General features: G+C 40.4%; 5 protein-coding genes across 7 annotated transcripts; 2 read left to right on the plus strand and 3 right to left on the minus strand.

Moving 5' to 3' along the window:
* Positions 1-1,824: 1,824 nt before the first annotated feature.
* Positions 1,825-48,456, minus strand: SLC12A4 (solute carrier family 12 member 4; the record flags this gene model as incomplete). 2 transcript variants are annotated; one of them, XM_082289886.1, is made up of 24 exons in its annotated part: positions 1,825-2,981; positions 3,298-3,431; positions 6,111-6,295; positions 6,968-7,075; positions 7,172-7,303; positions 7,481-7,650; positions 8,334-8,529; positions 9,603-9,771; positions 10,759-10,863; positions 11,605-11,724; positions 12,039-12,137; positions 12,614-12,732; positions 13,116-13,290; positions 13,950-14,007; positions 15,619-15,717; positions 15,798-15,962; positions 16,884-17,098; positions 18,956-19,197; positions 19,630-19,760; positions 20,095-20,149; positions 20,709-20,855; positions 26,741-26,872; positions 28,177-28,271; positions 48,183-48,456. In XM_082289886.1, 24 exons carry the CDS (start codon positions 48,454-48,456, stop codon positions 2,890-2,892), a joined length of 3,417 nt encoding a protein of 1,138 aa, XP_082146012.1. In that variant the 3' UTR covers positions 1,825-2,889. The 2 variants fall into 2 exon arrangements, with proteins under 2 accessions (XP_082146012.1, XP_082146013.1); XM_082289887.1 differs by lacking the exon at positions 48,183-48,456 and adding an exon at positions 31,659-31,830.
* An 11,246-nt stretch (positions 48,457-59,702) lies between these two features.
* Positions 59,703-70,113, minus strand: LOC309577855 (dipeptidase 2-like; the record flags this gene model as incomplete). The annotated part of the gene is made up of 11 exons (XM_082290108.1): positions 59,703-59,888; positions 61,173-61,308; positions 62,931-63,006; positions 63,594-63,681; positions 64,155-64,331; positions 64,835-64,904; positions 65,767-65,908; positions 66,228-66,357; positions 66,834-66,960; positions 67,762-67,913; positions 70,108-70,113. 11 exons carry the CDS (start codon positions 70,111-70,113, stop codon positions 59,703-59,705), a joined length of 1,290 nt encoding a protein of 429 aa, XP_082146234.1.
* Positions 70,114-83,672: 13,559 nt separating this feature from the next.
* On the plus strand, positions 83,673-95,826 carry LOC309577892 (galanin receptor type 1-like; the record flags this gene model as incomplete). Its single annotated transcript, XM_082290164.1, has 3 exons — positions 83,673-84,380; positions 85,257-85,322; positions 95,509-95,826. 3 exons carry the CDS (start codon positions 83,673-83,675, stop codon positions 95,824-95,826), a joined length of 1,092 nt encoding a protein of 363 aa, XP_082146290.1.
* A 1,887-nt stretch (positions 95,827-97,713) lies between these two features.
* Positions 97,714-99,992, minus strand: DDX28 (DEAD-box helicase 28; the record flags this gene model as incomplete). Its single annotated transcript, XM_082290224.1, has 1 exon — positions 97,714-99,992. One exon carries the CDS (start codon positions 99,990-99,992, stop codon positions 98,361-98,363), a length of 1,632 nt encoding a protein of 543 aa, XP_082146350.1. The 3' UTR covers positions 97,714-98,360.
* An 80-nt stretch (positions 99,993-100,072) lies between these two features.
* On the plus strand, positions 100,073-115,255 carry DUS2 (dihydrouridine synthase 2). Of its 2 annotated transcripts, none has more exons than XM_082290225.1 (16): positions 100,073-100,097; positions 100,430-100,569; positions 101,432-101,477; positions 102,281-102,372; positions 103,341-103,384; positions 104,080-104,144; positions 105,399-105,442; positions 106,084-106,149; positions 107,759-107,829; positions 108,231-108,317; positions 108,428-108,596; positions 109,549-109,670; positions 112,330-112,473; positions 112,857-112,944; positions 113,578-113,651; positions 114,858-115,255. In XM_082290225.1, the coding sequence occupies exons 2-16, from the start codon at positions 100,447-100,449 to the stop codon at positions 115,093-115,095; spliced, it is 1,473 nt and encodes a 490-aa protein (XP_082146351.1). In that variant the 5' UTR covers positions 100,073-100,097; positions 100,430-100,446; the 3' UTR covers positions 115,096-115,255. The 2 variants fall into 2 exon arrangements, with proteins under 2 accessions (XP_082146351.1, XP_082146352.1); XM_082290226.1 differs by lacking the exon at positions 114,858-115,255 and adding an exon at positions 114,385-114,482.
* The last annotated feature ends 25,789 nt before the right edge of the window (positions 115,256-141,044 follow it).

The raw sequence follows: 141,044 nt of genomic DNA on the forward strand, positions 1-141,044 counted from the left end.
GCCTTTTACTTGAGCACGTTTCGTTGGCTATCCGTGCATCCAGGACGGTCGCAGCGCTCCGGGAGCGGCGCGAAGGATCCCGCAGGAGGCGGCCTGGCGCCCCCTGCCGGGGCCCGCTGGGCACGGCACCGCCGCCCGCTCCGCGCCCTCGGGAGCGCCGGGGCACGGAGCAGCTCCGCCGTGCTGCGCGGATTGGGAGCGTTCTGCGGGTCAAAGATACAGCAAAGGAAGCTCTGGGCTTCCATAGGAATATTTTTGAATAGCTCAACGGTACCGTTTTAAGAGTTAGTGATGTTTTAAGTGTAATTCTCTATACCGACTGGTGGAGTTTAAGTCGACTCTGTCATAGTGTATTTTAGTTGCTACGTTCTCATCTCCTTACCAAAAAGGGTTCTAGCATAGGGACAAGAATGGAAGATGACCATTCAGGTACCATCACAGAAGATGACTCAGAAAGAAATTACCTTTTTTTCAGTGATCTTTTCTTACACAACCTTTTCCATGCCACTTCGTTTTCAGTGCTGTGAACAAGCAGTCTCAGAGGAACTTACTATGAACCTTCTTCTGGATGTAGTGAACACTTACATAATTGGAACCTATAAAATCCTTAGGGTCCACACAGTGCTGAATGAGGGTGGAGGTTTTTAATCCCCACAGCATATAATCACCTCTGAGAACCTAATCTGCTGTATCTGTAAAGAGATTCACTTGGTTGCTTTGATGTTAAAATTTGTAATACAGGTCACTTGGGTCAGATGACACTGAAATCCTTTTGTGAGGTGGAGGCATCATCCAATTGCATAAAATTTCATAACGAGAAGGTGTATTTATTTCTGAGAGTGCTTGAATGAGATCACAGTTGGTAAAAGTCTGAGGAACAAAAGATTTCATAAACTTTTTGTATTACTCCTATAAAAGAATGTTTGCAAATAGGTGTTAATTATCAAAATTGCTGTACACTTGCACTCCATTACTCAGTGCTCTGAAGATGTAAAAATAATCTGTACAAATAGCACAGTATTTGCAAATAAGAAAGCTTTAGTCTTTCCACTGGTTTGAAAGCGTGGGTGACATTAATTTTGGCTTTCAAAACCAAAAAAGCCAAGACTGCTGTTAAAATAAAAAAATACCTGAGAGAGCACACCCCAGAGGTATTTCCTGGCTGTTGTCTTGAAGGGATCTTGGCACAGATTAATACCATCCTGTTCCCATCAGGTGTGTCCTTTACAGAGAGAACAAACAAGCTTTAACTATAAAACTCCTATGAACAGCATTTTTTTATTAAGTTATTCAAGATAAAAGCCTGGATAGTTTCTCAGATTGGCATCTCTCAGACAAATTGGTCACATTGTGAGCAGTGGAACACCCAGGAGTATCACCGCAGCAGGGCTCACAGAACTAACACATCACCTAGCAAGAGCACATGGGACAGAAATGTGTCAATCCCTACCTTTCTTCCAGTTCCACAAATGCATCCCTGGGACGTTAGTTCACACCTGTCCATGGCATGGGATCACCACTCCCCCAGACAGCCAGAAATCTTGAGGGGGTACCAGCTTGTCTTCAATAGTCTACAGGTGCAGAACTCTGCATGGCTGTTGGTTCTGGCAGTGCCCCCAGAGGCTTTACTCCCTCAGACACATACCCAGCTGCTCTGAAGGCTGAGGTGGCAGCTCCCCTGTGCAGGACTTGTGCCATCTGGGTGAGCACCAACACAGCCCCAGCCCCTTGGCCCTCGCCTGGTGGGTCCAGTGGTGCCAATGTCGCGCCAGGGCAGAGGCTCCTCCTGCACAATCCACCCTCACACACAGAACAGAGAGCAGGTTCAAAGTGTATGCAACATTTTATTGAAAAAATACGAATGTTCTGTACATAAAGTACAACTTAATGGGCTTGATAAAATCTCCAGAGACTTATTGGTTAATATAGGTCTTCTTGTCTTCTTTTCCCTCTAAGGGCACAAAGCATACAATGAAGCAGCAGGTCCCCTGTACTTGGGCAAGTGCAATCCCATCGCTGTGCGTGCAGCATAGCACCTGGCTCTACACGGGACTCCAACATGCTCAATGTACTTTTGATGGATGGTCTGCAAGAAATTTAAAGCATGGAAGAACTGCACAGGACTGGTCCTTCAATCCACTGGTGATTCAGAATTTATTGTGAGATCTCTGTTCTCCTAAAGTCTGCATCTGCATATCCAATACTTCTGACAAATAAATACAAAAATAAATAGGGATCTGGCCTCACAGAACCTGAAGTCTCAGAAGCAACAAAACTTATAGCAAGCTACATACATAATTTCAACTATATCAACATAATTTATTTAAATCTCTATCAATAAATGTATTAAAAGTATAAATTCTTACCCAATACTGAGAGTTTAGTTCTGGAAATAAACCCAGAAAAGGAAAGCTTTTTCAGTCCTCTCACAATTTAGTGTGCTCTTAGAAAATGCTTTATAGCTGAACAGCAGAACCTAGCTGCTATATAATGCACTTCTATCCCCCCAAACCTAATATAAAAAGCTTTTTAGATCTTTTTACAGTAACTGGCTTTCATGTCCTAACTTTACATACAGTTACTAAAAATACTGCACATAGCAGTGCTGACTAAAGATAGGTTTAGTGTTAAAACTACATGCACAAATGCTGGGGTACCAAAGCAGAAACTGAATAATGTGGCAGCTTCACAATTAATTTACGTTGCTAATTGGATGGTGTAACAAATACTGCAATCCCAAAAGATATGTATGTTGCGAATGGAAAAACAATGAACAGGACTGGATGAGGAGAAAGTTAGGCAAAAAACCTTTTTTTCTTCTCTGTTTAAAACTGGAATGTCCGTTATGGCCAAGAAGGTAAATGTAGAGCAGGGTTAGGAGCTTCTAAATCAGGAGTAAATGGTGATGACTTCTCGGCCGCCGCCTCTAACAAGTAATACCCTCTCCAGACCCTCAGTCAAGACTTCGAGAAACTCCATGTCTGTTTCAGTAAAGTCAAGGACAAAAAGCATCAAAACCAAAATACAAAGGGATTAGAGCAGGGCCAGCTCACAGCCCTCAGCTGTGGTCTCACTTAGGGGCATAGTGCAAGTATCCCTCTAAGTATCAAAGTACTGTGAGCTTGTGGCACTTTTTCCTTTAAGCAATTACTACCTTACAGCCACAAGCCAATACCCTCTACCCAGGGGACGCTTTGTCACATGTTACAGCTCAACAGCACTGGTGGCAAAATGAATTTAAGAGAACAGATTAAAGGAAAACCTTCTGTGTGGCCCGGGCCTTGGCTGAAAGGATACAGTTTTCATCTCCATCAGTATTCTTTGGAGGACCAGGCATGTTGAGGAGCACAAGTCTGGCATCATGGGATCTATTTACAATGACTTCATTTAGCTTCACTGCTGTGTGCATCCTTCGGACATTAGACTGGTTCCTGTAGAAGAAGCACATTCACACTTACTGTTAGAAACATGCCTCTGAACACTGAATTATTAAAAAGGTCCTTAAAAGCATACTCTAATCTCCTAAATACCCTGTTAAATGTCAACTCAACACAGTAATTTTTTTCAAACTTTGTGATGAAGATACAAAAGAGATTTCCCAGACTTACTCAGGTACAGCTAGTCCATTGGTTTTAAGATCTCTGGAGTCTTCAGTTTAGAAAGTTACACTGCTCTTCAAAAAGCATATTTGATAAAGATGATTTAGTGTTGCATAAGAAATTGAAACACAGAGGGGATGTGCTCTTTGACCGAGCACACTCATGACTGCAGGGCGTTCCCTCAGGGCAGCCCTGCCCAGACCCCTCATGCCCATGGCAGCACAGGCCATGCAACTCTCCAAACTCAGAACCACAAAACTCTCTCTCAAAGACATGGGAACCAAGCAGGAGACTGGCACCATCATGCTCAGCCCACACTTCCCAGGAGTGCACTTCCCCCTTGGTGTTGAACAGCAGTTGGCATCTCCAGAGAAAGCCTGGTTTGCTACAGATGGCAATCACATGATTCCTGGAAGTACAGGAAGGCAGCCTAACAGGCTGAATGTATGGGGCTTTTCTGGAGTGTAATAAGGATGTTAACCTCTCCTTCAGGACACTAATCAACCTCTCTGCCTGGCTATTTACAAGAAACACTTTTACCCAGGTGTCTTTAAAATCTCAATCACACTTCCAAACTTAAGTAGCCACTTAGTTCAAAAGTTAGGGGAGAAAAGGGAATAGGTGCAGCATAATCTCGTAAGCCTCCGCTCCATAAGAATCCAGGCTAACAGAGGTAAAAGCATTAATTATTTGGAATATATTAAGAAAAAATAACATCAATTCATGCAGGAAGAAAACTCAAAAGTAACCTTTAGGGATTTCAAGCCAGGGAATGTTTCCTTCTTACAGGAAATCCACCACTATTTTGGTAACAGAGAAGGAAATAAAATACAGACATAAACTTATCAAAAGAAGAATATATTTACACTTTTGAGGCCTTTCCACTTGGGTTTTTGTCTTCATTTTAATATATTAATATAAGTGTTAGTAGAAAAAAATGAAGTATGAATCTGTGGTTTCATTGATTCAGCTTTGCATGAATATGAGTGAAACTCTTCAGTAACCTTGCTGCTCTTCTGAATATTCAGATTTGCAAAGAAATAATTTATATACACAGAAAAAAGAAGATGCAGTGGGAAAAATAATGTTTATTATGCTAACAGAATAATTTACCCACTGTGAACTACCTCTCTGTTACTTCATATTCTTACATAATTTGGAGCAAGGACACCCTCTGTCTTCACCACATGAGCTTCAGAAAGCCAGGGACAACACTGAGGCCAGATTATGTTTACAGGAAGTGAGGAAAAAACCAGCAGCAGGAAGATAACAGTTGTTAGCTATGTATAGTTTTGGAAAGGGTATTAAAAACTCAAGGTTTGGTTTTCTCTAAAGTGATATTTAAAATTGGCATCTCCCCAGTGATTTGAAGGTGTAGGTTACAAGAAAGGGCTTGTTTAGTGCCCAGAACCTGCCAGAAATAACATCCAGCAGTGTTGTGAAATGAGAGCTTCTCTAAATGAGTAATGTTTCCCCCTGCTTGTGTCATACTCTGCTTAAGAAAATAGGTTCAGACTGGAATTGTTTTCTATGCTTAGTTCTCGTCAGGACAACTCTTGTAGTTTGTTACATCCTATTTATAATGATACTTAGCTTAAGTAGCTAATCCTGCTCCCTTTAAAACATTGCTAAGAGTGCTCAACTCTAGTGCCTTTCCTTCTATCAGTACACATAGTTTTCCTGCTTTTAGTTGAGAAAATTAAGTCTTTGCTCTCAACCATCTTAATGTACTTCTAATTTAAATAACAAACTTACAAGATCTCCCACCCTCTGAAAGCATGGAAGAGGAAAAAGTACAGGTAGTTAACACCAAATTCAACAGAATTTCTACAGTATGATTCAGCCTAAAAAAGATTTGAATTCTGATTTACCAGGAAGAAAAATCTGGAACTTGGCCAAGTATGCAAAACTGACTGACTGAGCTCTTCATGTGAGATGGAGGACATCAAAGAAGTCACAGGAGATTCACACAGTTTTACACAAAGCCAAAATAGACCTTTACTTCTCACTCTTCAGGGGGCACACACGTGGTAGTACTACAGCTGTTGTTACGTCAGAGCTCCTGCAGCAGCAAGTCTGTCTCAGAGAGTTTATCACACACAGATGCTATTCCAAGTCATTCACCACCATCTCCACAGCTTCTTCCTTTATGTGTTAAACATCCACACTACACACTAGATAGTGAAATTATCATATTTTTTAAGAAGTTCTGATTAGATCAGTGAAATTATCAGTGTGTTCTATTGAGGCGTTTGGAAGACAGGACGGAAGTTGTTACAGGATTTTAACAGCTCCAATTTAGAATTTGACTATACCAAGTGAAATATTGAGGGAAGTGTGCACATTTGATTGGTTAGAGATTTCTGGGAAGGCTAACTGCTGTCTTTTCATTGCCAGGTCTCAGTGTTTATAGCACAAGTCCAAACCAAGGATTAGGAAACAGAAGATAACAAAAGCACAGCACACGTAGACTTTCAGGAGATGCAAAGTGTAGACTTAGACAAGACTCACGGCTTAATGCTGATGAGATCTCTAAAGCTTCCCACAGCACTGCCTCGGTTCCGCTTCTCAGCTTCACATTTCTCTTTTGTCCAGGTCATCTGGATATTCTCAGGAACAGGGTCTCCCTCATCTTCTTCATCTGAGTAGAGGCTCTCCAGACGTGCTATTGAATGTCTGTCCTTTACAAGCTGAGCCTGGAGGGGACGTGAGTGACAAGGTGAATTCAGAGACTCTTTTATGCTCTCTGGTTCTCTTTAAGCAATTATAGACTTTTTGTTCCATTGTATCTTTTATTTTGCTCAGTCAGTTAAGCCTCCAGGAGAGCTCTGATACCAGGCATTTGCTCTAGCTGAAAGTCTTACATACCAAACTGACTTTCAACAGTTTTGATGAGTGTAAGCCAAGCAGAATTTGGACTGACAAAGGCCTGTATCTATACAAGAAAAAAAAGTCAGTCTCATTCACATCATGATATGGTCAGAAACAACAGACAAGACTGACCCAAAATCGACAACTAAAAAAAAAAACCTTGACAAACACATGCAGAAAAGATGGATCATCTTCCATAGCTACGTGTCATAGACATTTTTCATAGCCATGTGTCCTTTAAGTCCAAACTGGAATGACATCTTCAGTAGGAGAACAGGATATGTTATAAATTGAGACAAATACCGGATATCCCAGATAAAGAAAAAATAAGAACTACATGTAATTTTGGGAAACAAAAAAAGCTACACTACAAGTATTTCCTTACATCTTTAGAACACAGGAGTTAAATTTAAGCAGCAGCTACATAACACACTGCTAGGAAGGCACATTGTGTCATTCCCCTCAGCAGCCCATAGAGAACAACCAAAATTACGTACCTCCCTTTCCCTCTCAGTTTTTGTCAGCCTCATTTGCCTCAGCATCTGAGATCTCTGCTCCATCATAAGAGTTCTCTCATAAGTATATGCTGAGATATCACTATTGTGCTGCAGAAATAAGGACAAATATTGTGCTTGTAATCAAGTCATAACCAAACACCACCACGTGCATAATAAAGTGAAAAATGGGCTCAATTCCCTTACCATTTCTACAACTTCTACCTCTGCCTCTATTCGGAGTTGATAGAGGAAAGTAGCCAAATCCTTCTTCATCTGGATGCTGTTATCATCCATCTGAGCTACAGTAAAAATTCTCATTTTGCATTTTCTCCAAACCTGGTGAGGGAACACAAACTCTCAGCTATTTGAACCAATAATACTTTGCTCTACAAAACAGAAACCTAGCAACATGTCCACTCTCATTTATTAATACAGGCTCTACAATTGGACCTTATTTCCTTAAACTAAAGCATGCAGAAGTAGGTGGGGGACATTCTCTGTGTAGCTGCTTACTTTGTGCTGTTTGAGAAGAAAAGGAAGCAACATCAACATGCCTCCATCATGCACAATCCACCACACATCAATGTTGCCTTCGTTGTAACGCTCATGGTTGCTGGGGTAGAAAGACACATTTTTGGGAACTAGCAGAGCCAGATGAGCTGCTGTTGTGCAGCGAACAGTACCTGCCCAGGAGGGGAAGAACACAGTTACTTCCAATCCTGCAAGAATCATCTATGGTTAGAAAAATGCTGCTCACTGAGAAAATGTCAGCAAACCATAAAAGTCATCACTTAAATAAAGAAAAGTATGTACAGCAAGGCTTGCATAGACAGATCAGTCCAAACGACAAAGCCATGATAAAGCAGACTCACAGGAACACAAGCCCTATTTCACACTCAAAAGAAAAGCAACAACCTTCAAAGTTAAGTATGAGGAGACAGCATCTGCTCTGTTCTAATTTGATTAAGCAACTGGAACACAGTAGAAGAAGAGATAGAGGCAAGGAGAGTGTTATCCACTAGTGAAGGATAGGTTAGAGCCAGTGACAAAACAGAGATTATCTAGGAAACGAATTATAGTTTGCCATAAAACCAGCATTTTTTAACCATTTGTAGTTAGACATATGAGTTTTAGCTGCTAGATTAATCTTTGAAGATCTTTCTTAGGTCTTTTACCTACAGGAAGTGGTATTTCAAACAGAGCAGTTTTGTGAGAAAATACCTACTTCTCCATCAATACTAGAAAAAAAAAAGACAAACTCAAAACCAATCTTACAAGGATTCTGTTAAAATCCTCTGTGTGTACCATGTGTGTAATAAACATCTCTGTTCACACTGTCTGATCACAAAGAATCATTAAAGCTCACCTATAAATGTCTTCCAAGACCTTGGATCTTCACTCTGTCTCCACCCATAGGGCCACCCCAAAACCACAGTGTTGTGCTTCATGCCACCAAGTCCACAGGACTGGATCAAGTGAGCAATTCCTTCTCGAACTTTATTGGCTACAACTACTTGACAAAATCCTTTAACCTTCTCAATTTCCATCATATTCTTAATAGTCTGCAAGACAGACAAGGAAAAAAATCTCAGTTTTCCTTTCCAAAAGGAACTCCTAATATTTCTCTGTCATGAGATTACAATGTAAATTCCTGGTTCACATGTCCATAGGTAAAGCACATTACAATGCAAAGTTCTGCTCATCAGATTTCCTTAACAAAACAAAACAGAAAACACCCATTTGTTTAAAACACAATTGCCTTCCAAACATAATCATTTCTAACAGATTAAAGTAAGGGGTTTTTTTCGTTTGTGCTATCATCTCTTATTCATAGTAGTATATAGTGATATCTGGATTACTATTTCACTTTCCATTTTCTAATCCTATAACACTCACCTTTTTAAACCCAAGGCCAATTGACTTCATTTGGATTTCCAGTTTTAGATTTCCATGTTACATGCTGTGTTATATTAAATTTACAAATATAAGCACCAAATCCCACATACCTATCAAGTATACCTCTTATTTGTTTAAAAACTAAATAAACTTGATCAACACATAGCCCATGAATTAGTTTTCCTTTTGTAACAACTTTCCTACAGAAAAAGCCTCTGTGGAAGAAAACAAATATGCTGATGCTATACATATGTAAACACGGCTATGATGTCATGTTTACACAATGAGGAAGATTAAGTAATTTATTGAAAAATTTTCAGGACCATCCTTCAATGCTTTTTGTAATAAATTTATCAACACACTGAAAAAAACCACATTTGCTAAGTTTGACAGTTACTGAAATGCTACTTGGAATGTTCAGAAAACTAAATAGCCCTCTTCCCTCCAATAAGCAGCATACAGAAACTTCCATAGTAATTATTTCCCATAAATGAAGACAGTTTTCTGCAGTAAGGCTGTTTACAAACATTGTGAGCATTGATCTTGCATTCCCAAAGGCACAACTGGCAGCTGAAACAAGTATGCAAGTCCTTTACTGAACAGCTGTAGCACTGCTCAACTTGTCCTGTGTTTCACACAAGCCTTAATTAAGATGCTTTTTCCCATGTATGATTAGGAAACAAAATTTCACATTACCTGCCCACCCACCCCTTTCTACTTCAGGACTTAGGACACTGACCTGCTCAGCAGCCTGGGCTTCTCCGTAAGTTTCCAAGAAATTCCCTTGGATGACTGATCCTATGATAGTCAAACCTTTACCAGCTTTCAGCTGGGATGCAAATGTTAACAGTCTGGGGTATTTTACATGCAAATCTTCATCAAGTTTCAGAAGCACCAGCAACTGAGGCCTGGAGAAAATAAAAAAGACAATGTATCTTTTAACTAAGGCTTTAACAATAACACATGTAAAAAACTGCCTCTCATCACTTATATTGTGCTTGAATACTAACTTGGAAACGTTCTTTTTGTATCTGACACATTTGAGAGGTTTTACTTAATGTTTTGTTTCTCTTGGTTAAACACAGATATGAAACTGTGGGAACTCTGCTGCTGCATTGTGCTGACAGTAATAAAACCTGCTGATATACTCAGTTTAAGAGGCTTGTATTAGTGCTTTATTTACAGGCGTGTTTTTCAAGGCTCTTTTAAGCACTTTTGGAGCATACATAGTGTTCATACTGTAAGACTGTTCTCCCAGATCTGTCTGGATACCTGTGCCAAGAAAATACCTGTATTCTGTATCCAGAAACCTGGCACATGGAAAACATGAAAATATTTTCATCTAAACACAGATCCCACCTGCCTTCTGTTCTTTAAGGTATTGCTACACAATCAATCGAATCCTCTTCCGTCTGGCTGAGCAAGTATAAAAACATCTATAAAACTCTGTCTTTGGTAGATTCCAAGTCCTCTTGTTCAGAGCCCAAGGGCTGTGCCATGCCCAACCAAGAGGAGGGTTCTTGCCCACTTAATCTGTTCTCAACACCAAGAAGGGATGACATCAGAAGGAACAATGCTAGCCACTGTTCGTTTCCTGGCCTCTATTCCTCTGTACTCACAGACTTCCAGTTTCCCCAGGTTCCAATTCTGAATTCACCAATTTGGAGTCCAGTTAAAGATCCAAGGGGCACTAAAGGTCTTTCCATATAGGGTCCATACAGCAGGGCTTGGTAGTGACAGGACAGCCTACTGCAAACTCAACACTTCTTTTTTAAGTATTCTGGGCATATAAATTCATTCACACAGACCAAAAGCATCTTGTTTGGAGTCCAGTTAAATTCCTTTAGTGTAAGCAGATAACCATGAAAGTAATTTCATTAGTCCAAGATGAGTACCTCCAGTTCTTTGTGTGTGGAGGGCCCTCCTCCAGTCTGAGTAAGGCGTATCTCGCTGCGCTGAGTGACAGGCCCCGGATGCCATCACCCCACTCCTTCTCTGCACTGTGAAGAACAAACAGTTCAGCCAACATAGGGCTCCATGAGCACTTAATTTTACATTTACAGTCAGGCTGTAGAGATTTGAGCACCTTGCAATGAGTTTAATAATGTGACACATAGCATGTATTGCATCTACATTTATAACTTGTACATGAATGTCTGTGTCACAGATCACATGAGAAAAATGCAAATGTTTCAGTAAAACATGTGATGACATCACCATTCCAGGCTTAATTTGTAATCAACACTACAGAGAAGGCTTCCCAAGCATATACAAACATCTGGCATTTCAACACCCAATTTAGTTATTAGGCCAAATTAAGTTATAAAGCTACACTATAGCCTGACTCCCATCCAGTGTTAATCTTCAGCAACCCAATCAGCAGATTCAACTTTTCAAGGACTGTTCTAGACAGACCTTTGCACCAGAAAAATTGGAATATAATGGTTGGCATCAGCTGTTCTGAAGTAATCATGTGCAGTATACAGCAGATAAGATCCCAACCAATTTTCTACTTCCTGTGATTTGTTTCACCTAACAGCTTTAGAAGCTTAACAAGAAAGTACTTTGGGGCTTTTGTTTAGCAATGACACAGTAAAATAATGAGAACAAAAATGATCTAACAAGAAAAGCCCTTCAAGTCATCTCTGGACAGTTTCTTTTCCAAATGTGAACACTCAATATAATTCATTAAAAATAGATCCAGCCTCCTTCTTACCCTTTCTTATCCAGTTAATACTTACCCTTGGTATTCGATGTACTTGTAAATCATGCCAGCAATAAGCATAGCTACCAAAGCATAATACCAAGATGAAATGAACATCAGTGCCAGGCAAATACTCATGCCTAAAAACGAAAGGGCCCTAAAACAAAAAGCAAAGATATTAGTAAGTAGTGGGGCAGAAAAGCTTAAAAACAAGCCAGTTACACTCCTGCTCTTTTTTCTTTAAGCTGTCTATTCTGAACTGGCAGTGAAAGTAAAGCCTCCAATGGATCTCCCCAGTTCCATCAGTTTTAGTATCCTGTTGTTAAAATGAAACTCTCATGCCATGACATATCTGAGTCTGGCTCTTGTGTACAGCTGATAACCAGAGAAATAAAAGATGCCCCCTGCCCTCAAGGAGAAGGTTCTCAAGTGCAGATTGCAGGCTCAGTGAGGTGCCAGCCTTTCACTCACCAGTGGTAGTATTTAAAGCGAGGCCGCCAGTTCGGAGTTCGCAGAAGTGTCTGGACTGCACATGCAAGGTTAACAAAGAGGTAACACATCAAGAAAAACCTGCAAAACAAAAGTGCAAAACCTTTCAGCATGCACATTTATAGATCCTGGCATATATTATTATTACATGACTGATTTCAAGTCAAAATTCCATTGCCCTGTCACATGTGCCTATCCCTCTGATTTTTATTAGCCTGAACTATCAGCATCAAGTAGTTAGAACAATTTTTTAATTGGAGCAAGTCAGATCTGTTCACAACATAATGCCGTCTTTGTTCTGTGATTAAAATGTTTTTCCAAAAAAAATAAAAAGATAATAAAAACGTGCCTATTAGCAGAATACTCCAGAGCAGAAACAAACAGATTTATATGTAGAGCCTGAAGTCAGAGGATTCATAGAAATTACAGAAGTGGAACTCAGGCTCCAGGAATTTGCTTTACTGGTTTAAGATATGGTTCCAAAAGACAATCAAACTAGCAAAACTCAAGAGTATTTCTATTCCACCCCCCAAGACAGCAACCAGCCTGTTTCTTACATTGAGAGAATTGGAGCCACCATGTCAAGTGAAGCAATAAGGATTCCCAGCTCAGCAATTAATGCTGTTAACAGAAGAGCCCACGTCGGTTCACCATTCGCTTTTCCATGACCAAAGATCTGAAGAAACAGAGACATTAAGGATATCTTCCAGGTATTCAATAAGGTTGAAATGGGAAAAAAGCAAATTACATTTTTTAAAGTCAATAGTAATTCTCCTACATACTTCTCCTTCTCTAGAGGAAGGAGTCAAATTATTCTAATGGCTTTCTGTGCTTCACAGAATTAGATGTTCAACTTCTTGATAAAATTACCACATAAGTCTAGTTAAAAATCCTTGAAAGTATTCCTTGTTTTCAACAAAAGAAAAAAAAAAATCAAAATAAAAAATATTGCCCTTCACTTCAGTGCTGGGCAAACTGGGGAGAATAAATCTGATTTCCGAGAGCACGAAGTCAGCTGGCTAGGCAGTATGAGCAGAAAGCCTTTTAAGGCGTACGAACCCAGAGGAAAGGGATGATGTTGTCCTTGGCTATGGCCTGCAGCAGCCGGGGGGCCCCGGTGAGGCTCTGCAAACCCGCCCCACAGGTGGAGAAGAAGGACCCTATGACGATGACCCACGGCGAGGGCCACGACAGGGTGCCCACCACCAAGTTCTTGTTCACCGCGTCGCCGTACCTGCAGGCAGGAGCACACCCAGGCATTCATATTCTAAGGACTATTTTGAGACTCATGTTTGGGGTTTTTGGGTGAGTTTTAACATGTCATTTATACACTGTTATTAGTAATACCATATTTTTCATATACTACACTATATTATTAATAATACTATATTATGTTCTTAACTAGGAGACACAGGAAGTAGCAAACAATCTGAGTTACTTCTGATATACAGATAGAAAGTGTCTGTAGCTTGATTTCAACAATTCAAAAACTTTCTTTCATTATATGTATTTTAAAATTCTTGTATTACTATCACAGCATTATTTCTCACTATCAGCAAAAAAATGCAAGAATTAAGACATGGGATGGAAAATCTGAAGGTGCCATGCCAGAAAATATCAGATTAAATACAAGAAGTTTCCAAAAACAGTGTTTACAATTTACATGCAAATATGGTTTAAAACGCACCCAGAGGTAAAAATTAAAAACCAACCAACCAACTAAAAAACCCACACAAAAAACAAACCAAAACAACAAAAAAACCCACCCCAAAACAAAACAAAAAAACCAACAAGGGGAGGAGTGGGGCATGCAGACAAGATGGGCAAGAACACACTACACTACAAAAAAAAAAAAAGAAAAACAAAGGAGAGCATTAAAGCAGTAAAACTTACTTATCTCTCAGGACAACACCTTCTATGCAGGCTCCAAATAATAACACACAACTGAAGTCTGAAGGACGGAGCGTGCTAAGGAAGCAGAATTTATTTAGGCAGATGAAAGTATTGTGTAAAGGACAGTATGTGCCTCCATCCCGTGGCATTTGCACTCCAGCATCTCCACAAGTATGTGGTAAAGCTGGAAAGTAGATTAATGTCTCATGCTCACATATACCTTCTAATGTTACAGAGAAAAAGTTCTTCTAAGTTTCAGTTTTTAGAAAAGACAGGTTTAAATGTTATGATAAAGGAGACAAAATCAAATGAAGCATTTTTACACTAAAATGTCAATCTTCTGCTAGTACAGAAGCTATATTAAAAATCTTTCTTTTCTCTCTCCTTCTCCTGTGTCTGAAGATATTTTGAACATATGGCAAACCATTACTTTGCACATTCCTTTTTTTGTAGTCTCAGCTGGCATTTACATCACCAGTAAGTCTTTGACTATCAGGTTTGTTATTAAAATGTACTGCCTTCTGCATTGGGGAGTACAAGACACCTCAGGCTTTTTGGATCTGGCATTCCAGTGATGGTTTTGATATTGTAAATTAAGTTCATACAAATGGTTAAATCTTGAATTCTACCCCTGAAATGCAACTATAAGTTACAAACTGCAACAAAAGGAGAAACATTGCTCCTAGAAGTGACAGTGTCAGCCTCCCCCAGGGTGGTGTATGAACATGGACACATCCAGTTACCCACTGAGTGAGACCTGAGCTGCCAGTGGAGCTGGGGGTTATTGGCTGTGACCTGTTTTAATATTTATTATGTCCACAGGAAATGCTGACTTCTTGGTACAGGGTCAGTTCCCAAAGTGACAGCTGGGAAAGGCTGTGCTCCTAAAGAGCTGAGACAAGCGAGCTGGGATCCTGATTTACAGCTTGGCAAGTTTTGGCAAAAAAACAGGAATGAAACAGCAGAATTTGCAGGAGAGTCACCATCTTGGCCAGCTGCCCTTGGGGTGAGTCTGATTCAGAAAGCTCTTTTGACTTTTTTTTAATCATCTTTGTTGATTAATTGTCCTTTAGGACACCAAGAGCTAGATAAAGCTGAAAGATCTTGGCTCACGTCTTCTTTAGCAGGAGAGCAGAGATGAAGACAGTCTCTCCCAAGCAAAGCTCCTGTCATCCTAAGCCCTGAAGAGCTGAAAAAACACTTGGGAACATTTAGTCAAATTTCTGACTCCAGTTTATCTTGTCCTAAAATGTTCAAGAAAACCTATACTCCTTAAAGTCATTCCAAAAAATGGCTATTTTTTTTAAAAAAGGAACTGAAATTTATGAACTCTCCCATTAAAGTCTCCCCTCATCTTAATGTTTCACTGCAACCTAAAAAATCCCAAAAATCTCCAAGTACACCACCAGCCTGAAAAGCTATAGATCACTGTGTAGCAAAGAACAGCAATGGGAATGCAGAACAGAACCCACAAAAAGGGGGATGGAAAATAACAGGATAATAATTAAAGTTGTTTCTTTCAGCTCAAGGACTGATGTTGTACTGTTCGGTTTTTTTTTTTCCCACTGGCCAATCATACTTGCACTGACAATTTGGTGACCTGAAAGCAGCTCCACAAATCAGATGTACCAGACAATGTACCAGCACTCCAGTAATTTTAAAAGGATACAGACTAGTGATGTGGTGACAATGGCGAGAATTGTTCCAACAGGGATGGATTTCTGTGCATCTTTGAGGTCCCCTGACCTGTTTGAACCAGCCATGATACCTGAAAGTACATTTTGGTAAGATCACAGGGTGGGAGGAAGCTCAGAGCCCGAAGAAGCCCCCTCACACCAGCATTCTCACCAGTCACTGAAGGGAAGAAGATGCCAACCAGCACCATGAACGACGTGGAGATATCTGACAGCACATAGAGGTGCAGGTTGTTCTTCTGGCTTGCTACATCCACAGAGGGCTGATGTGCTCTCTCCAGTATCTCTCCTTTCTCCAAATAGTTGCTCCATAAGTTGTCTTCAAGGTTATCATCACACCACAGAAAAGAAAAGCATGTTTCAGTTCAAACCCGTTCTCATTATAATTGGTTTACAGCTGAGGATTACAAATGCAGTTCAGTGATCAACACAAAACCACAAATACGTATCAATAACCTACAGAAGTCTAAGCAACTTACCCTTCATTATTACTAAATGTAACATTCTTTTAACCTCATACCCATTTCAACCCAAGGAAATACACCGAGTATTTTTATGAGCCACCATACCACACAGTAGCTCAGAGAATGCAAAGCAGCAATATTGACCAGTTTTCTAGACAGAAATGGGTTTATTCTTCAGTCAGTGAAGAATTACAGAATTATATGTTTGGCATTTGAAATTTCACTAACAAATGCTGAGTCTTCTTGTAATCTTAGAAACTAGACTGCTGGTTTCTGAGAAAATGGGAACCCTCAGGACTCAGCACCTGCACAAAGCAGCTGCTCAGGTGTTCCTTTCAATAATGAACACTTTTCAATTATGCTTTATTCAGGAGTGGGCAAAGAAGGAGACACACTGTTTCTATACAAGTACTCTTCTTTCAGGGCATAATCTTAACCTGTCTAAAGTGGAGAGCTGTCACTACAGAGTTCTGAAAAATTTTAGTAATTTATTAATCTTAGTATAACTCATAATTACAGCTGACTTCATGCTGAAATTATGAGATGAATAAGGGAAATTGAATCAATTTTACAGCAGACAAGTGCTGTATCAGGACAAAAGTGCCATCTCCTCTTTTGAAAGGTCGCAAGACTTGACTTTCTTTATTGAAGATAATTTTCTTCACTGTAATTATGTTTCTTCAGTCCCTCTTTCTTAACCAGCAGGGAAGAGTTTGACCCATTTCAGCTGCTCAGCATGCCTCCTCTTAAAGGGAAAAAAAAATGTTCTACCATACCTATTAAAATGCCACTAGCAGCTCCTGGAATTCCTGCTATCTCTGAGACATTGTTCATTAGGAAATATTCATCACAGTGTTCAGTGGTTAAGTTTGTGCTGTGGCAGAAGAGCTCCCAAAGCTTAGAGGCCACAGTTATGTTATCCTTAACTACAGTTTTGGCACAAACATCAAAGTGATCTCTTGACAGAGTCCTGTTGCCCAACATGCAAATCCTGGAAGGGAAACATGAACACCAGTGTTATTGGATGTTACTGGGAAAATGAACATATTGCCCATATTTATTCTTTTACATCATGTGGAAACTTCAAGTGGCTCTAGTTTGCTACATAATTTCTCACCTTCAAAAGGATAGTGGTAGCATGACAAAGACTGTATATGCTCCTTTTAAGGGCCACAAGTATAAAGCTACTTTTAGGGAGAGGTATAAAGAGCCACGTCAATGTGATTTATGGAATTTGATTGATTTATCTTAAACAATGAAAGGGATCAATTAGGACACTTTTTGTGTTTTTTGTTGTTTGGGGTTGTTTCAGTTTTTTTTATTAAACAGAACTACTGGAGTGGAAGAAATGTGAAGAGTACTAGAATTTAAATTACTAGATATTTAGAATATCCAAAGATATTTGGAATCTCATTAACTCAGTTTCTATATCGCAACACTTGAATGACCCCTGACATTTTAGATTCAGAATTAGGAACATATATTAAAATCAAAATAAGGAAAGATTCTTCTTATCAGAAGATACTGTGCTTAATTGCTAAAATCCTCCACTGCCTGTTGTGTTTTGTCTAACCACAAACATCACTTAGTCCAGCACTGAAAAATTTTTAATCCACTTGTCCAAAGACAATTCCACAAGACAGTGATCTAATGTAACAGCTTCCTGCTACTTAAAGTTCACTCAGCTTTTCTTCCCACTGTCAGAAAACACCCACAGGAAAAGAGTTTCTTCCATTTTAATTTTAATTCCATTTTAATTGTTTCACAGGTCTTATTGATCACTGAAAACAGGAAAATGGAAAACACAGGGCCATTTTTGCATGGTTTGCAGGCCTGTGAACTGTAGCTTCCAAGAAGCCTTCCCTTACAAAATTAAAAATAAATACACTATCTTGTTACTTCAGGGGAAAAAAAAAAAAAAAGGAGGAATACAGTCCAAGAAGAAAGATAGAGAAAACATTCAAGAACAATCTAAGAGATAATGAGGGGGATGTAGAGACATTGTTTTATTTTTACTGCTGTAAACCTTCGCTGTTCTAAAACATTATAATCACTGGGCCTTAAATATCCAAAGGGAAGACTTGAGGGCTGCAAGTACTTAGTTATGGTCAAAGCATTTCAAGATGTGAATAATTATGCAGATCCAACTCCTCTATTTCCATTCCGTTCATCTCTTTTCAGCAGTATCGGAAAATACAGTTTGCATTCTTGGTAAAACACATGCATCCACATTATTGCTGCTCCAGCTCCAGGTTCAAGAAGCTGATTTCATGTTTAGCAGCCAACATGCCAAGGAGCATGTGTTGGGTCCAGAGCAGGCTCCTCACAGAGCGGGGGAAGTTTTTCTGGAGCCTCAGCATGGCCCCACATCACACTCCCAAGACCTGCCCAGTTTCTCAGCAAGGAGCTGACCAAACCATGAATTTCCAACCATGAAGGCAGTGTGCTGTGTCTGACTGGCCTGGGGAAAAGGGACCTGCCAAACTGCTCCCTAAGAACTGCCACAAATAACCCAGCAACACTGTCACTTAAATCTGAACAGCCGCGGGCCAAGAGACTGGATTGTCTCTGCAGGAAGCAGAGCAGTGTCAGCCTCCATCAGCCTCATGAGACTTCCTTCTACCAAACAGTTTAAAACGTGCAATCACGTGTTCATTTTAGCCTAAGAAACTTCTCTTCCATGAGCTCTGCTCACTGTCATTATACACAGCTAAAAATATTGGAAGTAGTTCACAAAAAAAGGTATCTTCAGCAATGTATCAGGCACAAGTTCTAAGTAACCTACATGATACCCCAGCTTCCAGACCCACAGGCAAAGCTATAACCCACATCCAGAAACATTACTCACGGAAATTCAGGTGGATCAAAGATGGACTTAATAGCTCCAGCATAAATGGACAGGATGGATATTACTACGCAGGCCAAGAAGAGCGAAGCAAATTTGTTCACATACTTCACACCTACGAACACCACCACTGCCATCAGAATTAGGAATACAGTGCCATACACCCTCATGTTGTTCAGCATGGCACTGGATGCATCATGGGCACCAGATGGATGAAAAATTGCTGCTTGTGGCACAATATATGTCTGAAAGAAGAGAAAGCAAAAGTGAGTTGGAGGAACACCAGCACAGAACTCTGTCTGGAATCATATATCTATACTAGAAATGTAAATCCATTTCCATTCCACAACATGCTCTTCACTGGGAATCTTTTACAGGAAGAGTCAAGAGATAACAGCCCTTTCTATGTCAGCAGTACAACTGAGCCAACTTTATCAAAGATGGAACATGTGTCTTGGATTAAGTCACACTTTCATCTGTCAGAAGAGCTCCCAGCCTGGATACTCAGAGCGTGCAGCTTCCAAAGGGAAGCACTAGTGGTAAAGAATTGGACACCAAGGAACTGGAGACCTGCCAGTCTCTTCCTGTAAATGTGTATGCAAATATGGGACAAGAATACTGGGGCACTTTCTATATGTTATTTGTCTTCAAAGCAGGATTACTCTGGTATTACTCACCAATAAAATCTCAATGGCACCAAGGATATACATGGCTCCTGCAAATGTTGTTCCCAAGTAAAAACACAGCCCTACAGCTCCACCAAATTCTGGGCCCAATGATCTAGATATCATGAAATAGGAGCCACCAGCTGTGAAACAAGAAAAGTGAGAGTAAAATTATAATTTATTGCTATAAAATTTTAAATATTCACAAAAAGAATACAACAGAATTACATACAGTGCATCTGCTATTTTGAGGTTCAACTGAAGTATCTTTTTTTATTGGCACAGGGGTAAAAACCAAATAAATTGATCTTTAACCTGATAGATACTAAGAAGAAATACTGGATATTAATTCAGGCTTTGTATTCTGGATTAAGCAAATTTCTCTGTAATAAAATCATGTTAACAGTTTATAGCAAATTAGGTTTTGGGTTTTTTTAGATTTTTAACACAACTGAGACACTTCCTAACTACACTTACCTGGAACAACACCATTTGTGGCAATTGCACTCATTGATATGGTTGTCAACATAGTCTGGGGAAAACAGGGAAAAGGAAGCAATTGTGTCAATAACATTTTTTAAAACATAACTTATTATCTTGATAAAATAAAGCTGCCACTGCATATATGATATAGTATTTCTATTTATTCTGTCTGTCATTATCTAAAAGAAAACAAGGACAGCAGGAATTTAATCACTGAGCTGTTGAGACTTCTGTTTGAGATGGCCCCTGCTTTATCAGGTCAAACAATGGGTGTCTGCAGACAAAGCAAGATAAGAGAAGGCAGGTGTCCCTCCATCTGCAGAGCTACAATTCCAACAAAGGCTGGTCCAGCAAAGCAGGCAGGCCTCACATGGGGCAGGCATGGAAAACAGCTATTTGCTAAACAGACACTCTTTATAAGACTATACTTACAGTAGATACAGTTTGTCAGTTTAGAAGTAACAGTAAAAAAAAAAAAAGTTACAAAAAATCCCGAAGCTACAAACATGACAGAGGTGTCTGGCATAAATGTGACTTTTCTTTACACAAGCACCTACAATTCTGCCTCAGTAGTTTCACAGAGGTTATGTCACATGCATTATACTTACACAACAGCAGCAAAGCAATACAATCAGGAAGGACTGAAGAACTCCAGCCATTCCCACCATCCAAGTCAGCCGAAGAAAGAGAATAACCCCAAAGATATTCTGCATGCATGGCAAATATACCCCCATCAGGGTGCCCATGCTGGGTGACTGAAAAAAAAAAAAAAGTTGATACTCATTAACTGAAATTATTCAGAGCAGAGATAGCCAAAAAAGCCTTAAAGTTCAGTTTTTTAAATGGTAGAAACCTGGGAAACATAAGGTAGACACATTCAAATACTGTTGTGCTAGACTTCCACAAAACACAACAAACTCCAAAATCATGAATTTCTGAACAAAATGCTGATCCTGTCATATATTGAAGTAATTATCCTCAGTATTTAACAATGACTACTCACAACAGGAGATATATTTATTTGGGTTTTTTTAGATCCACAGAGTTTCTAGTATGAAATGTGTTGAGTGCTGCAGACCGCAAGATAGAACCTTACCCTACTGCCCGGAGTTCAAGAATTAGTTTCAAGGAAAACCTACTTTTGTCATGTTACAACTAGAAAAGATTTGGAAGCAATCTGGAGACATAATGTATTTTCTTCCATTTTATATATTCCGTGTAAACTAATGATTCTACCCTTTCTTAAGTTCAATGTCAGCATCAGACTCTGAATTACTTTTGACAGCAACTGAGAAAACACAAGTTGCGTGATTTCACAGGAACTGCACATGACTGGCCTTCAGCATAGCAGCCTGCAGAATAAGTATCCAAAATAATGGCATCAAAGTGCCACTGGGAAGGGTTTTATTCCAAAGAATATAAAAATGTTTGTTGCATTGGCACACCTGGCACCAGCGCCATTTCAGAGTCCCAAATCTCTGTGGTTTCCTGCCAAGACATTTCATTGCTTCTGCTTTCTGAGGTTTCCTTTTGCATTTAAAATTATACTGAATTCTAAAACACAGGAGGAATAGAGTGTCACTTCTGAAAGGCTCATCCCTTTTCATACTCCCTTCTATAAATAAACATGAATTCCAAAACACATTAGATAGACAGCATTTAAAGAAGCCCTTGAACAATCATTCAAATGAGGATATTAAAGGGAGGTGACAAAACTTGCTCAAATTTGACTCCACACAGCATTAACTAGATGCAAAAATAAATAGCACCTTTATAGACAAATTAAGTCATGAACCCAAAGCAACAGCACTTAAGGCAAGCAACAAAATGTCTGCCAAAAACTTTACATAAGGTAATTCAAGAGTGTATTTCAACACACAAAGCAAAATCCTTAAAGAATCACATGTTTATAAGATCACCAGGTCAAAAGCAAACAAAGAATTTAGTGCTTCAACTTGCAATTACATGTTACAATCCAGAATTTCCTCATCTGCACTAGAAACCTGCCCCGCCAGACATGAAACAAAACTGTGCCCAAGAACATGATCGGAACCGTTCTTTGTTAGAAGTGCCAGAAGTTGCTGACTGAGTTTTCTGAAGTCAGCTTGGAATTCCTTGTGTGACTAAAGCTGAAACAGATCAACCAGACTTTGTTCATACACACTACAGCTCAGGTGGACCTCCTGAAGGAAAGTGAGCAACAGAACCATGTGCTGAGGGTTTGCAGTGTAGCTACCCTATGAGACCTACAAGCATGGGGCTAGAGCTGTTCCTCATATGTTCCAGTGCCATAGTACCAAAAAAAATTAATTCCCTAAACCATCAGCTGCCATTTTATAAAAATTACCATCCTAAATATCTAACCTGATCAGCTTTGTCAGGATTATGTATGAGGACAAAAGGAATTGTTGTCTTCTGATACTAACAAAAATGACACTTGTTACATAAGTGTCCTGATCAGGGCAAGGTAAGGATTTTTTACTGAGTTATTTCAGTGCTATAGTTGAGGAGGATCTTCATGGAGTACTGTTTATAGTGTACTTATTTCCTCAAGGAAGGGAAGGTTTAGATACTTTTGATTCTAACTGTGTCTTTAACTGCAAAAACATAAACTGAGAAAGGACTAAATAATGTTGCCAGGCACTGGGCATATTTTGCCCAGCACAGGGGCTTCCTACTGTCACATTAATGCACACTTTGCCTCTCAAGGACACATTCCACATAATTTTATCATTATCTATCTGACCATTCTTCCATCAGTCACTCCCTCACAATATCTCTGAACCCATCAAGTGAATTTTATCAGACATGTGGGTATCTCAGGATAAAGGAGTCAAAGAGTTTGTCAAAACTGGCATCTGGGAAAAGAAAAGAAGCCCAACCTGTTGCTCCTACACAGGAAAAGCAACTGGACCACACTTACTGTGTTTTCTACATGACAGTCCTCCACACACCATGAAAGCAGGTGAGATTTCAGCCTGCCCTTTACACACCTGCCAACACCAGCTTTCTTTGCACAAGAACCCACTTTAGCTCAGCTCTTTCCTGTCTTCTGACCTATGTGGTCCCTGCAGCTTTGCTCCACTGTTCCATCATCTTCTCCCCCTCCCTCTTAAGTGGCCTCCTAAGCCTATCAAGTTACAAGCTCACTTTGACCACAGAGGAAGAGAAATTGTGCATTAGTTGTACACTTGTGAGACCACTGCAGAGCAGAGCAGCCTAGGAAATGCCCAAGTGTCTGCCCACAGCCAAAACTCAAGCCACAGTATTACTAAGTGTATCTCAGGCATAAGTTTAGTCTAGATTTTCTCAGCCCTGTGGAAAAAGAAAATACAAGAAAGAATGATCTACAAATATTACTTGAACCATCTTGACCACAGAAAGATTTAACCACTACACACCAATAACCTGCAGTGACTTGACCCTTTTTTATAGCATCTTATCATCACTGAGTGATACTAAACCAGTGCTGAAGTCTCAACAGAATGTGACCTGAAACAAGGGTATTATTATGTTCAGCCTCAATAGCAACCACATGAAAAAATGTAACACCCTGTGCTGCATAAATGAAATAAAAGAGAGACATTTTGAAGAACACTGTTTTAGAACAACTAAGAAGGGACAGAAAAATCTCGAAAACAGTCTCAATTTCAGTGATGCAGATCATGTTTCTGCTCACTCTCATCAGCTGCACACATAATTTATGTAAATATTGATCTGAGTCTGAAGGACACTATTTCCATTGTGCCAGTGTGATGGGTTATTAAAGCACTTGGCTGCAGGGCTCAGGGACATTGATCAGCAATGACACCTCTCACGGTTCTCTATAGCATGAGGACAGACAGCAGCACAGAAATGAATTGCCTTGTTAAAGATACATGAACTACAACAGTTTATCTAATTTTTTTCCATCATGAGAAGGGGATATTTCTATAGCACTGTGACTGTTAAGTGCTTTATTGCAAGACTGTATTTAGAAAAGAATAAGCAATCCAATTTCTACCATATTACATTGGAGTTGTGTCAATTTTACCTGACCTGTACCTAACACAGAATGCTACTATCAAAAGTATTTAGTGGGGTTGCTGAAACAAGATAATATGTTCATATTAAGATGTCTTGCACTGAAATGATTTGAAAGGATATGATTTGGCTGGCATGTCTGTACTCACTGAGAGACGTGTCTTACCTGCTAAGAGAATTACAGTCACTTACTGAAAGGACTGCTTTCCTCAGTTCCTTTTTGAATATCAGATCTAGAGGCTGCTCATCTGCCTTGCTCCAGCTCTTGCCTATGAGATGCCAGTTCCAGCAAGTGACAGGCAGGTTATTCTTTGTCACACCAGCTGAGCACTCTCAGTGCAGCACTCAACAATGGGTGGGTTAACAGTGGTTTAACCACTTAAAACAGACCTGCTGGAGGACTGCCAGACTTCTGTTCTCATGCTCAAATGGGAAAGGTAACAGCAGCACAGTGATTTATACTTCAAAGACCATTAAAAACAAATACGTAGAAGAATCCCATTTGCACTGTTTCTGAATACCTTCAATCCATACCCTCGTCCAGTTACTGCTTTTGAATTTTCTGGGTTTAATGGTTGTAATTATTGGCCAAGTTTTTCAGTCGTCTTATATTCTGCAAGATGTTTAAAATTTTATATTGCTCATGGCAAGAGAGGGCGAAGAAATTCAACCTGCAGTTACGATATTGCAGCTGACGTAATTTATCCCAGAGACAGACATGAAGACAAAGGTTCACCTAAGGAAACTGCAGTGTTTACACAGAAAACACTGAGATATTAATACAGCATGATACTGTCACTTTTGGAAAGGTTACCAAACCCACTCTACAGAAAATATCTGTGAAGTCTGTGAACACACATTTTTGAGACATGGGAAAACATAATGCAGGAAAACCCAGTTATTAAACCTGAACTCCATTTTGTCACAGAAGCAAAGCTTTAATAAAGTTAATAGTCCTTTTTAATGGCTGTAAACAGCTTGAAAATATGCAAGCATAAATCACACCTAGATGTAGAAATATTAAGACCACACAATCATGGTACTGCATCAGGGACTGAAAACAAGTTCTCAGTTTTCTGGTATTTGCCCCATTTTTACCTTCTGAAATTGTATATACATTTGCTTTAGCCAGCTGTATATTATAGTCCCATTGCCAAATTCTCCCAATTCTTCTTCCATCACAGAAGCATCCAGATTGGTCTGCATCTTACCCTGGTACTCTGGTCAGGCAATCAATAAGGAAATAAACAGCAAAAGTGATCGGAACTTCCTCAAAATCACAAGGACTGTATCTATTGAATCCCTCACCATTCTACTTTTGTTAGGGAACTAATCAATCTGCTTCTGATAGCAAGAGGGTGAAAATTATTTTAGATTATGCAATAATACCATATTAACAGCTGATGCCTGCCATTATTCCCACCAAAAGCATGCTAAAACAGAGATGCAGGTGACATTCTTTATTAGTAATGTGAAGGTAAAAGCTTTGGACAAGACTCAGACATTAATACAGTAACAAGTACCACGCAAAAGAAAATCATAATTAAAATGCTTAAATTACGTTTTTAATGTCAGCTTATAGGACCAGAATGCAGCTACTTCACCCAGACAACCTTAGCTCAGTCCTGTAATGATGTCTCATTAACCACAATATTGCAGAACTTTAGTGCATGTGGTCTCAAATAAAATTGAATTTTAAGCTTCACATTGACAAAACAACTTTGTTATCCCCAGTGTAAAATTGCAGAGTAAGGAACTGGAGTGTGAGTAAGGGCGTTCAGCTTGGGGTAACATGCATGCTCCTTGAGAGCACTGCTGGTTTTCAACATTATCACTGCCATCTCTTTCTGAAATGGCTCAAACTTCGTAGGGCAGTGCTATAAAACCTGCAGAATTCAAGTGCTATCTTTTGGAAACCTTTCTTTTGACAGAATTTGCAAGCAAACTGACAAGCCTGCAAGCCATAAAAAGCAACCACACCATTTGCAGGTGCAGCAGTAACCAAAGCACCTGCGGCACTGCCAGAGGAGAAAGGAGCAGTTAAGCACTGCCCTCCTGAGAGAAATCAACTACCAACAATCAAACCTCACCTGCTACAGCCATTCCAAGGCCAGCCCAAATGGGCCAACCATCTAAATGCAGATCCTTTGGGGCAGAATTCAGTTGCCTAAGTGTCTGACACCAGAATGACTCCTGAGCTGCCCCAGGGTGTCAATCTGACCTCCACCCACCACTCTAGACAGGTGTTGTCTCCTGCAAACCCTGTGTCATTACCTACCAGGCTTCTAGAGATGTGTCAGATACCACTGGGCAGCTAAAACAGCACTAGGAAAATGCTGGGTGATTGTTTAGTTTTAATTTGGATCCCACTAAAAGCCTATCTCCTTCTTATCTAAATCCACACCGAGTGTAAGGAATTGCACTGTAGCGCACAGTTTTAACCACCACATCTTCTCCAGTAGCAGCTGGTTCCCTACAGGTTCTATGTCATTTCTTTGCAACACTGCTGTGGCTCCTGAGAGAGGTTAAGAAAGATCAGAAAGGAGGCCAGCTCCCCAAAGATCACATAGGGGATCATCCCATTCATCAGTTGCCCATGGAGAGAATCTTTACTTACTTTTGATACTTTCTTCTTTGATCCATCAGTACTTTCTGCTTCTTCATGTTCCTTGACACCTTGAGTAAGATTTGTGTAGTTGACCAACTTGCCAAGCAGAGATGACACTTTTGGTCGTATATCAAGTTCTTCCTGTGGAAAAAGACAACAAGTCAACTTCTGCAGTTCACAGCATTTCTGAAGGGTGGCTGGGATCATGCCTTCCTGGGCATGCCTGAGGCTACCAGAGAACACACTAGGAAAATCATCCAGGGAATGACAGAGTATTTCACTGTGCCTGAACCACTGATGAGAGGTTTTAATTTTCTGAAAGGAGGGCAACTCTGATAGGAAAAGGCTATGCCAAAATGTCTGCACCATGTGAATCATTCTCCTTAGGTGCTGAAAAGCATAATTACAGCAATAAAGAAGTCAGAGCCTTGGAACTGTAAGAAAATGAATGTGTACCTTGCATGTATGTCTAACGTCAACTTACATCAACAGATACACTTTTGAAAAGGTCAAGTTGCCAAACAAATCAGAGATTTAGTGATTAAACTCTGCTAATTCTAGACATGTATGCAGTCTGATAATTTTCCTGTTTTTCAAACTATGTTATCTAATTCATGTGGATCTAGACAAAATTCCCAAAAAACACATATATGGAGGGCCTCCCACCTTTATACTCATCCCATCCAATTTCTGTTTCTGAAAGCTCAAGAGGGGAGAGAAGGAAAAAAGCTCCAGAACAAAATCATTCCCTTTCCCTTTGAAATTAAAAAGTCTTGCATGTCTTGTAGCACAATAAGGAATGCATGGTATAGAGAAACAACCTTCCACACAGGAAATAAAAACTAGATGAGAAAGATTTCACTGTCTGCAGCTTTATCATATCTTTAGGTATCACCTTGAACAGTTTCTGGTGGGATCAGTAGCATTATGTGCTTTGTACATGATGCAGAAACTGGCCCCAAATGGGGTCATCCTTAAGGGATGCCATGAGCCAAGCACCCCTTTTCTTATTCCTTCCTCTGATCTGACCCGCAGTTCACATGTTTAAAAACCTGATTACAATTCCTTCCAGAAAGGGGTTGACGGATTTTCAGCACAGCAGCATGGCCTTTGGGATGCTCCTCCCTCTACTTAGTCCCACAGAAGAGCCTGCACACCTGGTGTGGTCCTGTGCCATCACTTATGGAAAAGGCTCCAGCATGAGTGTCTGCCCCTCCTTTTTTCCAGGTGGATACAGTTACACAGAGTTATACCTCTGCCTCACAGACCCAGCTGGTCATCATACCTGAGCTCTGCCACCACACAGGACCTCTCTGCCTACTGGTACCTCTGACAACAGATGGACATCCACAAAAAGGCATATTGGGGAGAAAGATGTGCTCAATCCCTCCCATCATGGAAGATCACAAATCACATCAGAAGTATAAAAAACAGCTAGAAATTACCTCAAACAAGGCCAGATTTCTGTCATAGTAATCACCTCCCTTGCCAGCTTCTGAACTGTTCAGGAAAGGACTGTTTTCTTTATGGTTGCCATGACCTGCGAAGAAAAAAAGAAGCAGGTTTTGATAAGCTGAGAATGAGACTTTGTAATCTTAATGAATCCATACAGAATAAACTCATTTGGTTAATTGAATATGTTTCTTTTTAGTATCTCAAGTTATATAATGCTAGCAATATCAAAGGTGTTACTCTCAAGGCAGAGCTGTTTCTATTTCTACTCCTCTGTTTCATTAAAATAGAATAAAAAGTCACCTCAAAGTAAATTTACGAGTGGGGTCACAGCTACAATGCTGTATGTGCCTTTACTCTCTAGTGCTCACTTCTGTAACTGTTTCTTACACAGAACAGTGACAAGCACTAGGACAGTTCCTCTGCATTTAGAAATCCCTACTAATGATAACAGCAACCTTTGAGCTGTATGTCCGACCCAATCAGATACATGTAGTAAGACTGAACACTTCAAAGACTAGCTTCTCTAATGACAATTCAGGCAAACAGCCCCCAAAGCACCTTTTTAGTTTTTAAATGCTGTTTGTTGTTCACTATGCCCACTAATCCCAGACATTCAACACCCTCATCATGATTTTACCCTTACAGTGTTTTGAATATTTAAGGCTGTGCATTCGTCAGGCTCCTTTTATACTTTTAAATTAAAACCAGAGCACTCACATATGCAATGAACAATGTTTAAAAAAAGGATAGCATGGAAGATCAGTAGAGCAAGTAGTAATAAAAAAAAATAAATAAACAACCAAGGGCACTATAGTTTAAAACAACCTCTGAGGGCAGAAAAAAAAAAGATTAAATTGATTTCAGTCTTCAGAAGTTCTTGGACCTATGTCTCCCATTACCCTCTGCTCAACAAACAAAAATTCTTTTCTTTTGCCTGTACCTCTTCACTCCCTGCTCTCTCAGCCAGTACAAATGAATGATTTCCAAGAGCATCTCCTTAAGAAAGGATTAATCCAAGGAATACTTTTTTCTATTTACAAAAGCAACCACTGTAGAAATTAAAAATGAAAGAAAAAGAAACTATTATCTCAAATGAAAATACTGCAAGTTAAAATATTGTACACTGAATACACCAAAAGCAAGAGATTAAACAGCTGGATTTTTTGGTGCATCTTTTCAGTGATTATGGTAATCAATTCAACAAGGCTACACTAAATTATCTGAATAAAATTCAAGTGAAAACATCTCTGCATTTTGAAATTTGAATCAACTTACAAAATGAACCTAACAGGCAAAGAGAAGAGTCCTCCCCTACACACAGTCATCAGCACAAACCACACTGTTACAAAAGTAATTGTTATAAGCCAAAAAATTATGAGAACGTTCAGTCCTACTCTTACTGAGGGGCAGGGATGCATGGAAAGCAGCACAACTTTCTGGAAATTGCTGACAGGTGCTTTGAACAAAACTGTTGGAAAAACAATATTCACAAAGAACAGAGGGATTTTTAAGCTTCTGTAAGTAAATACTTAGCTGACCAAAAATATATGAAAAGAGCTGCCTACGGTGTTTATGTACCTACTGCCTTTCTCACAGCTCTGACAACTAACCCCAAAATGTTAATGAGCAGCTGCCTTAACAAGTGGGCTCAGCTTATCTGCTGACCCCACCCACACATAGGAGATGCTCACTTTGCTGTAATTGTAGAATTTTTTACACTACTAGGAAAACATCAGTAAGCTTAACAACACAGCTTCAAAATCAAATGGTTATCAACTTCAGCAAAGGTAAAAATCTGCAAAAACTGCTTGCTTGCTGTATTTGTTATGCCTATACTGGAATATACCAGATCAATTTTGCTGCAGTGCATGCTGCAGTCCCCCCATCCTGTTGTGGTTAAAGTACATTTGCAGTTTTTGCTGAGGAAATGGAATTATCTGCCATTACCTTTACTCATTAAGTCTGACACAAATGAAGGTGCAAATTACGACATCAACAGAAATACTGTCTGCTCTATTCTTCAGTGCTCTGGTCTCTGCAGTATCTTCTCACCATTACACTTACCAAACACAGCAAGGTCATGAGCAACCTTGGCTTGTTTCCTCAATTCCTATATGCCCTATATAGGAAATCCTATATACTAGATAGGAAATCCTACATATACTAGCTCTGGTGACTGAATGTTTGAAATATCAGCTGGGGGGAGTGGGGTGGGAGGGGTTTAATCACCACGTGATTTTTAAAACAATTCTTTGCTTTCTTAGTTTTCCTTCTTCCATCAGGAACCCAACCTTATCACTGTGTCAAGTCAGTGTAATGGATGTTCTTGTACTTGTAACGCTTACAGAAACTCTCAACCTTTTTATGTACAAATCCCACTGTTGCCAAGATGCAGTCATACATTTAATCTCGTTTTTTTAAGCAAGATGATAATTGCTTTGCTCTTTCAAAATGCTCTTGTTACCATAATCCACATAACCCCTCCTTAGTTAAGAAAGATTACTTCATACCATCTCCCTGAGTCTGACAAAGACCAGTGACTTAAGATGAATCTTCAACTTAATTGATACTATTTTTTAGATGCATCTGCATTTTACCACTGACAATTTTTCACAATTGGTCTGTTCAGAAGACCACCTTCTCTCTCTAAGAGCTTCCATCTTTTCTCTCATTTTCCATTTACAAGTTCAAGCATCACTCACACCCTTTCCCTTAGACTTTCCTTCCAAATTTGACTCCTTGGCATGCTTGCTTTATACACCATCCTGCACACAGGAAGCCCAAACTTAATAGAAAATTCAGTAGAACTAGTGACTGGAAATATAGTATTGATTTTGCAATTGCTAGGGCACATTTTCCTCTCGATGGTTCAGATGATAGAGAAGTACAACCGGCTTTTTACCACATTCACAGCACTAGCTCCATTATCCTGAAATAACATACATATGAATTACTGCAGACAATGCAAAAATAAAAGTGAACCTTCCTGCTGATCTAATGAAGTGCCACCTTAAAGTCCCTCTCAAACACTGTACACTTTCAACAGGAAGTGAAGGAGTGGAAGTTTATATGCAAGTTCTTTACAATGACATCCTAGTTCCACTTCACCAATAAGCAGAACAGGGTGCTGCAGAGATGAGTGCTAACTCAAGACTATTACACTGCTAACTTAAATACACCCAATTAAATGACAGTCAAAAAGCACTTTCAACCATTGCTGCATGTTCAATGCAATCTCTACTTTACAGACATGTTCTAAATAATTTCTCTCACTTTCTCTCTTCTCATACTGTGTTTCCATTTCAGGAGTAAAACCTCCAGCAAATGACCATTTCCTCAACAAGAATCACAACTGTACTTTGACGAAACAGACCAGACTGCAGCACAGTACAGAAACTACATTGCAAGAAAAAAATTGTCCAGTATATTCTCTCTGCCAATGAGCAATAGCAGCAGCTTCAAAGAGACTTACTTGCATGGGAAGAGCGTGTTATCTCCATCAGTTTTGGAGGAGAGCGGATGTGACCTTGGAAAGGTACTCTGGGGAATTCTTGCCCCAGCTTCACCCGAGGACAGTTTACATTCTGAAGCATGAAGTCTCCTGGGCAAGCACCATCCCGTGACATGCGCACAGTTCTCCACATTCTTAGTTATCAAGTCTTTGGTCCTGACCAGTAGCTATGTGGTGTTAGTTTTCATCATGCAAGATTGCTTTGCAAGGAACATTTCTTAAAGAGGGAGCTAAACACTCTGCAACAGAGAATAATTTATTTGCCTTAGTCCCTAATTAATCTCAAATTTTGAGGCATTCAAGCTGTATTCCAAGTAGGCTAATGTTTCCCCTTCACTTGTTTCATTGCTTCTCAGTCTTTATTATCTTTCGATAATTAAGGCATTTTATTTCTGAATGCTACCAGTTCTCTTCCAAACCAGATAATTCTATTTGCAGTCACCGCTTCAACTATACAGTTTATCTAAACATCTCCAGCATAGTTCCCTGAACATTCTAGAAGCTCCCCTACTCAAATATGGGCACAGGTCCATAGAACACATTCCTCATCCTGTGGATCACCTGAGTTCCTTAAAACATCAAAGATGATCCATGGAACAAAATCTAAAACCCTCAAGTGCGCATAGTCCCACAATGCCATCACACAAGCTCAGGAAACAAAACAAAACAAAATGGATGTCCAAACTTTTGCCTCATAGCCAAGAAAAAACACTGTGACTAAATTGCAGCAGATATTCTACTGACTGGTTTTATTTTGTTCTTCTCCAAAAGGTTAATGTTGTCTTTACTTTTAAAAAATAAATTAATAGAAAAGGATTAAGAACACAGAGGACAGTATTCATGTTACTGCTTTCCTTCTGAAGGAGGATTAGGCCAGACAGACACAGTTTCACTGCTTGAGCAAGCTGAATGCAAGTCTTTTGTGCAAGCCATTGTGTTTTCTTTAGTAACTGAGGGATGAAAACCAGAATTTAGAGAGAATTACAAACAAAAGACATATATGAAAGTAACTAAAGACAGATTAGTGAGGATAAATGAAAGCTGAACAATTAGGCACAGTGAGACTATTGTAAAAAGACCAGGAAGCTTCACAATGATAAGGTCTACTCAGCCAGACTAAAATAACCATTGAGAAGGTGGCAAGAGCAGTTGCATGACTTGACCTGTCAAGGTTTTGTTCTCCTCTACTGCCAGTTTCTGAACTCCCTTACAAAAAACCACCACTCCCCTACTTCATCACATTCAGGTAAAGAAGTGGAAACTAGTACATCTTTTAAAAAACTACAGATTTTTGCATCACGACATGACTAACTCAGAGATGCTCCCCTACTTCTAATGGAAACTTTAGCTAGCTGGCAAGTTAAGATGTGCTGAAGGCACAGGTGGACAGAACCTGACCAGCCCACACAGATAACAGGGAAAGCAAATAGAGCAATGCCACTTAAGCTACTGCACGGTTAAAACATTAAAGAAAAAGCAAATTCTGAAGAGGGCTGAACTTTGGTAAGAAACTTCTGCCACTGTGCTTCTACAGGCACATCATATCTGAGCTAATGCCAGCTGGCAGAGGCTCACAGCATCTCAGGAGGAACGCAGCCTCAGACACGCTCTGGTGGCAGCAAAGCTGGACAAAGCTCCAGACACTGCTGTGACATGGGAGGATGGCATGCAGGGCTGCCAGAATCCTCCCTGCCTCAAGTACCAAGAGTTAAGAGTCTTAAGTGAGGGACTAAATTTCTTCAAAGAATTTCAGTGTGAATCAGAGTACAAGTCAGAATTGGAACTGAAATGCTTGGCTCAACCAAGAACCATGCTGGTTTATTTACCCCTTTTATAATTAACAAACAGCAGATATTTCCTAGAAAACCAGCTCAAAGGACAGCCCAACACTCCTCCCCTCAATGTAATTTAATTTCTGGAGCAGCATGAGAGTTAATATCTCACTTGCAATTGTACTATGCATGTGGAGACTCTTTTGTGTACACCACAGTAACAAACACTGTGATGAAACAGCCTGTCTAGCAGCTAACACCATGTTTTGCTATCACTCAGACACAAGTATTACTGGCCACAAAGCCTGTGATAGTTACGGGCACAAACTGAGCCATTTTTATGCTCAGAGAACATTACTTGATCTGACTTTTTTTTTTTAATTACAAAAACAAACCGTTCATGCTTATAATATTTTGTCTACTGGTAACACTGAAATCTAAGATTAGAAATCAGAGTTGATACCCAAGTAGTTGCTGTGGGTTCCCCTTAATATGAGCAATCTAAACAGCAGGCAGTTACAGCCAACTAATCACACAGGCTCACTTCTCACTTAGAAAGAGATGACTCAATTAGCTGACCCTGGGAATGCCTCTCCTGTGCATGCACCTTGACATGCTGCAAATTACTTCTAAAGAGAGCCTAACCTAAATAAAACCCTAATTTATAGATGGCTTAAGGTAGACAAAATTTATCCCACTCGGAAAGCAAGTTAGTTCTGTTCTGATTTATTTATGCTTTCTCAGATTTTCATGTGTCAGTAAGTTCTGCAAATTTCTACACAACTGGTAATTAAGACACTATTTACATTGATTTTTGACCACAAAATCAAAATAGGTTTGCTACACTTAACTGTTCTCACAAGACCTAGAAGCAAATGAATACGCCCAAAGTAGGTATTCTACAGAGGGGAAAAAAAAATTAGAGAACCAGTGGGATTGCTCCAAACAAAAATTATTGCATAATCAGGTTTTATTAGTCACATTATTTTGAGGGCATTTCTTCACAGCCTTATGGATAAAATTTTAATATAAAAAAGCCATCCATGTCCATTTTTATCACATTTTGTGGGTTTGGTTTGTTTTTAACACAGTTCTTGAGACACCACTTCCCAGATGTCAATAAGGATAACACTCATACTGCTCCTCCCAAAGGCTGTGTAATGTTCAGAGTGTTCTGCTCATCACCCACACACTGTCAAGACCTGCAGGTCTGAGTATTGCTGAGAAACAGAAAGATCTCAACAATCTTTCTGGACTTTGCCAGCACTCCAAAAATCCTGGTATCTCCACATTTCAGCAGTCAAGCACTCAAGAGTACTGCTGAAGTATATGCAGACACTGTCATTTTAGGATAACCCAAGAAATATGCAGATAACAATTTGATTTCAAATACATTCCAAATCTGCTTCTATTCATGTGTTTCCTCACATGTGGCTGGACTAAACAAAACTCTTACTCATTCTCAGAACTGTTATGGAACATTTCTCTTGGTTCATTCGTGAGACTACACCAAATAATTCAATGCACAATTATGCTTTTACAGATATCATTACCTTGACATTTCATTAACAGAAATCAGACATTGCTTCTTTTCTTAAATTACTCACTTTCAACAATTTAGCAAAAATCCTAATCCAACATCAGCAGCAGTCCACAGTAAAGATAACTTTAAGCAATAATTTAAAAAGCCTATTAGAAATGCTTGTTTCTCCATGGACAACACACAACTAGACAGAAACACAAAGAATTTCTAATATGAAAATTCTAGTTGCAAACTCATTTATGGCAGCAGAACAGGCAGCTGACATCACAGGCTCTGATAACGAGGAATACTTATTTTCCCTTTAGCTACAAAGTAGTCAGTGTTACCCAGAGCACTTTTTTCATGGAAAAAAACAGAAAGTCGTGATTTAACTTTCATATTTTTCAAAACTGAAAACAGTAATTTCTTTATTTTGCAGTAGCAAAAAGTCAAAAGTAGCATTAGACATTCCAAGCTCAGAAGAAAAAAAAATCTCAAAATGTTTTGAAAACTCCACTAAGTTCTTGGTTTGAGGCTGAGATGTTTTAGGTGTGTGGGGTTTTTTAATAGGATTATTGTATTTACACTAGAAACAGGAGAAACAGGAAATAAATAGCATTGCATCTAGTTAGATAAAACTCATTCACACTACAGACTAGGCATTGCTAATGAAATAACTAACTGAAATCTGTTCATGCCAGTTCACACAAGATCTTGGGCAACCAGGTCTTTTTCACTGAAGGTGGCAGAAAGCACAAGCTGTAAAATCTCAGCTGACCCACTGTTTTATGAAAATAAAGGCCAAATTCACACTAGTTAAGAACCCATGCACAATAAGGCTTATGAGAGGAAAGCATAGCAGAATGAAAGGACAGATCTTTCCCTGGATAGCTCTGAGATCCTCTGTACTTTAAAAACAGGCTCAAACTATCAGTTTGAGTTACACTGGCAACACCAAATGCTCACATGCCTGGTCCAGACACACGTTTCCACCAGAAACAGCAGCTTAAACACCAAACTATTGACATTCGTGGGTATTTTAATAATACATGCTGTTCACCCAATATTATAACGTTATTATGCTATGTAATAACATTATTTACTTCACTGTTAATTGACACTGTCAAAATAGTTTTGGGTTTACTGAATTTTACCCAACTACTAAAGGTGTGATTCTTAAGACTCATTACATACTACACTGCAGTACATATTTACAATCAGCAACAGTTAAGGCACCTACAAAAGTGACACAAACAAAGCATAATTGTACCAAAAAATAAAACAAAAAGCTGTATTATTGATAATATATTCATTCCTCTGAACCAGTTCAGAGTTCAAAAGATGGCATTTGCTTGTGCTCTGCTTGAAAGAAACAGCCAAAACTTTCCCAGACAATACCCTATGCAACAGGCTGGAGCAGAGTACAAAATCAAGTACACAATCAAGCACAGATCTCGGATTTATCCCTAGATAAACATGTGTGACGTTACTATCAGACTTCTACTGTCCTTTGCAAAACTAGAGAACAGCCTTACAAAGCTGACTGAACCTACACAACCAGAAGGATTTAACAATTTAATAATCCTGTGTTTCAGAAAGCACTATGACTATTTTTCAGTTAAGATACACTGATAGTTTCAGAACACTACAATTCTTTGTAGGTGCTAATATCAACATGAAGTACTTACCCTTTAGTAATAGCTCTTTGACATTTTCAGTAACTTGATTTACCATTATTCCTCTTCCAGCTCTTAGCATATGCTTTAGTAAATGTCTCCTCTGTGAAGTCCTGAGGATTGCACAACTTCAATAATATTGTATTTCCAAAAGAACTTTTTCTACCTGCTCTGACAAGGTGCTGGCTGCAATATTGAACTGGACTGATCTCTTCCAGGAAGCAAGGGTTTCTCACAGAGAACTAAGCCGACACTGATATAATCCTGGTATTACAATCCTTTCAACACTGAGAAAATATACAAATATCAGGATCTTACAGAAAATGCTTCTTGTCAAATCCAAACCCAGACATGTTTAAGAGGCACATTGCAGTTGTTTGCACACTTACTCAGACAAGTGTGCCACAAATCTGCCGCTTGCTGAGTGTGGAATCAGACAGGGTTTTAAACCTGCCAATGCCACGAAAAGTGTGGCTCTGTGACGTTAGCCCTGCAGGCATTCCAGCTTTCAAGTGAAAATAGTGATCTATTTCTTTCCATCTTCAATACATTAAAATATGATGGCCTATTAATGGATGAACCATATGCAAGATCACAAAAAAAAAGGCAACAGCAAGATGAAATGGGAGGTTTATATAAGATAAACAAGGAAATAGTAACGTAATGATTCTAAGCACTTCCTAATTACCAGAGCCCCCACCATTCTGCCCATTCACGAGGAGGTCCTCTGGATACCAGCACACACCACACTGAGACTTATCTACATGATGAGATAGGTGCAATCACTGGGAATACCTGTGTAATTAAAGATGCCAAGTCACTTTTGAGAAACTGGATTTAGGAACTCACATCACTTAGGAGCTTTCATAATATAACTTGTCATTGCCACAAGAGAAAAAAAACACTATAAAAACAACCTTTGTATCTCACTGTAATCCACTTCAGAGGTTCTTTCATGTGGAACGACTCCAAACCATTTCTCACGACTATCCTCCCTGAAACTCCATCCCTTCACATGCCTGAGGGCACCTCAGAGCACACCTTCTATCAAAATACAGGGAGCAGCATTCTGGTATTTTCCCTGCCTCAGGAAAAGCCTCTTGTCTTGCTATAACACATTCTCACATTTTCTGAAAGACTGCAATATAAATCTATGAGACTAGCATGCAGATTCCATGCAATATTCAATTCAAATTCACCTTCCTCTCTGATACCAAATACAGAAAAATGTTTTCAGCCCTATACATGTTCAGCTGACCATGGCTTCACAGTACAAGAGAGAGAACAACAAAAATAAAAGTCCACACACCACAATTTTGGACATACCTTCTCCCTCCTCCAGCTCAACATAGGTCAAAGAAACAATTGTACAGACACAAACCTCGGAGTGAGAGAAAGCAGATGGGAACAGTGACCACTAAAAGCCAGTATGGCCACCAGCTCAAAAAGCTTCCTACAGGGAACAAGTGGAAAGAAATAAGGTAGAAGCCAGGATGCTAAATATGCTCCAGACATGCAGAAAGTAACAGAAAAAAAAAGATTTAATTACTTTGAACATTTCAATGCATGTACATTCTGTGCATCGCATACTACACAATGTACATTCACAAACATCTACTATCCATTCCTGGAAGACAGCAGAAAGACATTGGTAACCAGTTACAAGCTTATTGTGAAACCTGAATGTCATTAGTTTTCAGTCAGTTAAGTCATACAGAAAGTGCTGAACATCAGATATTTCCTACATTTGAGAAGTACTGTGTTCCATGTGAAAACAAAGTTCATGAGAGTTTTGGGGTTTTTTTTAAGCCAAGGAAAAAGGAAAGGGGGGAGGGCGTTTTAAGGAGGAGGAAAAAAGAAGAGAAAAAAAAAGAGTTAAGCCTGCATATAGTCCAAGGCTGAAATCCAAGGATGACCTTTCAGTGTGAAGCGCTACAAACAGCCAAACTCACTGTAACTCTGGTCATAATACTTACAGAAAGTACAAGTCAGCATGAGACTTCTCCAAGCAAAGGGAGTCACTCCTTCCCACCGAACATTTTAGAGGGTGGAAGGATCTCTGACATTGCACATGATAAACAGCAAACCACTGTACTTCTAAAATACAAATATTTTGACACACATTTACAAGTCTCCCAAAACAGCACAACACATTTCACAAAGTGCAACACAGCACAGACCAAGATAAAGTCAGATATCTGGAGAAGCCGCAGTGGCTTTTACCATCATTTTACAAAAGGTTCATCTGTTTGCAAGAGCATCAGAGCAAAGTGAGTATAACACATTGCTCCTTGAAGAGTCTAACTGTGAGCTAATCAGCAACATTAGATCACTTTTCTGCTCCACCAGTCAGGAATTAGGCAGCTGGAACACAGTCTAAGTCAGGAAACACTCCAAGATGTATAATAATGAGTTTGCTCCTGCTAAATATATGCTTCTACCACAAAGTCTACAATACAGTGTCTTAAAAGGGCAAAGGCAAAATATTGCAATTAAACCATTCTGTCTGTGTTGCCTTGAGTTACAGCTTTAAAGCTCCTTTGCATGTGTGCTAAAAGGCATCTTAACACAAGGCAGATAATCATCCTACTATCTGGTTACGTAGAATTGGGATTTACCAAATATGGCTCAACTATACCTCCTTTCATGTTTGCTTACCATGTCCCAGAAATTAACCCCTGACATTGTTACTGCATTTCATGGAGCACAGAGACACATCAAGAGGGAGTGGTTTGTGTTGGCCTAGGCAAAGAAGTCAAGATAAAAGTTCCATGTGGGAACTGAAGAAAGGGTTGGCTTGTGATGCTCTCAAAACAGCTGTGCCCCAATACACGTCCAGAACACAAACAGGAATCAAGGAAGGGAACCTGTTGAGGGGAGATGGTCAAGTGGTACTATTGCCAAGCACTTCATATTGTGAAATCACAGGCTGGACAGTTAAAACCTTAGCAGAACAAAGCCAAAAATATACAGGAGCAGTAGGTTCTAAAATCAGACCTGCAAGACAATTAACACACTTCTACCTTTGTGTCAGCCCTGGAGACAAATATATACTACAGCAAGTAGCAGGAAAAATAAGATCAATTATATTATTGAAGAAGAAGATCAGGAAGACAAAGCTCCTGAATGCAAAGGCAGAAGGCAGAGGAGAACAGTAATGTGCTGTCCTCCATCAGACACAGCAGCAGCTATGCCATCCTCTTGAACTACTTCTAGTCCTGACTCAGATCTGACCTCCTACAAGGAAATCCAGAGGTGGACTTTGCACACAGTAACTAAGCTCAGGACTACTCAGCTTGCAAGCAGAGACTGGGTCATAAAACAAAGTTGCATTGCTATAGATAATTTTATGGAAAGCAATTATACTCCAGGGCATAAAAACTGTGTTTTACTGCAGCAATCAGCAATTTAAAGTATGCAAGAGCAAGTCTCAACAAGTCTGCCATTCTTAACTCAGCAAATGAGCAGCTTCTAATGGCACACCATAAAAAGCCTTTTTTCCCTTTGACATGGAAGTGAAAGTCAGAAGTCTGTATGGTCTAACCTGCTTCACGATAAGAAGGTAAATGCAGTGATTGAATGACATTCTAAATCCCTCAGATAAACAGAAGAAATTGCTGGCTACTGGTAGGAGATGAAACTGAAGCTTGGTAATTAGACTGTAGGGGGGAAAAAGAAAATGTCGTTTTGTTGAGGCATAATTACCTTGAACCTATCCACAGTACAGCATGCCTCTGCCCTACACACAGCTCTGTGTCATCGCTCCTCTGGCAGGATCCTGTTATACAATCCCTGCCACAGATCCCTGCAAGCCAGCCTCCAACATCAGCTCACAGCTTTGATTCTCATTTTCAAAGTAATCGATGGATTGCATCCTCATGACAGTACAGACCACGTGCCAATCAATGAAAGAGCTGGGATTCTAGGACAATGCAGGTCACTCGAGTGGAGAGAAAGGGGCAAATTAAGCATTTTACATTCAAGAGGATGCACTTGTGGGCCAAAAATCCATGAGACATGAGGCAAACCCAAAATGTAAATACCTGTGGAAATGCTGGCACACAATGCCTTACACAAAGGAGCTTCCTGGTGTCCTGGAGCAGCACTGTGACCATCAACATTGAGATGGGATGATGACCATCCCTTCACCAGTACCAGCCACCTCCTCCCTCATTGCTTGCCCAGCCCTGCCTGCCACTGGCCTCTCATCTTCTGCTCAGCAAAATGCCATTTCATTTACATTTCCAGCAAGTCCAAAGCTGCCTCCAGTCAGTAAATCATAACTGCCAAGTTATCAAACTTCCCCATTCATCCATAAGCACATCAAGTAAAAGTTTTCTGGGGGCAATTAGCATTTTATCTGGCATGTCAAATTCCATCTCTCCGTCCTACAGAGCACAAAGAAGATCAAAAGATGATTAAGAAAGAACTCCACCAGGTACCTTTAACAGCAACAAAATTTTTGAAAAAATGTATTCCCAGAACTGTTCTGACCTGTACCTCTGCTGCTCAGGCATGAATTAAGACTGCTGGAAAGCAAACAACCTCCTTTTCCAAGCCATACCTAGCACCCACCACAAAATCTAAAGCCCAATTAAAAGCCTGTTAGGAAAAAATGCTACTCTGTTCACTCCAGGAACTTCTTTTTATGGTTCAGAAATGACAGTTTGAAACTTGTGAAACCGTGTCTAAAATAAAAGCTACTGGGGACATACAGGCAGTAAACAGGTTACAAAATAACCTCCAAACACAGTTTTTTTTATATATATATGCAGTTACAGTATACAAAATGCTGTCATATTCAAAATCAGAGAGGTTTACCCTACAGGCATTATAAGAGCTGTGTTTTTGTGTAGACTCTTTAAAGACAGACACAAAAACTGTCAAGTATTTGAGTCTGTAAAAAGACTAGTATTTTTTGTCTATGTATTTTGCACTCAAACAAAGATATTGTTTGCTTGGCAATTGCTACAGCAGCCACTGTGAAAGATGCACAGTCCTCCATGCATGACAAAATCCAAGTATGCTGAAAGAAATCATCCAAAGCAGCTCAACTGAAAGAACAAGAACAGTACTACTCATTGCTAAGGCATCACTTGGCAGCATTTAAACAGTTGCCTATTGAAAACTAATAATTAAGAAAGAAGTTTTACTAAATCAAACAAATTTAAAAAACCCTGAAACTTGATTATCTGAGAATAAAAATCAGCTTAGTACAATTAAGAGATGCAAAATTTCTGATTTAGATGTTACTGACGACAAAGGAATTACCCTAAAATGTAAATCAAATAGGCTTTAAACCATGTCTTAAAATGGTGCATTTTTTTTCTCTGTAATTCAGGTCACAGAACAAAGTATTTAAACAACAACCTTGAACCAACAAGTTGAAGACACGGACCCTTTGATCAAAGAAATCTTGCTCCACATATTGGTGCTAACAGCAATTTCCCTGACATTTAAAGCAGTTTGCACATATATTTGTTGCATCACAATCAAAAACAGACGTAAATCCTTAACTTGGTCTTGGAAGGGGAAACTCACCAAATGCAGCTTTCCTCTCCCTGTGGCACAGGGTATCCCCCAACCTGTTACACACACTTCAAAACAAGGCAGTGATCACTCACTCTGATCTTTCTCAAGGTGGTTGTTGCCAACCTCAGCCAAAAGCATTTATTATGTTTGGCTACATTTCCTAGTCAATGAGACTGCAAACTACCTTAGTCTTCATTCTACACAGAACTTTAGAGCAAAAGCCAAAACTGAATCTTCCATTGAAAAGCATGCAAAAACTTATGCTTTAATTTTGTTGCAGCAGGGAAAAGAAAGCAGATGTCACTATTTTCTTTGAGGAAGTGAAACACTGAAGAAATTTTTAAGGGGAAATTGAATAACACACGCAGATCAATTTTATACATGAGAGAGAGATGCAATACAAACACAAGACACCCAAAAACGTACTTAAAATTCTTTAGAAAAGTTCAAAGATTGTATAGAAGGTGTAACTTCAGCATTATTAAAATATTCCCAAACTTAGTCTCAACTCAGGTTTGAAATAGCCACTTAGCAAGCATTGGCAGAGAAAGTTAGATGGAAAATCCATGTCTTTTCATGTACAACTGCTTAGCCTTCTAACGCAGGTGTTCTCCAAAACACAAAAAATCTGCAGCTGCAAAAGACCAACAGAGGGTTGTTTGGGTTTTCTTAACAATCTTCTGTTAGTCTTTTGCAACACGCAGACCCACGCACACACGGGTACGGGAGCTGCTTTCACATCACTTAGATATATCACAAAGATTCTTCCCAGAGCTTTTTCAAATAACTGAAATACCAGAGAACCCACAAAAAGGCCCATGTTTTCCTATATTTAGCTAAGTCTCCTGTTCAGCAGCAGCTGGCACCACGATCTCCTTGGTACTGGACAGCTGCAGCCTCTCCAGCTCGGTCCTAATCACTGCACAAATTAGAAGTATGAGACATGCTTAGCAAAAGTAGCAGTTTATGCAGCAACAAGAACTTTTCTGTTTTCCTAGACAAGCATTTTAACAAACTAAACTTTACTGCACTACAAGCTCATAAAAGAAACTGGAGGTATTGACCATGGGCTCATGGGTCAAGGAAAACAAGCTTCTCAGAAAAATTCCTTTGCTTATAGGGTATAAAGAAAGTATATACCACCTCCTTCATCCACCCAGCTATTATGAACAGCTAATTATGTCACAAAGCACTTTCCCATTCTCATTTTTCACATGCCAAACTCATATTTTTCCTTATCTCAAGCGAGAGTCCACTTCTCTACTCACCTGTATTGTTGAGAAAAGCATTCTGGAATTTAGCACTGCAATCAGTGCTGTGTTAATTGCTGACTGCTCAAGCAGAAAGAAAAAAAAATCTAAAAAGTTAAAAGGAAAAAAAAGAAAAAAAACCCTAACAACCTCCCAGGACTTCTAAGATATGACCCTGCTGCTAAGATCCCTTTCAGGATCTGCACTGAAAACCATAACCATTGCTGTGGATCCCACAAGTATCCTTTCTGAAACAGCAACATATTGACATATTTAGCACTGACAGGACACCTTTAATATCCCCAAATTTACACATAATACTTTTCAGAGAAGGGAAACCAGATGCCAGCAGGACAGAAAAAAAACCCCTTCCTCATTAAAATGCAACTACATCGAAGAAGATGCAGTCTCCATCCCACTTCCAGCAAGAAAATAGTTAACAAATCACTAGAAGAGATAGTTCACTGACATCAGTATTGCTATTCTCAGGTTACTTTCTTTTCTCTGAAACAATTCGGAGGTTCTGCCTCAACTCCACCCCAGGCTGCCTCCTCTATGACTTCTTTCTGTGGCTTTTAGGCAACACAAAAAATGCTGAAGATGCTTGTGCTACAGAGGTTATGCAAAAATATTCCGCTATGACCACCATAACAGTGTCATTTACCCACACTTCTGCCAGCAGAAGTTCTTAAGATAATTTAAGTGCTATTTGGACATGTTTCTGTCGGTCCTATTTAGCTGTAGTGTCTAATTTATTATGTGACTAATTTTATCTTATCTCTGGACTTTGCCAAAACACCTACACGTAAGAATTAAGCACTTTGAAGAAGAATTTTTGAATGATTTATGCATCCCCATTAAAAGTATCTTCAGACACATTTGCATGAGCTTAGCTTCAAGTCTTGCAAAAGACTGAAAATCTAAACTAGTAAGTTACCACATATTAAAGCAGTGAACCAGGAGGACATTTAAAGTAAAAGCACACTGCTATCACACCAGAACTTTATCCACATTTTCCAAAACAGCTCACTGCAAATGAGCAGCAAAATCTGTTGCTGCACAAGAGCACTGAACACACTGACAGAACGTAAGCTTGAGGTAAAGGTCTCAAGTCTAGTTAGAGAACTCTGGGCTTGGAGAAAGCCATGTGATAACTGGAACATAAGCAGAGCAATTCCTTGGCAAAAACCAAGGGTGGCAGCTGACCAAAGCTGGTTAGTGACACCAAGCTGATTAGTGTCTCATTTCCACAAACAAAAGTCAAGGGAAGATAAATAACTTCCCACAGGACACATGACATTGCCACACTTTGGTTAACTTGGTGCACTGTGCAGCTGAGATTCCTAGTAAAGCAAAGTGTATTTGGTTTTTCAAACACTATTCAGACCCCACTGTCCCTCTCTTTGCCCTGTGTACCCAACCTAACATGCTGGCTTTATTTCAAAGACGGAGGGGATGCCAAATTCACATTTCTCATCCCTGACGATCCATAAAGAAGGGCTCACGTGTTTATCATAGGATCACAGGATAATTCTTTGTACTTCTTTTTCTAAATGAAAGATGTCAAAGTCTATTACAAGCAGTGGCAGTCAGTAGAACCTACTTAGAAATAAAAGGCTGATTTTATTCATAAGCAAGCACTGGAACTATCTGACAAGGCTAAATTATTGCACACTGACAAATGTCTTCTTATGGAAATGGTTGACAAGAAATTCTGTTGGAGAATGGCTTCACAACTGTAGAGTTTAGATGACACCCCATCACTTGATGCCCTAAAAAAAGCAAAATTTAGGAAAAAAACCTTCAAAAACAGAGATATGACAAATAAAGGCAGGGGTAGAAAGATCAAACCAAAAAAAGAATCTGTCAGAATCATAAGCAACAGCCTAAGATATTGTGCAAGGAGTACTGGACGACACAGCCACTACTTTGCAGACTGTTACAGAGCAGCTATAAACAGTTACAGGGCCATGACCACACTCTGGAAGGGCCATGAGTCACCTCAAGCCATCCAACCAAACTCAGCAATCCAAGTAAGTCTTGAAACCAGGTTCTGAATAGCAAGCTGTCAAAATAAAATCTTCTCAGCAGAAGGTTCACCAGAACAACTACAACCAGTTTCTCACACTGACTGTGGTGGAGCTACTTGATGGCCCGGAAAGCCTGGACCAAGGGCACTGCTTAGGCACCTCTGTGTGCATCCATGCAGGGCCAGGATCAACTGCGTGCACTTTGATAAGGCCACAGCACTTGAACTCTGCACTCAAGTCAAACAGTTTATCTTATCTCGAATCAGGGGCATCACCAACACCAACAAATCCCTCCATGAGCCCCGTAATCAGCTGCTACAGAAGGCTCTGCAGGGTCACTCTCTTGCCTCCAGTCTGCAGGCTTCAGCCAGTGCTGAAGAGCTCTGAGATACTGACTTCAACGGCAGCTTCCACCTCTGCTGTGTCATATCATCAACTCTCCCCTGTAGAGAGGCCAGGGTAACTGCACAGGATGTAGAAACCAGCACCAAAACTGAAACGAATAATACAAGAGAGTTCAGATTCCCCTCTACAGAGCTACAAATCCAAGAAACCTAGGTAAAGACAGAAAAGGCTAGTGGGGAAGAACATGCTTGTCAGTACAGGTAGGCAAGACATATCTTTATACACACACCCTGAGGATATGAAACAATACTTAATTACTGTGAAAGTAAATTAAAAAATAGAAGGCAGTTAGAGTTCAAACAGAAACAGAACTAGCTACCATATATTAGTAGAGAAGTTACTAGATATTTATCAGCTTTAAAATAAAGAGACTCAGCTAACTTCCACCAGCATGGCTGAGCACTGGAGTTGGGACAGCAGCACATTAGAGACCACAGCTTGCCAGTGACTGATGGACTGTGACAGGGAGACGAGTGGGTATCCTGAAGTGTGTTGGTTGCACACATCCTACAGGCAGTCTCATACGCAAGAAAGAGGTGGTTTGAGTTGACCTTCCTTTATCCACCATGGCAGCAGCTTCCACAAGCCATGCTTACCAACCCATGGCCAAAGCTAGCTACTGGAAAAAGCATTCCACGAGGTCTCCACCTCAATCTGCCGAGATGGGTAAAAAACACCTGTTACTTTCATACACACATGGACTATACGGTCCATGTAAAACATAGACCTGAGAGTAAAACAGACCTATTTTACAAAACAAATTAAAGGCCCTGCATAGCCCTTAGGGCTAGTGCCTCAAATTGTCTGTGGTAATAGGCAGCTTGGGAAAAGTACCTACCTTTCATCATCCTAAAACACCCACAGTAGGCATGGAAAGAACGGGCATTAGGGCTATGTAAGTTACTTGATATTCGAAATCTAAATTTTCCTTGAAAATGATACAAAGAAAGAAAAAAAAGAAACTCTCAATGCACACATACTGGAGATTGAAACACATATTCTCAGAGAAAGGAGCAAGGTAACAAGGCTGGAACTGAACTTTGATTCTTATGACAGTGAGCAAAATAACCCTGTTGCCTTCCTTAAGCACAGGCCTGAGCAGTGCAGGCTCCCTTCAGGGATTACTGTACATTCAATAACATTTGCAGTCTGAAAAGTTTGACCGCACAGGCAAGGAAGAACAGGTCAGGTGTTTACTGCTTTTTCTTTTGTTGCCTAGAGTCACGCATGATTCACAGAGGGTAAGTCAGATCCACCAGATGAGCCCATGGGAAGATCCTCTTCCTAAAGGTTACAGAAAGCTAAACATAACCAAGGCAGAAAAAAAAGAACAGATTGCACAAAGAGCTAAAACAACCTTGTACCAGAACTACACTACTGCCCAAATCTAAGTGTTCTTCACATTCCCACTAGAAACACTCACTGTATTTAAAGTGATTTATATCTAAAACTCACAGCAAAACACCAAGACAGGCTGAGCACTGATATTAGCTGCCTAGTTAAAGAATGTACTTCTCACCACCCAAAATCCCCTCCTACTTACGTGATCGTCTTCTGTAACTGGAATAAATTAACCCCTAACAAAAAGCAGCTCTGCCTGGCAGAAGCAGTTGTGAGAGCCACACAGCCACAAAGCACTTGCTGTAGTATTCAAGGGCCCGGTTTGCGGGAGAGACCTTGCTGGGCAGCCGCGTTTTTAAGATGATATAAACAAGTAGAGCAGCCACCGTTAAATTCGGCTAATTTAAGTGAATTCTCTACCACCCGTTTATTTTGGCAGTGGAGCACTGAAAACATCTGAGCCTATCTCCACGTACTCTTATCACTTCTGGAGACGGCAGCTTGTGGGAGCACCGATAAGAGCCGTACCCCGGGCCAGCCCCGCTCCCCGCTGCACCCCGGGCTATCACCAAGCGGTTGGGGGGGGTGGAGGGAACCCCGGGCCGGCTCCTGTGCGCTCCGGGGAACCCCGCGTCCAGGGCATCCCCGGGGCAGCCGGGCGCGCTGCGCTCCCCCGCCCGGCCCGGCCCGGCCCGGCGGGCTGACATCGGCGGCAGCGCTGCCCCGGCGCGCGGGGCTCCCGCGTCCCGGCCCTGGCAACAGCGGAGCCGCCGCTCGCCCGGCGCACCCGGGGGGCTCCTCCTCCGGGCGCGGCGCCCCGAGTCGCCCCGGCAGCAGCCGCCGGCGCCCCCGCCTTTGTCTCTGCCGCGGCCGGCGGCAGCGGGGCGGGGAGTCGGGCTCGCCCGAGCCCCCGGAGCGTGGGCACCGCCGCCCCCCGCCCTGGCCGTGCCCGCTCACCGTCGGAGCTGACGGTGTCGTAGGAGTCGCCGGGGGCGGGCGCCGCGGCCGGCTCCCGGTAGTCCACCCAGCTGAGCCCTTCTACGCTGTCGTACTCGGCGCGGGGCTTGTCCTCCACCGGCACCACGGTGAAGTGCGGCATGGCTGGCGGGGCGGAGAGGGCTCCCCGCGGCACCGCGGTGAGGCAGGCGGGACGCGGCGCGGAGCCGGCGGCGCATTCCTGCCCCGTGCGGTCACTTCCTCTCAGGAAACCGCGCTCCTCAACTCCACCCATTCCAGTGCGAGCGCCGGGGCGGTGCGGATCCCGCCGCCCCCGGGGCCGCCGGGCGAAGACCGGGCGCGGGGGCGGGGGTCGCTCCGCCGGGCGGCCGCGCTCAGCAGCGGGGGCGCGGAGGAGGGGCCGGAGGCGGCGAGGCAGCGAGGGGAAGGGGGAGCCTTCCTCCCCCATTCATCGTGACAGGAGCCGGGCCCGGGGGCGGTGGGAGCGGGGCGGGGCGGGGCGGGCGCCCTCCGCCCGCCGCCCTCCCTTGCGGGCGCTGCCGGGCCGCCTCGGGGAGGAAATATCCACTCCGCCGTGCCCCGGGCTCGGCATCCCCGCCGCCATTTGCTAGGCAGGAGCGATGCGCGGAGAGCGGCGGCGGGGATGGGGGGGCGAGCCGCGGGGATGGGGCCGGATGGTCCCGAAAAGCCCGGGGGGGAGGGGGAATGGGGTGGTGTGGGGCGAGCATCAGCAAGTGAGCCGCGGGCAGGGGGCCCGGGAGCCCCGCCGGGCCGGGGCAGCGAGAGCGCCAGTCAGGGATGTAACGGCTCCAGTCCCAGCCCGGCGTGGGCCGGCGGAACAGGCGGAAGGCGCAGTGGCACCCGAGAGCCGGCTGCGTGCCGGGTGCCGGTACCGGGCGATCTGCAGCTGTTCCTGCTTCCTGCGCCGTCAGTGCCGTGGTTTCCCTTGTGCTCGCTCTCGGCTCCGGCGGCACGAAACCCTCAGCGGGGACGGAGCAAGCGGAGCAAGCCCATGGGAAACGGGGAACATGGCAGCGAGGGAGGCGTGGGGGGAGCGCGGGGCACGGCGCTGCCTGGGAAGATTTGCATGCGGGTCGGGGCCGAGGATATTTGTAGCTGTATGCAAAGCAGCCAGTTGCTAAGGCAGCAGACGGATGGGCTGTGGCCCTCCCACTCAGACTGGGGCCGCGGAGCCGGGGGACACCATTGTTCGGTCCCACTCCCGGAGGCAGAGCGGTGACATCCCCTCCATAAAGCTCGAGGCACGCCAGTTGCCCAGCCTCTTGTCCCCGAGGGAGCAAAATTCGATTTTGCCTTCACATTTGAAAAAGCTGGCGCCAGTGATGGGTATCGTGGTCTTCATTTCGTGTATGGTAGCCTTCACATGGGAGTTTAAACGTGAATTAGTAGTTGATAATGTTGTTTATTGTCTGTGTTTGAAAGGCAGCCTTGACAGTAGAAGGATCTCTTTTTAATGTGTTGTGTAATCATCAGAAAAAAACTCAAGAAAACAGTTTGTGTGTTTTACTATGGACTGTCAATTCAAACTGGTACTGTAGATTTCTGTTACATATTCCCTAATCAAGAAATCGGTGTACAGCGACAAGACATTCCAGCACGGATGTAAGTTTTGTCTTTTGGATCACACACGAGTCTCCAGGAGGATACAAAGTTTACAGAGAGGAAGAGGCTAAGGCTGGGCCTTGCTTGTGCTCAGAACCACCTTACCCCCAGCTTTCTGAGTATGTCCTGTCTTTTTGACAAAGCAACCCGCAAGTCACTGGGAGAAGGAAAAATTTGTAATGAGCTGGAGGGAGAATGCTTTGTTCACAAGAACTGACTAATAAATCTACTTTTAATTAGTTGGGGTTTGAAATAAACATGAAGGATCCATGCTGTGGGGGGACTGCTGCCAAGGGGGTGCAGGTCTCTCAGTTCACTTAACACAAAGCTGCTGGTAGACCACCTCTGGGGAAAGTCAGAGCAATTACACCTCTTGGTATTGATCAGACAGGTGGAAAGACTTCTAAGACTCCTATGCTTTCATATAACCTACATTTTACTTTTGTCTCTTTGCTCTGTTGAGGGAAACAAGGATCTTCATGTGGCCATGTGTATCTCTGTAAACAGCCTTATCAGTTTTGGAGGAGTTTGAAAAAAAAAAAAAAAAACACCAGAATTTCCTCTTGAAAACTCCCAGTTTCTTGAAGATCTAGGGTGAGATTTTTTTTTCAGTAACCCTAAAATGAGCATGTTTGTAAATGCAGTCCCCAGAGATCTATGAGGCTTTACTTGCTATTTCTCTGGGCAAGCAATATTTTTTTCCCCCAGAGGAAAGTAGAACAATGGGCCCAAAAGTAGCATTTGCTGTTTTACCCTCTATGAATTACATTTTGTTCGTGTTCATGGAAGAGATGACCTAACAAGCTACACCCCACCAAGAAAACGGAAAAGTAATTGATAGGGGGAAAATAATTTTATATAGAAAAGGGGCAAGATGCTAATTCACCATTAAGCATGTCTGTTCATGTTCAGTCTTATTCCCTGTTTTCCACTTTATAAAGCTTTTGAGTGAAAATGTCTGGTCTAAGTAAGCTGGTGTAGAAAAAGGAGACAGGGACTGTAAGAAGTAAGTCTCCAAAGTTAATGTTTTTGGAGTCATGCATATTCAGGAAGAAGTATTAAACAGGATGCTTCCTTCTCATTGCACTATTGAAAGCAGATGTGGCAATGAGACACCATTCTTTAGGTACCAAAAATGCATCTATGCCATCACAAAACATTTTAGTATCATAAAATCAGTGATACTGAAATTGTAACCCATGAGCAGAAAAAATTTAAAAAAAACCAAGGCTCATGCACATATATACCAGCACCTCCCTTCTCTGGAATGGAAACTATATCCAAATGTGTTAGGGGAGAATTGAGCCTTAGGAAACCATTCAAGTCTATTGAAGCAAAAATATTTCTTTTGTCTAGGGACAAGGGTTCTTTACTGACTTGCAGAAAGGCCATATTTAAAGCTAAGAAGTTATCTACCCATGTCAACTTTGTTTAGCATCTGGTTTGTAAGAGAACACATTTTCAACCTAACTTTTTTTTTCTGAGGATAGTAAGTGACTGTTACTCTGAATGGTATGAGTGGCCATCATAAGCTCAAAAGTTGTCTGATAAGAATGTGATGCTGGGATGAAACTGGATGATCTCCAATACTACACTACAGTATTTACCTGAAACAACATTGCTATCCTCTCATTAAATAAAAGATGAAAATTACCTTTACAAAGCTAAATAGAATTTGGGATTATGGTTTCATATGGATACAGACTGGTCAGCGAAAACAAAAAGCAGAGACAATAATTTTAATTTCCTCTTTTTCGTCTCATCTTTCTACACACCCCATTCCAATATAAACAGAGAAAAACTGCACTTCTAAGAAAAAGCCTGGTGGTTTCACAGCAAAAACAATGAGTCCAGCTCAGCAGAATCTTATTTGATTATTAGAAAGCTTATTAGAAGAAAAAAGGTCTTTATTTTCAGTACTCTAGTGTAGATTTACAGCATCAGTGAAATCAGCAGCCTAAAGATCAGCAGATCCATCATCTCCCCTCTGATACACAACCAGGAACTGCTTTTAAGTTGTTATTAACTACGAGTCATATAATCAAAGACACAGTTCAATTCTTAATTAGGAAGCCACATGATATTTGTGAACTACTTTAAGTAGGTGAAGCTTCCAGCTGAAAGGTCAGTACACTTCCACAGTAGATAACTGTTGTTCAACTCAGAGAAAAGACTGTATGAGAAACTCGAGTCCTCCAGAGGAGTGGTTTGGTAACTGCTGTAGAGCCTGATATAACTCCTCAGGGCAGGCAAGTAAGGTCAAGTTTTCCTTGAACAGTTTTTATTGCAGGTGACACCTCTGAAGCATTAAAAAGAGGAGCTTGGCTTTTACAGCCCAGCATGAGACAGTGACTGCACACATCCTCAGCTGTTAGACAGGCTTGGCTCACGTGTGCAGGGAGTTTCCTGCATTTCCTGGCAGACAGTGCTCAGAGGTTCCCCTGTGGTGCTCACACAGCCATCCTAGGAGAAAGGGAGCAGAGAATTACTATCAGTGTTAGTTATCACTTACAAGGGTTCAGCCCTCACGAGGGATGTGGTGCACACATTGGTAGGCTCCGGTACACAAGCTCTGGAGTATTGCTGACTTCCAGACTTGCCAAGTGTGATGTTAACCTCAATCAAACAGCAAAAAGCATCACCATTTCAATTCCTTCTCAAAGCAAGTGATTTCCTGTTTGTTTAAGGATAGAAAGACACAGCATCTGAAACTGTGTTTGAGGACAACTTTTATCTTCCTTTCTTCCTGAATTTCATGGAGAGATGTCTAATTTTAAATAGTGTATTTTTTTCTAACTAGGAGAATCAAGGCCAAACAAAAAGTATCATCTGTAGAAATAAGTCATAACATTGCAATTCAGATAATTTTTTTAAATTCATCTCTAAAATTATGTTGCCCCTAACGTTATTTTGGTGTGCTTTATAATAACATCATCCTTCAAAAGCTTAGTAGAAAGTTTAAATTAATTTTCTGTAAATTAAGCTTTGAAATATCTCATTGGTGGCGTAACCTGCCCAGTTATTGCTGTCATTGTGGACAATGTTTATGTCCCCAGGCAGAATATGTGTCCTGCTCAGAGGTGTATGCACAGGATGCCCTGGCCTAGCAGCCTGGGGGATAACATCCATTACTCTGTTTTTCCAAAATACATAAAACTTCTTGAGTGGAATACCTGTATTCTGGTATTTTACATAATCATATTGCATTTCTGTTAATACAGCAGTATAATGATTCCTCTTTGTCAGTGGGACAATCCATGAAATTATGCTTTAAAACCATGGAAAATTTCTAAACCATATGACATGAAAAGTATTTATGAAATATCCTGGATCATACGGTTAGTAGCAGGGTAGTGACCCAGAAAAGAATACATAGAGGAGAGGTTTGCAGATTTATAGACAGCACAGATCTAACAGTATAATAATCTCCGTGAAACTGAAAACAGCTCAGTTAGCTGCCATACGATTAAGAAAAAAGCCCTGGTATCTGGAAGTATTAAATGCTTACAAGTTACAAAGCCAACCCTTTATTTACAAAGCATAGAGATATTTAAATCTGTGTAACGAGAAAGGCTGGGATACACACAGCAGGGAAACCGTAACTGTTATTTATTGGTTTGAAAGATTTTTCCCACTAGAGTGGGACCTGGGTGACAAATAGCCAAGAGCTGAGCATCAGAAATAAAACAACAAAACAAAATTTGCCACTGCCAAGCTATAGTTTCCCTGGACATCAGGCTTGGCAGGAATTCTGCAAGTTCATGGCCAGCATGTCACCATAGTGAACTTTGGTTTTCAGCACATTCCTGCTTCTCCACGTGCGAGGATCACACCAGCCTTGTGGACAAAGCAGGCCGGAACTGGCAACCTGGCTGTGAAGGTTTCTCACTCACAAACACCAGGATCCAGTCCCCATGACAAGGACAGGCAGTGGCTGGAAGAGATCAGCATGTACAGCATGTACCTCCATGTAATAAATGCTTGTAGGAGATGCAGTGTGCAATTCTCCACAGGCCGTTTCCAGGAGAAAAGTAAGGCAAAGAAAGGCCACGTTATAGCAGGACAGGAGCTCTTCTGCTAAAGACAACTGAAAATTTTGCTGTTCTGCTAGAAAACATATCACAGCTTAAACATTAAAAGACCACAAGAGGACACTATGGTGCCACTTACCTTCAAAATTTATTTACTCTAAGGGACTTCTGCTTCACTTGTAAAATTACTTATAACTGTATTTGATACACGGAATATCCATTTCTACAAAGATACCTTCATCTCATCTTCAGAAATTGAAAAGTTACTTAGTCTTTGAGATACCTTTTTTCCCCTACTCACCCAGGTTCTGTACATTAAAATAAGAGAACTGTATTAAGGTTTTCTACAATAAACTTGTTAAATATGGCAGTAATTTTTAGTGCAGAATTAGGATGCTGGAAAAATACTACTCAGTGTTTTGGTGTGGTCTTTCCTTTTATCCTTTTTTAAAGGGATCAATTTTCAGATCAGTGTCATCTTTAGCATGGGTTGATTTGTCATAGTCTATTTCATTTTTAATAAAGGGCTCAGAGAAGAAACTGAGCACAGGCCTAGACAAGATTTTTGAGATGTTGAGTTTAGCTACAGGAGGAAACTCAGGAAGATTAATCCAAATGGACTTTTCAAAGCTCTATTAAACTTTTTTCAAATGTTTGTATTCCAGACTAAAGGGACCTTATTTTGAGTTGTCTGATGAAACTTATATTAGCTTCAGTTTTAATCTCACTTAGTTTGATCTTTATTTTGTTTCTCAGCAACAACTGTCAGGGGAACTGGAATTCTTGTTTCCTGGGCTTTATGCTTTCCTTTCATTGCAGAATTGACAAAAGAAATGTTTTATGAAAACCATAGATAGAAGATAGACCAGGTGCTGAGAAAGGACTTCAGAAGAAAATACCCATTCTACAGAGGAAAGAATCACCTTAATAGAGTTTAAAAAAAAGTCTGGGGAGAAGCAACAGCGAAAGAGCAAAATTAAGTGCCCTCTAATTTGAGTTCTGATTGTTGAGGCCAGAGCCTTGATTAGAAGCAGCAACATTTCTCTGTTGTAAGATAAATGCTGAACTTTGTTTACTCAGCTTGGGTTTTTTTCCCCTCCACTATTTGTTGTCTCATGACAGAAACAACTGAACCAAGTCCAATACCTCTCTCAGGTCACAGTTTTTGGAAAGAGGGGTTGGTTGTTTCTTTTGCTTTGCCAAAAAAAAAAAAAAAAAGAAAAGAAAAGTCATAATGAAGTTATAAATAAACATGAAGGTTAGTGAAAGCTTTTCAATTTCTCTGGTTTCAGAAGATTAAAAAAAAGATAATTACAATAGCTGCAAATAACCATTCCTATGTCAAGTTGTTCTATGTAGACGTAAGGCTTGTAGGTAAGATACCAAGACAAAAATCAAGACCAGATTAAAAAAAAAGAAAGAAAGAAAAAAAGAAAAATATAATACTTGAAACACTGAATCAAGCCTTCCAGAACAGTCAGAGTAGGTTTATCCAGGATCACAGTCTGTCCTGAAAGCAGTTCAGCAGATCAACTAAAATACTGCTCTGGGTCTGCAAATTAAAGCCAACAAATCTTAAGAAGAAATGAAAGCCACTATTACTGGGAAGAATCTTTTGGTTATTTAATTCTTTTGTAGTTTAAACATGTTACATTTTCAGAATTTGAAGGAATTTGATCATTTCCATATGTATAAATTCAGAGAAGAACAAACAGAACTGCTGCTTTCAATAGCAAGTGGAAGAAATCCAAGTTGCTGCAGTCTCACTCTGCTTTTTCACTCCTCCCCTCCCCTAACACTGAGCATGGTTAACGCAATCACTGACATGATCAGCAGGAAACTCATCCCTTGAAGGAAGAAAACAGTCTTCTGCAAGACCAGCTTCCTGAACCAGCTTACACAAACACCAGTGCTGTCTCAAGGGACGGGGAGGCAACATGCAGCCGAGGGACAGAGCAGTGCAGCAGCCACAGCTGACCCTGTCATGAACTGCTCTGGCACTGCTTCTCACTCCGGAACAGGAGGAGGATGCAATACCTGGCTTTGCAAAGTTGATTCTGTGGTGCAGATGCCCACTGAACCTTAGGTGTAAAATCAAACCAAGTGAATAAATTTAGATTCATGTAGGTGGTTAGACTTAATGCACAATGTTTGCTGACCTTAAAACAGAGAAATATGCTGGCATGTTGCTTGGGCAACTCAATGACATGCAAGAAGGAATGTAGATGTTAAGCACAGCTGAGTATTTTATATTCAATGTAAAACCTGCAGGAGTCCTTCCATGGCCCAAACAAGTCACCTGCTGGGTACAAGTTAGATACAGGAACTGAACTACTCAGATTTTAGGTGACAGAACTGTTGTGCATGTCAGACCAGCAGAAGACTTTGGAGATTTGGTTTCTAGCATCATCTCTTCCCCAGATGAGACAACGTAGAACTGAGTTATTTATTTCTGTGGCTGCTACAGTCCATTAGTCTGGAAAAGGAGAGTACTGGGGGAAGGGCCCTGGCATCAACCTTTTATAATCAAATCAATAGTCTGCATCAATATTTATCCCTATAGTTCTTGGCTGTTCATATGACACATGTAAAAGTATGAGCTTTTGGTTGTTTAACATGCCTTCAATTCTGGGTCTTTTGAAAATCGGCCTAAGGTAGTTCATAGTACATAGATTTTGAGATTTACAGAAACAGTAATATTTTCAGAATTCAAGTTAGCACAACTCATTATTTAGAAGAGGTAAGTCATGACTTGCATTCTTTCATTTGGCAGCCAACAAAGCTTATTACAAAGTTTGTATCTCAATTGTAACTGGTACTTCAGTGATACCAGCAGCCATAACAGAATCTGTCAGCTGAACTTGAATGCATTCGAATTACCAATGCAAATGGCTGTTATTAATTGGGGCAGGGCAAAGGCATTCAATTGCAGCATGAATCATCCTCCCACTGGGAGGCAAAAAACAGTGTGATCATTTTATGCTTGAGTGGTTACAAATGCAGTGTTGTGAATACTACAAGTTGCTGTCAGGGCTGGAGACACTAGCACCAGAGTGAAGCGTCACTAGTTTTTCTGAGAGCAGTCACAGCCGTATCTTACATGATTTTACTTTTGAAATTAATTTCTAATAAGATGCCTTTCTATCACGTTTCAAGTTGCGTGGTTTTGATTGTTTAAGAAAAATAAATTAGCTGCATCTATTAAATAAGCTAGATAATATGGATAACTAGTGCACAAGATTCCATCCGTTGATTTTGCCTTCTGATTTTGTTTCATACAAGCAGCTTGTTTGAAGCATTCTAAATTAACATTGTAACTGGTAATGGAAAAGGGACTTCTAGATCATGACACACCTGTGAGAAGTGCTGTGAGGCAGAGGTTATCCTACCTCTGGTGCAGGCAGCCCATCTGGTTGCCCATATGCCTTGTTCTCCAAGCCTTGACAGCTTGACCAGGGGTTTGCTGCAGGTAACACTGTCATCATGGACTCACTGCAGTGACTGATCCCTTCCCATGGCCTTGCTTGGACAGGTTTAGCACTATCTGAGTTTGGATGCGGCTGCCTGCCTACGTCCAGGATGCTCTAGGATTAAACCTGCTTGAATTTCTCCTGCCATTGAAGGGGCAACCCTTCCCTCTGATATTGACCCAGAGTCCTCATGATACTCTGGCCTTCTTTCTGCCACAGGGGTGCACGGTTCTTTCAGGGCCTCATGGGCCTCTAAATATCTACACTGTTTTGTGAGATTACACCAGTGTCCTTACAAGTTTTAAACAATATTTTATTGAAACTTCATGTCTATGTTTTGCCACAAGGTTACAAATTACTCATTGCACAAGCAGTCAGCAAATAGGTGCAAAATATAATAGGTAAGATGAAACATATAAAAGTATTTTCTGTGTCTTTAAGGAAAGGAATATATATTTTTATATTGTAGTAGTATTATATGCTGTAGTATGGGAAGGTAAAAAAGTAAAAATTAGCAGGCAGTGACAACACAGTATAAAGAAAACAGCTGGAAGGAATAAAGAAGCATCTTACATTTCAAGTATGTAATGAAACACCTATCAGAATACTAGTTATGAAAAAAGAGACCATGGATGGCAGTTTTCCAATGGTTTATGAACCCATTAGAAGAAATATTGATGGGAAGTAAACATTTGCCCTATTGAATTAATCATTTTACCAGTAAAAATACATTCTGATGCCAGTCAAGCAATATCAGGGAGGCCAGACTTCTGAGTCAGTAATTCCCTTTTCTATGTGCATTACCAGGATCAGTATTTATTGAGAAACTATTCTTAAAAAGTTGGCTTGTGTGCAACTAGATTGTTCCACATGATTTGTAAAGAATTTGGTAACATACAGGAATATAGTGAGAATATATTTATCAAGGACACCATCTTATCAAAATAATTAATGAGGCTTAATTTTGAAGCTATAAAAAAAGTGTCCTTCCAGAAATCCTACTTGGACATGGAATGCAGAAATGGATGGTAGGAACAGTCTCAAATGCCTCTAGAAAAAAACTAACTTACTGTTTTTCCATTCTGTTCATACTCAGCCTTCTCTTTCAGTTGTTAAATACTTTGTGTGTTTACAAGTGCTTCCCTTAGATCAATTACAGGGCTTTTATTCTACGCTATGGTTAAATTCCGTGGATGTCATATCAGTAAATAAATATTGGTATTGTAAAATCACAATTAACAGCAAATATCGTAGAAAAGCATTTACCAGCAAGCACTGGGAACTGACCCTACAAAGATGTAGTGCTGGCATCTTATAATTTCACCATGAATCCCAGTATATTTGACTAAAATGTCAGTTTTGAGCCTTCCAAGAACAGCCTATCTCAATATATGCTCTTCTCTGCAACAGGAGCTTCTAACCTCACATACCTGCTGTATTTTGAAACATATTCCAAAGGCCGAAACAGCAGATTTATATAAAATGATCTCTGTCTAATCTCATGTCTATGAATCCACTGGCCATGGTCTGATTTTAGCCAGCTAGAATAAAAAATGAAATAATAAAACATGATGCTGATAAGGATAATGGTTTAAATGACAAAAATATTTCCACAACTCTCTTACTAGTCAGAATTCCTGCTTTGTCCTGGCTTGTTCTTGCTCCCATCATCATGAAAATGTTGCAAACAGCTGTCCCCAAATTACAGAAAAGTATCTACAACGTTGCCTGCACCCGAATGCAAGAGATCTCCGTCCACCCTTCAGTAACTTCCCAGTTGTCCACTGTCCTGGTCAGGATTCAAAAATAAGAGTTTAGTACTGCAGGACGGGTCTCTAAAGTTAGTGGTAGGCATGCAGTCCAAACTGGAATAGGCTTCTCATCCATCTTGTTGTCTTAAAAAACAAAACCCCAAGCAAATCATAAAAGCACTCTTCCCCATGTGGCAGGGGCTGGTCTTCTCTGAGTAAGCCATCAACTGTTGATGGTAGTTGCATGATTTAACAAGAAGTAATATTTGAAGACTTCTTGGCACAGCTGTCTGAATCATAATCTCTATTTCCTGTGTGGAACTGCTGGTTCTGGACTCCAGTATTTATGCCACAACGCGGGTACCAAAACCATGCATCAAGTATTACAGAATTTATTCTTTAGTTGTGAATACTTTCTATTAACAATGTTGGTCCTGGTCTAGCCAAGATGACACAGAATTTATCACTTCAAATTCTAAATGCTTTTGCTACATCATTTATAATTTACATTAATTTTCAAGTATGCGGGTGAATTTATAGAAATTATATTTAAAATTTATTATAGCTTTCCATTAACAAAACACAGAAAGATAGGTAGTTGCATTGCAGAGTACTCCATAAATCTCTCTCTAGATTCCATAGATCTTATGATACAGAATACACCATTAAACAGGATACAAGTGTCAGACTAAAAGGTTGTGCCACAGAAGGAAATCCAAAGGAACTGGCTGGCTGAAGCTGAAGCTTACGTAGGTCTAGGCGACAGGAATTTTGTACTTCTTGCAAAATTTCACTTTCACCTGCGTCCATTACTCCAAACATGTTCCGCACCTACAAAAATTCAAAAGGTTGTCCCTGAAAGCCAGACTGGCACAACAGCAAAAGCTTTATGCAGCTAGCAAATCCCATGCTATTTCAAGTTACCCAACTCCAACTGTATTGCGAAACCACATCTGAATGTGAGGAAATCAACATCATTATTCTGCTGTTTGCTTTCCTGTGAAACACTTCCCAGAATTCAGCATATATTACAGGCAAGAGTGACAGTTCTGGCTGTTCTTTGTCTTGGCTCTCTCCACACGTGTAGCAAACAAACTTATGAGCTTTCTTCCCTGAGGTGAGCTCGCACTCTGAAGACAGAGCTTCAACCTCTCTAATTTAGGAGGGAAAAAATGTTACTAAATCCCACAGATTAGTTAGGTGTGATGAATTTGAGCCTCTTCATAAAGTCAGTCTGCCACTCGATGAAGTCAGCATTATGTAGATATTTTGGCAAATTAACTGGAATAGTGCAAATTTCCCAGATTTCTGTTCATCCAACATGCCCGAAAAGGACAAGTGGAAGGAAAGTGAGTGAAAACTTCTCACTAGAAGACAGTGAAATCTATGTTGTCTATAAGGCTTTGTGAGTAATATCTACTTACTTATCCCTGTAAATAAAAGCAGTTCAATTTCAGCAGAGGCATTTGTAAAAGTTACATTTGAGGGGGCCCTACTCTTACACAGTCTCCTTCCCTCCTCTCCTCCCTCATGCTTCTGGACTAACTCCTACCATTTACACTTAAAGCTTGTTGTCATCTAGTTATGTTTATGGCTGGTTAGTGATCTGGTCATGGCAGAAGCCTTTTGAATAGCAGCCCAATCCCATGACAAGAATTAAATTGATTTGCAGGAGTCAACATTCCTTACTGCCCCAGCGAACACAGCCAGACTGTGGTGCTGGTACATCCGCAGTTTCTCCAAACCATGAAGTGATTCCATTTAGAAGTCACTGATGTGTGTTTATCACATTACCGCAGAGAGAAAAAGTTCCAAAGAGCTTTGTCTGCTCTCTCATTTTCCTTTATTCTGCTAACACTCTCTTGCCATCTTGGTTTCTTTCCCAGCGTTTGGAATTACTGAATTAGGTGCTTACATTCCTTCATATCTCTCTCACTTAACAAAAAAAACAAAACCAAAAACAAACCAAACCCTCAAAGGCAAAACACATAAAACAAAAAACAAAACAAAAAAAAAAAAAAAAAAAGAAAAAGAAAAAGAAAAAAAAACCATAAAACACCAACAATTCCTTCCCTCCTAGTAAGAATCAAGATTCAGTTTGGATTTTAATCTTACATTTTCCACTTCCCTGAAGACACGGAGAAAGTTCTCCCTTAAGACTCCTTTCAGTTCAGTTTCATTCCATCCTCTTCTAAGAAGTTCCTCTATCAAAGAAGGATATTTAGAGACATCTTCCAATCCCTCAGGGAAGCTGTTGGTAAGTCACACGAGAATATTCAACACACATCAATGACAAATTGGAGAAAAAGGTTTTGAATTAGTCTTTTGCACATACTGACTTTTGGAATGAGATCACTTGGGACCCAATTCTTCCTCTGAGAATTCAACTGACAAGCAGAAACAGGTTTGGGACACAACAAAAGGCTTTTCCTTTTTTCAAAAAGACCCAATAGACAGAATACAACTGGAATGAAGATGCACTTCTATAGAGGCAAAACAACAGCATGGGAGGATATTAGAACAAAAGGGAAATTCATGTATACGTTAATCCACAGTTTCCATCTGGCCTTTAGAGTAAAAGGAAACATCTGCATCACAGATTAAGTTGGTGCAATCCACTCGTAACTGAGAACAAAAGGAAACCTGCAAACACATGATGAGCTCTGGAGTTGCAGGCAATTTAGTGAACTCTGTTGTTTACAAAGTATTTGAAAAAAATACAATTAGAATAATAATATTGGTTTGAATTAAGCCAATTGTTTAGGCAATGGAAAGAAAACTATTCAGAGCCCTCCACTGAAGAAATTAGAAAAAGCAAAACTGATCTATGTCTTGTGCAACTTCTTGTCAGAATAAAAAGAATTTAGAAATAAGAAGCTGCAAAACCTGCATTAAACAGCTCTTTTAAATTGTATTTCCACAAGACTTTGACAATGTTTTGAGATAACTAATGGTTTTGGTATTTTTCTGTTCTGTGGAGGTGTGGTGATAATCATATCTCAAGCAATCTGTAGTGTTACTACCAGGAATTAGGGCTTTAACAAGTCCACCACCAATTTAACTGATGCACTTTGTGAAAATGCATGTGATAAAACATGTCCTTTTGTTGCAAACTGTGTTTTTATTTTGAACATTATAGTTTCAGAGCTATGATATCATGGAGCTGACACAATGGGTAGTGTTTGTACTTTACAGATGGCAGCCTGACTCTGACTTTCATTCCCAAGGAGGCCTGACTCCAGGAGAAAAAGAAAAAAGAAAAAGGAGATGATGATTCAACAGAAAGATAAGAAGAAAAAAAAAGTTTAGGGTTACAGCAGCAAATGCCACCCAATCTGCTTTTATTTCCTCAGCTGTAACTGCACTAGCCCAAGAGTGAGGAGAGGTTTTGTGGTAGGCTGTTCACCAGGCTCTGCTTGCCTTGAACACTTCCCAAGCCCCAAAAGCAGGAGTGGTTTCACAGCACCCAAACACTTTGGGCTTTCCCCAAGGATAGTGGAAGAAAGAGTTTTGCAGCATCTCTTTAGGCTGTACCATTTTCCATGTAAAGGTTGAGGCAGCTTTTCTGTCATTCATCTTTGGCTTTTGGAAAAAAAACAACCTCTATCAGTGGTTTTGTATGCACAAACCAGCATGTAGAACACATGGCTGCAGAGTTCACAGGCCATGAGGATCCATTTCTACATTTGTAGCACTACTTCATGCAGTTCTAAAAAGGAATCATTGTGCCCCTCTTTCATAAAACTTGGTTTAGTGCTCATCACAAGACAATCTGATACCAGTTTTTTAGTCTGCCTTCTTTTTTTCTCTTAAATGAATCAAAACCTGCATAATTTAAGAAGCAGGTGTCAGTGTATGTACAACTTTACTAACCGTTCCACTCCATCATAGTCACCACCAATTCCTATCGATTCTGAGCCTGCAATTTTCTTTATATGGTCAAAATGATCTGAAAATAAATACCAAAGAAAACAACATCTAAGCATCCAGCAAAAAAGAAGTATTACAGTTCACACATATTGGCACTAGGTGACAGCTCTCCTTAATCATGGATTCTTGATCAAATCCTTTTTAAAATGTCAAAAGACCCACCCCATCAGGCAGCAATCTTCAAAATAAAAACCACACTGATGAAATGCAAATGAGGAAAGAGACATGACCATCACAGCACATTCATTCCTAACAAGTAGCCCAACTACACCAATAGAATTTTCATTATCCATTGCATACCTAGGTTTCCCACTCTTAATTACATAGGCTTAAGGTGTTTTCCCGAAAGTAATAACTACTTTGGGATTAATGGTTGTTGGCTCAATTTGTGAGCATCGTATCCTCCAGCTACACACACCCCTTGAACTCTTGTTATTGTTTAATGAGTATTAGCTCAAAAAGTACCTAGAGCTGGGCTAAGGTATGGATGGAATAAACAAGCAGTATAATTTACATGACCTTGAAAATTATTCAGGCAACAGGAAATTAATAGAATTTATATGAATTCATAGAACCCACAAAAACTACAGTGTATGAACATCAAACCTGCAAGGGTAGAAATATTAACAACTTTTCTTCCACAGGCCAGTACATCTGCATTGAAAGTCACCATGATAATTCCCTTGTTCTTTTTCTGAAAGATATGAATAGACAGGTGATGATCACTTATGTCCTCCACCCATCCATCAGTGAGAACTGCAACACTAAGTCAAAGCTGAGGTGGCAACACAAGGCTTTCCTTCCCTGTCCTATCTCCAGGTTCATTTTACTTTCATGTGGACTGAATCAGCAGAAGTGCAGTGACTACATCAAAAAAACTCAACCAGAATTTCAAAGTATTTTCAAGCACTTCATTTTTGTAGTCATAGACTAAATACAACCCAAAGAAAATGTCTCAGAAGCAAATGTAAGCTGCTCCTCAGGGATATGCTTCTAAATCAAATTCAGGGATGAGGAGGTGGAAAGTAAACATCATGATTTGAATGCACGTTTGCTGCAGCCCAGGCAAACACTGCCATTAAAACAAAAAGCAAAACCCCCAAGAAGCAAAACCAACAAATTCCTTCCTCCAAAAAACAAACCAAACCCAAAAACCATATTACTCACCAGTTGCTGGAGAATATCATCAGGAACATTTCTTGAGTGATTACAAACAGAAAATGCTGAGGAGTGGCTGAAAATTACTGGTGCTTTTGAGATACTAAGTACAGCTTTTACTGTGGAATATGAGGTATGAGATAAATCTATCAGCATGCCCAGGCGATTCATCTCCTTTACCACTTCCTAAAACAGATGTACAGACAACAGTGTCAGTATTAAGTTTCCTGAAGGGAAACCGTTTAGCTGACATATGTAAACAGATAGATTAATTTTGCAGCTGTCAGCTAGTCATAAACATGCTGTGCCTGTGTTGGTTTCTATGTACCTATTAATTCAATAGTAATTTATTCACTCAAAATTAGCCAGCGCACCACTACATGCTCAAAACTTAGAAAACGTAGTCAATCTAAAATAAGTCATTCGAAGTGTTATTCACATCTCACTGCTTGCACAGATGAATTCATACATTTAATCGGTATTAAAACCATTGTAATTAAATCTAACACTTCTTTTACCCTAAGAAACATCACAGGGAATTTGATTTGGACTACATCCTGATAGCCTCCTAACTATCAAGAACTTCTAGTAATAAATTTTTAATGACAATTTACTTTTGAGAAGATAAGGCCAGAAGTCGTTAGTTGCATAACACATTGCCTGGATTAGCATTTGAAAGAGATCCTTACTTCGCCAAATGCAGTCAGACCAATAACACTAGGATAAAAGTTGTGTATTCCTTTAGATGATGATTCAGACCTTAAAAAGGGGAGTGAGGGAGGAGAAACATCATTATTCTGGAGAATACAGTATCAACAGCTAAAACCTCTTAAACTACACACAGGCAATATTACCATGTCACATAGCCAAATGTGGGGATAATGGGCTACATAATAGGTATCTTGCTCAGGCAGTGCTTTTTATGCTCATAACTGTTTTCAGGTTCACTGATGTTGATGTTTGTAAAGGAATTTAAGACAAGCAGAGAGGTGATTGTCAGCAATTTTCTGATTAAACAAACTTCCATGAGAGAACAAAGAGGCACTGTAATGGCAGTTACCTGCCAGACAGAAAACCTGCTTTTCAGCCACCTGCACAGAATTCCCCTTCCCCTCAGTCAGTGCAAGAAGGTATTTTGCCAGTCCAACAAAGAGAAGTTGCAAAGATTCTGATACAGGATCTAAATACCCATCTCTGTAGCTCCATATGGGACCTGCACTTAAGAGCTGGCCAGAGAGGACAGTGTTGAAGGCTGCTGAATGCTGAGTTCTTGCATAGCATTTACCCTCTTTTATCTACATCATATGCATTTTCAGTACTTTTTTTTTTGTCTGTTTTGCTGTATGTAACTTTCCCAGTATAGCAAAGGAGATATTAATTTGACCATCTTTGTGTTGTTAAAGAGGTTTAAAGTGTCCAAATCATGAGCATAACAAGCACTACATAACGGATGTAGTCTCCCACTATACACATGGCAAATTATTTACCCCCAAACTGTATCACCTGGACTTGGTTCAAGGTCTTTCACACAGTAAGTTTGTGCCTGAATCCATATTTCTCCCATCATGCAGCTGCCACTCTTTTGCATTAGAGAGTCACAAAAAATATGTGCATTAGTTACCAAGGAGTGTTGCAGGAATGTGTTAAAGTCATGTAACGAACACCCAAGTCATAGTACATCCTCAGTGTTGCCAAACTGCTGTCAATGGAGTGGCCACCTTCAATTCCAATCAAACATGCAATCTTTCTACTGTCAGAGATACCTGGAAAACACAAAGGAAGATAATTCCAAAGTAATTCCATGACAGATAAGAAGCCAGCACTACTGAGCAGCAATTGTTTGTGTAAATTGCAATACAGACATTTTCATAAAATGGGAGCTTACAGAGTACATGTTTTTATGGCAAATTCTGTCATGACTGCAGTGGACCAGGACTGTACACAGAGTCAGTGGCTGTGGTTCAGAGGAAGTGTTGAAGTTAAAGTTGCTCTTTAAAGCAGGATAACTTGTCTGCTTGCATCTCTCTGTACATACCTCCCACAATCACATTTTAAAAATTCTTTTACAAGAAGGAGCCTCACCTTGGGAAGTCATCACAAGTTCCAGCTCTTCATAGCTGTTACACATCCTCTTGACAACATCGATTTGCTCTAAGGTCAGGCGCACAGCATCCTTGTTCTGAGCGCTGCAAAGAACATACACTGACCAAAACTGAAAGAGATATTGACAAGTAAAGCAGATAACTTGTGTTTTGACTTGGAAACTTCTGTTTGCTCATAGTTCAGGAGCCCAGACCAAAGTAACTTCCTGCAGTTTATAAGGGCGTTGCCACTCTAGCTTTTCCCCCAAAGAAAGAGTTAGGATGCAAGGCAAGAGCACCCACTCCAGACATGATTAAGGCCTTCTGATACACTCAGCTACTCCACAGTACATGCATAAGATATAAGCTTCCTTTAATTTATGTATCACAAAACATATGCTGCTGTTTTGACTAAGGGTACCTGAATTATAAAACCCAAACTTTTGAAACACAACTGTCATGAAAGAGTGTCTGTGGCTTTTCAGTTTTATTACTTTTTTCTTTTTCAATATAAAGAGCCAAAATCAGGGCTAGAAGTACTTTTGTGTTTGGGGAAGAAGCAAATGTAAAAATATGGTCTCAGACTCACCACCACGGCAGTACATACCTGAGCTCCCACATAACCAGCCTGAAGTTTCACAAGGTTTGTGTGGGTCGTGTTGAGTTCTCTTAAGTTGACTCTACTGAGTCTATTTTGGTAAAGTATTCTCAGCTGCAGTACAAAGTCATTGTGGCTAGAATGGAAAAATAGGGCTTGGGATAGAAATAAGTTGTTCCCTTTCTAACCCAAATGTAATTTCTTCCACTGTTCATAGTCCCTTAGACTGTTAGCTGCCAATAATCCTTGCAGCAATAGATGCCTTAAAGTCTCCCTTCTTTTCTGCCTTTTCTGCTTCTCACCTCATCCCACCAGCAAGCAAGTTGGGGGTGTACAGTAAGTTGGGAATGGACACAGTAGAGACAGCAGATCCCAGCTGGCCAAAGGGTTGTTCCAGACCATATGGGTCTGCTCAGCATATAAAGTTGAGGAGACAAAGGAAGGCAGGGGATATTCAGAATCAGGATGTTTATCTTTCCAAGAAAATGTTATGTGTGATGGAGCCCTCTTTCCTCGGGATGACTGAATACCTTAGTCATGGGAAGCAGTGAATTAATTCCTTGTTTTGCTTTGTTTGTGTGTGGCTTTTGCTTTCCTTATGAAGCTGTCTTTATCTCAACCCATGAGTTTTCTCACTTTTCTGATTCTCTCCCTCATCCCACCAGAGGGATAAGTGAGCAAGGGCTGTGTGGGGCTCAGTTACCAGCTGGGGTTAAACCATGACTCCTGGCCAGATCCCAGTGGTGTTTAGAATAACACAGTCCTACATTAAGCACCCTCTGAACCAAAATTCCTTCCTGATACATCACTGCAACAGTAGCTCGGTGCTATGTGCTCATAAACAGCCTGTGTCTCTGCTAATCTAAACACACTTCAGCATTTCCCCCTCACTTGTCAGGACTCACAAAGAGGGTTTAGTTGAACATATTTTATATACCCATCGATTAAACGTGCATCTTCCATCAGCTCCATAGCTCTTTCTCTCATTGATTTCTCACAGCTGAATGGCACAATATCAGAAAAGAACATCAACAGCCACAACAACTCTGCTGTATTTCTCTTCACTTCCATTTTCCAGTGGAAAAAGTGCTAAAGCACAGGAATACCACAATTGTTCACTGACAACAACGAAACAGCAAAATTTCCAGTCTGCAGAGGCTGTAGGCTTAACAGTACAGGCAGAGTTGAATGCCTCTCCTTCTGATAAGGCTTGTGTGAATTCTGCAGGAGGAAAGAAAAAAACAAAGAAATCATAGTAAACAGAAGGGAAGGTAGTATTGGAAACTCTGAAACTGCTACATTCTCCTAAGGATTTTAAGGTCTCTGGCTATTGTGCTCTTGCACATATGACCTCTCCTTAAACACTGCTGCTGCCACCAGCTCAGTGCTGAAGGAACCAACTGCTCAGTCAGAGATGGCAGGCTGAACCTGCCTCACCCTGGACTCACTCCTCCCAAAACAGCTTCCAAAACAGCCGAAGAAGATCTTTTTTTCATCATGTTAACTGGGCTTGTTCTCTTTATATGGGAAACCTCACACTGAAATGAGCACTGAAACTGTTTTCTGAGAAAGTTGAGAAATGAACTGCTTCTGAGTAAACTGTCTTGTTAACACACACAGAACATCCAAGTATTTTCAGAGAAAAGCTATTGAAATCTGACAGTTCTCCAAACCTTAGCAAGTGCAATATCTGCCAAACTTGAAAGGGTCACTTCACGAGGAAATGGGTGTGACAACAAGAGTCATCAGAGTACCTCCTGTACTTTTTTAAAAATAGTACTCAAACATTTGGACAACAGTCTTTCAAGAAGCATTTTTACAAACAAATGAGAAATAGCTCCTGCTCTATGTAAAGTAAATGTAAGATCTACCAGGAGAGGCAAATACCTTTACAGATAAAAGATTGGGTTCACCTATACCCCACTCAGAGTTATTGGCAGCATTACCTATAAAGCTGAGGAGCACTCGTTGCCTTCATTCCTGGGAGTGATATCCTGATTGAGGCACACGCCCTCAGAGGGGACAGAGCCATAAAGAAGCAGGAGGGCCATAGCTGCCATGTAAGGATGCAACAAGGAGGCTTTGCTCTTTTAAAACAGATAGATTTTAAAGGAAATTTCACAGTTAAAAAAGGGTGGTTTTCTGTATGCTTCTGTCATTTACCATCTTTGGAAACAGGGGCAAGCTGCCTGGCCCCTCCTCTCCTTTCCAGCAGGCAGGCCAGGCCCCAGTGCAGAAGGTTCAGTAAACAGCTGCTATTTAAGTGGAGCAAATCTCAGTTAGGAATGGCATTCCTTTCATCCCATCTAGAGTCCTTATTTTCCATTTTATTTTTTATTGAGACTCTTAACAGCCATTACATTAATTCTCAAATTTGTTGAATTATTGTGCCAAATCAAATATACAAAGTGCATTAAAATAGATCCCACTGCTCAAAATAGTAACATATCCTGAAAAACAAAGAAGGTTCATCCCCTCCACAGTCCAGTTATGCTGAGATCTCATGTAGATAATCCTAGTGTAGCTCTGAATTACCTACCTCAGATCATGGCAGCATCTTGGTTGCAACAGACAACACAAGGTGACCAGAACCTTAGATAGAAACTTCCTTGATGACCTCTGCTAAAAGCTTGGATTCACCCTATTCTTTAAATAATAATTAAATTTAATTAGTAAAACATAAATATTAGACATACTTGTAGGAGCAGAACACATGCATCATACTAAGTATGTTTTAAAGAAAAGCTACTGGTCTCTCTGAAATTCATCTTTTCATCAGGATAGTCCTTCTAATCTTTCTCAGTTTTTCTTGAAATTCTTTCTGCCATCACCAGCTCTAAATCATGATTCCTGACATGTCAGGTTTATTTCTTCTTCTGCTTGGAAGCCCACTTAGTGCTGTGTTACAATTCCTGATTTCCAACCTGCCATTCCTTCACTGCCTGTGGAGTAATGTAATGAAGTTCCACCAAGCAATGAGAAAACATGGTGTTTATTGCTTAAAACAGGGATGAAAGGGAATAAACACAGTAATATTTGGGAGGCATTTCAGGATAGCTTGTCCCAAACCTCCTGGGACAAAGGAACCCACTAGAGGCAATGCTGCCCACATTTTTCCGGTCTAAAGAGAGCACTTTGTGTTATTCTGGTCATGGCATGCCAATGAAAGATTTTGAGGAACAGTGATTGCTAGAAACACAACCATCCTCAAAATCCTCCTTCAGATAACAGTACAGTCTTAGACTAGAAGTTCTTCTGCCATAAATATGCATCAGAAATATACCTGCATTGTGAGACCCAGAAACTTTAGTGGAATAACACTTCTACAAAATCATAAAGATTAGACAGCAATCAGAAGTAGTTTCTTTTCTGCTCTGTGGCAACCATAGAGATTTCCCTCAAATGTCAAAGCACAAATACAGACTTACCCTTTTACCACAAATGCAGACTTTGTTACCACAGAGAAAAAAATCCTTGTGTCTCTAATCTAGAAATCTAGAAAATGTTAAATTTGTTTGTGGCAGCTCAGCATGTGAAACTTTAAAAAGAAAAGGTCAAAACACTGCCCAAACAGAAGAATTCTGAAAAGTTAGTACCACAAAGGCAGATTAGTTTCTGTAGTCACATTTTGGTTGCAAATTCCTGAAACCAAAATACAAGACAGATCTGGAGCCTGAATCTCTAGAACTCTGCCAGATCCTGACAAAAGGACACGAAAGGAAAAACTAAGATTTTATAGTATATTATCTGCTCTGACCTCATACACATATAGAAGTCCATATAATTTGTCAGTTCAAAATGCTTAATGAGAAAGTAGCAAACTTTGTTCACACAATGAAACAGTTCTGATGCTATAAAAACTGATACACACTGCAGATTTCAGTCCAAATATTTACTATTTTTTCGTGAAGTCAACAGCAATTTTCAGGAAGATTTTTCAGCAGGAAATATGTGTTCTTCAAGTGGTTTGTCTGCTAAGATAAATTATTTTTATCTATTCATTACCAAATCTCCATTCTGTGTGTTTGTGCAAAAATGCAATTCTTTGTAGCTACAAGGATTTTTTATAGATTTGCTCTATCAAAGTATCTTCTCGGTTTCATGCAAAATATTCTTTATACTTTGACAGTGAGATTCATTTGCCTTTGAAACTGCTTAGGTAAAAAAAAGACACATAATTATATCATCATTCATAGATCAGTTCTTGAAAATTGAAGGAGTATTGCAAGCACTACACAAAATTAAGAACATGGCATATTAGCATCCCTGTCTAAACAACATTCAAAATACAGAACTCACACAGCTTTTTCCCATGCTGACTAAGCAGAGTTGAGAAGTGGAAGCTGAAATGAGATTTTTAGCTTTTCTTTTGTTTATCTAAAGGCTCCTTGGAGCAGTTACCTTCTTCAGATAATGCAGCTGAGTCGAAATCCACATTCCACTGTGTTGGATACTACAGCTGAAGCTTGGCACCAGATCTGCTTGGCATCACAGCAGCAGCCAAGAAACCTCTGCTATTTGTTTAACTCATGTCACAGGCTGCACACACAACAGGCATTTGGAAATTGCCACTTTGAGAGCTGCAAGGTCTGTGAACGAGCTTTCAGCTCAGCTACGCCCACGTGGGAGCCCCACAAGTCATTTGCCGTGCCTTGCTGAAAACCCAGCATTTCCTCCCTCTTGTGGCAGCCTGGCTGTGCAGTCCACGATGCCTCTGTGCACTAGCAGATGATGTGTTAAAATCACTCTGTATTGCTCAGAAATAGGTGTCTCTCACCACAGAATAATTTAGGTTGGAAGGAGTTTCCGGTGGGATGTCATCTAGTGCAGCCACCGGGTCCCAGGTAAGGTAACTCCAAAGTTCGATCAGGTTGCTCAGATCCTCACTCAGTAGAAGTTTTGATATCTTCAAAGAAAAAGATTATAGAACCTTTCCAGGCCTCTGTTCCAGTGCTTGCTTATTCACATTGACTACACTTAACCCAATAAATGTCTACCTCTTCTACTATATCTGCTGTATTTTATTCAGGATTTACTGTGCCACTGTATTATATACGTAAAGGTCAAAATTGTCACAAGGTACAGGTGGCCTTTCCAAAATTAATTATGTCTCTGAACGTGCTGTGGCTTTTCACTCCCTTTCAAACATGAAAGTTTGGAAACAAAGAAATATATGCAAAACCATGATGCTAGAGTTTTACAAGAAGTAAGGTTTGCTTATCATCATTTCTATTTCACTTTGTATTTTGCACTGGAAACCAAAAGGGCATCATGCTTTTGTTTATGATTCCATTGCAGAGAAATGGCCAAGTCTCATAATAAAATCTCCCACAGACCTGTTGTGCAAGTTATGTCTTAAGTGGAACACACATGCATCATCAATCCTCTAGTTCCCACCAACTGGAAAACTTAAACAGAACCCCCCACATTCCTGAGAATTCTGCTGCACATTGCTAATTTGGTGAATTTCACTTATAAACACTTGCCATCCACTTCTGTGAAGTAGAGAACCCTAAACAATACAAATGAAGTAACAAGAGAAAAGACAAATATTTTCCCTTCCTAATCTGAAGTTTGATCCAGGCCAGAGCCATTATTATGCCTATGACAGGAAACTATCTTTCATATTTAAATTAAAGCAGCAAATAACAGGATCAGATTCCTTTTCTATTTGTGGTCTAGTTCTAGCCCATGTTTCACTGTTAATTTTAAACTTTTCAGATTCTCATCTCTATCTTCCAGAGTAAGAAAATATCACATAACTGTCATTGCTTGCAATTTTTTTCCCCGTTTTCTAAATTTTCTCTCTTTGGAGAGTCAGGTTAAATCTCTGATCTGATTTCTACCTAAAACTCTGTTTCCACATGCCTCCAGAAAAACTAAGCTCACCGACTCCTTGTTCAACCACCGTTTTTGCTGAGCCACTAAGCACCTTCTTGAGTTTTTAACAACTCACCTCCTTGCAGATTCAGAAAACAACTGATTTTTAAAGCTGCTAAAGGCCAAATGCTTCCTTTGGCTCACAGTGAGGTTTCTTCTGTAATTTTATTCCAATAGCCCTGGATTAGCGTTAGCAGCTGTCTGTGTATAGTAATTCTTACAAATGTGGCATTTGTGATGTACATCCTTCCTGCAGAGTTCATCTGGCAGGACTGGTCTCCTAATAAATATCCCAAGAGCTATCTTTATTGTCCAGAATGTTGTTACACAGCTGTGTCTCTCTGATAATAGCTATCCCTATGTTTATATCATATTATATTCACCTCACACATATTTTGGAGCAAGCTGAGAAGTTATAAAATAACTGCAGCACTCACACTCAAATCAGTTGCTGTCAGGAGGCAGAGAGATATTACATGTTGGAACTACTTTTCACACTAGGAAGGCTTGTTCCATCCCAGAGCAACTTCATTAATTTCAGTACTTACACATCCCAACCACTTGTGTTCTCGCTACCAGCACAGATTAAACTGTAGATGACTACAGCTGGGAAAGTAGAACTTTCTACGTGCAGGTGCCTATTGCAGCAGTCATTTTTAACTGCAATTTGGTTTTCTATAAAGGTCTTCTATTCTACCAGCTCCTGGTATCAACTACACTACATAACAGCACTTCAGCATTTGGGATGGTGTCTTGGTTTGAAAAAACAGGTGTCTGCCAAGGAAGGCAGGAGCCTCCCTTGGAATGAAAAATGCAACTCCCTTCCCTCCAAATTATTATAATTTTGAAATTAAGGGGCTTTCAGGCAAAGATGTGGGAAATAGGAATAACAGTTCTTTGCTATTATATATCTATATGTGTATAACCAGTCAAACAAACAGCAATAACCATGGCAGTAACAGCAAACAATCCCAAACCCAGTGCCAGCCTTCTCGGCTGTCAGGCTATTTCCCCTCGGGTGCAGTTCCGCTCGCAGCCGGCAGGGGCGCTGGCGGCTCCCGGTGAGCAGGGCAGGTGCGATGGTTCCCCCCCGGCTGCAGGGGGCGCTCCGGAGCGAGCTCGGGGAGCACGCGGCACTGGCGGCCTGGGATCCCGGGAAGGGATGGGACAAAGGCTTCACAAACCCCTGGGCAGCCGATCCCGGTGTCTGGCCGGCCCCTCGGGAACAGCAGGCTGGAATGGCAGGCTGGAACGGCAGGGACGAGCACAAATCCTGGGTGGCAGACAAGATGGTTCAAACTTCGGAGCTGCAGCGGGAACCCCCGGAGGTCTGGGCAGGCAGGATGTGCAGGGCTATGATGTAGCGAAGGCTCAAAGCAACGGCGGGGGCAGGGTGGCTGCAGCCCGGCTCCCAGCAGGGCAGAGAAAGGTGGGCTTGGGAATCCCGGGGTTTCTCCCTGAGGCACCCGAGCAGATGGTGAACAGGTGCCTCTTTTAGTGAGGTGGGGTGTTAGGGTCCCAGTGCAACAGCCGCTCCAGTGAGCAGGCTCCACTCACAGTAGAAGGAAGGCAGCTGAAAGCAGAAGCCCGCAGCACTGACGAAATCCCTCCAGAACAATGGCAGCCTCTCTTCATCCCAACTCCGAGAGCACCAGCCCACCTGGGGTGTACCCAACCCCCAGGTGAAAGAGAGTAGCCAGTTTGACCCCTCCCTCTGTGGCCACGCCTTTTGTTTTTCTTAAGCACACAGTAATTTGTTGCCCCGGCAACATCAACAGGAAAAATTCTTTAAGAGAAAAAGAAAACAGGAGAACTCCTAAAAACCCCAACAGATGGATATAGTTTTGTGTGTGAATCAGCTTTAAAACCACATTGCAATTGCTTAGGAACAGGCCACATTAACATAGTATTGTAAGTCCTGCTTATCCAGTATTCAAACTTGCTGTTGTACTTCTGTCTGAATATTGCAATCTCCAGGGCAGTCAGTTTGGCATTTCTTGAGTGCAGATATCAGTGTTTTAATTAGAAAGTGTTAAAACATGTTAGGAAGAGGAAATCCTGTGTACCAGGACTTCTGTTTGCATAAAAATAGCAATACAGGCAGACTTAACTATTGCAAATTGAGTTCCATCTGTTTCTTCTACGCATCTCAGCATTAGTTTCAGGTCCTAAAAGGAAGTGAGTTCACACTTGGAGGGGGTGGTGATGGGAGGTTCTTTGGTAATTTTAATCTGTTTAAATCAGCATGGTTGCAACATATTTCTCAGATGAGACCTTATGAGAAATATTAATCTTGGGAGATCAAAGAAAGAGGTTAAAAACCAAGTCAGTAAAAAACTTTTTCCCATGTTGCTCTGCTCTGTGGGTGCCTGAGGCTGCCCCAGTTTCACAACTAATTTGACCGGCACCCTGAAGTTAGTTCAGAGTATGCCATACACTCTCAGGATGTGAGCATACAGAACAACATCAACTGTCACCAGTTACCAAACATGAAAGAAACAGGAAGTACCAAGATAGGTTTTTCTCTTCACAGAGAAAAGATTTCCTGAAGCACATCAAGATATCACCAAAGCTCCTAAGAAGGAAGCTAGAGCTGAACGTTCCCTGTAGCTGAAAGCAAATAGTGCATAATAACGCAGATACCTTTCAAGATGAGCACAAATTAATACTATTCTGACACCCTGTCTTGGTTTGAAAGACAGTTGTCTGCTAAGGAAGGCAGGAGCCTCCCTTGGAATGGCAGATGTGACCCCCCCTTCCCACCGAGTTATTATAATTCCGAAATCAAGGGGCCCTTAGGCAAAGACGTGGGAAATAGGAATAACAGTTCTTTGCTATTATATATCTATATGTGTGTATAACCAGTCAAACAAACAGCAATAACTATGGCAGTAACAGCAAACAATCACAAACCCAGTGCCAGCCTTCTCGGCTGTCAGGCCCTTTTCCCCTCGGGTGCAGTTCCGCTCGCAGCCGGCAGGGGCGCTGGCGGCTCCCGGTGAGCAGGGCAGGTGCGATGGTTCCCCCGCGGCTGCAGGGGGCGCTCCGGAGCGAGCTCGGGGAGCACGCGGCACCGGTGCCCTGGGATCCCGGGAAAAGGATGGAACAAAGGCTTCACAAACCCCTGGGCAGCCGATCCCGGGATCCCGGGAAGGGATGGAACAAAGGCTCCACAAACCCCTGGGCAGCCGATCCCGGTGTCCGGGAACAGTTCCTCGGGAGCAGCAGCTGGAACGGCAGGGATGAGCACAAATCCCGGGTGGCAGATGAGGTGTATCCAAGCGGGGAACCCCCCGGAGGTCTGGGCAGGCAGGGTGAGCAGGGCTACAACGCAGCAAAGGCTCAAAGCAACGGCGGGGCAGGGCAGCCATGGCCCGGCTCCCAGCGGGGCAGGGAAGGCAGCTTTGGGATCCCAGGGCTTCTCCAGCAGAAGGAAAAGCAGCCGAAGAAACAGCCTCCCTCTCTGTCCAAATGCCAGAGACCGAACTGCCCGCACACCCAGGTGAAACAAAAGAGTAGCCAGATGCACCCCACCCCGTAGCCACCTCTTGGTTTTTTCTTAAGTACCCAGCCATTTGTCCCCCTAGCAACACGTGTGGGGAAAATTCCTTTAACAGAAAAAAAACCAGGAGAGCTCCTAAAACCCCAACTCACCCATCAAGGTCTCTTGTCAACAGGTTTTTACAAAAATACCAAAGTTGCTGTGGATTCTCCTGTCTCAATACTCTCACAGAATTAATTTCTGTACTTTCTTGGAAACAAAGATGGATAAAGCAGCAGCAGAAAAAAAATAGCTGCAATAAGCTTATCTAGTAACTTAAATTATGTTTATTTGAAAATAGTATTAATATTTGCAATTGATAAAGACCAAATAGTGAAACAAACCGAGCAAGGCCTCTGTTTGTTTGGCTATACATTTGTTCTACAAAGGTATCAGGTATCCAGTTTAACTCTTTTGATTCAAGCAAGGTGAAAGTTCCTCATTAAAATAATATGTAGTCTGTGATCTGATGACAGATTGCTAACTGGCAGGACTAGAGACCACTTCTGAGAACCAGGATGCAAACTAGCTTGTTTCAGATGGGTGGGCTTTTTTGTTTGGAGGTTGTTCCCCCACCCAAGGAAATTAAAAGAAAAATCTTTTTGAAAGGCAATTGAAGAGGTCACAAAAACCTCGAGGACAACAGAAGTTGTTGCCTACTCAGTTTGAGAATTTTATCCAAAAAGACTTCCAGAAGCACAAAAAGAAAAGGAAAAAGAAAAAAAAAAAAGACTTTCCTCTTTTAAAAAAGCAGAATTCTCAAAGCTCTATTTCTGCCACTTCCTATTCAAATTTTTTAGGAAGAGCAAAGCCATTCATATTCATATTTAATGTAGCTGCTGCCCTTGTGGCATTGAGCACCCACAGCCCTGCAGGGCAGCAAGCTCCACTGAGTGCCATGTTTCCTGTTTAGCACAGGTTTCTGAGAAGAGCCAATAATTTTGGTATCAATAAGAAAATCAAATGTAGAGCAAGTCTACATGGATTCATTTTTGCCACCTAATAATGCATCTAATTGTTTTCTTTGTGTTCAAAGACTTTGCTTTGTGTTTGGGGGGATGCCTAAAAATTGTCATCATTGCCTGATCTGCAGATGGATTATCCAGGTAATCCTTGAGCAAGGCCTGATTTCTTACTCATTCTTTTGCTTATGAGTAGAAGCTCCCAACCACCTTTAACTGCAAGCTTGTCAGCACATGCTAGGATATTGGAAGAGTGTAGGTTCTTCTACCAGTTTTCCAAATAATCAGTTGTGTGCCAGTCTCTTCATTAGCAATTCTGAAAGGCTTAAGCAATGACTTCTCTTTGCTGTGTATCTGCAAACAGCTGTACTGGGCACACATACAGGTGGTGTTTATTTTCCTACCTCAGAAGCATTATGAACCCAAATGCAGCATGGAAATAAATTGACTGGTTGTGTCTCTTGTCCAGACCACACTGAACAAACTGGAAACTAAGTAAAGTTGCTCATGAAGTCTGTCAGAGGCTTTCAGAAAAATCTAGAATTTGCTGTAACTATTTTCAGTTAGCTGCCTCAGAATCTGACATGAAGCACAATCAGGTGCTCTTAAACATCCAGAGCTGTGTGCAAATAAGATATCCCAAATATATATATATATTATTTTAATTTTTTTTTCCGTAAGTATTAAAAATCTTCCAAGTACTTTTGTCTTGGGATGTTTTTGTTAGACCAGAAAATTTATCAACCTAGAATACATTATTTCTGGGTACTTTACAAAACATATTATGTTTCTTAAGAAAAGGTTTCTTGAATTGAGGAATTTGGCAGTAATTTCAATGAGGCAGTAGATAGAAATTTGCTGTGGTTCTTTTGGAAAGAGAGTACCCTTGCAGCAAGGAGAGCAAATCACTGTGGATACTTTTTTGCTAAGATGGTATTAAAGCGCAGCATGTACACTTTCATCTCTCCTTTTGTAACAAGCAGCATTTTGTGATACAGTCTGGGGTGCCTGAGTAAAAGGGTTATTTGCACAGCAAGACACCAGGACTTTCCCAGAACTGTTGCAGAATTTTGTTATGCTCCAGAGCTGGCCAGTTGACAGCACATCTTATTACACATAAAAGATGAGGGGACGAGTGAACTTACCCAAACAGTTTGATAAACTCAAGTTGATACACACAGAGGAAAAATAGATTTGTGAACTTAAATTAAGTTATCACCATGAGAAGCTAGCTAAATGTTCTCATGTTGTCATAGAATGATCTGGTTTTCAAATCAGAGGGGACCAAACTCACACACTCCACTGAACTTGTAGTATCTTCTTACCTTCCTTTATGTAAACACCAGCTCTGGTATTGAACAGGGGAGCAGCACCTCTCCAGGGAGACATTGTGCTTCTGGCTTTCACAACACAAGCATGTCTCAGACTCTGCACTGGGATCTGATTGTCCTTTGTATGTAGGCACATATATATTTACAAATATATCACACTAGGACCCAGATAAAGACATCTTGTTCTTCCATGTTAAGGCCAAACAGTGAGAGATCACTCACATCACTTATCTCCTCTCACTTCACAGAAGAGCTGTGCGCAAAACCACAGGGACACACAGGAAGAGATACATTGTCTTGAATCTGTTGACATAAGCCAGAACACGTTCCTTATTCTCTAAAGAATACTAAATAAGTGTCAACAAGCACCCTATTTTGAGGTTTATTATGGTTTTGACATATTCCTGTCCCAGTATTTGCCAACACTGTATGCCAAACAGTCTTCTCTTTCTGTAGCTTTATTCCAACATCATTTCTGTCAGAACCAAAATCATGATTTTTTACTCAGTTTTTTGGTTATAAGTGAATAACAAACTTTGTTAAACAATTGTACGAGCCTTTTTAAAAATTAAACTGCAGAAGAAAGTTTGCTAACAGTGTGGATACGATGCTTTTGGCTGTTTAAATGAAGTTGTTCTATTTTTACTACAAATTCTCGGTAAGGCAAAAGCCATTTGTAGGGTATTTGTAACTAGCTACAGTAAGGTTGTAATGTCCAGTAAGTACAGTAATGTCCAGTAAGGAGAACACAAAAAAGTTGTGTGAGGACTTAATGGCCAGAGTGAGACATGTAAGTTCAATTCTGATCCTTCACCCAAGAGACTCAAAGGTTACAGCTCACAAGAGGTGAAAGGTTTTACTTATTCTAGCTCTGGGAGGTTTGTACTTGCTTCAGCACTTCATCGTAGCTCCGCAATGGGCAAGACTACCCCGTACAGCTCAGCTTGAGGCCTGGTGGAAAAGTTAACTTCTAGGGGGATTAAGGTTTCTGTTCCTTCAGGACGTATCTAGATGCATATCAGGAAAGGAATTATGGAAAGGAATTGAATCTGAGCTCTCATTTTGGGGGAAAATATGCAGAGCAGTCAACAGGACCTCCGGCCTCTCTTGGGGTTATATTTCAAGAGGAATGACCACTGCACCTTCTCTTTCCACTTGGGATCATAACTGGAAAGAGTTGAGCCAACTGCAAATGTTTCTGCCCTACCACTGCTTGTTTCCTGGTTGTGTCTAGGTAGCTCATTAGTCAGCCTAAAGGGCTTTTCAGCCTGAATCAGCCTTTCAAAGAGCAGCAAGAGCTGCCGAACCCAAAGCCACAAACAGGCTTTTGATCTGGATGTTTGTTTTTCTTTAAATGGACCTGAATCTGAGATGTAACCCACATTCTCCAGAGAGAGAAAAAAATGTGACAGTAAGGTTTTTGCTTGCTGTTGTGCTTAAGTGCCCTCCTCCCACTCAAAAGTCGAGAGGCTTAGAGAGCTAATGCACAGGTACCAAAACGTTGAACCATGACTATCAAAACAATAAGAGTGGTTTACAACATACCTGATATTCACTGCAATTAGGAGCTGATGCACCCATTAGCAATCAGAAAATGGACAAATCAGTTTGTACCTACACAAACTAAAAATGTTACCATTTAAATACTACAATCTAATGTTTTGGGTTTTTTTTCCCCTACCATTATTCTTAGGGTTGACATCCTCCCACTCTTCTCCTTACACAGCGATTGCAATTTGTTCACAGAGGTCCAGTACTATCCTCTCTCAACAAGACATCTCTGATGCCTGTTTAGTCAGGGAAAAAATCCAATGCTTTTAGCCCAAATAAACTCAGACAAAAGCAGCAGCATCTGGCTTCCAGTTCAGTCTTGATCTTGACCATCAGTGATGCCTGTCAGACCTCGACATTTTTTTCTTCTCACAGAGTATTCAGTGTCCTTTCCCTACATCGTCCCACTCATGTTTAAATATTTGTTGTCTTCATCAAAGAAGCAACAGAGTTTCTAAAGAGCAGCAGGTTTTTTACAGCTGAGGTGTTTCATGCAGCTCGATCCACAGGGCATTAATTGTTTCTGGTTTCCAGATGAAACACAGTGAATTTTAAAGTACCACACATAATGTGGGTGTTCCCAGCAAATCAGACATTACAGGTTCATTTGCTATTTATGCTCCTGTATTTATTCAAGTGACTTGACCTTCTCCTCCTAGTTGGGCTAATGAACAGGTCTTATGGCAAGTACTTTGTCTTGGCGTTGTCAGTTCCCTTCTGACTGCACTTGGATTGGGAATTCTCAGGGACAGGAGATTTCTGTCAAAACAACATGATTTAAAGCAGTTGAGAAGTGGCACAATGAAGGAAACAGAAGAAGGAATCTTTACCTTTGTGAAACTTTTGACTGCCATGGTAAACATACTTCCAGGATAAGTTTTCAGCAAAGCATGTAAATTAACACTGGAAATTATGTGTAAGTCCTGTGAGCAAGGCCAGCCAGGAATACTTCCACACCAGCCAAGCTCCATTTGAAATCAGATTTGCAGCATCTCAGTTCCCTAATGAAAACAAGCTGAGTGCCTGCACATAGTTTTCTGGATGCTTAATTCAGCAGGTGATCACCACTGTCTATCCAGAATATTCACCTTTCCTCCCCCTGCCCCAGTTATAACACTTTCAGAGAACTGGAATGTTCCTTCTGTAAGAATTTAGTTAATTGTTGAATTTTTATTTTTTTTTTACAAATCTAAACAATCCTATGATCTGTCCCTCCTCACTGCCAAAACTGTGCTGTTCTCTGCCCATTTTCTGCTTAGTGTGCCATGAGATCTTTCAGATCTGCAAAGCTGTGTTTGTTCTGCAGGTGGCACATACAAGCGATTCTTAAATTCCTGCATGCATTGTCTCAAGTCCCCTGCAGTAGAAACCACACACATTCCAGTTTTTATTACTTTGCCGAAACCCACTAAAAGACAAAATTGCCTGCTCTCATTTGTTGCATTGTTACCTGATTGTTACAGGTGCTTTTTAAATAATTCTTTCTGGTATGACTGTTCACTAAAGAAAAAGGGATAAAACAAAACCACAAAAACCCCAAACATCAAAAATACAGAGATAGCCATTGAAATCACTTTCAATAGCCTTCTCTAAAACATTACATGTATTTATATGAATAATATTACAGAAGGAACCTTACAGTGGTCACATATTATCACAAAAGGAAAAAGCAAAACATATTTAAGTTTCATCATTTAAGGCGGGGTGTGTGCATAAGGACGAGAGAGAACCACAGCAGATAGAGTCAAGTACTGGGCTGACTCTGTGTTCGGGGGCAAGAGAGGTTGAGGGCGCCAGAGGAGTTGCCTGAAGGCAGCGAAGGAGGCGGAATGTCAGTAGATGGCACTCGGGCTGCAGCACAGCCCCACATCTTGCACGGTCCCCGCAAAGATCCCATCAAACAGACAAAACATTCGGGAACTGGAAGACGTGTCTGAGGTCCTGTGCCGCAGCAAGTGAGGCAGCCAGGCCATGGAAGATCCAGAGAGCTGCAGGTGGCGCCAGGTCCAGCCACGGTGATCTGCTCACGGCAACGGGAGATCACTTTTTCCATTGCAGCTTAGACATCACATCTTTCCTGCCCTGGCCACTTCCCGCCTCACCCCGTAACTACCCCGAAGCTATGAGGGAAAGAAGGGACTTAGCTCCAGATCAGTTTTTAAGCAAGGGTATAATCAGAGCAGGCTACGGAAGGCAACACTGTCTCCTCTCAACAAGAGCTTAGAAAAAAAATCGCAAGGGAGAGCAACTGTCAGGTCCTGAACTTCGTTTCTAAAATTAAGGGGTTCCCCCCAGTCCAGCCCTCCCATTCACAAGATCCAGTGGTGCCCCACTCTGATCAAGTGCCTGGAGTTGTAACCACTGAAAATAGAGGTGGGTACTCTTCTCTGCAGGCAGCTGTCCTGCATCCATAAATCACTGTGTGCAGGTACTATTAATGTTTGCCTAAAATTTGTTCCCTCCTCACTACCTGCAGAGTTCCTTAAGAAATATGAGTTAAAAACCCATTAAAACTAACCTACTTAGTACATTCTAAAACATATGTACTGTTTCCGTAAGTAAGCATTAAAGCCACAGTAACTGAGCCATTAATCTTTAATAAAACTTCTGTTAAAAAAACATATCTTTGTTCCCTGGCAGGGAATATTACAGCTGCTCATAGCTACTAAGACTGAGCATTTCCTTTTCCAGTGCAGAGGTTGTTGGCACTACTGGGCTGAACTCAATATGTCTTTGAAGATGGATCAACAAGGTCCAAGAATATTCAGGCACTAAGGAATTTGGGCAGATATCCCGGAAGTAGCAAGACCCACTCCTGAATCTAAAGTTCTCACAGCTTTTTGTGTTGGAAACACAACTATTCAGATGGCTTTATGCTCTAATAGGAGCATTGAAGACTATGACACAAACAAATGAAATCCTTATCTGCTGATTAAAGTATTTTAGCTTTTTTTCCTTCTTATGCAGCCAGTAACAGTGCTGCCTCTCACAGAACTGCACACACTATTGTTCAGCAGCTGCTGCTTATCCATCCCTTTGGATGAGAATGGTTGCTTTGCTCTTCCCCCTCATGAGCAGTAATGCATGGGGACAAAGATGGCCAGGGGTTGTTTTCTGAAGTGCTCAGGTCACAGACAGCATTTGTTCTCTCTGCCACAGCTCGGCATGGAGCTGGGAAAGCAGGTATGACAGCCACACATCCAGGGAGTGTGGGAGGGAAGCAGAAGAGGAGGGGCATGAGGAAGCCGAGCTGCTGCTGCTCTGCTGCTGCTCCAAGCTCCCAGGGCAGCCTCATCCTCTGCTCTTCCGGCACGGACTTTTTCTCTGCCACACTGGCACCAGCTGCCAAACCTGGGTGTCATCTCTTGGATAACACAAATTCCTCAACCTCTTTTTTGCCAGTCCCTGGAATAATCTGCACCAGAGACAGAGAGAACTGGGAAAAATCATCTTTAGAAAATTGCTCCTCAAAGGAAAGACACGGCGCTGGAAAAGACAAAAGTTCACCTCTGGCCACCCTTAACAAACGCAGATGTACCTGTCAGCAGTTCAGGGCTGCAGTGACTGCTCCTTGCCTGGCTCCATGAAGGAGCAGAAAAACAACTTTGTGCTTTCCCTTGGAGCCAACACCAGCAAGTGCAACCTTGAGACCAGCCAAACAGAGTCCCCAACATGCTGGGCAGAAGCAACCAGGGGCGGCCCAGAGGTGGTGATTGTACCAGTGCTTTTTGGGTTGATTTTTCTCCTGGGAATGGTGGGAAACACATTAGTGTTGGTTGTTTTGGGGCGTTTCCGGCCTGGGGGACGCCCATCACGCAGTGCCACCAACATCTTCATCCTGAACTTAAGCATTGCAGACTTCTCCTTTCTGCTCTTCTGCGTTCCCTTCCAGGCCACCATCTACTCCTTGCCAGAGTGGATCTTCGGTGCCTTCTTTTGCAAGTGGGTTCACTACTTGGCCATGGCAACAATGCTGGTCAGCATCTTCACTCTGGTGGCCATGTCTGTGGACAGATACATTGCTGTGGTCCATGCCAAACGCTCGCCCTGCATCCGCAGCAAGCGCAACGCTGCCCTTGGCGTGGCTGTCATTTGGCTGCTGTCTCTCCTCATCGCCGTCCCCGTGGCCCAGCACCAGGCCCTCATGAGTGGCCATCAGCAGGCACCCAACAGCTCTTTCTGCTGGGAGCACTGGGCAAACGGTTCCACAGCCAAGCAGATGTACAAGATTACCATCCTGCTGGTGGGATACCTCCTGCCCCTGCTGCTCATCACCTGCTGCTATGCCAAGGTGGGTGCAAGGGATGGGAATAATGTTTAAATGGAGAGAAAGATCCCAGACTCTTGGTGGCTTCTGTGTGTGCTTAGCTACACAGCCAAATAACTGATCCAACCCTTTCCGTATTCTCTCCTAGTACAGAATACTTTTTTGAGGTGGGGGGAGGGATGGAAAACAGAATGAAATTACACCAGATCACAAAAAGGATTACAACTGCTAAGATGACACCCAGCCTGGCTCCCAAACCCTCTAAAGAATCTTGCTGGTTTTCATATTTTTCATTTTGTTCTTTCTAAGTAACAAATGTTTGCTACTGGCAAGAGAAAAAACCTATGGAAGGACAAACATTTCCAGGTTATTGCTGTGCTGTAAACCGTTTTCAAAAGCTAGATCTAGATGTTGTTAATTGAGAATTGCCTGCAGTGCTTCAACACTCCTTATGACCCTCCCTTCAAGGGTGAGCCCACTCCTACCACCCCATTTGTTTGCGCTGCCTCCAGGAGCAGCAGGACAGTCCCACCAGGGAACAGGACTGGCAGCCTGCTCTCTGCCCATGTGCATCATCAGCCTACGGAATAAATGAAGACAATCTGAGGCACAACATAAAATTCAAAGTCCATGTGAAAACTCCTGTGGATTTCAGCATAGTGCCAGCTGAGCTCTTAATATGTGCTGAACTACTGGAAGCATAGCAGGTTTAATGCTCTTTCCAAACCTTGTTTCTTGAAAGAGAAAGTGGAGAGTTTAGAATTAAAATCTGAAAGTATCATCTTTGAAGTAATGTTAAAATAATTATTTCAAATTTTGGGTGCTTGTATGAGGAGTTCAAGTATTAATACACAAATTTCAATTTCTTATTCCATGTATTGCTCCTTTTTTCCCCCCAAGGTTTTATACCATCTCCATACAAAAGTAAAGAACATTTCCAAGAAGTCAGAGAGATCAAAGAAGAAGGTAAATATCTTTGGTTTAATCAGTTAATTGACCATAATACAATAGGTATGCCAGTTTTATAAAGTAATCAGCCTGGTCTATGCTGATTCCAGTTGTTTTACAGTTACAGTTTCTGTCAGTCCTTTTTGCCTATGGATCCTAACTAGATTTAACTATAGATTATATTTAGTTTCTACTGGTTCATTACATTCACTAACATACACTCAGCTTTGTTTGCAATATACTTATGAGTATCAATTCATAATTGGTCTTGCACCTACACTGTCTGTAAGGATAGAACTCAATTGGTATTTACAATAATATCTCATAACACGATAACTATAGTAGTTATACACCACAATATTGACTAGACTGGTGTTCCTTTCCCTTTCCCCTCAGAGTGTTTTTGAACATGTTTTCTGTATTCATCTAACTTCAAGTAGGTTCTGATAAACTTTCTTTTAACCACCTTTTCTAAGGCAAAACATTATGCAGAAATGAGCTGCTGTGTGTTGCCTGCTGCAGGAACACCACCAGACCTAGATGAAACAGACTACATTGAAGAACACCATGTCTTATTTTGCCTGCTGATTTTTTGATGAATGTTGATGCTACCACAGATAAACTGTGAATTAAAATTTCAAAATCAAGAGTATAATTTCTTGATCAATAGTGCAGACTACAAACAGAAAGCGGAGTCAGAGTTTGGTGAGTTTAACAGCTACCATGAGAAAAGGCAACCAAGATATGCTGACAATTTTGATAATGTAAAATGCAGCAAATAAAGTGCTAAGAAGCAATGTCATTCCACATAGAATCATTTCACAATTTCATAAGTTTGAAAAGTTGCTTTGGGTCTCAAAGTCACCAGCAAATCCCTAAACTGGTTGTATGAAATTCCCCTCCAGAATTTCTTTACCCATGTATGAATGGCACACTACCTATTTTGTTGCTAATTTTTAAGAGAATACTACCAACAGTTGAAAATTACTACTGTCACTTTTCTGTAAAGAAGTTAAGAATTTCATTTATGACAGTCACTTTTTCAAATGTACCCACTTGTGTTGTTTTCAGATTTGCTTTGTAGAGTTGGATGAAAAAATAGCTCTACAGTTTCTTCAGCCTTGGGCATTGTTATTAGATATAGCCAAGAGGATCAATCTTTAAAAAACACCTTTGATTTTACCTGTTCAAACAAGTTAGTGATGCAGCACTTCTTCCTCCCTTCCCTTAAGTATTTTCCTGGCCATAATTATGAAACACCCAATAGCAATTCTTGTTCCATGTGGCACAGTTAGGCCTAGTTTAATAGGTGATCCTTTCAGATAAAAGAAAAATAAAATACATTCCTCTACACACACATATCATCCTTCACAATATGTCTTCTTCCAGCACTGTCTGCATAGAAATTGTCCATATAGCTTTCCTGCATGCCAAGCATCTTCTTTAGTGTACTTACTTCAAGTATTTTTTGTGGCAAACACTACTCTTAACATTTCATAAGGAGACTTTCTTGGTCTGGTTGTGGACACACTGAATTCCTGCATATGCTTTCAAAGCATACTTGAAACACAAGAGTGAGAGTCCATCTTTTAAAGCACGTCTTCTTAAGCACACTTCACACTAGAGCCTAATAGGAAACTCATAGATGCATGTCAGTTCTGCTAATCCAGCTTCCTTCATATGTACTTAGTTGGTCCATTTGTGAAAGTAGTTGTGTTTGGGTTCAATTCATAAACTTCATCAGGGATTAAGTGAACAGCTTTTGCTTATTTTACTCAAAGATATTTGACAAATGAATCTTGATCCACGTTTGAAAGGTTAATTTAGTACATACAGAACATCGAGTTTGTTCTGAAATATGTGTGACTTCAGTGGCTAAATGCTGATTGCCTTGAGCTATGAGAGAAAGTGTAGCACAACAACCAAGTCTTCCCATATGAGGTGATAAAATCATCTGAGTCACATCTGTTAATTCACAGTGTGCATCTTCACCACACTGATATGGAAAACAGTGTCATATTCATAAAAAGGAGTATAGTCTGAAACTATGACCATGCAGTTCCTGCTTCATTCCTATCATTTTAAGAAAACTGGGCTATTATCCTCCTTCCACCTCCAAGAGAACGGGGTTTGGGTTTGCTCTCTTTGGGTTTTCCTATTTGGGTTTGGTTTGGTTTTTTTCTGTTTGGTTTGTGGGTTTGGTGTTGTTTTGTTTTTAAACAGTTAAATAGCAAATTTTGCAAACACGTTTTTGTTCAAATCTCCCAATGCTCATCTGGGCTACATACATGAATAAAAGTCTCAAAATAATCAAATTGCAGGCTCAGAGTCCTTGTTGAACAAGATTTTCCAGTGAAAGAGTTGCCAGCATTACCACTGCAAACAATTTGCTTTGTCACTCAGCATTTCAGAAGCTGTAAGAACTCTCCTCAGGACTGAACACTTCAAGATAAAACATAGTTAAGAAAGAAATCAAATGCCATAGAGTTCAGGCTGTGGTCTTGCCATAAGCAGCATTCCACATGCTGATTGGAAACACATTGTTATTATGCTCCATTATAGGCTGCTTCTGAAAAAAATAGTACTACCAGGTAAGAGTTTTTAAAATGTCAAGACTTATTTCTGGATCTTTAGCTTTCATTGACCTTGCTGGAGTCTTGGTGTAATATCAGTCCCTCCACCCCCAGATCCTATAACACTGATGTCAGGCAGAAGAGACATCATTCTTACTCATATAGTTTGAGCCATAGAACACAGAAATACAGTAGGAAGTATTACTGGGACAAATCCAAATTAAAGCCACCTGAAAGGTCATAGAGGGGCTGGTATTTTATCTGCTATTAATACATCCTGGAAATTTGGAAACAGCATGTGAACCTCAATAAGACAAATATTTACAGAACAAATGGGATACTGCTGGATCCAGCCCTAGGGTGATTTCTAATGAGATGGTGATAGCATGGCCAAATTGATGTCCCAGTTGTGCAGGTACATGCCTGACTTTCCTAGCTGCACTGCTGTAGCAAAGAAAGCAAAATAATTCTGGATTTAACTGACCCTGAGTATGTGAAACACATTACTGGAGCCCAGGTACTTGGTACTGTGGCTCAACCTCCCCCTTTAAAGATCGTACTATATCATGAATTTGTATCTATGCCTTTAAAATGAAAAAAAAAAAAAAAACCAAACCTGTTTTAAAAAGTAAATCAAACCCATGGAAACAGGAAACAAAGCCTAATGAACTACAGTATTGGGAATTCGTTATTTCAAGAAGCCTCTTGCTTGTTTCTCTACCCCTTTTTGCTTTTTCATGACACAGTATGGTTCCCAGTGCCTGCTCCCTCCAGCTGTGCTCCCCTCCCTCCCTGGTGTGTGCTGCCTGCTCCCAGCAGAGCAGCACCTGCTGCCCAGGGACCTGCAGAGCTGCACGTGCAGACAAGCATGTGATAATTCTGTCTGTTATCACAGTATGGAAACAAAACCCAGTTAAAAGTTAAAAGAATTGTAGGGGTTTTGGCTATCCACACAGTTAAGAGGAGCTCTGACACATACACCTACAGAGTGGCACTGCCACCCAATTTCCTCTCAACAGGGTCTTGTCAAAAAATTCCCACTGCTGTATGAAGCACCTTTAAATAAATGTCTCCAACACCAGGCTTCACTTCAGCAGCATCTGAAGACCCATCTCTTGTCTCCCAGACCACAGTCCCACAAGATATACCTGGGGTTTCAGCAGGGATTTTATTCCCTGCACTACATTTGCAAAGTCACTTTTCCCTTCTCCTCCATTACTGATGATCGTTCTGCTGTCTGTCATTGTCCCATTTGCCACAACATTGTACTCAAAGTCTGTTATTTGAAGATACGTAGGGGCTAAAAGGACAGCTTAAGAGGGCCCTGATTTTTAGGACAAACTACTCATGGGCAGTGCTCAGACACACTATTGTAAAGTCAGTTACAACCACATTTTGTTTGAATGGGTCCAGTTTATGAATAATCCAGAGAGCTCTGGCAGCTGTCACCCCCTCCAAGTCAGTGTTCAAACACCTGCTGAAAAGAACAAGCTTGTCTTTAGCAGAAACCTACAAATGACATACAGGCACATATCACCAAAAAAAAAAAGGGAAGGTTTTGTGCTTGGGTTGTGATCTGGAAGCTTTTAAGTTACAGGATGATTATGTAGAGAAACCTTTTCAATTTAAGCACACATGAAACCTTGTAAAAATTTCCCCTGCACAAAGTTTGCTGCATCCTGACTTCACATCCCATTATAAAAAGAATTTGACCTTTAATTCAGATTCCCACTTTGAAATTTTTATATAAGTTTGCCATCTACATGACAATGTTGGACATGCTCAATTTAATGTGCTTTTCCATTTATATGTAACATCTGTGCATTAGATCAAGGAAGATGTTTAGTACTTTTCACAAGCTTAGGCTGAAATTCTGCATGATGCACTAAGACTGTGCCTGCAGAAGAGATACATGACCATCTGTTTCCCCATTTAATGCCATACTGGCTGTACAAGTTTGCCAGCCTTGAAAATCAGATGGTGTGATGCTGGATTCTCCTTTGAAGTTTTGGATAATCGTTTTTTGAGGCCAGCCAGCAAGACCACATGCTAAGAAATTCTGTGCACCCCTCTATGACAATTAAGTGTATTTCAATTCTGTTATCTCTTTTCTGAACTATGCAGAGTACAGCAAGTCTGTAATTTGGCTCTAAGGAAAGTTAACAATTCCCCCTCTGACAGTGTTGCAAAATATTTCATAAGAGCCCAGCCCCAGGAACTCTGCTCATACATGTGCCTTAAATAAGATGATTTAATGACGGAAATTAATGCAAACCGAGGGCTATCATGGCCCTATGGTGTTTTACTGGCCTCTGGAGCACACCAGGGTTCCTCAGTGTTTATTCAGTTCTGTCTTATGCATCTTTGAAGAACAAATAACAAGGCTTGCAAACTGAACAATCTGAAATGCTGTTTCAAATTTAAGAATGTTTCTGGGAATGTGAATTTCACAGCTATTTTGCAGGCTTCCTTGAAAGGATAGTAGGAGCTGTGGGGCCTTGAGGCCAAAAGCTTCAATTAACAGACCAAATGAGCCACTCAAAGATAACAAATTAGTACTATGCTTTTCTATTGGTTAGCTACAATAGGAAGGTGAGCCGTGCTTACCTGGTGGGTAAGCAAATCAGCTGTTCATTGCTTCCAGAGATAAGTAAATACAAAGACACACGGAGTTTATTTGGGACACTCCCTGGAGTGCTGCACTTTGAAGGTCATACAAGAGCTTAAAGTAAAAGATACAGAATTCCTCCAAGATAGATGGGTATTCCTGAACATCTTGGCCAAGAGAGGCAGAAAAAAGCTGCACTGTTACTGCTTTCTTGTATGCTAAACTAACTATTTGGCTACTGTTCATGCAAATTGAAGGTTTTCATGGAGATAATGGACGTGATGTTCAAGGCCTTGGCATTTGAACAACAGTAAATACAGCAAGGGAACATGGAAGATCCTGGGATCCATTGAGCAAAAGAATATAATTCCAAAATGAAATCCTGCACGTTGTTTGGTTAACAGGAGCCCAGGGCAGCAGGAATTAAGAGCATCATTACTAATTAGGGGATAATAGAAATATCACAATGCTCATAAGCCTTTATGAATACAGGATGAGTCAGTTTCAAGGGCACCAACAGAGGAGATTAGAACGAGAGATGTGCAGATGAGCAGCTGGAACAGTGCAAGCAAGCTGCTGCGAAATGAAGAGCCCCCTTTGTACATAAAGCAAGTAACCAGAATGAACTGATAACATCTGAAAATATATTTACTTCAGTCCCTCCTCTTCATGACATCCAGCTGCCATCTCTGACTCCAAGAAAGAAGACAGAACAATGAAAAAGAATACTTTCAGTGTGCTTCTCAGATCACTGAAGAGTAGAATTATACACAAATGTAATAAAAAAAAAGACCAAAGGGCAATGAGAAGTGCTTCAATAGTAATTAAAAGATGTGTGTGCTCTGAAGTAGAGAAAGCTGCTATCCAACATTTAAGTTACTTAAGAATAGGTATGCCATTTTCTGAACATTTTGCATTTATCACTTAGCTATGGGCATGTTTCTGGAGATCAGATTGTGTTTGGGACCTTTCTGTTAGAACTTTATGTGCAAAAGGAAAAGAATGTTTGCAAATCCATCAGGGGGAGTCAGATTTGCCAACAGAGCAAACAAGAATGTGGCAGCAGGAGTGAAGAAATTGGCAGTTTTCACTTTGCACGTTGGCTCACAGATGGACTTAGAACAAAGGGATGCTCTTGGTTCAGTATCCCTGAATCTAAAGCCACAAAAATTGTCTTCCTCAGAGGCTGGTAAGTTCCTTCAGCAGTACAGTAGTATATTGCACTAAGCCACATGTCTTTCCTGGGCACTGACACAGGGTCCCTGCAGTATCTAAAACCAAAAGCTTTAAAAAGTGACCCAAAAGCCATGGGTCACTACATTTTTTTCAAGTCTTCACTACAGTAAATTACAATATATAGTGAAGTCTGTAACCCCGTAGCTTACCATAATCAAGTCTGGGGCAATCCAAACATGCACCATTTGTCTCTCAAACTTTAAGGGAAAAAATATACAAGTTAGAGATGAGTGTAACAGGAGAAAAGATTTATCAGTGAATCACATAATCAGGTATCAGACATCCTCCTACAGAGCAGCAATAAAGGAAGAGTCAATTGTTTGCTGATAAGACAGTGTGGAAGAACAGGCATAAGCTTCTTTATGCTTCTTCATTTAGAATTATGGAAGAAAAAAAAAGAGAAAATAATCTCAGCATATTCAGGAAACAGCAGTTGTCTCACTAATGAAGCCCAGTTTGTCTGCAAGCCAGTACTCTTTAATAAAAACCTAATTGAATGTTCTTTCCCATTTCTGTGTGGCTGAAGTACACAGTAGAAATGGATGGTCTGATCAGCTCTGAGAAATGATGTGCAGCTGGGCTGTCTCCAACTGGGACTAAATTAGGAAAGTGGCAAGCCCTCTACCCCTCTAGACTGTTCTGTTCACTCTATATTTTAATCTCAGGAATACAGCTAGTCCTTCCTAAACTATGTAAATCCATGGAATACTTGAAGCATTTGACTCATTACAGGACAATCTTAATTTTGCCCTTGAGCAGATGCCTGACAAGTTGAAGCAACTTCATTAGAAGCTTATCAAGGACAACAGCTCTAAACACAATTAAATTTAAGGACTCCATCATCCTCCAGAATGAGGTATCTCTCCCAAAATGTTTTTTAAACATATTTCCCATTGCTTTTTGAAGGATGGGAGAAGGCTAAAAGCAAGAAACAGCTTGTCTAGGGCCAGGGCAAAAAAATAGTCAAAGGGCAAAACAGACAAAGAAAGTCTGGAAAGCATAAATGAGAGGCAGATGACCAATAAAGATAACAAAAGAATAAGCAGGTAAATTCGAGACAATCTGCACATGACAGAAATGGGGGGGTGGGGGAGGAATAACAGAAGTTTGTCTAATTATCTGACAAACAAAAATATCTCCTTGTCTTTCTTTGTCACTATGCTATCAATTCACTGTACAGCTTAAACACACTTACTTTGACTCTACAACAAATAACACTGTAAGTTATTTTCTGGAGCTGCTTGAAAGACTTCTAGAAGTATTCTAGAAGTGTTAAGAGAGACTGAAACAACCCAGTAGAGCGGATTGTACATGTCTATTATGGACCCACCAAAACTTCAAAGTTGAACCAGAAGGTTTGCATTAAGTGGGGACAGCTTGACCAACACTAATGCAATGTGCAAACTATCACAGCCCCTGGAAGAAGCTCTAACAATACACAAACCATTTGGATCAGTCCTCCATAGCTGGTCAGTCTATAGTAACAGTAGTTTAAGCTACAACAAAGTTGTAACATTAAAAGTCAAATAATGTTTTGGTTCACTTTCCTCTATCTTAACTACATGATCCCTAACTTGAAAAAACAGACACAAGTTCCATTTCCAAAATCTGTTTCTTGAGTCATGAATGATGTACATTATTGCTCTAATATTGTCTCTTTTCCATCTCAAAATCCCCAAAAGCTGGACCCCAGAAATAGCTTTGTGCAATTACATAGCAACAGCAAACCCATTTTGTAATACTCAGCCCTATGTTAAATGCAAGTTTTGTTATTTCACAATAAAAGGGAAAAAAAAGCCAGGTATATAAGCCTTATTCAAAAGAATACTTCAGTGCTTGTAGCCCCCTAATTTAAGCAGATGGATGCTATGAAAGGTTGCCTGGGTAACAAGCCTAAGCTACTTAACATTAATAGAGGGTAAAGAAGTAGCACCATTATTTCTGGTGAAAGCTAATGATGAGATCTGTTTATTCATCATTTCTTTGGTACCCATCATACCAAGCTTACCAAGTGGGTAAGCTAGATCCCACAAGACCACTAGGTCTGTGTCTTTTGGTCTCATCAACTTCTAATCATTCCAGTCTATTTTTAAGGACATCATCTGGCTCAGAGCATGATTGGTTTGAGGACGCTTGGCAGTGTAGTTTGTTCACTCTCGGGGAACATCTTTGTTAGCTCAGCTGTCAGACACCATTCTGGTAGGTGAAACAAGGCAGCACCTGGAGTATGCCAGGTACACAATGAACCTACAGGTTATTGCCTTTCAAAGTTAATACAAACTTGTTTGAGAGACCTATTTGACAGAAATCCCTTTTTTTTAAAACTTGTATTGTAGTCTTGATCTAAAGCAATAACATCTGCCTTAGAGAGGTTAATGGGTTTAACTAAATGTGGCCATGATAACCACTGACTAAATGAATTTTTGTTCACTAGAAAATTATCCCTGTTCTAGGAAAGTAACTTTACACTATTCACTTGAAATCATACTAGGGAATTATTGACAGAAGCATTGGCGTAGCCTAGCAAGGCTGTAAATCTTAAGCTGAAATGCAACCTAAGTTTTAATTTTTCTCCACTGCTTTCCTGCTACTTGTACAACAATTCGCCTCAGGGGAAGGCTATCATCTGTATGTCTTCAAGTTGTTATATTTATTAAAATGACAAAATACAAATGAGAAACACTAAATACCAAAGTTAAAAATCAGACATTGTGCAGAGAAACAAGTGGAGCAAGAGGAGGGAAGTCACCAGCTGTGCATCTGCTACAGAACCCCAAAATGAGGGATTAAATACAGAAAAATTGGTCACCTTGTATTACCATTTGTATTTTTGAAAACTCATGAAGTCAGGTGGAATTAGCCCCACAAAAACATTAGGAAAGGATCTTAGGGCCCCCAAGTCACCAATCTCAGAGCCTTGCTAGGCATTCACTTAGTGTTCTAGAAGTAGAAAGTGAGAGAAAAGCAACGCTATCAGGTCTCCTAAATGTGAAAAATGAGATCCTACCCCCACAGGCCTCAGGGTCTTACAGAAAGGAAGCTGAAGTGAGTTATAGCCTAATTTTATTTACTGTCACTGATAACCTTCATTTTGTATGGTGATCTCGAAGAACACTGTTTTCAGGAAAATTTTACCTCAGGTCAAGCTTTGGGACTGTGCCAGAGGCTGCCCAGTTAACTGGGAAGCAACCATGGCAGAGGAACACCTCTAACCCAGCCAGTACAGGCTGGGATCCCAGAGGCACAGGGAGCCTCCCTCAGGTCATCACCCAGCTAGGAACATTTCTAATCAATGCACACTGCATACGTAAAAAAAAATCCCCTATTCAATGGTTTTCTGGGTTTCTCCTGTAATAGGGAAGATACTGGAAAAATCCTTCTCCTCAGGCCAGTTTTTGTTACTCCTCTCAGTGGCAAGCTTGCCTGTAAGTTGTTTTTCCCTGCAATTATTTTCAATAGCGTTAATGTTCCTCAGCCTCCAAATGAGCTATTATTTCCACTCTTCCTTGTAACACAGTTAGCATTGTTGCAGCCTTTATACTGTTTGAAGTTTTATAGGCACTACCTCCATTGTCTATAGCTATTTCCTTGAGCCAAAACCAGCCAATCCAAGTTTACCAGGGTTTTTAGCATCCTTTTTCATACTGTCATAATGTGCCCACCTGGCAGTCGTGAGTGTTGCCTGTGTTATGCTGCCTTCACTAATGACAGAGGAAAGCAAACTCACTCATTCCACAGCCTCACTTGATCATTGTGACCATTTAACACACGATCTTGTCTTTTCCAGACAGCGCAGACAGTGCTTCTCGTGGTTGCTGTGTTCCTGCTCTCCTGGCTGCCACACCATATCATCACCATGTGGGCAGAGTTTGGGCACTTTCCCCTGAACAACATCTCCTTCACCTTCCGCATCATCTCTCACTGCTTGGCCTACGGGAACTCTTGCATCAACCCCATCCTTTACGCTTTCCTCTCGGAGAATTTCCGCAAGGCCTGCCGGCAAGTCTTCACCTGCAAGTTCTTCCAGCGGCCGGCTTCCACTGAGAAACTGGCCAGAGTGCGCGTGGAGAATTTCTCTACCACACACTCCACCACTAATGTGTAAGCTGCGCTCACAAACATGTTTCAGGAGAAAGAGGAGGGCAGAAGGTTCTGTCTGGGGAGAACATGTATATGAGTGCATTCCAGGGAGTGGTGGAGTCTGCAGAAGTGTGGACTTCGTCAGATTGCTGGAGTGGTAGGAGATGTATTTCCCTCTGGCTGTCATGACACGTGACAGAGTTTGTCCTAGGGTACCTTGCTAGACACTGGGCTATGTGAAACAGAATTACCTGAATGCCCATAAGATAGAGCCCAAATGCAGCTGTAGTCGTGACAACAGGATCTAAAATAAGATTTACACAGAAGGTAGCATCTCTACAGATAAGAAGGCAGCAGTTAATGATGACTGTAGGCAGTCATTTGGATGTGAACAATGAGTGATGCGACTCAGAGAGCAGTTTAGGAGAAGTCAAACTAAAGTCTTTGTATGTCTTTGTTTCGTCAACAAATTTGACTATGTGTGAGCTACACACACATTTATATCACTACCTGTGAGATAAAGCTCTAAAGTCTCTAAATCCCCTTGAAGGCTTTGCTATAGCATTTACCTATTGGGCAGTAAAACCTTTCACACGTGTCAGTGACATGGCTGTCAGCATTTGGTGGCTCTGTATCAGCTTATACATCCCAGGGTCTGAATGTCTCTGTGCTCCTGTATGTAATTACTCCTGTTTATCACTGCCTCCAACAACTGTCTCTTGGTGAGCAACAGGAGGAAAGTGGTATTTCTCAACATATGCTTAAAAAACTGATTTCGTTTGAAAGCAGTCTACAAAAAATTTTGTTGGTAAATATAGTGTTCTCTTGAGTCTATCTACCCAAGGCTTTTTATCAGCCACTTTAGTATATATATAAAGTGCCCGAAATTTTGTGGTGCGGGTGTTTTTGGGTTTTTTGCTTGTTTGGGTTTTTTTTACTAACTGTTGTGATCAACAGTGCTCTAGCAACAAACAGTTAAGGGCATTTGTACCAAGTTCAAGGTTACTACTTGTAACTATATAAAGTGCATATTACTTCAAAAGTAGGAAGCAAATCACTGAAAGAACTTCATTATTTCACTGTGTTGTCTAATTTAGTATTTGTGTGCTGCAATCCAGACTGACCTGTTCACAGACTGTAAAAATGTGAGTTACAGAACTTGAACTACAAATTGTTTGCTGTCCATGCAATGAATGGATTTCCAGTCTCTAAATGGATCGCTCTTTCACTGTATTTCTAAAACTTGGGAGCCATTGTATTAAATAATTACACTGCAGTTTGTAACTTCCTTTAAGAGCCCCTTAACTGTGCAATATGAACAGAGCAAATGTGTACAACAGGATAAGGTCATATTGTCTGATTCTTAGGTGACTATCTGTGCAAGTTTTCTTTGTTTAGCTTTTACTCTCAGTATATTAAGAGTAGCTCCAGTGTATTATTTAGATCCAATGCTGTGATCTTCTCAGTTACCATAATGTAGAAATCTACTATTTCTTCATTCCAAGTGATTGCACAGCCTAAAGTGGATAGCATGGGAAAAACAGCCACTAAAAGAAAGGGTTAAAGAAAGGGTTAAAGAAAGGGTTAAATCACTGCAACAAAAATCAGAGCTAAAATGCTTGTGTGATTATTTACCATGGATACAAACTAGCAGCTAGATATGAAATAACCTCAGCCTCACTTCAGTTGTCTTGTTTTGAAGCAAAATAGGACAATGGCACAACATTCAAAAGAAATCCTGCACTTACTCTGTTACATGAGAGTCATTAGAAGCTGTGAGTCAACACACTTCTTTCACTTAACAGAAGACATCTTTCAGTGTATTGGGTTTTTCTGGGTTTTTTACAATCAGTTCAGAAACTGGACATGTCACTACAGTATGCAGAAAAAAATGTGCAGGAAACACTTTAGGCTTTTAAAATTTTATTTAATATAGAATGAAGGAGCAAGATCCCATTTCTCAGTGAAAGGTAACCATAAAATAACAAATTAAGGCCTTGAAAGAGCCTCAAGCATTATTGTGCCTTCTCATTCCCACTGAACTCTACAGGTATCTGGTCTAGAATTCTCCAAGTGAACAGCTACATCATAAGAAAATCAAGTATCCTTCATCCTTTAGTCTCTCTACGTGTGTCTGTAACTGGTCAGCTTTTTTTCCTGCCACAGTAGCAATTTTTAAGTTTTAATAATGAATGTTAGCTGATGGTGGGCAGCAGTGAAATGCAACAGAGCTGTGTTTCATACAGACATACCTTCATTTTGATTTGAATTTAAGATATAAGTCTCAAAATAAGTAATCCAAATCAACTGATGAAGTAGTTCTTCAATATTCTCCAAATGCAGTCTGTTACTCACTTACTAGTTTCCTTTGGGAAAGCCACATGTTGTGATGGCTGTGGGAATGAATACTGCAGCTTCCAGAACAGTACACAAAGTTAACCTGATCACCTGGTTCTGAAACTCAACTCTCTTTCAGTCTGCCTTACACACAGCAGCTCATTTGCTCTGCTTTAATGACCTCAAGGTAAGCCCCTACCAGGGAATGCCTGGCAACCTGAATCAACCTCCTTTAGGTGAAGGCTTATTAATAGAGGAGTCCATTCCTGGCAGACCTGTCCTTTTCCGGGCTGCAGTCTCTATTTTCCGTACCAGGTCCACATCCCACCGATGGGTGACAAAACTAACCACAGCTCCAGGCGCCTTGCTCCCAACCCGGCCAACTCTCCCTACGCGGTGCAGGTAGTCCTGCAGGGTGTCTGGGAAGTCATAGTTGACCACTAGCTGCACATTGCTGGTGTCCAGCCCCCGTGAGGCAAGGTCAGTGCAGACAAGGACAGACACATCATCCTTCTGGAAAGAGGCAAAGATGCCAGCTCTAGCAGCTGCCGACATCTGTCCCTGCAGCCTCAGGTGCTTGATTTTGTGGTCGTCCATGATATAGCCCAGCCAGTTGACAGTACTGGCACTGTTGCAGAAGATGAGAACAGCCCCGCCAGATGATGGGCGCTCCTTGAGCAGCTGCAGCAGTTCGGGCAGCTTGTCCTGGCCTTTGAGGCGGACAAACTTCTGCTGGACGTGAGGCGGCAGGCAGTGCAGGCTCTGGGTGCCGAGGGTGACAAACCGGGCCACGTCAGTGAACTTCGCCAGCGTCTCGCTGAGCCCCACGGGGAACGTGGCTCCGACCACCACCACCTGCGTCCTCTCCTCGTCGGGACCGGCTGGCCCGGGAGCGCCGGCGGCAAGGGGCGCGTGTGCCAGGATCTCTTCCAGCAGCTCCGTGAAGGACTCGTCCATCAGCGAGTCCGCCTCGTCCAGCACCATCCAGCGCAGCCTCTCCAGGGCCAGGAAGCGCCGCCGCAGCGCCTCCCGCAGCGCGCCGGGGGTGCCCAGCAGTACGGCGGGGCCCGGCGGCGGCGCCCGCAGCTGCCTCCGCAGCCCGCCCGCGGCCCCGCCGCCCGTGAGGCCGCGCACCGCCAGCCCCGCGGGCGCGCACAGCGCCGCCGCCACCGCGCCCACCTGAGCCGCCAGCTCCCGCGACGGCAGCACCACCAGCCCGCGGGGCGCCGCCGGCCCCGCCGCCTCCGCCGGTGCCTCGGGGCGGCCGAGCAGGCGCTCCAGCAGCGGCAGCAGGTACGCCAGCGTCTTCCCGCTGCCCGTCTCGGCGGCGCACAGGGCGCTGCGGCCGCGGCGCAGCGCGGGGATGGCGAGGCGCTGCACGGCCGTGGGCCGGCCGATGGAGAGCCGCTCCAGGCCGGCCAGCAGCGCCGGCTGCAGCCCCAGCTCGGCGAAGGTCGGGCCCTGTCCCGCCTCAGCCGGCGGCGCCTGCAGGGCAGGAGCCGCCTCCTGCGAGGGCTCCAGCTGGAAGTAATCCCCGTACGCCTTCCGGTGCTTCCAGCCCGCCGACACCAGCGGCGGCTGCTCCCAGCGCCCCACCGTCTGCCAGCGGGGCTGGCTCAGCTCCGGCCGTCGGCTCCGCAGCAGCAGCTTCCCAGGACGCGGCGCCGCCGCCTCCCCCTGCCCGCGCCGCCGGCGCTGCACGCCCCGCTGTAGGCGCAGCCGCAGGGCCCAGGGGATGCGCACCACGGCCCCGAGGGGCTGCGGGCTCCCCGCCGCCGCTGTCCCGCTGCCCGCCGGCCGCCGCGGCAGCAGCAGCGGGAGGGCGAGCGCCGGCCCGGCGCGGCCCAGCGCCATCGCGGCTCTCACGTGGGGCGGCGGCGCTGCCCGATGACGCCTGAAAGAGGCGCTGGCCCCGGTTCTCCCCGCCTCGCGGAGCCGCTGCGGAGCCGCACGAGGAGGGTGAGTGCCCCGGGCGGTGCCGGTCTCTTCTTTCGCCTTTTTCCGCTGCCGGCTGAGAGTTGTCCCCGCGCCGCCATCGCGGGAGGAGACGCGGGCCTGAGGGGCTCTGGCAGGCACGGCCCGGGACCCCTCCCGCGGGGAAGGAGCCGGTGTGGCGCGGAGATCCCCCGGCGCCGCTCGGCTCCCTCACGGCTGGGCGAGCCCGACCCCCGCTGCCGGGCGAGCCCTGTCACACCTGGCGGACACCCACCGCCCCTTTCCGGCAAAGGACACATCTGTGTTTTCCGACAGGAAATGACACTCCATGGCAGTCCTCCCGGGGTTTCTTTCAGGTGGTACAGCAACAGGAATGACGGTGAACACACCGCTGTGTTTTAGAGGAAAGAAGATCCTGGCTCCAATGGTGCGAGTGGGAACACTACCAATGCGTCTGCTTGCTCTGGACTATGGTGCCGATATCGTGTACTGTGAGGTATGGAGGATGAGCAGATGAGGTGGCTTAATCTGATAACATTATTATTAAGAAAAGTGCAAATGGAATTTTTTCACTGTATGACTTGTTCTTTTTACACATAGTTTTCCATTAAAAATGAGGAAAGAAGAATCTCTATGTCTTAAGGCATTTCTCCAAGCAGTTCTCAAGTTACGGCAAATCCATATTTTAAGGCTGTTCAGCAACTTCAAGTAGTTTAAACAAAACACCATAACAGTTTCTTCAACTTTTCTTTGCATTTGGGGTGGTGGGGTTAGTATTTTTCTTTTGTATTTTTTTTTTTTTTTAGTACAGTCAGAACTTTGAAGGAACTTTGTGGACTGACCTCATGTCTCATCTGGTTAGTTCTCCTGTGCATCCATTTATATTTTTACTCACAGCACTTAACCACTTTTTTTTTAAAGCTGGCTGAAATTGAGGTCTGGGGTCCTCAGCACAAGAAATATGTGGACCTGTTAGAGTGGATCCAGAGGAGCCACAGTGATGATCAGAGTGCTAGAGCTCCTCTCCTACAACCACAGGCTGAGAGAGTTGTGATTGTTCTCTGGAGAAGAGAAGGCTCTGAGGAGATCTTGTTGAGCCCTTCCAGTACTTAAAGGGGGCTTTTAAAAAGCGAGGGAGAGGAACTTTTTATAAGGAAACGGTTTTAAACTAAAGAGAGGAGAGCTTTAGATTAGGTGTTATTAAGTAGTTCTTTAACCAGAGGGTGCTGAGGTACTGGAACAGGTTGCTCAGAGAAATTGGTCTCTCTAGATAATTATTTAATAAAATGGGCAACTGTTTAGAGCTGACTGGCTGAAACAATTCAACTCACTGAGATTTTTTTGTCCTTTCTACTCAGGAGCTGATTGACATAAAGATGCTGCAGTGTAAGAGGGTTATAAATGGTAAGTATGGCATCTCTTTTGATAATACCTGTAAGCAGTCACTTTTCTAGTTAAGAAAAAAAGTAATTGTCTCTACTGCAATCCAAACAAACTGAAAGTTTAAAACTATAGTGCAGCAGACAGGTCTAAGGTAGCACTTCAAAAGCTTACTGTAAGTCCCTAGACACAATTTAGTGAGATTATATGTACTACACTGTAATTGATACATCACTATAATTGCTACAAAAATGCTTCAGAGAAATAGTTTCCAATCATGAGTCTTTTTAAATGTTAGCTGTTTGTGACATGATAGTATACACACCTTTTAGTCTACTGCAATAAGGAAGCAACACATGAAAATCTCACTGTTTGTCGTTCATTTACTAACTTGAAGTCCATGGGCTGGACTTGGAATAACATGATTGTCCCTGCAAGTTCTTAAAAAGATGTCTTTGAGACCTGGCCCTGTTTGAGTGACGTTTGTAGTGTCCCTGCTGGGAAACAGAAGTTCACTACAAATCCCCTCTCTCCTCCTGCCCCTTCCCAAAAATAGTACCGTTCATTCTGGTGAGTCATCACTGGGCTTGTCTTGGTGCCGATGTCCAAGGAAAAGGCTGCAGGGTCATTAGGGAGCACTGTGGAAGGGAAATGGCAGTATGTCAGAAATGTACTGCAGGGACAGGTAGGGTGCCATTAGCTCTGCTGTTCATGGAAGACTTCAATAGCATTTCATTTATATATAAATTACATAGTCATATGGCTTTTAAAATTTTTACATCTCTATAGAATTTTCATCAGTTTTATCTGTTTCTCATTTGATACAGAAGTACTTGAAACAGTGGACTTCGTTGCACCTAATGAAAGAGTTGTTTTCAGAACTTGTGAAAGGGAGAGGCAACATGTAATCTTCCAAATGGTAAGAAACAAAGTACTCTTCTAACAACACAGATGTGGTATGCTGGTGACATGTTGATGTCAGTCTAAAGCAGCTCTCTGTATTCCAGACTGTCAATTTCTTGGTGTTTCAGGGGCAGGTAAAGCTTCACATCAAATGTGCTGCAGAATTTCTAAGCTATTGGTACAAATCAAGATGCTATTGTAAGCTCTCCTACATGTATTTTCAGAAGAGGTGATTAACATGAACTCTGTGCTCTCTGACAACAGCTTGCTTTTTAATAGGTATCTCAGATATATTTCCGAACTTGTGGATGCCAGAAATAAATTGTGGTGATGTCTGATCACATGTTGAAGTTTTGCACTGTCCTGTAAACAGTCTCTCTGGAAAGACTGAAAGAAATGGCATTGTTTAGTATAGATAAGAGAGGATTAATGTGTGCCTTAGCATTGCACAAATGGATTAAAGATTCCCTCTCTGCTGAGAGAGAAAAAGACAATAATTCTCTGTCTGAGAAAAAGACAATAATTTGCTCTTAGAGACCACTCTGTGTAGGGCAAGAGACAATGGGCTTGGAGGAAGGGAGAAGCATGAATGGACTGCATTAGATATTGAGAAGACCTTTTTTGGTGGTAATGTAGCCCTGAAATAGGTTGCTTGTAGAGGCTGTAAAATTGTTATTAGTGGAGCTTCTTAAGAACATTAAAGTATCTGTTGCTGAGGGGCTAAGCACATTTGATATTGCTGTAGGTAAAGAGGGCAGACAGACCTCTGTGGATCCTTTTTTGTGTCAGCTTTTGTCATCCAGTGTCTGACTCCAATACATGCTTTAGGTAAATGTGTTAAGTATCCAGTGTGTCCCTGAGTGGGTCCCTGGCTATACTAAATGTTCAGAACAAATACAGTTGTACACATGTGCAAGTAAGCACCTTTCTTTTTATTAATTCAATGATATTTTGTAATTATAAATCCTCTTCTTTTACCAACAGGGTTCAGCAGATGCTGAAAGAGCCCTGGCAGTAGCTAAGCTTGTGTAAGTCATCTGCTCTCACCCCCATCCCACCATGGATTTGTCTGGGGTTTTTTGTACAGAGGAATTATTGTAGAAGACAGTTTTTTATGATTGAGGGGATCAAGGTAGCTCTTGATAGAACCAGGAAAATTCAGCTGCATAAATTCTGTTCTGGGATTGATGGCTTTTTGCTAGTGCAAGTGTGTCCTTAATCTCTCCAGTATGAATTTTCCTGGGTATTGCACAGCTGCAAGACCAATACAACTGAAAATGTTTCTTACTGTTTGTGGTTTAAAGCCTCCAATAATGCATTGTGCAGAAATGAAAAGTGGCTCTCAAAAAGGTGATTTAAAGGCTCCATTCAAATAGATGGAAATTTCAATAGGACTTGCTGTAGTGATTGTTGTGAATTTAGTGGTGGATGTGCTTTATATATGATTAAGTATATATAAGGTATTTAAGATGAGTATTTGCAGCTTCTGCACAGCACTGGTTATTGAAACCTGTGGACAGAGTGATCTTCAGACCACCATTAAGATTTATATATTTAACTTAAATAAGTGAGAAGCTAAAAATTCTGAAGTTCAAATAAACTTTACCTTAAGCTCTCATTTAAGCATTAAAGATGATGGAACAAATTACCTGGAAGGATATCTGGTTCTTGATTCTTGTTCTAATAGGCTAAAAAATAGTTTCATTTTTTCCTTCTCTTTCAGAGAGAGTGATGTGGCTGGTATTGATATCAACATGGGATGCCCAAAAGAATATTCTACTAAGGCAAGTGGATTTTGATTACTCTTAAATGAGCCTTTTCTGTCTTGAAGGTATGGAGTGTGGAATACTCACACTCCATTCAATACACTGAATGGTTTTCAAATTGAAGCAGTAAAATTTTGATCCAGAGAAAAATTGAACTTAATTTTTTGTAATAAGCAGAACACTCTAGAAAGTGTCATGGCCCTAATACAGTAAAATAACATAGGCTGTTAGATAATTAAATTCTTAAAGGCTAGGTAGAATGAAGTATTTGTTTAGGGTTTTTAATGTTTTTCTGAGGTCAATAATTTGTTGGGTGAGTAAAATAAGTTCTGCCTAGCCTTAATAAGAATTGAAATCACAATTTGCCATCTGAGCAAATAGATGGCAAAAAACAGTCACAACTTAGTAATGCTGAATTCAATTATTTGTTAGTTTTAAATGGGAGGACAATGGATCAATTAAAACCTGATTTTAATTTTTTTTTTTGTAATAAAGCACCTGCAGCTCTAAATTAGTCCTGTATCTGTGGCTAAAACAGAGCATTCAAACTGGTTGTTAGGACTGTTAAGCCACTTGGTGTAGAGATAAAGGATCAATAAATCAGACCATGGTGCTCTGTTTTGATGTTAAATGCTCCACAGAACCATAATTAAGAACAAAACATCAAAATATCCATCTTATACTAGGGTGAAAGATCAAATGTTCAACTGCTGGTGAATGGTTATTCTCCCACAATAGTTCTAGGTCAAAAAAAATTTGTACAAAAAAGTTGTTGGCCTCTGCAGATGAAATAGTACGGGAAGAGTAGCCAAAATACTAAATTGTTCATAATTATGTTAAATGTTCATTATTTCTGTTCAATACAGGCACTTAATTTGTCTTAGTCTTTTTTTTTTTATGTAGTGTATGGACAGAAACTACTGACAGAAAAACCTCAAATGTAGTGTGTATTGTTAAAACAATAAATCTGTTGAGCTGTCACTTAATGAGGGGAAACTGCATGATTGTATTTGCTAAAAATAGCTTTTTGAAACCCTGTCTGCTCCATAAAGTAATGAGAGCAAATTGATGCTCTGAATTACTGCTTAATTATTCTTGTACAGGTCTAGGGAATGTAGCACCGAAGTGTTCACTAATGCTCCTGTATTTTAAATTTTGCCATTTTTTCCTTAATATAACATTATGCTTTTGTTGTGGTCTGCTTTTAGGCAAAATGGTTGAGTTGAAAAATATGTTTGCCTAGTGCATAAAAGCTTCTGTCTATTTTCCCAGGGAGGTATGGGAGCAGCACTGCTGTCTGATCCTGACAAAATAGAGTCTGTAAGTATCACCTGGTGGGGTTTGAGTTGCATTGGAAAGAATTGTGCATTGCGCTCTACTGGCAGCAGGAACAAGTTGTATAGGTGACAAATTTGTAATAGCTAGAGTGGAATACTCAGTTTAGGACACTGGAATCAAGGTTATAAATAAATATTCCTGATTTAGTTCTCCTTGCCATTGTGTGGACTGTAAAATTACTACCTTCTTTCTTTTCAGTTTTAAAACTTTCAGTGTGGTGCTGTATTTGCAAGTTTTATGTGTCTATACATGTAATTTGAAATTATCAGAGTTCACTGGTCGACTCATATTAAAAGCAGTGTTGAAACTCCAGCAGCAGTTAATTGCTCTCTAAAAAATCCAGTTGAAAGCAACAAAGTGGAAGTAAAAATGTCTTAGACTAGAGACAGGTTTGTGTATCTACTGGATAAAATTGTATATTCAGTTACAGATTGCATGTGTCTGTCTAGCGTGTAAGATTATAGAGGAATAGTAAATAGTCTTACATTATTCTGTATTAATTTATTAATTAATAAAATATAATAATTTTATTGATTTATTAATTTATCTTCAAGAGAGGAAGGAGGAGAGTTTTAGTAATGTCACTGTTGTGATCAGGTTTTTGTCTTTTTTTCTTTTTCCAGATATTGACCACCCTTGTTAAAGGAATTTGTAAACCAGTTACCTGCAAAATCCGCATTTTGCCCTCAGTAAGAACGTAAATCATTGTGCTGACGTGTTCAGCTGTTATTTCTCTGATTTACTGTCAGTTAGAATATGTGGTCTTCTGGTATGGTGCCATTGTAGGCCTGTTGCTGTGAAATAGCACTTGGATCTACAATTTCTGTTTGGGATGCTGTCCTGGCCTAAAGGGTTATCTGACCTACAAGTGCACAGAGACTCTGGTTGTGGGCTTGTCAGATTCCATGATATGCAAGGGTACAGAGGCTTTTATCCTCTAAATTTCTCAACTAAGCCATTTTTATGTCATAGAGGTACAAAAAGGTGTAGGACACCACCCCTTGAGCAGTCAGTAGATGCTGTTAATTCCTTTTTTTTCACAAGGGGTTGCCAATAGATGATTGTTTTCTTTTCTTTCAGACTGATTTTTCTTCCAGACTGTTTTCCTGTTCTCGCATTTAGAATAGCCAGTGAAGTTACAGGGTCTGTCTTTTTCAGGATCTTTTTCCAGACTTTTTTTACAGCTGATGTAGCTTCCTTACTGCTTTTTTTTTTTGCATATTAATTCTCTACATATTCTTACACCTCCAAGAGATGATGGGCCTTCTCTTTTAAAGACTGATTATTTTGCAATTGGGTATTTAATTACCTGCCTAGATACTGTGATTACATATGACCTAAGGAGGTATTTTAGTAGATGGATGAGCTGTTCCTGAGCCAGCTTTATTCAAAAGTCATTTATGTGTTGGGATAAACAAATGAAGCTTGTGTGAAAAGAATCGGTAACCCAGTCTAAGATCATTTTTGTTCTGGAGTATTAAATCAGAGAACTGGTACCTTTCCTTTTTATTTTCTACAACAATCCTAGAGCCTCTTCCTTTTTGTTTCAAGCTGGTTTTGCATAATGTAATCCATCAGAACAGCAGGTGAGCTTCTGTTTCTGCGTCCCTGCCATCTGGGACATGTTGCAGTTTTCAGACTGAATCTAGTATGTTTGGGATGAGCCACAGATATTCCTCCAGCTTTTGAAAGGAAAATTCGCCTTCCCTTTTTTTTATTCTCCCTTTCCCTAAAGCTGCATGAGACAGGCTAATGCTGCAGTGTGTCAATTTTGTTTCTGCCTTTTAAGAGCATCTCACCTCTTTGAAGATATACTGGGCCTTTTGATTCACTGGGCATGTATGAATATCCTTAGAATTTTTTAGATGCTGGTTAACATTTTTAAGACACATCTGAGAGGTATATTTATAGTTGTGTGATTGCATGTTATGTTGATTTCAGAAGGCATCCTCTTACTGGAAAGCATTTTAATTACAATTTACAGAGTAGTCATTAGAGAGGAGTTGCTAATCAAGTGTTCCAATCATTTTCAATTGAGTCTGAAAACCTGTTGGAAAATACTCTCCTGCCCCAGAGTATTATGTTACCTGGTTTGAGAAAGTTTGTAGACTATAGTTTCAAGGAAGCATTGAAAATGGATTCTTATTTTTGCCATAGCATGTAGTTCTTTAATTGAAATGTATATTAAATGATTATATGTGTTGGGCTTTATTGGTGAAACACAGGAATCACATGGTCACATGATAGTTAGTCCTTTTGCTTTGAATTAAAATCATGTCAGTCTGTCTTATCCCCCAGGTTGAGGATACTGTGAATCTGGTGAAGAGAATAGAAAAAACTGGCATTGCTGCCATTGCAGTCCATGGAAGGTAAATTGATTTTAGGCAAGAAAGACTTAGATTTTTTTTAGTCTGTTGATGAATGGAGCACAGTATATGACTGATATCAGTATACTCTATACTCTAAATGTCATATGTGGTTCTGATGTCAACTGTTAACTGAATTGCTGTTCTAGAAAATCAAGCCAGTATTTAGGGAATGGAACTGCTTGCTGCTCTTTTCCTAAATATTTGTTCTCAAAGACCAAGTAGAACTAAAATTATCTTGCATACTTTATACCTAAAAAATTAAATATATAAAATAAATGAGCTGAAGCAAGTATATCCCAATAATCCTTGTGTCATGTCTGCTGTGATTTAGAGACCTATAAATTCCACAGGAAATCTTCGGTCTTGTCTTTTTTTTTCTTTTTTTCTTGTTTGTTGGAAAGGAAGAAGGAGGAGAGGCCTCAGCACCCTGTCCACTGTGATGTGATCAAGGCCATATCTGAAGCAGTCTCCATTCCAGTAATAGCAAAGTAAGTTGGACTAATTAGCTCATTATGATCAGATGCCTGTACCTAACTTAAGATTTGCAAGTGCAGGAAGAAGAACCACAATTAGTTACATTTGTGTTGTTAATTTTTAGTGGAGGATCTCATGACTTCATCAAAGAATATGCAGACATTGAGACCTTCCAGAAAGCAACAGCTGCCTCATCAGTCATGATTGCTCGTGCTGCCATGTGGAACCCCTCTATCTTCAGAAAAGAGGGGTTTTGCCCCTTGAAGGATGTCATGCAAGATTACATCAAATATGTATGGTTTATTTAAGATCTTACTTGTTATTAACGTGGTTTAAAGTTGTTAATCCAAATTTTACTGAAGTATCTTAACTCCATTTCAAAGGCTTGGTTCTGGGGATATTTTAACATAGTGACTGTGACATGAGTCTTGCAATTAACCACCGCTTCCTCTGTTTGATTTTGTTCAGAAAAAAAAGACTCAGAAATCAGAATTCAGAAGACATGCTTTTTAGGCCTAGTTTCTTGGGAACATTTATGAGGCTTACAAGGCTATCTAAAAATGTCAAGAAATTTAAAAATATGTAGTCCAACTCTTTTGAAGTCACAGTTGTACAAATTGAACAGAATATTATGTACAGTATACAGTATTGAATATACAATATTGAACAGAAAAGTGAGGGAATATTAAATTCTCTGTTGCTCCTAGATTCATTTTTAGCCATTAATTACTTTTCACAAATAATGTCAAGAAGTATTCACAGCAGGGAAGCAAAGGGAATGATTTGCCAATAAAGTAATGCAGTACTGTAGTCCTGTAGCTCCATTAGCCAAGTCATCTAACATACGAAGTTTTATCCATTATTCAAAAGACAAAATTTTAATGATGTAATAGGAAATTAGTCAGAAATCTGTAACTTTGATCATGTCATCAATTCAAAATTTTTTTGTTTTAATTTGAGCTTGCTATTAACCAGTTACTTACTAAAATATCAGTGCATTGCTAGTCAGTGATGTAAACCGGTCAACTCTTTCTTCAGAAGTATGAGTCAGTTGAACTTTAGTTCATGAAGTCATGCCAAAATAATCAGATTATAGTCACATTCATGGGTAGTGTTGAATATGTTATTGAGGAAACTGCACTGTGGTTTGCCTTTCAAAAATGATTTTGAAAGTCATCAAGAGACCATACACAGTATGTAAGATATATTTGTTTGGTGTGTTTTTAAATTGTCTCTTTCCATCAGGCAGTGAGATATGATAATCACTACACCAACACTAAATACTGTCTGTGTCAGATGTTAAGAGAACAGCTCGAAACTACTCAGGGTAAGAAGCTGCATGCTGCACAGTCCACACAGGAGCTCTGGTAAGCATGGACTTAAGAAAAGGTATTGTACTCTGCCAAGCTGGCACACCACTTCTCTGTCTAGCACTGCCTGGCATTTCACAACATCACAAGTTGCAAAAACCCCAGAAACAACCCCAAAAAAATCCAGATAAGGAGATGTGAAATAACATAGTAACCTTTTCCAGGTTTCCTTCACGCTCAGATGATAAATCTTGAACCCTAACACTCTCTATATTCAGCACACTAATTTGAGTGGTGCTTCACTGAGTGACAGGCATTTGTTTGCATGAAGTGATTAAGAAAAATTTCAGCTTGTCTGAAATTTTATGGAACTTGTCTTCTTCCAAGGATATTTATTTGATTTACCTCTCCCTCTTGCATGTGGGGTTTTTAATGTTACTGGAATATTTGCAACATATTTGTTTTAAAATGAACACTTACAAACTCAAAACCATGTATCAGGGTTGTGTGGTTGCATGGTACTTAAATGTATTTTTTTGTTCTGCTTTTCATACCTGAAATATCCTAATGACGGCAATCTTTTAAGGAAACATAGTAGCTTTAAAAAATCTTGTCATCCCGCACATCTGAAACAGACTGGATGAAATTTCTCAGTTGGAGAGACAGAAATGGAAGAAGGAAAAATTTAAGATAAACCATAAAATAGGCAGGTGATTAAAGAGTTTGCACAGAATTAGGGGAATTCAGGTTTGGACCCATCCCAAACTGAACAAAATAAAGTTCTGAGCTTGTATGTGTCATATCCATGTTGTGTGTTATAATTGTCCCCCTGGTGGAAGGGAGGGGAAGAGTCTCCTTGTTTTTATAAAATAAAAAGTCTGAAACTGTTTGATATCTAATGTGTATAAAAATGGATAGAAATGTTGAAAGTTTGAAATACTTTGCAAAATAATTTAATGGTTTCTAGCAAACCCTAATCAGCATTCTGTTCATGTTTAAAATGAATGGAAATGCCTGCAATCCCTTTGCCAGTTTATTGCCTTTTACCAGTTTGGGCTTTCTATAAATACTTCTGTCCATGATTATTACATTACATTACAGTACAATGAAGGGAATTTGTATTGCATATATAAAGTCAGCTAGGCTTCATTATTCTTAAAGGAGCAGTGGAATCCATGAAAAACATTTAAACTTTGCAAGTTACTTTTCACTTTGGCAATTTAAAGAAATTAATACATTTTAGTATAGTATCAGACTATCTATTTTGATTATAGATTTCAAGTTTAAGAAAAAAGATATAGTATAGATTGAAACTAAAACAGTCTTTTGCAACTTCAGTTAAGTCTTAGCCAAAAGGATGGTGGTGTTTTCTGCTGCATGAACAGTAAAGCATAATATGTAAATAAATATTGTAAAGTAAGAGTTTTACACAGGTAATTAGAGGTGTCACAGTTCATACATGTAAATACTGGATACAGATCTAGTGTAAAACTTTGGGGCTTGTGTGCTATGCCTGACAATTCTTTAGGGGCTTCCAAAATCGAATTTTCTCAGTTTTTGTACCTGTGATGCAATACCAACATTAAAATGGGCTAAAGCAATGTGTGTGCAGGAGAGGGGGACAGAGAGTGCCATTTGAAAATTTATGAAACTGCTTTCTGCCAGCAAACTTGGTCTTTTAACCCCTGTTCTGAACAACCTGTTTCATGTCCAGATAACTGAGGAACATTCAGTTTTTTAAAAGGCACCAGTTTATCTTCAGACAAAAATGGTGCATAATTCTGCTGTCTCCTGGTGGTGAGAACAGGTTACAGCCATTTGAGCTTTAACCTCGGTGCTGAATGCAGAATGGCCTGCTGCTCTTCCCACAAAACATTTACATAGCAGTACCTAATGAATTGCCTTCCCTTAGAAGCATAAGTTGGTATTGTTCAGCTTCATTGCTTTTTTGCTTGGTGCGTTGGAGATGGCTTAGTGGGCAAAATTCATTTTGTCATTGAACAGCCCCATATCCACCAGCATCCTCATAACAGAAAGTGAAAGTTTCTTTTATGCTGCAGGTTTAATTGCCATTATCATCTGCAGAAAACCAATAGTCTCAGTTCTTCAAAGTAGATCCAGCCTGCCATGGATCTGAAATTTAAAAGGATCTGAGGTTTTTGCCTTCAACTAAAATCCTGGTTGCAGCAACTCTTTATCTGTGCTTGTGAATAATACTCTGAAGTCAGAAAATCTGAGATTTTGAGGGGTTTGGATGCTATAGTGTTCATTGCTTATAGTATTTTTAATTACTATAATTAGAAGAAGAATCTATTTCCTACTTTTGGTTCTTATTGCCTTTGTGGAGCTGATGCACTCTGAGATGTTCGTTTGCTGACTCATCCAGCTGCAAGTTATTAAATGAGCTAATACTTTGAGCATTGCAGTACCTGTATTTCTGACTGATTCTGCCTGGACTTCCAAGCTACAAATTGCATATGTAGTGCTGGAAATCAGAACGTTCTTTTTCTACTTGTAGCTCAACAATGTCTGGTTAGAATTGAAAGAGAAACAATATAATGTCACTGTGCAGAATATAGCCACGCTTCCAGTTCATTCTCTGTCCTCTTAACATATACCATAAATGCAACTGATTTCTCTACTTACTTTCTCTGTCATAATGTGATACAAAAATTTATAAACTGATCTTTAATACAAAGGAATTCTGTTTGAATAGTGAAGTCTTTGAAATGGGTGACTTCTATGAAGAAACAACAGCTATTTTTGAAGCAAAGAAAACATCTTTAGAAAGCAAGACACAAGATGAAGATGACCAAATGGAAGATCCAGATGTAATAAAAATGGCTGTTAGATTTGACAAGTAAGCATGCAAATCAAGTTTTTCACTATCTTGTGTCTCTGAATAATAAATGTGAGGTTGACAGTGTCCTAGTAATTTTTTGAAAATGATTTGCAAAACAGCACTTACTGAGTGAATTCCTATGAAGCAGTATCTCTTCTCTAGCTGTATTACTACAGGATGTAAATGTTTGGGAAGAATGAATTGAAAGCTTTAGATTTTATTTTAGATGTTTTGTCACATCTATTACTTAAGTTATCTAATGAGGAAGAAGCATCTTTTTTTATAATTTGAGCTGTAAAATTAAACCTCAAATAACTGGTAGAAGTAATGCAATAAGCAGCACTGTCTGTTTTAAAATAGAACTTTGTGCACAGTTGTTGACCACAAATTTTTCTGTCTAGGCGAGAATATCCACCACAGATCACTCCAAAAATGTATCTTCTGGAATGGTGTAGGAAAGAAAAGCATCCTCAGCCTGTTTATGAAACTGTGAGTTGATGAAAAACCCTTTCAAACCTCTTCCTCTGCCTTGTACATGAAATTAAATATTTTAGGACTCAAGGTAGTGAGAAATTATGCTTCCCAGTCTGGTGTAGCTCTTTCAGAAAGCAGCTGCAGAAATGGTAATACATATAGGGATGAAAAATAGCAGCTTATTTTATTAGAAAATAAAAAATTAGAAGTCAGACCTTCAGTTTGCTTTGGTTCACGTGTGAAAGAAGTTGCTGTAACTTCTTGGTCATTATATAGGAGCCCATGACTTACTTTGTTTTACTACTTCTGTGAAGTAAAGAATTAAGTCTCAGAATGTTTTCTCTCTTGTTGCACACTGTTACACATAGGAACTGCATGGGACAGGAGCACCTGTTTGGTTAGATGGGGACATTATTTGTTTATTTGTTATTTTTGTAAAGCAAAATTATTTGCAGCTTGGACAATTTCTTATTTTTTTAATGTTAAGTATGTACAGTTAAATTTGTGGTGTGAATTAGAGTAACTTTAAAATTATGTTACTTGTTATTCTTGTCTTTATACCTATGAAGGAATGTTGATGATGTTGTTTCTTCTGTAAATTACTGGTTTTTGACAGCCCCTTCCCTTCTAATGCTTTTTTTTCTACAGGTTCAAAGACCACTGGATAGATTATTCTGTTCAGTAGTGACAGTAGCTGAGCAAAAATACCGATCAACTCTGTGGTAAGCCATCCTTAATGTTTTTTTCAGCTGGATTTTTGTTTCTGAAATGTTGCTTAAAAATTTGCATTAAAAGGGTACTCCAGTTTATTCCAGTTGACTTTGATAAAGGTCAGCTAAAAGCTACCTCCTAAAGCTACCTCTAGGAGGGAGAAAGGATTAAAATTTTCTGAAAATTGAATGTAACAAGAGGAAGTTAGCACTGGCATAATCAAGTAAACAGTTAAGAGATTTTAATTCCCTTTGCGTTAGTCCACAAGTTGTATTGGAAGGGGAGCAAATAGGTGACCCAGTTCCACTGTGTGTGATGAGTTCAGAAAGATGCCAGGGGAGGCAGAGGGGAATGTTGGAGGAGGTTGTGTCTTCAGCCGCTACAGCAGATCCATTCCACTGAGAAGTCAGGACTAAGTGTGTATATCCAGTGAAGCAGAGGACAGTGCAGTGAGTTCTTAGAGATCACAGTTAATTAGCAGCTACATCCAGGGCTGCTCTAAAGTTTCACGGTGGTGTTTTATACAATCATCCATTAATACCAGAGTCGACTTGAGGCATTTGCACCTAAGTTGATCTTGATTTAACTGCAAAGCTAGAGCTCAGCATTGAACATTTTAAGCAGGACAAGTGCACACATCTGCTTTGCAGCCTTCCTGTTCAACACTTTAGGAAGTTATATGATATGAAATTTTGAGAAGAAAGTGTTTTCAAATACTGACTTTCACAAATGTGTGATGTGCAGTCTCTCTCAAAAATGACAGAATTTTTATGGAACACTTCCTGCTTTTGTCGGCATCAAGGAACTTGTACACCTGCCAGAGAGTATACTTAAGCCTGAGCCTCTTTCAAGAAAAGTGATCCTTCATAACTCAGTTTTGTTTAGTGATCAGATTTGTAAATTTACCTTTCTGAGGATTGTGACCACTTGGGCCAAGCACACATTGACTTTGTACCTTTGAAATGAAGAGTGTTTGAGAGACAAGACCTGATAGAGACAGATTTTCTAGGAATATTGCATCAGGAGTGATGCATCAACACTTGACACCTAGCAAGATTGAAATAATTTCTGGAACTGACCTGTTTTGTTCCTCCACTGTGAGATGACTACAAATGCTGGTTGTTTCATGATGTTGCATCAGAGACAAGAAATTCTCTCTTGGCAGGTGGAGATCTCTATTTCCGCTTTTATGTGTGCTCTGTCTGCTTGCTCTTCAGGGACAAGTCCAAGAAACTGGCAGAACAGGCTGCAGCTATTGTCTGTCTGAGAACACTGGGTGTCCCAGAGGGAAAGCTCTGTGAGGGAGAAAATCACCTGATTAACAAACGCAAGAGGGAAGACCAGGAGCGCTTGATTAACAGAGACCATGGAGAAGATCTTGCTGAGCCTTCCCATAAAAAAGCCAATTTTATTGAAGAAACTTCTGACATGAATGTGCTGAAGATGCCACGATAGCATGGAAATTAGAGGTTTCGTGCCTATGCAGCTACAAATGAGCTCCTGTTTGTATATCTTGCTGTTCACATTTCATTCGGATTTTCTCAGAGACAGATAAATTTCCCAGTTGTAAAAAATGCCACTGAGATGTTTACTGTTCACCACTCACTGTCCCTATGGTGCCTTTCAGATGATAATTAGGAACTTGATTTTAAAGAGCATGGAGAAGATAATCCCAAATAATAAATTTTTTTAAAATATCAGGTATTTTCAAAGCAATTTTGTCATTGGTTTTATTATTCGTTTTTTATTTTTAAGAAGTCTACAGTGTGCTGGTAAGAGATGTATTAATATATCATCCACAAGCAGAGGAATTCCCTATGGAACTGTGTAGTTAATCAGAAAAATCAATGTAGGAAAATATTAATAGCAAAGTAGACATGGTTGCGTCAACTGAGTTTTATGCATGACTTGCAAGCTTTGTTCACATCTCTTATGTATCAAGAAAAAGTTTTTTGCAGGGAGAAGGACTTAAAAATTGTAAGACAAGCATTAAAATAACATTCTTCTGTGATAATTTCTACTACATTCTGCCCTTCAGAAATATGACATAGAATTAACCATCCTTTCTTGGTCTTACGTATTACAGTTGTGTCTTTCCAGTAAGGAACTGGAGCCAAGCCTGGCAGCAATGGCTTTGTTGAATGAAGGCACTTTGAGCTGTTTTTTCTTTTGAACTTGAAAGTACTCATAAATGTCTACAAGTAGGTTACTTGCAATAATGGCCATCCAAATATGGCCTTGTATGTTCTTGAAATGTGACCTTGTTTTTCTCAGTAATCAGCTGTTGGTGATGCAGGGGGTCTCGATCAAAGGCCCGTGTTCTCTTCGTTGTTTCCATCATCACAGCTTCTTATTAAAGTAAACTGTAAGGAAATGCTTTATGCCAAGAGAGGATACAGATGCTGTCTGATTCATGGCAACTCAGCTGAGCTTGTCTGATTTAGGGTTCTGAATCTGCGAAAGAATGCCAGAAGAATTCAGAGATTTCTGTTACTAACAGTTTATTGAAATGGTGGTTTAGTTTCCCTCAACAGTGTGAGGGCTCCTGAAATTATCATCTCTGGTCTGAAAACAAAATTATGGGGATGTTTCATGCCATGACCTCTAAAGTACTTTGTATGAAGAATGTACAAGATATAATTAGTTTGGTTGCAATTCATAAAGAATCTTCCTATTTAAAATTTTGATTTTTCTCCTCAAGTGATCGTGCCAAATTAAACCATTCTTTCAAAAAGGAAGAACAATATCTCATCAGATAATATTCAGGGTTGTGAAATTAAAATGTCTGCTGTTTAGATTAGAGTAATTTACAGTACATCTATACAGTCTAGGAAGAAGGAATTTTCTTGTTCAATTCATACATTGAAGTAAATGCACTTAAATATATTTACATTTGATATCATTTTAGTGCTACAATTTTACTCTGAAGCACTAAAAAAAATTGCAGTAATAATCAGAAATTTCAGAAGTAGCCCTTTTCCTATTATAAATTCTATCTGGATATCTTACTTTTGTCAGAACTATCTGGAGCCATAATAATAAAGAAAAAGTCATTTTTAGGTCCTGGTACCAGTGTGGTTTGCAAGGTCTAAAATAATAGAATCATGGACTGTTCAAGTGTGGAAAGAACCTCTGGAGATTGTCTGGTCCAAACCCCCCTGCTCAAAGCAGGGTGAACTCAGGCTGGTTTCCCAGAACTGTTCTAACTGGGTTTTGCACTTCTTCAAGGATTGAGACTCCACAACCTTTCTTGGCAACCTGTTCCAGTGTTTGAGCACCCTTAAAGTAAGCAAAAATGTTTTTTTTTTTCCTTCTCCTACATGGAATATCCTGTATTTCGGTTTGTGCCCCTTGTCTCTTGTACTGCCACATAGAAGGATGTGGCTTAGTCTCTAATCATTATTGTCTGTCTAAAAGGGAAATTGAATCTTTGGGTAATACAGATGATGATGCCTAAGTACAGTGTGGACTTGTATGGCAGCAGTTACTATGGATCAGTGGAAGTTACAGTCGATTGGGATGAGTTTATAGATAAGTCAATCATGAGAAGCATGTTACTTCTCTTTTGACTCAGGAAAAAACTCAAAAAATTACTCAGCAGAAAGTGTGCCGCTGCTGATTTGAACTTCTTAGAGAAGTGAGATAGGATTGTTCAGTTTAAGAACCAAGGCCTTCATAACAGTATTTGTAACTTGGGGGTTACCTCTGGTATTTTGTCATGCGATGTGGATGGGCATCCTCCTGCCTCCTTAGTGAGGTACAGCCTGTGCAGACTTTTCGTATTGCTTCCTTCCAGCCAGTGACTCCATGCAACTCAGAGCTCAGGTCTGTGGTGAGAGGTGGGTGTTCCAGTGCTGCTTGAGGAGGTGTAAGTCTTGGGTTCATTTGAACAGCTGAGCAGATTTCTGCAGGATGCTGTCAAAAATTCTCATGGAACTGTAGCTGAAGATAGATACTTTAACAAAGGCTGTATGAGTTGCCTGGAGGTGCTTTAATACTTATCTTATATTACAGGATATGTGCTTTGGCTTGGTTGATGGAGAGGGTTGGATAATACTGGCTGCATAGTTTGCTATGAGTGAAACAAATGCTATGTAGACACCAGTCTGCAAAGTGTGTATGTTAAATCATATGAGTGGTGGAAGTTGGGAGGGATGTTTCTGTTTTTTAGTAACTGCATGTTTTCAAATCCTTCCTGAAATTACTACATGGTTGCCAATGTTGCCCTTACTCCACTTAGCTCTCAGCACTGGTTGTACGCATTAACGGGGCTGTCTGTGCTGTAGTTGTGGATAGACCAAACAGAGCCTGTGAAAATGAGAGTGAGGAGTCACTCTGTTGGAATGAGCTTTTAATGCTAAATATAGAAGGGCTGTAATTCTGGCAAATGGCTAGGAAGTGTAACATTTGACAGCTTTGATCAGTTTCAGAAAGAACCAAAGAAAAGTTGCACTTGTATATATATGCACGTGTATGGCAGAATGTTGTGTTTTAATGACTTTGTTACATACTTTCATTCCTTGTAACTGTTACAACTAATGTGTGACAACTTGCCCTACTTTGATTATTCAATCCTAGCCAGTTCTACTGATAGCATAATTGTATTCATCACGTGTGTTCCCTTCTCAGCACTGGTGTTAAAGTAGTTACTTCAGTGACCAGTGCTTTCCTCCTAGAAATCATTCCATGCACATTGCTTTTAAAGAGCAAACTACACTGTGTGGGTTTCTCCCGTGCTTCTCTTCCCTGCTGTACCTTCCAGGAACAGAAGGTGGCAGGTTTTTTTAGTTTTCAGAAAAATACACTGACTTCTGCAGTGTTTAAGAATCCAGCCATTGCACTTCTGCATTCTTGCGTAGGGTGGCAATTGAGACCACAGCTGGGTTGGAAGATATTTAGCCTCACTTTTCAGAAACTTTTTTTTTTTAAACGTAGTGTGAATATGATACTGGGTTAATACTGATGAAAGCTGTGCTCTATTTTAAGTATTTGCTTAGTGAAAATGTTTCACTATTAATCCTGTGGAACTCTGTGAAGCAACTGGAGGGGTTTTTGTCCCGGGGTACCATCAGCCAACAAAAAAAGCGGTTGTATTTTTTACTTGATAATGATGCTGCAGAGAGTATTTGTAATGATACCTGCCAAATTGTGGTCCATGGGTATGGGGAGAACTGTAACTAGTCCTCCCTGTATTCTGCTTACTAGAAACGTGAATGGGAATACAGAGATATTTGTACCAGCCTTTAGCGTGGATGCACTTCACTCACTGTGGGTCTACCTCCAGGGCCTTGCTGGCTGGAATGCTTTTTGGAATGTCCCGGGCTCTGAGCCCAACCCCGCCCTGGAATGTGAGGTTAAATGTTGGCGGTACAAATACAGAGTTTGAATATCAAAATCCTAGAGTTCCCCAGCTCTGCAGTTTCAGAAACTGACAAGTGAGCCACATGTCAGCTCAGCTGCTCTCCAAGTCAAAGAATAAGCATGCCTTGGGTTGCTGGGGAAGGAGGGGGAGGTGGGGTGGTTTTTGTTTTGGTTTGGTTTTCGCTTACCCGTTATGACACGCAGAAGAATGTGCTTTTCAAACACGTCAACTGGCAAGATTGTGAGAGGTCCCAGACAGGTGTTAGCTGGAAGGCAGTCTTCATTCACAAAAGCATTTTACTGCCATTCTTTAATCAAACCTAGGAGCTCAACATAATGAGAGCTGTTGCCTTGTTAAACAGGAGCCTGCTTATATTTGGACTCCGAGTCAAGGAGTGATGAGATGGCCTGTAAGGCTTAAGTTCCATCTGTACCACAGTGCCGGAGGCCAACGCTTGAGGCTTTGAGTCAGAGGTGCTGATGACAAAGCTGATGAAAAACATTAAAAGCTAAACATGAAAAGCAAGCCTTTGGTGAGGAGGGAGTGCATCATGTATTGTTAAAAAACAGTTGCCTAGGTCAGTTAAGGAGAAGAACTGCTGAGCTCCAGGGGGAGTCTGGTTCAGTCGCCCGTATTCCAAGGAGCTCTAACCTCAGTGGGCTTTGTGAGAGGAGGCTTAAGATATGCCTCACTTGTGGTGTTCACTTAGCTCCCAAATGAAACTGTGTTGCAGGAGCTAATGTGAATCAGCTGTTAAATAACTATTAGTTAAACAAATAAATACTTTTCACTTGCCCTGGTATGGTGGGAGAGTCTCTGTTTTCTGTTTTTAGAAAATTATTGTCTGAGAGATAATCTCTTGTGAGAGTTTACAGAGCACTGTAGTACACATCTGATACTTCACTCATTTTAACTTAATTTTCCTTGATAAACTCCATACGTTTGTTAATGCTTCAGTATGTCATTGTGTTCAACGTGAAAAATTCCTGTTCAACTGCCTTTAAAAATTATTGTTTGGTGATTGGAACCAATGGATCTAATCTATGTATAGTTGTGAACATGGATTTTTTTGATTAATATTCTGTTGCATAGAGCTGGCAGAACTGGATTTGAATACAGATCTTCAACCTACTTTTTAGCTGCTTTAAAACTATATAAACATGTTCCCTTTTCTAATACAGTTTTTTGTTGACTTGCAGACTTCTCTGTGCAGTGTTAGGCTGCTGTGGTTGCCTGTGCACTTGCCACTGCCTGTGCACAGGTGTTAGCATGGATTGTCAGCAGCTGGTCATGGGCCTTTGTGTTAAACTTCTTAAACAGAAACTGATAAAGTGGTTTCCCCTTTTTTGGTCAAAGAAAAGTGAGTGTTATAAAGATATTTAACTACAGCTAGTACGTTTTTGCCTTTTCTCATCTCAAGTGTTGGAAAAGATTATCTTTTTGAGTTAAAAAAAATCAGGCTCTAATTGAACTTCATTGTGAATCTTCTCGGTGACTGACCTGGTTTGATTCAGTGTCTGCTTATTTACTTAAGAAATGGACTACTGCAGTTTTCTAGTTTTATTTAAGTTTTTCAGGCAGCAAAAGCTTTCTTTTTTTTTTTGGTAGTAGTTTAGCTCTCTGAATTGCTGTAAAATTTAAAGCAAACTTTCAGGCAATCTGTGTATCTGTTCTAGTTACATACTCATAGTAAATCCCAGGCAACAAAAAGTTTAAAAGCTGAAACCATTGTTTTCTTTTGTGCTGAAATAGAGCCAAATCCTGGACACCAGACAGAACACAAGTAAACATGTGTGGGTAGAGCTACCTATATGAGCCACAAAACCTTTGCGATCTGAAGAGTGTTAAAAACAATATGGGGCAGTTTCACTTGAGCAGAAGCGTGCATTTATTTCCCCTGTTTGGCATACAAAAGGGGTGTTTGTAAGGGTTTTTTATTTTTAGAAGTTAATTGAACATTGTGTGCTCAGATCTCTATGTGGAAGGGAATGGAAGGTGGAGTGTTCACAAGGGCATCAGAGTGATATGATTTCAGAGATGTGCAATACTGAGACTGCAGGATTCGGGCAGTAAATCACTGTACAGTTAAATCACGTTGCCTACCTGTCACATCAGTGGCATGGTAATTGTAGTTTACTGTCATGCTGCCCTGTGACATTCTCTTATTACAGCTAATAGCAGCTTTCATATTTTGCTGTGCCTGAATGTGGAAAACAGTTGTAGTTCTTAGAAAGTTTGTAGCCTGTAGGCTATAGAAATACTGCATTATGAATGCTGAATTAATAGGCATTTAATAAATGACCTTCTCTCCCATTAACTTTTATCAGCATGCCAAGTGTTGCAATGTAGACTGTAAAATCAGTGGTAGTTTGCTCACTGGTGTGGGTAACATGCATGACTGTGCAGCGTCATGACCTGAGAGTGTGCATGTCCCATAATGGCAGCGATGCTGGGTGAAGGGATAGAGAAAGAAAAACAAAAATAAAATTAGTCACTACTGTCTTTCTGTGCAATAGTACTGGTACAGCATTTACCCACAGATTGAGCATTTACCCCTTTTACTTGTGTTCATATTCAGTATTTAAACTCTTGTGAGCCTGTAGTAGGATTCTCCATTCTTTGTTAGAGGCAAAATGCATAATGCAGTGTTTATTTAAAGTGATGCCTTATGCCATGGAAGCAAACACAGCTCATAGTAGGATGGAGGAAAGAGTTTCCATTTAACTTTGTAGAGAAACACACTGAAGACAAACAGATTTGATCCACCCACACTTTATTTTCTTCATACCTCTTAATTAAAAAACAAAATCAATTTAGATGAAGAGGAGATTTTACAGATACATTTTCATGAAAGGAAGAGCTAACCTCATCCTGTTAGAAAGCATCTTGCATCTTTACCTATCACTGCCTGACTGTCATCATGTACTGTTTTCCTCTCAGCCCATCCTGTGAATTCACCGGATCACCTGGTCGGAGAGAGCATTTCACCCACACAGCTCACTCCTCTCACTTCCCCTGCACTTTAGAACCCTCTGTGCACACTGTCACTGCAGACTCACAGAGAGCAGCTAACTGTATTCCTTCTTGCATTAGGAATGTTTATTGACTGTTCTAGGACTGTGACTTAAACTAACTTTCACTAAATACAACTCACCCCTTAGAGAAGAAGCTGTCTGCAACTTCTCAACAGATTTTGTGATACTGACAAAAGCTAATCCTAGCATATTGATACTACTCTTCACTCAGTCTCTGTGGGTTGGGAACAGGGTTTTCAAATGGCAATTCAGGATGGCTTCTGCTCAGTTGTTTTCTTAGCCTCACTAAGCTAAAGTTAGCTTTTGTAAACACCTTTCTTTTCTTCCACTTCAGTATTTAGAGTAGGCATGTCAAGCTGACCAGTCTTTTCAGCTGAACATAAATAGTCACCTTGTTAATCCTGGAATTTCCATTGCAAGCCTTTCTTGCATCCCTGGGTGAACTAAAATGAATTTGGGGTGCAGCTGTTACACCTGAACAGTATTGTGCAGGTATTGACTTCCATTCAAGAAGGTTTTTTGCTGGGGTGAAAAAAAAGTACATTGGTTGTTTTCCAGTCTTTGCTTTGCCAAGATTGATTCTGTAGTAGAGGTCATTACACAGCTTCTTCCTAGAGGTTTGTAGGGCACAGTTGGCAGCATCCAACTGCTGCCAGTGCTGGTTTTCCTTATATTGCTTACTCACACTGCAGCTGGGATCCTCAAGAGCATGTGTGTACGAAACATCCTGTTGACAACCTCAGCGCAAACATCAGTGGCAGAAAAAGAGAAGGGCAATTAAAATGCTTCTTAGTCTTTTCAAGTACAATACCTTCAGATCAGGACTCAGGGTCAGTGATAAGAGCATCTGTGGAGTTTGTACAGTTACTGTCTGTAATGTAGCTGATCTCCTAAAAGAATGTAATAATTTTCACTCTTTGGCACTTCTACGCAAACTAGCAGAGAAATTCATGCTATCAGAAGATACAGACCAACAGATGCACTTTTCTGCTATGCTTCCTTGTGATTGATGAGATAGAACTGGGAAATGCCTGGAAAATTATTATCCAGTGTACTTCACATGTATTGACTGCTCAATAATTTGCAGACAAGTTCATAAGCTTTGCATTGGTATTAAATTTATTCTGTTCATTTGTATGGATTAATCAATTAATGAATAATATACATTATTGAGCTCCGTCAACAACTTGTATCTATACAACAGAAATACACCCCCAGTGCATGGCGAACTGCAGTAGTTTAACACAAAACTCGCATCAAGAGGATCTTCCTTGATAAGTGAGGAAGTGGCATGATCTGTCATTAGCTTCCTTCTAACGAGAAACAGGTATCTGCAACCACATCTTTAGACTCCCACGCCACTGTGGATATCAAGATGTTAAACTTGGTTTATTTTAAAGGTCATCGTGTGAGATCTCATGCACAATTTCTAAGCCATAAACAAAACATAGCTCCATAAAAGGAAAATGCAGATTATCACAAGTGAGTGAAACTTAACACAGTGTCTAAAAATAGACTCCGACATTACTTTTCTGACTCAAAAACATTAGCAATTATGCACAGGGTTTGGGTTTTTTGGTTGATATGAAACAAAGTTCAGGTCTGTGTGGAATATAGTTTTCTTCTCTATATTATAGCAAAATCCAAAATAGGCCAAGTGTTAGGACTATATGGAGCATCTGCTGTGAAGAATTTACCATCTAAGAGAACAAAGCTGAACAATAGAGCAGACAGGATATAGCTGTGCAAAGGGTGAAAGGTAGGGAGGAACACACAGCTGACTGACCCATTTGTCACAAGAGGAGAGGAGAAGCTGGAGTACATATTTTTGCACTTTTTGTGCTCTCTGACAGACAAGGATGAATGTGGTAAAGGAGGAGGAAGCTGAGGGGCTCAGAACGGACTCATGGTATAATCAAGACAAAGGAGAAAGAAAAACATTATACAAAGCAGCTTAAAGAATGTGTTGTGGATGAACTGGTGAGCAGAAAGTTAAAATAGTCAGGGATCTGGAACTGGGGTCTCATGGAGCAATATTAATGTCAGGGTAAAATGATATGCCATCTCCATAAGTGCATTTATTGGTAATTTAGGTATGATTCTAAGATCCTGGATGATGTCCTGAATTCAGATCTACCCCCTATATACGTGGGATGTATTGAGGTACTTTCTTATATATGAATTGTTGACAGGAGATTGTTTAAAATGGAAATCAGCATTCTTTTCAAGTTTTCACTAGTTGAGTATAAAGCTTTAGACTGAATTACTTATAAAGGATGAAATGCTGGTTGAATTAGATGGATTAAAGTAACATACTTTGGATCTAAGTTCTCACAAACTTAAAAGCTATTTAGCCAAGGAATTTTGCCCCAAACTCTTTTCTGTTTGAAATTTTTTAATTGTGTGCTTAAGAAGAAGGAACTGATATCCAGTAATTCATGGGGGCTGCATGAGCTTTTTTGTGAAATGTATTATATTTAACTGAGATGGGAGGTGAAATGAAGAATACCAAAAAAGGGGTATTGAATGACCATCAATTAAGGAAGTTGCTACCTGTCCTTGAGTCTCATAAGTGTACTGGAATGACACTGTGTTTGAACTATGTTGCTGTTATATTCTTGGACTAATTATTCTTGAAACACACATTTCTCAGAGACACTCAAAGCTACTAAATGAACTATTGTAGCACTGAATGAAAACACGTTAAACCCTTTCTTTCTTGAAAGGAAAAGTGGAGATGTAACTAAGGTAAGGGACTATGAAGGCTGACTTGGCATCTATTCTGAACTCTTCAATTGTCCTTTTCACACTCAGCAGTAATTTCATCCCTTTACAGTTCCAGATCCTCTGCTGGAATAGACAGACTCTGTTATCAAGGCTCACATAATAGGCTGTGGTTTGAACCGAGGTATCAAGTCCTTGCCTTCTGCTTCTTGTTGCAGCCTCTTTTGCTTCTTACCTCCTCCCTTTTGCCAACACAGACACTTGCTTGTGGTTGCTTTTATTTTTCAGCTGAATCAATTCCATGATTTGATTCACTCTGGGACCACACAAGTTTTAGTGGTGGCACAACAGCAAGAATGACACCTCAGTGAGAAAAGGGACCTGGGAATGGAGAGTGCCTAAGGAGGGAAAATGGGGGCTGCTGAAGTCAGTATTAGTCATCTAGGAAAGGTCAATACAGCCAAAGCCTCATTAGCTTCAGGCCCAGAGAAATACCTCCTGGCAGCCTAACCTTTACATTTGTGGATCTTGTTTATGGGCAGCATTCATATTAGTCAAATGAGACTTGTAATTTTTTGCATTAAGTTATCACTACAGATGATGAGAGTCATGGCAAAAGAGCCCTCCTGATCAAATGATATGGGACATTGGGAGACAGTTTGCTTTGTAAGTTCTGTGATTTCTGGGAGCAGTAAAGACAAATGTTATTCCCATGTAATTGAAGTTGTATTGTTAAAATACCAGTTAAAATGACTGGCTACTGGCAGAAGAGCCAGACTGAAACAGATCTCGGAGCTGGCTAAACTTCTCAAGTATTTATTCAGCTTTGTAGAACATCATGCACCCCTGCAATGAAATCTGTGCTGCAAGAGTTCTGCTAACAACAGCTGCTTTACAGCCAGGCTGGCTGTTCTTTCATGAGCTGTAGCTCTAAAAATTCCTACAGTGTCCATACACTCGCAGACACATTGGGGAATTGCTGGGCCAAATCTGCATTATTGAATGGTTAAAATAGTTGTAGTTAGGTGGACTGGCCATTGATTTTGATGCATATGGCAGCAATGCAAGTTTGTGGTGGAAATCTGCATTTCTGAGCCTAGATGGTGATTTTAGGGAAGACTGTATCTTTTAAGCCCTAGGCATTTTATTACTTCTTGCTCGTTCTCAGTAAGGGATCATGGCAGCTGATAAACAATTCACTCAAGTGTAGAATCTAAAATTAAATATCTTGTTCAACCTCCTTTATCCTCCCACTATTGTTTCCTCAAAACATTTTGAAATCATTATTGAATCCACAGCCTACTTGTACATGTTTGCCTGGGGAATTAGTGCTATGGAAGAGGTTTGGATTAGTGGCTGTGTTGGCTGAAGTCCTCTGTCTATGATTTGAATGCACTGTGGTCCAGGCCGTTTTACAAGTGTGACTTGTGAAGTCCATTCTAGAAAAGTACAGTGGAAATCTCCTCCTGCCCCTGCATCACACTCAGTTCTGCAAGTGCAACTGTGTGTACAACTACCTGGCCAACTTGACTGGGGAACTGATGCAGGTAAAAACAAGCCTGCAAAAGAAAATGGGTTTGTTAGGTGGAATTTTTTGATAAGCAAGGGCCACTGCTGCCAGAAGAACCACTCAGGAACCTCTTTTATTCTCATCCCAGGATGCCTTTGAACCAGGTTATATAGTTCCTAGGCTACCCAGGGCCCCACAGTTCACATTGCCAGATGCTTTGGACAATGTCTCAGTACTAAATGAAAGATGAAAACAGATACCTTTTCAGCACAGAAGTGGCAGCTGGAAGTATTTAAAGGGTAGATATTGGCAACTACAAATGAGCTGAAATGGAAGCTAAGTGGATTCTTGTATGTCTAACAGACAAATAGCATTCTTGTACAAAGTGAGTTGTCTTTCCTGGCAGCAAGGCGCTCAGACTTGTTTCTTGACTGGGTAACAGATGCTGTTCCTCTTCCCTATGTATGTAAGATAGCAGCATTTAATATTTGGAGGGAAGCTAGTCTGCAGCAAAGAAAAGTTGTGCCAATTCAAAGTGTGTACAAGAGAACAAATATATTTCATCTTGCAGCAGTTTTCAAGTTAACTGGTTTTAATTGTGATTATTTTTAAAATAGAACTGCCAGTGGCTAACTTTGCAGATCATTAAAATATAAATACTTTTTTCCAAATGGCCATCAGTTCCTCTCTTTAAAGAAACTGCTATACAGTTGCCTACTCCTGTGATATTCCTAGGGTTTCCTAGTGAGATTTCACTCTTTTCTTCTAAATCATAGTATTAATTCACTTTCTATCAGGGTATTAATAGCCATGGTAACCAACTGTCAGTGAGTAACAGTGAGTAACTGTCCCTGGACTAACAGGAGCCAACAAAAAGAAGCATTTTTCTTTCATTCATTTCCTATGGTTCTCTGATAATTTGCCACAAAAAGCAGATTATTTTGACAGAACCAGGTTAGGGAGTGGCTCCATGTGTAGTCAGACTGGCAGATCTGAGAGGACTGGCAGCTGTACCTTGTGTGAAGGAGCTCATCTTTTCATACAGAGCAGCTGCACAAGTCTGACCATGTCCTCAAATTCAGTAATGCTCCTTCTCAGATCAAGGCAGTGAAGACAGAAACTCCATTCTCAAAGTCCCTTGTGATACAAAGGCTAAATAAATGGTCAGCTTATGGTTTCTGAATGATAAACTTGAAGTTCTGATTGCTCTAGACAGGCAGATGAGTCTGATCCTTTGCTTTACTTGGCTGTGAATAAAGCCAAGGCTTGCAGAGCAATCTTCTGTACTGACCTGGTCCCAAGGAGCATAAGGGATGGAAAAAAACAAGGGGAAGAGAAAGGTCCAGGAGAAAGAATTGAAAGAAAAGTTGTTCCAGGATCCACACTGACCTTTTTTCACTACTCTTTGATGCTGCTCCTGAGAATTTATTATTTTCTAAATGAACGAGGTGATGCCATCTTGAACAGTATGTCTTCCTGAGGAGTCCAGGTATTTCTCACAGCTGCTGGGATAGGTGACAGACAAACTACACAGTTATCTGTGAACCATGTTACATATATCTAGGAAAGATATAAACTTTTGGGACATTATTCACACTTGAAGGCAGATTGGCAAAAATAATACAGTTGGCTCCAGTCTCCACGTTCCTACCACATCTATATAAGCCTAGATAAGATAGAAGCTCTTTTAAGAGGATTTATGCATTTGAGTTTTCTTCTGACTTCTGGCTCCAGATTTTTGTCTATGGATTAAAAAAACACAAGCATGAAGGATTATCAAGAGTTGTTTCTGAAGGAAAAGATTCGGGAGGGGAGGAGCAAAACAGAAATGTGCCTCTGCTCCCTAAAACAAAAGCATATTCTTCAGAATCTCTTTATAGAGGTTCTAAATAGGGAGCATATAACCCCGATCAGTATATGAAAGGTACTTAGTCTAGTCCCACTGCCCTTCAGAAAATTTACCAGACCCTGGAAGTATCACTGGGGAGGCAGATATGACCTGTAAACTGACTAAGTGTTAGGGATTACCTTCTACCTCATGGAAAAACAAGTACTCTATTATATAAAGTAATAACTCAGCCCTCTATTCATAAAAGTGGGGAATGAGCAGCTGCTTAACAGCTCTTTTTTGTGTTATAGAGCCTTTAAAATTCTGTCTATGAATTTTTACATACAAATACCTATATTGTGTATCTGGTTTGGGTATAGGCAAACATACTGGATCTTAAAAGTTTGTATATTCATGTGGGGTTATAAAATAGTCTGCATATTTTAATTTTTAATTTTCCAATAAACTGCAAGAGTCAGTAACAACAAGCTTGTTCATACAAAAGCGGTGTGAAATTGCAACCTTTTCTAGGGTGGAAGGGGGAAGGAGATACCCCCAGGGAGGGTTGTGTGTGACCCTTTTTAAGGAGGTATCTCCTTGGTCCTCATAGTGCAAGTCTGATTTATAGGTGAATCAGGGAGCTTATGCAAGTTAAAACCTGTGTTTCTCCACACCACTTCGACCCCCTTACCAAACAGTTCTTTGGGGGCAACAAGGCAGAAAGAAAAGGAAGGAACCAAGGACCCTGGAGACAAGAATGGTTTAAGACAGAACTGCTGGCAAAAGCAGCATTTATCAGACTATGTCCTGTAGATATTAGCTACCTTTGTTGATGTGGATGTCTGTGACATTAGAAATATTAAAAGCTTCCCAGTAGAGCTAGTCCAAGGAAATATAAACCAAACTAATTTGTTTCAGGAAAAAAACCCCCTGATCTATCGAAAAGGAGAATTGCCTTTATGGAAGAGATGTGCTGTTTCTTCAGCTGCCCTTGACAATGATGAGTACTCAAAATTTACATGTACACTATGGCCCTTCCCTGCACATACATGTATTTTGTCACATAAAACTGTTGGTAGAAAAATTTCAACAAGTCTAAGTAATTTAGAAGTTCAAGTTTCATTTCATGACTAATATTAGAGGCTACATCCCACTGACTTAAAATGAAAGAATGATACATTTCTAAGGCATTTTGGAAATGAAATGTAGTTTTTGGAGGTAATTTTTTGATGGTAGACTATTTACTCCATTCATTGCTAAGACCCGGTCCTACTGCTGTGTATGGTCAAGCTTCATCTCTAGGCATGTCATAAGAACTTGGTGGGTGTCAGAGTTACAATTCAAGTCAACTGAGAGGCATTTTTGATTTTGTGCCATGTAACTAAAAATCAGAACAGAAGTTGTCTTTCTAGTTGAATATATGGGGACTTTTTAATCTTGTAAAGTGAAAACAATTATCTCTTCTTTAACTGCATGCAACTTTTCAGTAATAACAAAAATTTTACATTACCATCCCATTGTCTCTTTTAGTAACAAGAGGCAAAGTGAGTTTACATAGGATAAAAGTCTCACCATAATCTTCTACTTTTAGAACTGAACTTTTTCCCCACAACTCTTGAAGACAAAACACCATGTGTGAGGTTGACTACTCTCATCATATTCCAGCTGAGAACAGAAATAAAAATGCCAGCAACATCACAAATAAGCCTTTTTCTCACAAGACTTACAGCACATTTTTTTTGACAGAAGGCATTCAGATGAATTTCCAAACTCTTAGATGTTTATCTAAACTATACCCACATTTTTTGACCTTTTGTAGCTTTCCTTATATCTGAGACTAAAAAATACATTCATCAGGGCCATGGCTTAGAACAACAGTCATCCCTAGTGGATAGATTGCTTGTTTTCAGTTACTGCTATGGATTATGGAGAGGGGAAAAATTGATGACTTGTTGTCTAAGTGTTTTAAAGATTCTTTCTTATTTGAAGTAAGCTTTAGCCTATTTTTTCCTGATTTACAATTTCATCTACTTCTTTCTGGCAATGATCCTTTAAAGTGATTATCCTTCTCATTACTGAATGCAAATGACTTTAAAACAAAGGTTAACACGAGGAAATTCTATAGCAAATAATTCAATAGCCCTGTATTTATCACTTGCAATAAGCCTCATTATTTACTGTTCAGACTCACTTTCTCCAAGTTTCACTACTGATCAGCCTCATCACAGCTTTTCTTCTAAAGTCACTGTACAGCAATGTATTCACAGCATTTATCCTCGAGATACCATCTGTTCGTTCATGTGCTCCTTCGCAGGGGTTTCACTGCTCGTGGGGCGCCTGGATCTGACTCAGTGCTGGAGTGTTTCTCTCGGGCTGCTGCCTGCCGTGGCCGTGTCCAGTGGCCGGGGCTGCTCCTGTGGTTTTGTCTCATGACACACAGCATTTGGCAGCAGTACTAACTTTAGACATCCTTGGTCTGTGTTCTTACTGCAGCCACTGCACCACCCCTGTGTGGCTGTGCTGACACAGCTCTTTGTGGGGCCACACTGTGGATCAGATCAGGGGGAAGTTACCCGACCTGAACTATCCTCCCCTCTCCCCCCGAATAAAGCCCAAAGCTGGGTCAGTTCCCTTGGTCTGGCTCACGGGGTGGTCTCACAAATGGCTCTGCTGAGCAGATGGATGCTTCCGGGGCACAGAGGGAAGGAGCAAACCATTACTCTGGCATTGCTTAACACCATATTCTTATAAACCTTGGAGTACAAACAGATGTAAATATTAAATTTATTTCCTAATGCTTGTTGTTATAACTGAAATTTACCTTAATGGCTAGGTTGCTGATTTTAAGTTTAAATGTATAAGGGAGGAGGTTTTGAGACTTAGGTGTTATACCGTATCATGCAGCCTAAATCAATTTATTTATTCAAATTGATTAAAATGTTGTTAGAGAAAAATCTGTACTTAATACACCCCAGTTGGCATTAATGGCAGTCTAAGTAACTGGTACAGATCACAGCATTGCTTCTTTTGCTAATTATTCTTTAATTGCTAGGCTAATATCTCTGGTTTGTTATCTGGCACAATAAAGATACATGTTTAAAACAGCAACAAAGGTCCTGCAAATGGGGTCAGGTCTGGCTCTGTTCCCTGGATTAGAGTTTGCTCTGGCATTCAGTCAAATTGAACCGATTCCAGCGATTTCTGTACTGTACCTGACTTGGGCTGGCTTTTCCTGCAAGTCTTGTAGGTCAGAAACCTGTCATTATGCCTTTGCTGCCTTGCATTCATTCTCCATATATTGTTCTTTGATCAAACCTTCAGATATCCCATGGTTTAAAAGCTTCCCCCTGCCTTTAAAGGCAAGCAATTGACAATTTCTGTTGAAGCAACAGGTTCATCCTTATTAGTACCTTATTTTTGAAACTGGATGTGTTCAGTTGATACAAATTGCTCTTTTTGTTTTAATTTCACGGAGAAGGTGTGGAGACACAAGAATAGAGGAACAGGAAAGGGCTATATACAAAGCCCTGTCTTTTACATGTTTGTTGTGGCCTCATTGCATAATGAGAGAGCTCTGGTACACACCTATCAAATACCTCAGAGAATTGGCTCTGGGGCATAGGGAGGTGGGCTGTTGGTGAAGAAAACTAAGGTGATGAAGTTATGACCATGATACAGGTTCTGTCCTGATTTTCACAGGGAAAGATCCACTGTTTAAGCTGTGTGGGTAATGTGGCTTATTTGAACTGTAACTGGAAGGGAGTGTCAGTGAGTGGGTTGTGGGTGCCTGGTGACCCCTTCCCCGAGTCCAGCAGCCATCCCACCAGGACATGCATCCCCAACCAAGGGAACAGCCACAGGCTGAGCTGAGCTGAAAAAACCTGCTTCCGAAAGAAAATTACTCCATTCCCACCTTGTTCTGCCCCAGGCAGGAAATTAACACAGCAAAAGTGAGTGAGACATTTCCATCCGGTTTGGTGAGTTTAGGCAGTTCTCATACGAGGGGGTCTTAGGGAAGAAAGTGTGGGGAAACCCCCCTTTCCACACAGGGCAATGTCCGACTGGAGCAGCAATCCCACTGCACCTTTACTGTGCTGGTTCTAGTGAACCACTTATAACAAGTCATGCTGGACCATTTGTGACTTTTCTGATGAAAGATGTTACTGTTTCCATGTTGGAAGTATCAGATTTGGTGAAGTTTCATCTGTTTAATTTACTACCTGCGTATAGGTAATTATAGTTCATGTCACTCCTTAGACTGTGCACTCTGGGGCTCACAGAGGGGTGGTTAACCACAGAACAGTGAGGGTCCCAGAGCTTCTTCTTCAAACAAGCCTGAAGCTGAGCTGGCTGAGGTCCCTCTCTTGTGCCACTCATGCTACTGTATAATGAGCTAGTTCAGGGAACTGAGACAAAAAGTTGTTTTCTTTGGAGCACGAGCCTTTAACTGGCTCAGGTCCCTGAGTTGCCTTAGTGCGCAGTGCTCGCATCAGCACAAATCACTGGGCAGCCAAGGGGAGGGTGGAGGGCCAGGCTATGGCAGCTGTAAATTAGGTTGGCTTAAGGTGTTAGAGAAATACACACTGAATGGAAGCAGAAAAAATATAAAAATTTCCTTTCCAGAATACTGTTTTTCTTGAGCAATTGAGCCACTACTGAGAAATGCAAGGATATTAAGTACAAAGGAATTTAAATCCTACAGAATTCTAATTTAATTTTTAATTTTGAGTCATATTTGGGCCAGTTAAGTTTTAAATATTGAAGTAGATTTCCCAAAAAAGGAATTATTTCCACCCTTTCCCTTTTGTTTAAATACCTGTCATTCTGGTGATAGTATGGGTTAATTAGTTTATTTTCTGAAATGTATTTCTGGGATATTTTCCCTTTAACTACTTCAACCCATAACCTCATGTTCTGAGAGTTACTTAACCTTTGGTCTCGTACAGTTTACTGGCAACCATTCCTTTCCTTTTAGGATTTCTTACTTGTAATTCCCTTAGCAGTATAAACCACATATAGCTACTATTTCCTAACATGAAGCCTCACACAGTAAATTGACGTTATGGTTAATTAACAGAAGAGTTTTAGATATTTTACAAAATTATTGACACCAGAAATGCTGTACATTAATACCAAATGTTTGACATCATTTACTGTAAGAAGAGATTGTAATCTCAGATTAAAATAATAAAAAGTAGATCAAATTTATTTTCCAACTAAAGAACTACTATAGGAAAGAGTTAACATTGCTTGGATATCCTATGTGTAGTTCTATGCCTTAAAAAGTTCAGATTTCTTTCAAGTTCTGCTCTAACATTTCTTGGCTTACCAATGTTTTCTACACTAATTTTAAAGCTTAATTTTAAACTCTCACAATCAATTTTATTACAGCATTAATGTAATTTGTTAGGGAATTCCCAATGAGAAAAAGTCCAAGAAATCCAGTAAGACTGTTTTTAATACTCTGAAGATATATAAATACCAATGTTGAAACTATTTTTAGTTTGATCTTTTGTCTGATTCACTGGTACATACCAATTGTTTTGTACCAAGCACAGTCAGAGCCTGGTAGCCAGTTGAACTGGGTTTACAACTTTGGAAGCTGCTTAGACGAGTAACTTTCATGTACTGTCTTGACTGGAAAAGATTCATTTTCAGTTTATGGTCATACTGTAGCAGACACACCCCTCCCTTTGTGATAACAAATACGAAACTGCATTCTGTGATATGGATCTTTAATACATTGAGTGCTTTTGGAAGGTGCTACTGTAAAAATTTTAAAGCATAAAATACATTTTTCTTAACATAGATAAAACTTGGAGCAAGCAATGTCCCATTTGGTGCCTCTGGTGCTTTTGAATGCTTTTCCTTTTAATGTTTCTTGAACAACTGTATAAACCCAGAGGATTAGAGTCTGCTGCAGGAGAGCACCAAGAAGGGCAGCTGTTGTTCTCTTCAGCATTTTTTTGCTGAGCCATCAGGGCAGCTTAATGCTACTACATGCTAAAAAAGTCATGCATTATAGTGATTGTGGGTACATACAGTCCTGCTGAATCCCTGCCCATGTGAGCATATGTGAAACCACTCCATGGCTGATTGATTGTTTCTTCTTTTTCAATTGTGCAAAACTGGAGAAGATGTATATGTTTTAATTCAAATGGAAAGCTAAATAGCAGATTCCAGAGACCTTTTCTTGTCTATTTAGTTCAGAGAAAGGGTTTATTAAATTAAAGCAAAAATTGCCATAAAACTACTAGCACCCCCCTGTCTGTATTTTACCCATCATCGTGGAGGTGACCAGTTTCCATTCTCTTATATTCTTTGCCTTCCAAATGTTACTACCTGGATGTAACTACTATTATGGTATTTTTGCCTAACAATCACAGAAACTAGAAGTAAATGACAAAATTAGAGAGTAGTCTGAACACTGAGCAATTTTCTAATGATACATTTTGCAATTGTTGTCTGCTTTCTGATAAATCAACAGATTGTGAACCCCGGTGTCAAAAAATGCTTTGTAAAAAAAGTCAGACTGAATAAAAGTAAAACTGACTAGTCAGCTGTTTTTCCCAGGAGCCAGTGCAGCCTTGAACACTTAAAATGTTAACTAGCCAACATTTTAAGTGATAAAGGCACATGATATTTTGTACAGATAATCATATTTTCAGTCTGTCAAAGTCATGTAATTATAATGCCTCAAAAGAACATTATGCAATTACATACATGAGGAAAAAGATTTTGATCACTCTAAAATATGTATCATGTTTTAGAATGGATGTATTCTGTATTTTAACATGAATCACTTAATGTCATGGATTATAGAATTGTTTTAGACAAATTCCATTTTTTAATGGGAAGGTAACCTATTTAAATTTGGTATAGACCTCATAGAATCATTTACCAATCGAATAATATCATAATGTTGAATTTAACAAGTTTAGCCTTTCCTCTTACTGGTTTTCTTAATGGGAAAATATTTGTAGCGTATTTGTATTATTTCTTCTTAACATATGGGAGCACCAGACCCTGGTCTCCAAAGGAGTAAGCAGCAGGTCAAACATTTTATTTTGTTTTTGTAGACAGATGATTTGTGCATATTCAGGCATCTGTTGCCTTTTTGATAATGAAAGCAAAAGGGCTGATCGTATGATTTGGTTTTCTCGATGATTAAGTGACATGAACCCTTGTTATAAGATTTCTAGTCTGAATACATGTTGAAAATCCTTTTTATGTGAGCATTCATTTAAACTCTGTTGTTTTGTTCAATATAAATTACCAGCCAAACCATTCTTTATATACATATCTGATGAATAAATATATAGGATCTGCAAATACAGAAAAACTATATTAATTTTAAATGTGTGAACCTTTACTGAGTATTATTCTTCCAGAGCTGACTGGGATCACTTTATTAATTGAATAGCTCATTCTCCAGCTAGGAAAAATACTGAGATAGTATTTAATCAGTTATTCCTTTCTGTGTTTTGTCTTTTCTACTTGCCATAAATTTTTAATATACAACAGTACCTCTATCCCAATCCACTCTGCCAACATATAAGGAGCTAGAGAATGCAGCTAAGCCTATTCTTGGGAAGGGGTTAGGGTAGAAAGATAAGGATCAGGAGCAGCAGCATAATATCAGATGACTGACTGTAATGAGGATTGATTCTGTGACCAAATCGAATAGTTAAAGCTCCCAGCCCTTGCTCTGTCAAAGAAGAATCAGCCCTCTTACATGCTGCAATCTGGACATCAAGCCAGGCGGAAACTCAATCAACTAAAAAATGGAGAGGCAACAGCAGCTAATGCAAACCTCTACTCCAGTGCAAAGGCAAAAATAAACGTAAACCACCTGGCTGACCTGTTTGACTTTAGACTGGGATGGATTATAGCAAAAAAGTCACATAAGCACCTACAACAGCTGGGGTATGGCAGTCGTGTTCCACATGTTGCCTCTCAGCTGAAACCTGTTGTGTCCAAATTAAGATGTTGAGTTGGAAAGCTCATTAGGCACAGACTAAGCAAGTGATGTGAGCATATGTGATCTAATGACTGCAAAAGGGATCCACCTGCACAGAGGAAAGGTGGAAGTCCGAGATCCAAACTGCCAGGCAGCCTTTAAAGTTTTCCGCATCATTGGAACCTATTGTTTCATGTTGGCTTAGCCTGATCTGAGGCAAGGACACGAGAGTGGTTTGCACAAGGCTGACAGTCCTGCTCACTCAAGAGTGAGCCCATTAGGCTTCCTATGGAAACCTGGGAATAGGCACATCAAGAAAAGTTTAGTAATACATTCATTCTAGTTGCTTCTTCTGAATTATGGTGAAAAGCTGTAATGAGGGAAAATACTCTTTTTCTACCCCTGAAGATAATTAAAATACTGAAGAAACATTAACTTATGGATAAGCAAAGTCTACGTATCATTTATTAATTACAATATATAGGGAGGGATGACTTAAGCACATGAGACTGTGGTTATACCTGAGCTAATCAAAGGATGTAAAATGTATATATGAAATACAGAAAAACTCTTGCACCTTAAACTGCGCATGTATTACACTTGAACAAAACAGAACCATTCCACAGAAGGACTATAGTATTTATAGATCCTAGGATAGAATAGCTAAAGGCTCGGGGACTCAGGTTCCATTTTGCTACAACAGCTGTGTGATGCTTCTCCTTGTCCAGTACAAAGAGAAATACCAGCCCAAATCATCTGGACAGGCTGATTAACTGTTCAAATGGAGTGTAATAAGAAGTATTCCAGACTTGAGAGTCCTTACTCAGATGCATTTGCAATCTAAGTGAAAAGGGGAACAGAAGTTGTGTTACCCTCACCTTAGAGGGAAACTAAGGCAGTGTTTTGTGTCTATATAAATAGCAAGTTACTTGTGCCCTTCTGAAAATTAGACTGCAAGAAGGGGGAAGCTCAAAACAGAGCCTGTATTTTCTATATGCAAGTAATGTACAAGAGGACTGCCTGTTGGCTAGTGAACAGTCAAAAAAGAAAGTTAAAATATGGAAAAGTAAGTAAAATGCCATCTTAGTCTTTTTATCGAGCCTAAGAGCTTTTATGAAACCTCATTTGAGTTCCCACAAATATTTATCTTATGCAAACATCACTGTGCATTAAAGGAGTTTGTTCTTGTTCTGGTAGCAATCTCGGCTGTCATCTGATTTCACTCACAAACCACTTTAGGCTTTGTAATAAGACTCTAAGGTATCTGTAAAAGCAATCATTTCAGAAGCAAGTACTTGTGCCTGGAGTGTCCTTATATGCTGGTATCAGTAATAATGCAGCTGGTAATTTTACTTTCCTTTCACTTGATGTTCTGAGAGCAAAATACTATGAATATAAAGTCTGTGAGGAGAGCCATGCAGTTCAGTGCCAGGTTTCTAGACACTCTATAGTCTTTTCAACATGTGTGATGGTAACCTCCAAATGGGAGGATTGCAACCTCCACTGTAAAATGCTAGAAATATAAAGCAGCAGCAAACTTTATGAAGTAATGTCTGCTTTACATGGCATGTTAAACAAATAATAAAGCAAAGCAATGATTGTTTAATGTAAAAGTATATTGAAGAGAAATATATTAAAGTGTATTTAATATGACTGCAGTAGGTTTAGGAGAGTGATGAAACTTCTTGGGTAAAACTGTAAAATGGTTAAATGAGACTGCGACCTCATTAAGTTTTTATGTGGGTATGTTTTTGTCAACACACACCTTGTAGACAATTTTTTTTTTTTTTAACTTATTACTCTTGCTATTACAAATGCCCCATTGATCAAGCTCAAGATCTAGATAGGAGTGTTTAAGTAAGTCATGGCATAGGAAATCTTAAAAGGATGACTGTGGATTTTCACTAAAAATTTATCAAAGTTCAGTCAAATTACTGTCTTTTACTTTGTTTTTTGCTACTGTGTATTTTAATGCCTGAATTAGCACAACTCCTAATTTCGCTACAAAACTTTCCAATGCTATGCAATCTACTTTTGTTTTTGTTTTGCTTTTAATTCCCCAATGGCAGAAGTTTCATATTTCACCCAGGCACTGGTAATTAGCCAAGGAAATTATTTTAAATGCCAGATGTCACATATTAAATATAAATAACCTATGACCTTGTGTGCAGAATGCAAGCCCCTTTCCTATATGACTGCAGAATTTAACTTTCTTCAACATAGGCTCTATACTGAAGTATTATCTTTCTCCTATACAACACCATTCTGCTTGCTTAGACAATGGATGTGCTTTGTTAGCTGTAAGAGATACGAAGGCTGTAATAATTTTGTTTGTATGCCATTTGCAAATGAGTTTAAGAGTATTAAGTATACACATTGATCAAAAAATGTCCCTTGTTGTACTCATGCTTTCTTCAATAGCAGCTGTAAAAGGCATAACCATTGCTGCAGCCAAAGAACACTATCTGCTCAATCCAGGAGTCTTTCTCTGTGCTTTCTTATCTGCCCTTTCTATGCCATGCTGGTGTGTGTGGCTTTTAAACAGGTCCAGATTCAACCACAAACACGAATGAGATCAAGCACATGAAATGCAACCTTCTGTGTTATATTCCTAATTTGAGGCTGTTTGGTTGATTGAATCATGCAGAACAAATGCCTGACCATGCGTCTTCCAAAGCCTATTCTGGCTACAATTGCACAGCTGGCTTTGATTTGCTGCCCATAGGAAGGGGGGAGGAATCCCTCTTACTCCAACACAAATACAGATCTGGGATGTGGCTGCAGATCCAGAATTCCTAGCTATCCAGCACTGGATGATGTGTGGAAAATAAAACACAGCACAATGTAGCCCTCAGGTTTTTGGAGCCGAAAGTCACAACACGCCTGAAAAATAGCCGCAGTTTGGAAAGGATTCAAATACCACAGGAAGCACGTTCCTTCCTTCTCAAAGCACATGCAATAACTCCAGCTCCTGACCAGATCAAGGTGTATCCCCATCTGGATGCAATAACACAGCCTAGAAGCAACAAGGACAGAAACCACCTATGCATATTAAATAAATGAATAAATAAAGGCAACTTCTCCTCACAAAACCACAAGTGAAATAAAGTTGCCCTTGTTACTGCCACTGTTTCATTTCTCAGTAGCCAACAAAAGCCAAATCAGCCATCCATGCCCTGGACCTCAAGCACAGAGGTTGACATAATTCCCTGGAAACTGATGCAAGCTCACTCACGTCAGTTGTTTTACCAACTCACTCCCAGTCACACCCCAATTGCTCTTTTGCTGTGTAGAAGAGGTTTGAAGGTGTTTTTCTCTTTACAGTTTCAAATGCAGAAAGGATGTGCTTTAGGTGCAGTATAACAGAGTCAGCAAAATGAAAGCTATGGTGAAGACAAGATAAAAAGAAAGGATAATGCTGGCAATGGAAGTACTGAACTCAAAGACATACATCTGCTTTTTGAAGTAAAAAGCTTTATAAAGTTTACTGTAAATAACTTAAAATGCCACCTTACCTTTTACATATTCTCTAAATTCTTATCTTGTTAGCTAGGTGGTCATGTCATAACCAGTCACTCTGTTTTATTTTAGAACATATAGTCCATTTTCTTTTTCAATTGACAGCAGTAGGTAAGACTAAAAGCCTGCATATAACCTAATGTCTTGCATATATCATAGCTTTCTGAATGAACAGTGGAGACAAGAAAAAGGGGATACAAGATTTATTTTACAGTTAAGGGAAAGGAGCAAGTCATTAATATTAATATCTTTGATTTAGCATATTCATTAGAAATATACTCTGAGCATCTTATCAAAGAACATGGATCAAATACTTGCGTTCAAATCCTCCCTTATGAAGAGAAGTTTGATTGTATTTTTCACCAGGGACATGCATAATGAATAATCTACTGGTGTAACAGAACAGGAAACTGCTGTGGTTGCTCCATTTGCTGTAATTTGACACAACAATTATTTAACAATAAGACAAAGTCTAATATAGCTGCTTTGAAAAGCAAAAGATTACCCAAAAGTTTTTAGACAAAAATTAGCTGTTAAAAGTCATTTTACTGTATAGTGTATATTACTGACTCATTCGTCGTAGAGCTGTTTTCATTCAAGAATGTATAAGGGTTTTTCTTAACCACAGTTAATCCAATTACACATACTTTTCCAGCTTGCCTTGCTACGTGACCTTGGATTTAGAGATAAAAAGAGGCTACAGGCCAACTGGGTGTGAGCTTCTTATAAAGGTTTGGGCTTCCTTCAGGAGAGGGAATTGTCTACCCTAACATGAGCGTGAATCTTTGGTTTAAGTGTTGTAGGAACAGCAGCTGTAGTTGCTCGTGTATTTACAGTAAAGTAATAGCTAGTGGTGTGTGGGAAGTGACAATGTCAAGGACAGTGCTTTACAAGATAAGTAAAAAACATATGGCTGCTTTTGCACTAGAAGCAACTTCCCATTTTGGGCAAACTTCTGGTGTCCCAAGTTCTGCAAACTATTTTTTAATATAATGCATTCTGTTTCCACTAGAATGGCAATGTCACAAAGTAGCTTTTCATTTAGGCTTGCCTTCTTCCACACAGATTACTGAGCTTCCTCAGCAGTGCACAGAGAGAGAGAATTCATTGCACTCTTTTAAGAGCCTCTGGGTTGAGGATTATTCACTGTAGCTAATTCCTCTTCACGTGAGCCTTTTTTTTTCACTTTCATTCACAGGCTCCAGTGAGAACAGCCAGGTACAAATGCATGCCTGGGATTAAGACATGCCTGTTTGGATCTGTCTGAACAGCAACAAACATGGAAAGATACTGCGCATAGAAACAATTAGAGTTATTTTAGAATCAAACAATATTAATCTCCAGATGGCCGTAGAGTCACAACACACTAACTAGTTCAGCTGATTTTGCAACTGAGTAATGAAACCTTAGAGATAGCAATGATATTTCTGGTTAGCATGAGTTTCACATTCCATAGCAAATTATAC

Source organism: Coloeus monedula (assembly GCF_965178545.1).
Source record: "Coloeus monedula genome assembly, chromosome: 13".
Lineage (NCBI taxonomy): Eukaryota > Metazoa > Chordata > Aves > Passeriformes > Corvidae > Coloeus > Coloeus monedula.

Bases quoted from the DNA above. Each gene is read 5' to 3' on its own strand.
- DUS2 (XM_082290225.1), top strand. From the start codon at position 100,447: ATGACGGTGAACACACCGCTGTGTTTTAGAGGAAAGAAGATCCTGGCT. The intron at 101,478-102,280 runs GTAAGTATGGCA...CATTTGATACAG, and splicing joins GTGTAAGAGGGTTATAAATG to AAGTACTTGAAACAGTGGAC. The intron at 112,945-113,577 runs GTGAGTTGATGA...TTTTTTCTACAG, and splicing joins CTCAGCCTGTTTATGAAACT to GTTCAAAGACCACTGGATAG.